Below are 144,179 nucleotides of genomic sequence, written 5' to 3'. Positions count from 1 at the left end.
TTGATAATCTTAAAGAGATCAAAGAAAACTTTATATTTGTGAAAAGGGTGGACTATACTGCACAAAAGAATATTCAGATGCCAAGAAAGAGCTCTTAGAAATTGAGAAATAGCCGGGCGGTGGTGGCGCACGCCTTTAATCCCAGCACTCGGGAGGCAGAGCCAGGCGGATCTCTGTGAGTTCGAGGCCAGCCTGGGCTACCAAGTGAGTCCCAGGAAAGGCGCAAAGCTACACAGAGAAACCCTGTCTCGAAAAACCAAAAAAAAAAAAAAAAAAAAAGAAATTGAGAAATATGCTGCTAGTATTTTAGTAAATCCTTTATAAACTTGAAAGACAAATCTGATGAAATCTTACTAAAAGTAGAAAAACATAAAACACCAAAGACATGAATAATAGGAAAAATCATATTGTGCATATGATTAATCTAAAACATTAATATGCAAAAGTAGAATAGTCCCAAAAAAAGAATAAATGAAGATAAATAAATCACCAAGATCATGATACAAGAAAAATTCTTAGAATTATAAAACAAGAATATTCATCATAAAAGGTCCTATCTCTAAAGCACAACAGAAACGCACTCAAAAGATAAACCTGCACTGGGCGGTGGTGGCGCATGTCTTTATTCCCAGCACTCAGGAGGTAGAGCCAGGTGGATCTCTATGAGTTCAAGGCCAGCCTGGTCTACAGAGTGAGTTCCAGGACAGGCTCCAAAGCTACACAGAGAAACCCTGTATTAAAAAAAAAAAATGGATAAATCTGCATTGTCGCTGGAGAGAAATGCATATTGTCATAGAGCTTGGGAGGAAATAAAAATCAAAACTTTGATGTCAACAGGGATCTCAGTTTCTGAAATCCAAATACAGAGTATGTCCCGCTTTCCTGACATGCATTACTCTTCAATTAACATTTCAAGAAAACTATAAAACCGTTGAAGAGAGCTTAGTATTTATTTTAAGAAATTTTGTAGCTATTTCTTTTATAAACACAGCAACTAAGGTCCCCTGATTTAAACAGATCTAGAAAACCCGTGAAGTGAGTGGAGATCGGGGATCGAGAAGACAGCATCCCACGTGACTCCTCCTAGTAACAGGGAAGACCAGTTGTCTTCACCCATTTTATCCTGCACTCTGGGTAATTCTTAAGGAGTAGAAACACATTTCTGTCGGTTCTGGAGCCTAAGCCCGGGCCTCTAAGCCCAGGAGCCTGGTATGTTCTGGTGAGGGCTTTCTAGGTACACTCTCACATGGTGGAAAGCAGTGAGCAAGCTCACCCATCACTACGTGATGCCTCTATAGTCTAAACTCCAATCTCCTTGATACGGAAGAGCCCCTGGTGCCTTAGTTCCCTCCTCAGGACTCCCCTCTTAGTAACATCAGTAGCTGCTGTTTTGGGGTCACTGTAACAGAATGTCCGACAGAAGCAACCTAAGTGGGGAAAGGGCTCATTTGGGTTCGCTGTCTGCGGATTTCAGCTTCTCCCAGCAATAAAGGAACAAAGGCATTGCAATAGGAATGTGTGTGGAAGAGGCTGTTTGTGTCCCAATGGACCAACACACACACACACACACACACACACACACACACACACACACACACACAGAGAGAGAGACAGAGAGAGAGAGAGAGAGAGAGAGAGAGAGAGAGAGAGAGAGAGAGAGAGAGAGAGATCGATCAAAGGCCTATCCCATCAGGCTGGTCCCATATCCCAAATTTTCTAGAACCCTCTAGAACAACAGCATCAACTGAGGGTTAGGAATTCAAGACATGAGCCTGTGGGAGACATTTCAGATTGAAACCATAATGCCGTTACCTGAGCAGAGTCTGCATTCTGGGGGAGGGACATTCAAGCCACGGTACCAATTGTCTGCATATAATTTCAGAATACTACATAAAACTAGCAGATTTCTCATGATGAGTTCCTAAAGCTCAAAATTCCCCTTGATAAAGGACCAACTACAAAATTTTGCCAAGTCTACAATTACACATAAGGAAATGTCACGATTAAGTGGCAGTCACAATGAAAGTTAAAGTGTTTAGCTGGTCTCTTTCTATTGATGATGCTTTCCTTTGCCCTAGTTTCTAATACTCTTGATGGTTTATCTTTCTTTTAAGATACTTGGCCCCAAGAAGAAGATCACAGCCTTAATTCATTTTGTTTACGCTCCTGACATTTTACAAGACAAATTTATGAAGACCTAACTGTTCCATGTAGTTTTAGAAGGTTGTAAAATGTTAAGGGATGCATAAGCTGTGTAGAGTTGAACAGCAGAGCATTTGAGTGACGGGATATAATTAGAGATCACCAGGGATATGGCACAAAGTGTACTCAACCTCACCTCTTCCTGCTTAGCAGAGAACAGGGTGCCTCGGTGAGATAGGAGATTAATCAAATAGAAGAAGAAATAGTAATTTTAGAAAGATCAAATTTGCCTGGTTAGAGTGATCAAATCTACAAGACTTGTAACTAAAATGTAGTCAAATCAATTTCAACTGGAATCTGTGCTACTCATGTATGGATTAACTAGAACCTATTTTTTTATTTTCATCTACTGACTTCTAAAAATATTGGTCCAAATGCTCTGTAAATGCATTAGTTCCTTATGAGAAAATATCATATTTTTTGCAGACGACGTCTCTTTGCTTGAGGTTCCCTCCAAGCCAGACAAGGCCAGGAAATAGGTAACATTTCGGATGCTGTTCTGGGATACAGAACATTAGGAGTAGTGGAGAAAAGCAGAGGAGGAGGAAAGGGTCTTCTACAGCCCCCGTTCTCAGAAGGGCTGCTAGGTCATAGGAGCCTGGCTGAAACCGGAGATAGCCAAGGGAATTGGCATGAGACTCTTCAGATGTCTAATAAGCCTACTTACCTAGAATCTCCCTCCATTCTAGAGGCTTCTAGTAAAAGCTTCCTGAGCCATGTGATCCAACCCAATGGCCCCCAACCCACAGGCCCCATTTGTGATATCAAGAAATAGTTGTCATTTTCCCATTCTAATTGTATCCCAAGACCTCATCTCATTCTGTGTGTGCCTTTGCATCCTCTGACAACCTGTACCAACATAAACTAAGGTGTTATTTTCTGAGGCCCTGAAGGTATCTTCAGGAATCCAGAAGCTAGCCTCAGGCTGGATCTGGATGTAGAAATCTGAAAGCTCCCCCCCCCCCCCATGATTTCGTCTTTCTGTTTTTCAAGAGTCATCATGCCACAGGAAACAGGAATGATAAATGGAGAGAGGAAGGGCCATTGCTTGGTATAGACACCTCAGAGGGCCAATTGCATCCTGTCCTTCAAAACTCTCCGAGCCAGGAACCTCTCCTTCCTGCCTAAGCTGTTTTGAGTGAGGTTTGTGGTACCAGAACACCCTCCGCCAGGCATCCTGCATCCTGACTAAAGCTGCACTTGGAGGCTGTGATGATCAGAAGGATGGTAGCTTGTGCTAACCCTGAAAGGGGAGAGAGAGAGAGAGAGAGAGAGAGAGAGAGAGAGAGAGAGAGAGAGAGGCAGCGATGCAGAGGATGAACAGATGAACGTGGGCCACTTTAGACAAGAGTAAGTAGAAGGGCCTTGAACTCCCTCCCCAGAAAACACACGTGAACATGAATGATGGTTAAAGGATACGGACAGGGTGTCGAGGCTGGATGACCATTTTGCTTTTGTGTGCTTGAAGTGTTAGGCTGCGGCTTTTGGGTTCCTGGGGTCCGATGTTGCCATACTGGGGGTGACTCAGAGTCTCACCGTGTTAGGCCAGCACTTCACTATTAAGCTCTACTCCCCCAAGAGCTTTCCTTTGGGATTTGAGACATGGTCTTGCTAAAGCACCCAGACTGGCCTAGGACTCACTCTGTAGTCCAGACAGACCTTGTGTCTCAGCTCCCCTGAGTGCTATGATTACTCATGTGAACCACAGCACCCACCCAAACCAAAATTCGTGTTTGGGTATTATGATAATTTACACATTGCTACCATGAATGTGGTTCTGCAAACCAACTAGCTGGTAGTGCTTGAGTTCTTTTAGAATACAGTGTGTCCCACATCCCCATAACACACCTACCATTATTACCATTATCTCTTTCCTGAGTCTTGGGACTCTTTCTCCTGATACAGCCTTAAGAGGGACTGTCAGTCATGAATACTCACTGCTCATCCTGAGATGCTGTTGTGTGACTTCCAGGGTGGGGGTGGTAAACAAATGTCTGTTTATCCCAGATAGGGAACTGACAGACCAAAGAAATTTTCCTACTCAAATCCAGTTGGTGAAACAGTAAGTTTAATTGTACTTACTAACGGTAGCATGGGTGGAGATGGGTGCTTCAAAGGGCATGCATGAGTTACTAGCTACACCACCACAGAAGCACCTGCCTTCTCCAGCAACTGTTAACTTCTACATCCTTGAGGAGAAGGGGGCCTCGTGTTTGCATTGAGTGCCCGCCTCCCCTCTGAGGAGGGAATGTTAGTGGGCCAAGGTTTAAGAGTCTCATGTCATTAATCAGAACAGCTCTGATTTTAAGACAGAAATGGCCATTTTATGTCCAGGAGACTAGAGTTCTACTACAGTGATTCTGATGTAGAAGACATGATTCTGGATTCATAGAGCTGGCTGCCACTGTGCTAAGTAACACACGAACTTACAAGGGGCGAGTAATGTGAGTCATAGTGATTAGGATGGTCTTCGAAGTCTGATGGGGGCATTGAGCAGGCTTTCCAAGGAAGTTTAAGAGCTAGAAAAGTAGAGACAGAAGAAAGGACAGGAGAGTGCAGAGAACCAGACAGGGTGAGGATTCGAGGGAGGAATGTGTCCATCCGTTTCCAGGACCGGAGATGACTTAGTCTGTGGCTCCACCCACACTGATAAGCTTCCCACTTGACACTGGCCAGCATGGCCATCAAGAATCCACTTGGAGTTCGAGGCCAGCCTGGTCTACAAAGCGAGTTCCAGGACAGACTCCAAAGCTACACAGAGAAACCCTGCCTTGAACCACCCCCCACCCCCCACCCCCCAAAAAAATAATCCACTTGGATGTTGGAAATACCTCCCTCTGTCTAAACTTCACTTTGAGTATTGCCTTACTTCACATGGGCACGGGACACAGAATAAGCTTGAATGTGTAAAGAGCAGAGTAAATAAATGTGTTCTGTTGACATGCACGCAACCATATCAAGGACCCCAGTGCCGCAGACCCATGGGAACCGGCCAAGTCTTTCCAGGACAGAGACTCAGACAGTCAGCAAAGCCTTCCTCTGGTCCAAGTGCAAATGTTGGCAGTGTGTGCAAAACCTAGGAACCTCAGCTTCCTCCTCCCAGATTACTGGAACCTGAGACTGATCCCCTGCAGAGACCTCGCCCCTCCTTCTTTTTTTTTTTTTTTTTTGGTTTTTTCGAGACAGGGTTTCTCTGTGTAGCTTTGCGCCTTTCCTGGAACTCACTTGGTAGCCCAGGCTGGCCTCGAACTCACAGAGATCCGCCTGGCTCTGCCTCCCGAGTGCTGGGATTAAAGGCGTGCGCCACCACCGCCCGGCCGCCCCTCCTTCTTGTGCTGTACAGAATAAAAACAAAAACTCTGAGGTTCTGGGTCGCTGTGGTGCAGCTCCAGCAGAGCACGGACAAGCTTAGCTTTTTTGTACATATGTCTGTGCGTCTGTCCTGTCAGATCAAGTCCCAGCTTCACTGTGTGCAACATGTGAGGTTGTGAAAACTGCATTCTGTGGGTGACCATCACCAGTCTCCAGTAAGTTCAAAAAACAAAGGAAGTCAGCCACTGGTAAGGGTCTCTAAAGGGGTAAGGGGGCAAAAGGGCAGTTTCTGTTTGTTCAAAGGAGACTGTCACAGATATTTTTACAAAATTTGGAAACACATATCGTATCACTTTACATTAGTATGAAGTCCTTACAATCCATTTTCACATTAAATGATTTCCTTTGTTTTAGGAGCAAAATTATGCATAAATGAATTCCTTTGTGTTTGGAGCAAAGTTACATTAATTATTAGTTAATTTTTTAGTTTTTATTTTCCCCAATCTCCAAGAAGAAAAATATTCCCCTAAACCCTTAAAGCATCAAATTATTCTATCACACAGTGACTAGTCATCATAACTTAAATATTAAAGCACCAAATTATCCTATCATACAGTGATTAGTTAGCATAACCTAAACATTACAGTAATGTGGATTGCAGCAACTATATCTATTCATCATACTGTGATGTAAATACTCTCCAAACCTTTCAAAGTCTTGAAAATACAATTTATAAATATTGCGTTCTGTTTGTTTTGAGACCTGGTCTGGTTAGGTATTCCAGGCTGGCCTCAAACTCATCATCCTCCTGCCTCACTCAGGCTGCCACCTGCTGAGATTTAAAGGCCTATGCTACCACAGCCATATGAATATCACATCTCCATCAGCTTATCACTTCTAACTTTTTCTTTTCTCTTCAGCCATGTCAGAATGGCTCCCATGTGAACCCTTAATCCCAGAGTAAGATGCTGAACTTCTCCATCGAGACCCATCTCAATTTGATCTTGATTTCTTCTCATCTTCTCTGTAGTGTGGGGCCACCACCCCCTAGATAATCCTCTGGTTTAGAGACAGGCTGCTTTACCCTCAGGATCCTTTGCTCGCCCAGCAATGTAAATGTTAATATAAACAGTAAGATCTCTGCTGGGGGAGCCATGGTTTGGATAAGTGCTCTCTCCAAGGCTCATATATTTAAGGGCTCAGCCCCCAGAGTGATGCTTATTGATACATGGCAGGGCCTAGTGGATGGTCTTCAGGTCATGGGGCAGCTGTTGAGGGGGACTGTGGGATCCTGGTCCTTTCCCTGATCATTTTCAGATCCCAGCTATGAGGTGAGAGGTTTTGTCCTGTGAAGTGCCTCTGTCCTCCTGTGGTGTAACTGATTATGGTTACAACCTCTGGAACTGAGCCTGTATAACCCATTTCTCTCCACAAGGTATAACCTATAGGTAAGGGTAAGATAAAGCTAACAAAAGACAAAGTGACAGACAAAAATCAACTCTGAAGAACAGTAGGATGTAGAAGGCCCGGAGCTGCCCTGGGGATCACTGCTGACTTCACCACAGCCCATCGGTCAGTTACGCAGCATTAGAGTTACAGTGGTTCCTAAGAAAGCAGACTCCCTGAAAAGCTTCTCTTTTCGTGTCTAAATGAATTAAACACCCTCCTTCCAAATAATTGTTTTAATTCTCTTGAGGGGTCCTTATACCTACTATCAAGATGTGTAGAAACTTCAAACTGAAGGAATGACTTCACCGAATGGCCGGATCACAGGACTCTCCAGTGACGTGCCCAAGAGGAAGAAGGTCAAAGTTCCCCAAGATTCAGTGGAGTTCATGCAAGTTCTAGAAAAAAAAAAAAAAGACGTTTCTACAAAATTAGAAAGGAGGGGGGTTGGAGGGATGTCTCACTCAGCAAGGTCCTAGCCGTGCTGGCATGAAGACCCGAGTTCGAAACCTAGCACCCATGTAAAAAGAAGCCATGCAGAGGCTGGAGAGGTGGCTCAGAGGTTAAGAACACTGCTTGTTCTTCCAAAGGTCCTGAGTTCAATTTCCAGCAACCACATGGTGGCTCACAACCACCTGTAATGAGATCTGGTGCCCTCTTCTGGCTTGCAGGGATATGTGCAGACGGAACACTGTATACATAATAAACAAACAAATCTTTTTTTTTTTTTTTTTTTTTTAAAAAAAAGAAGTCGTGCGTGGTAGTGTGTGTCTTCAATCCCAGCACTGGGGAGACAGAGACAGGGATGTCCCTAGAGCTCCCTGGCCAGCCAGTCTAACCAAATCAGTGAATTCCAGGTTCATTGAGAGTCCTGTCTAAAAAAAAAAAGAAAAAAGAAAAAAGAAAGAAAGAAAAGAAGGAAGACAGACAGAGGAAGATAATCTGGTGTCAAGCTCACACACTCATGCACACATGTGTATAGGTACTTTCACATACACATGCATGAACACACACACACGAGGATGGTGTTGAATTCTATAGCTCTCATCCACACATACATGGAGACAACTAGAGGAATACCAGTTGTCCCTCCCTTTGATGCTACCCTGTTTCTCTGACCCTGCTTCCCAGATGTTTTTCAACATCTGCTCAGCCTTGTGTGGCTGCATTCTGACCCCAGGGCCTCTTTCTGTGACTTCCTGGGCCTCCCGTTTTGTTTTGTTTTCTGGTGCTAAAAACTGAATCTAGAGCCTCATGTGCACTAGGAAGATGCTATACCAATGAGCTACACCTTAGTCGCCCTTTTCAATTTTGAGATGGTCTCACTAAATTGCCCAGGCTGGCACGCTTGTAATTCTCCGGCCACAGCTTCCCAAGCAACTGGGGTTTTTATAGATCTGTGCTACCATGCCTGGCTAACCAGACATTTTATAATTTAATTTCCGCTAATTAGATAGTTTTCTTACCCCTTACCTCCCTTTCTACCAACTAACCTAGTTCCCACAAGCAACTGGCTATCATGTCCCTATTCTTTCACGGGCTAGCTGTGCAATTTGGTATGAATCATTTAGCAAGCCCGGTTTTCCTATTTGTAAAATGGGAGATTTAGAAGGATTTTTTTCCAAAGATCTCTTTGAATTAAAAATATTACTGCTTTGCTATCTGACTCTTGGAGACCGTGGCCGTCCCTGGTTAGTCCTTGATCCACAGAAGGATGAGCAGCAATTGGATGTGCTAAACGGTCACGTGCTTTCGTGTCGGTTGGATTCTTACAGTAACTGCAGGTTTAAACTGAATTCTTCCCGGCTCTATTAGCTTCTTCCCTTGTCACTGTAAAATATATATATTTTATATATTTTATATATTTTATATATATATATATATTGAAGAAACAAGGAAGGGTTTGTTCCAACTCAGCGTTCAGAGGATAGTTCATCATGGAGACAGGAGCTGCTCACAGCAATCACAGACACAGTGTCAGGTGGCCGGTGACAGTCAGGTAGCATTAGCAGTCAGGGAGCCAAGAGAGCTCAACTAAGAGGCTGGCTGGGTTGTAGATCTTAGGACCTGCTCCCCAGAGATCCACTTTCTCCACAGTCTTCCAAAACAGTGTCACTAGAGGGCGAGAAGGTGTGCAAGCACATGAGCCTGAGGGATAATATCACACTCAAACCGTAAGAATAGTCTAGGACTGAACCAGATCCAGAATCAACTTCTCCCAGAACACCACACCTCGTGTTCTCATATAGTGTGTGATATGGGTACTGTTTCTCCAAATGGAGAGGCTAACCCTGGTAACTTAGAGAGAGAGAAAAGAAGGGAGGGAGGGAGGGAGGGAGGGAGGGAGGGAGGGAGGGAGGGAGGGAGAATTACTGGACAATACAAATAATACCAGTGCCTCAAAAAATCCTTGGCCCAGACAGTTCCTCCCAGAGGCGTAGCCATCATGGAGTGCCAGCTTCAGCTTCCCCAGCCCCAGACACTTGCCCCTCTGCATGAAGTCTCAGCTCCATCCAGCCACTCCCAGTGATTTCTGGCCACCTCTGCCCTTTGAATCACTAAGGACCCAAGAATCCAGGGAGAGATGTCTAATTGCTTTGATCCCAGGATCTTGGGATGGAGTGGTATCGTCTCTGCTCCAGCTCCAGGATCAGGATGGTGAAATGGGAAACGTGTGCTAGATTTTCTCACTTAGCAGAAACCCACAGGTGACACACAAGACAGGCTGATATGAGAGCAGTAGGACAGATTTATTTAGTCAACCTTTTACCTGACACAATCACCTTCAGAAACCAAGAGCCAGAAACCTCAGGGGAATTGTTGCGACAGAATTTTTTTCGGAAGAATCAACAGCCGTGTAACAACAGGACTGGATGAACAGTCAAGACTGGGCCTGCAGCACAAATGTGAGGACGGGAGTTTGGATCCCCAGGGCCCACATAAAATGCCGTGGGGGCAGGATGTATGGCCACTTGTAATTTCAGCATCAGAAGGCAGAGATGGGGGAGTCCCCAGAGCAAGCTGGCTAGCAAGACTAGTCACATTGCCAAGCTCCGGGTTAGATTGAGAGACGCTGCCTCAGTGAGTAAGTGGACGAGTGATGGGGGAAATCCCTGATTTCATCCTTGGACTTCCACATGAACACACACACACACACACACACACACACACACACAAAATGCAACCGTGCATCCACAACATGTGCACACACACACATACACACACAAACACACATACACATACATACATACACACACACACACACACACACACAATGCAACCGTGCATCCACAACACGTGCACACACACACATACACACACAAACACACATACACATACATACACACATACACAAATATACATACACACATACATGCATACACACACACACACACACACACACACACACACACACGTGCGTGCGCATGCATGTGCAAATGGAAAAAGAAAGAAAGGGGTAAAGCTACCAAGACTAGACTGAGGAGACGCCAACAGGGTCCTCCTGTCAGATCCTTTTCGGCCTCTCTGTGGGGCTTCCCTTCCCCCTGGGCATGGGGCAGGACCTGTATGGGGTGAGTGGTCTTCCTGGATTTTATGGCTCAGTTTGGTGGAGAAGGGTTCTAGTTTCTCTTAATCATCTTGAGAAAGAGGAATTCTGGTCTCTGTGACCTGCTCTGGGAGACAGAGAGGAGGGAGCGGTGGGAGGAAGCCACACCACAGAGGCTTGCTTTCAAGGCCTTGCATTCTCCCTTAGCTCAAAGCCCTCACCACGAGAAAACACCAGCCTGTGGAGTAGCACATTCCTGCAGAGGCAAGATCCTGGCTTCCCCTCATCTTGAATTTGCCAAAATAGAAAAGATGTTTGGGTGCTGGACAGCCAAAAACGACAACTGCTCTCTTCACAGCTTCCTCACTTATGACTACAAGCTTCACTCATCACGAAGCTTTAATCACATCATGAGCAGGCTTTACGGCTGAGCAGTTATCCCCGTATCCCTTCCCCTCATCACAGATTCACACGAATCACTAGGTGCTCCAGGTAATGAAAGCATATTCATCAGTACAGTGACTAATTTATCAGGCCAGCATTTACACGGCTCCTCTGCATGACAAAAATGAATATTTAGAATGAATAATGAGTCACTAGAGGGGTGAGGGGACATCCTCTGAGCACAGGCTGCCCTTGTCTTTCCTGGTACTCAATCCTGGTGGAAAATTCTAAACCAAGCTGATGCTATTTTTCCCGTGACAGTGCATTGTGACTTAGAACTCTGTAGGTGCTGTAGCTTATCTTGATTGGCAGTTTGATTGGTTCTGGGATGAACTAAGAGATATGCCTCATGGGCATTTCTAGAAAGAATTAACGGAGGGGGACGCTCGCCCCGAGAATGGGCAGCCTCATCTGGTGGGGTCCAGGTGTAAACGGTCCGAGGGAGAAGCAGCATGGCCCGCCTGCCTTCACTCCTTGCTGCTGAGTGTATCTACCCATTGTTGATTCTGCTGCTGCTGCGATCCTTCCCTGACCACAGAACCAGGCTTCTCCAGGCCCCCAACATGGACTGAACAGTGGCTGCCCAGAAATCCCCCACTGAGGCATCCAAATGATGGACTGAGCGCCTCTTGGTTCTCAGTCTCTCTAGTTTGTGGATAGCCATTGTTGGGCCCAACTCTTACCATGTAAGCCAATCTACTAAACACTGAAGGGCCAGTGGGATGGCTCAGCATAGGTGCTTATCACCACGCTTGGTGACCTGACTTATATACCCCCAAGACTTACAGAAGGAAAGATCCGACTCCCAAGAGTTGTTCTCTGAGCTCCACACACATGCTGAAACATGGGCCTCTGTATGTGATGAACATATACACACAATAAATATTTATTCTCTCTATGTTTGTTATAATTTTTAGAAAATTTCATTTTATGTATGTGGGTGTTTTATCTGTTTGCATGTCTGTGTACCACATGTATGCCTGGTGCCTGAAGAAGCCATAAGAAGGTATCAGATCCCCTCTAACTGGAGTTAACAGAAGGTTGCAAGGAGTGCTAGGAATCGAACGTGGGTCTTCTGGAAGATCAGCAAGCACACTTAACCACTGTGCCATCACTCCACTTATTTGTAACACATATTCATCCTATTGGCCTATTGGTTATAGTTCTGACTTATACAGTTAGATAGCTGAGCTACCTAGAATTCGTCTGCTTTTGTATTATAAAGCAAAGAAGTTTGTCTGGCTCACAGTTCTGGCCTTAGCCAGGGGCTGCATTGGGAGATGGCCTCTCTGTTGTCAGAGTGCAGAGGTGGCCATAGGGCATGACATGACATGAGGCATAATGTCCAACTTACCTCAAAGTTAGCTCAAAAGTGTCTGAAGAGACACGGGGCTAAGTCTGTCTTATTGAGGAGACTTTTTCCGTAGAAGTCAGCCTGACAGAGGGCCTTGTCTGGACTGCATTGACAGCCTCACCTAGAAGGCCTATTTTGTTTGGTTCCTAAGAAATTCAGGGATCCACCAAACAGAGAAGCGTGCAGCCAGCAAGCTGGAGTCCTCTATCCCAGGCTCCAGCTCCTCCTCACAGTGTCCTCTGTGGCCCTGTGCCCAGCTCCCCCGATGGTGGAGGGAAACATGCCGTTTTCCTGCTACGAACACACTTTTTTTAAATATTGTTATTGATGGTACAGGTTGGTACATGTAACAGACTCTCCAACAACACAGTTAAGATAGAAGTATGTTTGCTGTATGTAAATATCTCCCCATCTGTCCCTGCTAGGGTACCTACTGTCCGTCACATGTCACTGAAAACTCCACCCCTTATGAGAAGACTTCCCTGATGCCACCTAGACAGCTGAGATTGTTCTTCTCTGCCCTGAGCAGCTTTTCAGTTCTCTGTGGTTATTATTCCCCCGCATCAGAATTAGCACATGGGGTAGTACCCCTGTGTGCATTCCTCCACACCACGTGCCCAGACAGGATCTCTCTCACCAGCATGTCACAGACACTACTCTGCTGAGTGTGCCCAAGAGTAGCAGAAATTGAATACAGGTGGTTTATCATACAGACAGCGGCTGCTCAGAGTCCAGATCGAATACAGAGCAGCATGGAGAGATGACGGCCACCCATGCCACTGGCGTCTAAAACTGAACAAGGACAAACATCTCCATCGGAAGGATACAGTTCATGACACCTGTTGTCTGGGAGTCATGAAACACGTCAAATGCTGGACGCACCCAGGAATCAGCACCATCTAGTCTGGCGATAGCCTAGGATGAATGTCACAGGGTCACAGGATAGCTAGGAAGGCCTGGCCAGGCTCTAGCAGGGCCCTCTAGGGCCAGAATTAATTCCAGGGTGGTGGGCAGCCAAGACCACAGGAATAATTCAAAGGAGCAGTGCCAATGCCTGGCTTCTCCTTGTTATTACTGCACAGTGTTACACACAGCATTTTCCTAAGAGAACATAATACACTTGGAACGTCTGCCTTCAGATCCCACCGCTTCCTCCTTCTCCCTTGTCCCTCCCCTCTGCCCCTCTGCTCCCGGTTTTGTGTCTGCTTTGATGTCATCAGTACATAAAAGACTTTATGCAATGCATCACTTCCTGAAATCGGTAAAAAGGTAGCTGCTGGAACATTCGGGGTCTTTTTGGTTTTCTAATTTACCAAATAATCCACCTGGGGGGAGATAATGGAGTCCAAGGACTTCTAAGAGGGGCATGTGCCGTGGTGTGCTCCGGCAAGGGGAGTCGGCGCTTCCCGGGAGCCATGGCTTACAAAACGAGCTATCACATGAAAGCGAGAATAAAATAATCATTTCAAATATTCATTAGATGTGGGACTCCTGACCATCTCACAATGCTTGCCTCGGTCTACATTAAATAAGAAACCTCCATTTTGTGCTTTGGGAGAAAACGACTCAAGATTATACATTTGGCCTTGAAATGGAAGCCTTTTTGAAAACCATGAATAGGAAAATAATAAATCACTCATTTCAACATAAAACATAAGGGGCAAGGACATCTGCTCGTGTTCCAAGGACGGACACTGAATTTTTCTATCAGGTAGCTGCAGAACGCCGTGTTGCTCAATCAAAAATTCAGGATGAATTGCTCCGAGTGCGTTATATATTAAAAGATAGCATCTTGGAACACAGGCTGCTCAGGAAATGGGAGGGACATTAATCTGCATGCGGTGATCATCTCCTGCAAGCGGACACAGGAGTCTGATGGGAGAGGAGCCATCCAGATGCCAGTGCCCAGGGGAGCTGTACCGGGCAGAGCACCGCAGCCCTGTGCCATGCGGCTGTGCGCCGGGCTGCTCCCGCTCCCCTTCCAGCTTTATCCACTTTATCCACCGCCTTTTGCCTTCTGCTGGCCATAGGATTAGGAGATAAGCACGCTAGTGCAGGTCAACTGCCGACCGGTGTGACGATGCACCAAGTACCCGGTGCTAGAGCAGCACTTCAAACCACTCACTGTCCACCATCATTTCTGGAATAAGCGTGACATTTACACGGTTCAAGCCTCAATGAGCACAAACAAACAAAACAAGACATGCCTCCCTCCCATCACTGTCTCTCATCCTCTTGGTTCCCATCTCCATATAGAGCTTATAATTAAAATTTCTATGCGTCTTTCCAGAAATACTTCACCCGTGTTATAAGCGAATGCGCTTCTAAAGATACTATTTTAAATTATGAAAATGGTTATATTAGTGGGGATAAAAGAACAGAATGGAAAGTTCCAGAATGGAAAGACTTCCTATGAAAATAAGAAGCTCTTTCTCCTGGAAGTCTAGGGTAGGTGTACTAGGTCAGCGCTCAGCTCCGGACCAGGAATCCACCAGGAGTCAGGCCTCTCTGACAGCTCTGCCATTGTCACAGAGAAGCTTCTGTCACCGCTGCTTGTGCTGTCGGAGGAGTGACGGAGAAAAGTGAAAGATTTCCCCATTCACAGTCATCTATGGAGAGAACCTTAGTCACGTGGCACACTGGTGTTAGGAAAGCTGGGAAATGCAGCCACAGCCCAGGTCCCTCTCTGTTCCTGCTCTTAGTACCACCAGGAAGCGGTTGCTTAGCCCCAGACACGTATTCCCCAGGGCACTGTGGGAATCATCCCGGGCTTCTGGCACATGCTGTGTCACCCAAAAGCCCAGCCCTGCCTCAAATCCACACAGGTATGGCGAATGCCAGATTATAGTGTTTAAGGGAGCACTCTTGCCAAAGAGAAGCTCCATCGGAACAGCCATGCTTGGGGACTGGCCCTGCTCACTGCAGAACCATGGACACAGGCTCCCCTTCGCTGATGGACTCAACGAACAATTCTGTTGTGCCATTCTGCCTTGTGAAAATGAACCCATCAATATTCAAAGCAGCCCTCTGGCTTAGGAACTACTACGAACCTGTGAGGTTCATTGTTCGGGTGGTTAAACAGCAAAGAGGGGCTAGAGAGTTGTCCTGGGTCACAGCGGAAGACACATGCTGTTCTGCCCCTTTTACTGACAGACCATGGTTCCAAAGACATTTCAGTGAGATTTAAGGGAAGGAAGAAAAAAAGGGGAAGAAAATAATTTTTGCTTCTGTTAAAGGTAGAGACCGCCTGTGATCCAGTTCAGCCCACTGCCTGTCAGTAGAAGCCCCAGGTCAGGCAGGGACCAAGGAGATATATTGCTCTTCTAATCAAACAAAGGACACACAGTTGTCATTCATTTCTCTCATTTTGACCCTGACCCCTCAGGCTTGCACTGTGGATATGATGTCAAGTAGCTAAGCAGCCATTTTGTGAACAGGAGACCTAAGCTAGTAAATACGACTGAAAAAGAAGCCAGCTGCATCTGCCCCAGACTTAAATGGGGAAATGCAGACCTACTACATTAAAACACTAAAATTGACCCAAAGTTATTTTAACTGATATTTAAATGTAGAGTCTGTTCCTGGACATTCCTGAGTTCATAGGGCAATTGTCCCTGTTCAAGGGGTTCCTCTTCAGGGGTTGTCTCCCCTTCCGTAGGCCTGCTTGTCCTGTTCCAAACTCTCGCAATGCATCAGGCCCAGAACCAACTTCTCCATCCTGATGCACATCAGTCTAAATATACAACGTTGAGTCTCTTCATCCCAGGACAGGACTTTCCCCCAGCCACTGACATCTGTGAAACTGGATAACTTCATCTCACCATCTCTACCACAGATTATCTACTAAGTCATTTATAAAGACCAAGAAACAAAGCATTGGCATCTGAACTTAGGGAAATCATAGCCTTTTAATAAAGTCAAATGGTCCAATGTATTGGAAAAAAAATATGAGCCTCTCACGTCTGAAGGGCAGTTTTCAAGAGAGCCACAATGCTACTCACCTGCTGGGCAATATTGAGTTATAGAGGCCTAGCTCCCAGCCCTGAGAAATACCCCGTCTGAACAATCCTTGGTCCATGGATTAGACATAAAATCTGTATCATAGCTTTTTCGGGAAACCCCAAAGGTGGTTATGAAGCCTGTTTTTCTGGGCACCTTTCCTTTCCCACATCAAAGAGTTGTGGACAGTCTCAGCAGAATGAATACATGGGAAGCTGTGGCTTGGGGAGACAGAGCACATACTGGATTAGGGCTCATGGGTGGGTGCATGGAATCAGTGCTGGGCATGGAATCCAAGGCCTTATGTACACCGGGTAGATGCTTTATTACCAAGAGATAAATCCCCCACCCCGGGCTCTGATTCAAGCACAACCTTTGGAAGGAGGCATCAGCTCTCACTGCTAGTTTTTCTAGTGCTCTTATTCCATTTATTTTCTGCTTGTTTGCTTCTGGGGTTTCGTTCCGTTATGAGACAGTCTTGCTGCGCAGCAGCCTAGGCTGACCATAAACCTGTCCTTTTATCAGCAGACCAAAATTCCCAGTTCATCTCTAGAAGACAGAAAGCAGACAGGAATTTATGATAAAGATGCTCATCAAAGCCAGGCATCTACCTTTACTTCTCTTGAAACATATTTTGAATAACATAAAAGCATGAAGACAAGGAGTCTGACATTCTAGATGGCCCTACTTTGTCACCCACAATGTAGAATGCCTTCAAGAAGCTTGGTAGCTCTTGCCCTGTTCTACCTCCTCATTTCTCCCTTCCTCAGGTCTTGGGAAGCCTCCTTACCAGGTGGGTTGGCACAAAGGGCATTGAGAAGAGTCACAAAGCTCTTTCTGTTCCTGGCTCCCCTCCTAAGTGTACCTTGGAGCCAGGGTGGTCTTGCTGGCAAAATGTGGTTATAGCACCCAACCTATCTCCTCTCAGAAATCGTTGCTGTACTAAGGTGGGTTTAATCTAGAAACTCAAGCTGTGTGTCTTGGCCCCCTCTTCGGGGACCAGCATTACAGAAGTCATCCCTTTCTCTCCTTACCTCACCTTGGCTATTGTGGTAAGTCAGTCCCCATGATTCCCCCGTAAGTCCTGAAACAGATTAGTCCCAAGAGCTGGAGGATGAGAAGGGACACAGCCTGGTGCAGGGACACTTTCCACTGACCACAGGTCCTTGCCCAAGGTACAGATGGAACGTGTTAGCCACTGTCTTCTGTCTATAGCCCCAGTTGCTCCGGTGTGTATTAATGTTTACTAACACTGCCCTAGCAAAGTACCACAGACTGGGGAGCTTGGGGACAGTTGGAAAACACTTCTCAAGGCTCTGGACACTGGGAAGTCCAAAGGCTAGGCATCTGGACAGGACTGCTCTTGTAGTTTCAAATGGTGCTGCTGCAACACCCTTTGGAGAGGATGAACACTGCCCTTCACAGACACTAACCTACACCCCCCCGCCCCGGGCCCTTTCTCAAGGGCTCCAATCCATCATAAGGACCAACTCATCACCTCCTCAACACCCCATCTATAAATAGCACCATATTGCATTTGCATTTCAATACATCACTGGGAGGCACACATCCAGACCACAGCATCCTCTACATCAGATAAGGCAGGCCTACCTTCTCTAGTCTTTCACTCAGCATAGGTGTTTCTCACCCAAAACAGCCTGGACTCTGATTCTATGAAAGCTCTTGGGGGTAGTGGCCAGAAATGACTACCCACCATCCCCTCTCCTGACTTGGCACAGCACCAGGTCAACAGGAAAACCCTCCAGGTTCCCTTATCCCCAACCCCCAGTTGTCTCGTTTCTAGCAAACACCTTCCAACTCTTTAGTGGTGGGTGTAGCAAGCCAGATGATAACCTGCCAAAGAAGTTCACAGCCTCATTTCTGGAACCTACGAATATGTTACGTTGTGTGGTAAAAGGAACTTGGTGGGTGTGATTAAATTGTGAATCTTGAGATGTCAGATGATCCAAGTGAGCCCAGGGCAATTATGAAGGTAATCACCAAGAGTGAGGCAGGGAAGTCAGAGAGCGAGAAGGAAGCAGACGGGCAGAGGGAGAGAAAGACAAGGCAGGGGAGAGAGAGGGGGGAAAGAAAGGAGGAGAGAGACAGGGAGATGACACACAGACAGACAGACAGACAGACAGACAGACACACACACACACACACACACACACACACACACACACACCTAAACCTAATTGTGGAGGAAGAGCCCACTAACCAAGGAATTTGAGGCAGCCTCTGAAAGTCACAAGAGGCAGAGAAAACAGATTCTCTCCCTCAGCCCTCCAGAGTCAGCACAGCCCCCACAACTGCTGACTTTAGTCACATTAAAGTGAAGTTTGGACTTCTGACTGCCAGAACTGTAAGTGAGTAAATAAATCTGTACTATTTTAAGACACCAATGCGATTTGTTTGTGGTAACAATTGATGAGGAACTAATAAAGTAGGAGCGAAAATTGGATCAACTTTGAAGCTTGGTAATATCCACAGAAGCTGAACACACGTCAATTTCACAAGTCATAGCTCCACCCCAGGTATGTCCCCCACAGAAATGTGTGCATAGGTGGGCAGGTGATGTCACTTGCTGTGTTCATAACACAGTTCTTTGAACTTTCCCAAGACTTAGAAGAGCCCAAATGTCTACCAGGAGCAAAATGAATTGAGATATACAGACACAATGGGATACTAGACGTCTAAAAGAAGGAGAAAACCACAGCCACACACTGTATATGATCTGAAATGTAACACTGAGGGGGGAAAGCCAGGCAACAGGATGTATTCCCTATGATGTTAGAAAACACACAAATATCAAAACAGTTTTGTTGTTGGTAGTGTGTTCTGTTTCTTGATCTTCAAGATGCTTCGGTTTGTGCAAAAATCTCTGGACTTGTGGTCTAGACCTTTCAGTATGTATGCCATATACATGTGAGTAAAAATGTTAAAAAGAGATGGAGGGGAGGAGAACCATGCCTTCACAAAAGTTTGCTCTGTCCTTCCTGGGACTGTCCAAATGAACGTGTGTAAACAGAGAGTGATCCACCCCAGGTAGTGCACTTTCTTAGAACGTACCTCTGGTGCAACATGTCCTGTGAATGTGCGTCACATGTTTAGTTAAGGGACCATTTCACAGAGATTTTGTTTAAATAAAGAATCTATACCAAGGAGTATATTATCTTTCCCTTTGCAGGGGTGGGGGATCTCAAAACTACAAACTAGTTTGTTTTGAGACAAGTATGTAGCCCAGGCTGGCCTTGAACTCACGCCTTCTGTCCTCTGGTCTCTTTCCCTTTCCCAGCAGGTGAGTGCCATCAGCCTGGCCTCGGGGAAACTATCTTTGATTGGCATTATCTGGTCAGAAAAGATCTGTCTTTTCCTCCACCAGGTCCTTCAAGATATATGAAGAGCTGAAACAATTTCATCTACTTAATTTCCTTTTTTCTTGATGTCTCCGTGGGGTTTAATACCTCAATTTTATTTTGCAAAATTTTGTTAGCTGCTCTATTAAGCCTTAATCAGAGTATAATGGAGTTATAAATTTATAAAAAATAAAACGATTGCTCCCACAAACACTCCACAGTCTTGAAGTGAGGCTCTGGCTTTACCTGAAGTGGGGGAAGAGAGTGAGGAGAGGGAGACCCGCGAAAGCTGAGTCTCAAGACCAACAAGATGGATATGAGATGGGAGGGAACATGGACGCAGACCCGGACCAGGGTCATCTTCCTCCGTCCACACTGTGCTTCCGCCCCCTCGGCTCTCCCGCGAGTGGCAGCTGTCAAAGCTCAGCAGCCTGGAGGGGAGACGGGGCGGGGCTTAGGCGCGAAGGCGGAGCCTCGGAGAGCATCTTCTGGCCCCCGGGGCCTGGACTGGCCCGCCGCCCCCACCTGCAGCGCGGCGGAGCGCGGGCGCGTCACTCCCAGCGGAAGCGCCAGCCCCGCGTCTGGCGAGGTGCGCGCCTCGCGGCTCCCGCTCCAGAGCTTCGTGGCCCGCCTGTGTCTGCAGAGCAGGGGCGGGGGCCCCGGCGGCACCGACTGGGGACCGAGATCAAAGTAGTCGCCCAATCGTAGACAGTCCCGCCCCCAGCTCGGACGGCGCGTCGGGGCGGGAGCCGATCGGCCAGGTGAAGGACCACTGCGGATCCGACAGCGCGTCCCAGGTCAGCCCGCCCGCTGCACTTGGGGAAACTTTGGGATGCGGTGACGGCTGCGAGAGGAGGGCACTGAGGGTCGCGAGGCCGCGTGGCCCCGGTGCGCCCCGGGAACCGGTACCTGCCGCGCATCTGACACCGCAGCTGCCGGGGCGGGGACCGAGACCCTGCTGCCGCCGACCATCGCGGGCCACCGAGGGCTAGCTGGCTTCAGGGGCCTCCCGGGAGCCTCCGGCTCGCCCGCGCCCAAGCCGCGCGCCTCCGGGTCCCCGCGGGTCCCCAGCTCCCGTTGGCGGCTCGCTCCCGGACCCCGCGGGGCTGCGGATTCCGCCGTCTTCGGGCCTCGCGGCGCGGGCGGAGCGACCCGGGGCCCAGGGCTGCGGGGTGGCGGCCCCGCGGCGGGAGCGGCGCGCGCTCGGCCGGTGGAGCGCGCGGGTCGCGGGGTCCGGCTGGAGCGCGTGGCCGCAGGTGCCCGTGGCCGCTGGGCAGCGGAGGTGAGGAGCGCGGGGCTGGGGCCGCGGAGCCGATTGCAACCTCCTCGGGCTGCAGAAACCAGGGTCGCTGGGTGGGCAGTCCCGTCCCTGCGGCTCCCGGGCGTGCACATCCTTGGCACCCGGGCATCCTTGGCATCCAGACCCCCCTCAGCGGAGAGCGGGCTGCAGAGCGGCGCCTGCCCGGGCGGAGGACCAGTGCTGCCCGCTCTGACACGCCATCTCCCCGGCGAGGGCGGGGTGCTAGGCTGGCCGGGCTGCGCGGGGACCACTGCCCAGGGTCTCCTGGCACAAGTCCTTTTCGTGGACAGTTGCCTGCCCTGGCTTGGAGTGGAGGCGGCGAAATGAGCACCCCGCCCCCATCCGCGCCCCAGCGCTGTCGCCCCAGTCACCTTCCTTTGCCCTTCTCCGACAGCACCTTGGACTTGCTCCCTCCCGAACTGGGGAAAATCTGAAGAAACCAGGCAGGGACCTTGGAGACGCCGCCTGCATACTCAACAGCCTGGACATCCAGTCACCTTGGTACCTCGCTGCTTCCCAGACACTTTGGAGGGGCAGGTTTGCCATTTCTACTCCCATCCCTACCCCATCCCCCGTCTCTGTCTCTAGAGGAAGGGAATCTTCTGAGAGAACTTGGGGTCTAGGTACCCTATAACCTAGCCCCAGAGCCCCAGGGGCGGCTCTTAGGTAACTAAAAGACACCCTAGCTTTGTAGCTTTGTGAGGGAAACAAACCTTATCAACTAACTCCTTCCCTTGGGCAGTTTCTGAATATTTCTTAGAAGCCTGGAGACCAAGGAAGCCGACTTTTCCTGGTCAGTTACTGCACCCTTTGCTTGGCTCCGACTCTCTCCTTCCTGGGAAGAGACACATTTTGCTTATGACCTCCAGCTGGCCTCGTTCCATCACTGCCTGGCCTTGGACTGCCCATCAGGACTGTGATTTTTAAAAACCTGGTTGGGAAAGGAAAGGCTGCAAGCCTCCAGTCCTAGTTGGCTCTAACTCGGGGTTGTACTCTTCTCTAGAACCTGTGGGCTCCCTTTCCCCCCTCTGGGCTACAGCAGCACCTCTGCCCTTCACTTCCGCAAGAAAATTGATTGTCAAACCTCTTGGGGATGATGATGGAGGCATTCCTCTGTGAGCAGATGCAGGATTTGGAAGCAATCAGGAAACAAACAAGAATGAGGAATGTTTTTAAAACGCTCACATGATTCTGGGACTAAGAAAAGATGGAGATGCCACTGGTCTATGAAACTTGGCCTCTCCTTGTCAGGTTGCACCAGCCCAGAGGACTCACATATGCAGGACCTGTATTGGGTGATGCATATTTGGAACCTAGTCCTTACTAAATTCCAAAGCTGTAAATGCATTCCGAATTTTAAAGTCCTCACAATCATCTTCTGTAATGTAGATATTGACCCCCACCCCCATACACACCTTAGGAACGATACCCACAAAACTGGTAACTTTGAGAGAGCCCAGGTTCCCTGCCACCTCTTCCACATCAGGACAGGAGCTAGGACAATGGAAAGGACCCTTTTGAGCTTTAGAGTCGTATGCCCACTTTACAGCTCCATAGCCAGACAACTGTTTTATGTAAGAGGGAACACAAAAGAAAATCATTGTCCTGTCCCAATGAATAGAAAGCTGGGGTGGTGGGAGGTCAAAGGTGGTGGGAGGAATCATCTCCAAGATGGCTTTCCAAGCATGCCAGTCTTTCAGCATGTTGGATACCCTACAGATCAGGCACCCCAAACTGGGCCCTGCCTTGGGAAGCCTGTCTCTAAGAGTCAGGGAGATATTGAGTACACAGTACACAGAAGCTGGTATGTAACTCAGGGCAGGCAGATAATAGGAATGACCTTGGGAGGGTGCCATCACCTTTCCTTCTCTCTTGAACGAAAACCTGGACTGGACCAGATGAGCACCAAGGCCCCACCAACGCTAGCCAGCAGACCTTGTGTGGTGGGCTTGCCTACAAACAGACTCGAGCTAGGTTGCTGTGCGTGGGATCCATTCCAGACTCGTTTACAAACTCGTAGTCGGTGAAATGTGATAAACCGAACACTGTAGGGATTTCTAAACAAGGAATTAAAAAACTCGACTCCAAATGGGAGAGATGCAGGCAACAAATCGTCAGTGTTTATGTGCCTCTGAATAGCTTTGATTTCCTTCGGTAGGAGCTGACAGCTGGCTGACAGAAAGCTCGCCCAGGGAGAGAAGAGACAAAAATCAAGTATGAAACTAGGAATAATGTTTTCAGGTAACTTTCTATTTCCATTCGGAGTGGGTGTCTTCTGGGAGGGTGAGTGTAGTTATGGTTTGAATTGCTCCATTTACCCACAGATATTTTTTCCCAAGGGCTCCTGATTCTAAGATGCCATGCTTTGCTTCTGCCTTCCAGAGCTGGGGACCCCATCGTTCAGACTGCAGACTCCCTCTGTCCTCACTGTTTGCTCCTCCATTATCTTGGGTCTTTCTGATCTATTTGTTCGGATGGTCAGTCTTGGGTTTCTTGCCCCAGAGACTGCCTGCCAGCTGCTGGAGGTGGGGGCAGCATCTGGAAGCCCAGGTGCTCTGAAAGCCCACAGACTTTCAAACCACCTTGCTCTTTGCCCTTTGCCTCACTGCTACTTTGTGTGGCACCTGGGACTACCAGGACCTATAGTTCAAGGGTCATCTATACCAGTGGCTCTTCACACGACAACATCTATCACTCTGCCAGGTCCTCTCTCTTTGCAAAGCTTATTTCAAATTTTTTCACTTTTTCACTTGATAATACCTTTCCTCCAATTGTCTTTATTCTTGGGAGTGTATGCCCTTTAGCCTTAAAAACAAGGTAAATACATTTTTGAGTGGAAGCTTACCAGCAGAGAAAGATCGTGAAAGAATGTACCAAGTACACAGTGATGCATTCTAACTAGAGTTACAGACTTCTAGTTTTAACAAGGAGTTGGGCTGGAGCAAGGGCTCAATAGTTAAGGTCACTGGCTGCTCTTCCAAAGGTCCCAGATTCAATTCCCAGAACCCACATAGCCCCTCACAACCACCTATAACTCTAGTGCCAGGGAACCTGATACTCTTTTCTGGTGTCTGAGAGAACCAGCAGAGACATACATGCAGTCAAACATTCATACACACAAAATGAAAATTTAAAAAGAAATAAAATAGAGAAGGGGTTTACACAACTATTTAATAATTAAGACCTAATAATATAGGGATCCATAAGGAAAATCTAGTAAGTCCTTACTAGATTCCACTGAATTCGACGAAACATTACTGACGGAGTAAAAATGTCATTTTCAATAGTCCAAGGACAACCTTGTTTCATTTCTCAGGCACTGTCTATTTTGTGGCATGTGTGCATGGTGTGTGTGTGTGTGTGTGTGTGTGTGTGTGTGTGTGTGTGTATACATGGGTGCACACTGCTCATGTGTGAGCACATGCAGGTGTACAGGTGCATGTGCACCTGTGTGTGTGTGTGTGTGTGTGTGTGTGTGTGTGTGTGCATGGTGGCTAGAGTTGAGGTTGTATGTCTTCCTTAGCTTCTCACCACCTTTCTTTCTAATCGAGGCTCTCACTGAACTTAGAGCTCACTGATTTAGCTAGTCTAGCTACCTAGCTTGCTCCGGGAGGGGTTGGGGGTCTCCTGTCCTCACTTTCCACATATGGTGCTGGAATTAAAGCTGGCACCATATCTACCCTACATTTATGTGGGTGCTGGGGATCTGAAGTCTGGTCCTCACACTTGCATGGTAAGTGCTTTATGGACTAAGACATCTCCCTAGTCTTTACCTTTTTTTTTTTTTTTTTCCCAAAGAGTCTTTCTCTAATTGGGAACTCAACACCAAGTAGGCTTGACTGACTGGTCAGGGAGGCCCAGACATCTATCTATTTCTGCTTCTCCAGTGCTGGAGTTACAGGCACGTGCCACCATGTTCATATTTCTTTTAGGGTTCTGGAAGTCAAACTCGGGTCCTCGTGCTCACAAAGTAAGAGCTTTATCCACCAAGCCATCTTGCCCCATCTCTGTCATTTTAAAAGGCTTTGGATTTGGGATGTGCTAAAAAAGAAGTTAAAAATCTGAGATCAATTCCTTGCAAAGAAGAATGATCAAGTAGAAGGCTGAGTAGGAGAACCCCCTTCCGGTGATGCCTTTCAGTTCCATGTCCACACAGCATAAATATTATGACTGTCATTCCACAGATTGTAAGGTGTTTTTCTCTGTCCTGCCAGCCAGCTCCCAAATAATGACACAGAGAGACTTCTTATTAATTATGAAAGCTCGGCTTTAGCTTAGGCTTGTTTCTAACTAGCTCTTAGGACTTAACTTAACCCATTTCCATCCATCTATCTGCTGTCACATGACTCATGACTCTTACCTCTCCTCCTGCATGTCCTGCTTCCTCTGCATCGGGCCCATGACCCTGCCTTTCTTCCTCTCCAAGTCCTCTCTGTCCCCAGAAGTCCCACCTAACCTCTTCCTGCCTAGCTAAGGACCATTCGGCTCTTTATTAAACCTATCACAGTGACACATCTTCATGCAGTGTAAAGGGATGTTCCACAACAACAGATGGATGAAGTCAACACTCCCAAGAAGCCAAGGCTTGCCTAGGGCTTACAGCTCACACGGGAAAATTAGGATCCCATTCTGCATCTGCCTGACTCTGAGTCTGCTCTGAGCTGTGACGTGCATGGAAGGCAAATGACCCCGGGAGAGGGTCAAGAAAGGAGACTAGCAAAGGGGCTGACTGAACGTCCACATGGTGTTAGTCCTGGGTTCTCAGGGTGGGTTTCCTCCCACAGGAGGAAAGATCATTCGAGGCAAGAGAAGTGGTCTCCATCAAACGCTCCGAGAAGAGCAAATCAGATTCACATGTCAGCATTTGTGGTTTACGGATTGATCTGGCAAGATGAAAGAACTCCCTGAAAGAGGGTGAAGGCCTAAAGACAGGGCTGTTTAACTAAGAAACTGACTACAAAACGAGGCGCTGGGAGCCTTGTCAGAACCTCTAGTGAGGTTCTAAAAATGTTGAAGTTTCAACACTATCAGAATGGCCCCACTATTAAAATGTGAGCGAACTCAGAAGCCATTGTAGCATATGGAAGCACAGACCTACGGTGTAGACACTCTGGAGACTGAGGCAGAAGGATTGCTGGAGCCCAGGCATTCAGGCCAGTCTGAACAACCTAGCATAATTTCAAGGGCTGGGGAGCTAGCTCAGTCAGTTAAGTACTTGCCATGCAAATTTGAGGACCTGAGTTTGGTCTCCAGCATCCACGTAAATGGTACACACTTGTAATCTCAGCACTGGGGAAGCAGAGTCAGCGGGATCCATGGGCTGCCTGGCCAGCCGTCCCTTGGGTCCTGGTGAGAGGCCTTATCTCAAATAACAAGGTGGGGAGCTCCTGAAGGACACTGGGGACTGACTTCTGGCTACACACAGGCATACTCCACCATCAGTGAGCATGTGCCTACGTCCACACATAACAATGATGTAAAGACAGAATTCATTCCCGTGAAAAGTAGGCCTCCTGAACTCTTTTTTGCTAAATAATTCTCCAGGCCTCAGGAGAGAAGGCTTGACATTATCTACATAACAAATACAGGAGGCAGCCAGTTGGTACTCAGCTTCCCTGCGGTTCACAACATCCCTGTTTCTGTAGGATGGAGAAGAGGCCACTGCCCCTCTCCGACATCCCAGCCTCCAGTTTGTTACCAGTTCCCTCTCTTAGAGACTCCTGATAAGTGCTTAGGGTTAATGTTGTAGAGAAGGGCTTTACATGAGGTGTGTGTGTGTGTGTGTGTGTGTGTGTGTGTGTGTGTGTGTGTATATGTGTATGTGTGTGTATATGTGTATGTGTGTGTATATGTATATGTGTGTGTATGTATATGTGTGTGTGTGTATGTGTATGTGTGAGAGAGAGAAAGTAACTTAAAGTCTTTCCATCTTTCCACACTTGAAGGTTCTTAAGAATGAGAGTAACCAGATAAGAGTCCTAATTCTAGAACCCATAGGAAGCTGTAATATTGAAACTCAGAGCAAGGCATGGTGGTGCACACCACCTTGAATCCCAGCACTCTGTAAGTTCGAGGCCCAGCCTGGTCTACATAGTATACATAGTGAGTTCCAGGACAGCCAAAGCTACATAGTGAGACCTTGTCTGGAAAAAAAAAAGTCAGTACATGGTAACTTGTTCTTATTTCAGTGTCTCTCAAGCATGACTTTGGTTTAAGTGTTTTGTTTTGTTTTGTTTAACTTTCATTTTTGTGGTTGCTACTGTATCATTTCTTTGCTTGGAGTTACTAAGTGGTTTCTGTATTTGGTATTATGTTCCAATGCCTCCTAGTTTCTTTGCATAGTAAACCCATTTGTATCTGAACACTGCAAAGAAGTGGTTTCTTTGGTCTTCTCATGTGAACTTTCAAATGCTTTGCTTCCAGAATAGACCTGCGAATTGGGACCCACGCTGCCACCCTAAGTCCTGCACCCCAAGCTTCAGGTATGTTTTGGTGGTAGAGTTGCTTTCCTAAACTGTAATGATAGGGGCATAAAACCAAAGCATTTCTTTTCCTTCGGGTTGTGCGCCCACTCCCTGAGTGCTTAGCTGTACATCATGAATGATGTCAAAATGGAGGCAGTTCGGTTTCGAGTACTGCCTTTTATGAGCTTATTCATGGCACTGCCAATGGAATGTTCGGCAGCAAATACTATTAATAATACGGTGAGAACTGAACTGTGTTGTGCAAGGAAGACCTCGTATGACCTACCTTTGCACATGCAGACCTTTCCTGTCTCCCGTCTCCTATAATGCTCAGAGTGGTACTGCGTGGAAGAGTGTGTGACAATGTACTGTTTAAAGGAACAGAACAGACCCAAGCTGGAGAATGGAAAAAGCATCACTGGGACTTCAGAGGCCTCTGGGGCACCCTCCCAGATCACACAGTTTTCCCTCCTCTACCAACTGCCACTTTTCCTTTGGACGCCGGTCATGGCTTTCATTGTTGTCCCACTGACTGCCAAGAAAAAATAACTAACTAGTCAGCAAGCACAACACTAGACGGAGTAGGAGAGACAGTGACTGCAGATAGTGAATCTCAGAAAATGAGCCACCTGTGACGGCTTACAGGAACCCCTGGGCAGGGTCAGGAATGAGTCCTAGGATCCACGGGGCTCATCATAACATTGTCTCTGGCCTAGACGTGGTGCAGTGCAGTGATTGAGTGGGATTGTTCAGCCTCCCCCTCATCAAGCCCACCAGGACTTAGTCCTAGGACGTCAGAGTTGAGTGAAGAGCAGAGCTAAGAGGAGCACCACTTGGAGCCACAGAGGCAGGACAGGAGGGGACGCAAGTGTCAGGACACAGCAAACAGAGACAAGAACCGAAGCCAGGCTGCTGTGTGCTTTGGGCTTCAGTTCACAGATGGAGCGTGGTGGGGTGACCGCACCGAGGATGCTTGTGAACATCCACCCACCTGGCAGGTCCCTCCAGCATTTTCTTCATGATCTTCGGCGTCTGTATTCTATGAGCGCTGTTTTTCTTGTTTACCATTTCATCTCGGTAGATTCTTTCCTTCGGTTAATCCTTGAGAGTATGTCCCAATTCTTGCCTGGAGGTTTGGCTAAATATAGAATTCTAAGCAGAGGGTCATTTCTCCTTCGGATATTTAAAGACACTTCTGCATTGGGTCTCATTGCTATTGCTGATGTACCTGGATCTAAACTCACGTTTGATGTCTTGGGATGTGACCTATCCCCACACCCAAGGGCCCCTTCCCTTCCCCTGCCATCGAGACTGTAGAATCCTCGAGTTAGTCCACCGGAAGTTCACAGGCACGTGTTATGGGTATGCACTGTTTCATCCCCAGTGCAATGCTCCGATTAGGTCTTCTTGATTTGATAAGTCTTTATTCCTTCCCCCCACTTTAGTTGATGATTTCTTCTTGTGCCCCCCTTGTGACATAGTTTCCTTGCTGGTGCTGTGATAAAATACTCCTACCAAAAGCAAGCCGGGGAGGGGAGGCTTCGTTTGGCTTACAATTCCAGCTCACAATCGTTGAGGGAAGTCAGGGCAGGGACTCGCGGCAGGAAGCATGGAGGAACTGCCTGCTGGCTTGTTCTCTGGCGTGCTCACAGATTTGTTGTAGGCTAGCTTTCCCATACATCCCAGGACCATCTGCTTAGCAATGGTGAGGTCCACAGCAGACTGAGACCTTCTTCATCAGTTGCTAATCAAAACATTTGCCCAGAGGCATGCCCACAGGCCAGATTGATCTAGGCAGTTCCTAAACCAAGTCTTTCTTCTCAGGTGACTCCAGGCTGTCAAGTTGACAGTTGATGCTAAGTAGGACACTACCCTATCTCTTTTTCTTGGTCAAAATATTATTTGGATGTTGGAGTTCCTGGACTAGTATCTCTGGTTGTATTTTTCTTTCTTTTCCTGTTGTTTGTTTGTTTGTTTGTTTGTTTGTTTTGTGAGACAAGGTCTCTCTGTGAGGCTGTCCTAGAACTTCTGGCCCTCCTGCTTCTACTTGCCAAGTGCTGGGATTACAGGCAAGTGCCACGAAGCCCAACCTTTTTCTTTCCTTTATCTCCACTGTGTTGGAGATTCTCATCACCACTGCCATCCACATTTTCTATTGCTTTTTTTGTTTGTTTGTTTGTTTTTTATGTGCATTGGTGCTTTGCCTGCATGTATGTCTGTGAGAGTGTCAGATCTTGGAGTTACATATGGTTGTTAGCTACCATGTGGGTTCTGAGAACTGAACCCCGGTCCTCTGGAAGAGCAGTCAGTGGTCTTAACTGCAGAGCCATCTCTCCAGTCCCTTCTGTTGACTTCTTCAGGCTTCTTTCATGTTCTTTTGAGATTTCATGGTCTCCGAATACTGTCCACAGACTCTTACCTCACGCATACGACGACTCTTCCTCCTCTGAGGATACTGAGTTTTTGAAGTTTTTATTTTCCTGACTACTCTCTTTTCCCTCCCATTTACCTTTCTCTGTTTGCCCTGGCCTCTGTCTTTAATGCAGGAAGACTTTTCATTTGCTTTCTGGTTTTTATTTAAACTATTGTGTCATGACTAAAGAACCCGATCAAAAGACCAGTGGGAAGACTGGAGCATAGGGGTGACACTTGTCCCCTGGGAGCCTCACTGTGGAATGCTCTGGGGGCACATGAAGTCTTGTGGTATTCGCTCAGGCAAGTCCAGCTGTTGAATGCAGACCTGAGCAGCTTTCTCCCTAGGGGTCGGGTGTTGCTGACCATCTCTCTGCAGCTGGTCAGGAGGGTGGGATAGACTTCAGTTCTTTTCAAACAGTGGCCATTAAACAATCACTTACTTATTATCAGTCCAAAGACCCTCTGCTTTACTGTTTTCAGAGAACAGACCTCTGGATGGCCCCAGGGTGGAAGCAGGACACTGGTCTATCATTGGTGGTCTGGAGTTGGAGGGACCACCCACTGTCCACATTTCCCAAGCTTTCACATGCCAGCACACTCAGGGATCTCAGTGAAGGCGGGACTGACGTAATGGGATGGAGTCTCAGACTCAGGGTATGTGGTAGGCTTTCTGCTGCTGGCCGAGGCAGGACCCACCTGAGCAGGGAAGGTTTTGCTCCCTAACATCTTTTGACCTGTTCCTCCTTATTTGGGAATCCCAATTCTAAAGCTCCCTGCTTTAAAGATACCTTGTTATTCATGGGATTAGTTCTTAGCTTTCTCAGGCTGGCTCCTCTGCTTTCGGGCTGCCACAGTACTCTTGTTTTCTCTCTGGCTTTGTGAGTGTATGTCTTTTGAAAAACTAGTTAGTTTGGGGAAGTTTCAGGAGGGAGAAAAATGAGTTGTGAGCATTTTGCCACATAAGCCCTAACCCTGGCCGTCTGCTGTGGTATTGCCGGAGTTTGGTTCTGCCCCTGTAAACAGAGTCTCTCATCACAGATAATTAGAGTTTAGGCTTCAGCCTTCCTCCTTTGTTGGCCTGAAAAAATCTCTTTTTAAAAAATTTAATGTTAATTTAAGAAGTATTTATTATTGTTGTGCGCGTGAGATATGAGTAGATACATCCCATGATGCATATGTGGAGGCCAGAAGACAACTTTCTGGAGTTGATTCTCTCTTTCTCTCTGTATGTCGGTTCTGGGGATCGAACCCAGGTCATCAAGCTTGTACAACAAGCACCTTTACCTACTAAGCCTTCTTATCGGCCCCTTATTTCATTAATTTATTTATTATTTATTGGTTGATTGATTGATTGATGCCTGGGACAGAGCCAAGGGCCTTTCATGTGCTAAGCAAATGCTCTACCCCTGAACTACACTCCTAGCCCAACCAGCTAAATTCTTACATGGTCATCCAAGAGAAGCTCCAGTGTCTGGCCCATTTTTGTCCCTAAATTCCCAAAGTGTTTGCATCTCAGGAGTCTTACGGTAACCGCCTCTGTGCAGCATCTTTCACAGCCTCCGTGAACTCCTCAGGATGGGCTGGTATCTCTGCAACTCTGCCCAGTGCCTATCAGGAATACAGATGTCAACAATGAATTCATTTCTGCGCATGCTTACTTTGTCTTGTCCCTCTGCACTCTCTGCTGTCTTCCTTCTAGAAAAGACAGGTGTGTTAACCACCTGTCCTATTATCAAACAGAAATTCATGTCCCATAATCTTAATCCTACTTACTTATTTATTTTTGAGACAGGATCTCACTCTGTGGCTCCCACACTGGCCTTAAACATGTAGGTAGACCAAGCTGACCTCAAACTCATGCTGATCTTCCTGCCTAAACCTCTCAAATACCAGGATTACAAGAGTGGTTCACCGTGCTGGGAGTCATAATCTTACATTGAAAAAGGAGCAATTGGTCAGTTTACTACATTAGGTTGACCTTGCATAGAAATGAACAGCCATATTGATCTAGAAATGTTCCTAGTTTTCGTTTGTATGAGGATAATACACTGTATGGAACAGGGAGAGTCTATCTATGCGGGCTTGGTTACAGCAATTAATAAAGTATGCTTTAAATAGTGAAAAAAGCCAGTGTGACTAGTAGGAACAATATTTTTCAAAAAATTATTCAGATTATATTTACATGTTGTACTTATCGCATTTATAATACAATCTGATCTTTGTCTCCTATTGTAAGCACAATTGAAAGACAAATTTTCTCTTAGCTAATATAAAGTGATAATTATTGCCCCCATAATGAAATTATCTATTGAGGGAGTCTGAATCTGAGATATCTAAATAAATCAAACATGTATTTTTAGTGTCAATGGAAAAAAATCAAATGTTTATAAAGCCTGTGTGGCTCCTTTTAACATTTTTTTTTTAATTTTATAATTTTTATTTTATGTGTATACATATATGCATGTTTTGCCTGCATGTATGTCTGAGTACTACTTGTATGCTGGGTGCCTGAGGAGGCCAGAAGAAGGTATCAGATCCCCTGAAACTGGTGTCACAGTTTTGAGTTACCACGTGGCTGCTGGGAATTGAACCTGGACGCTCTGAAAGAGCGGCCGGTGCTCTTAATGACTCAGCCATCTCTCCACTTCCTTTAATAAATTAAAACACTTTCTTTAAGATTTGCTTTTATTCAGATGTGTGTGGTTTATGCCTTGGGGTGGGGGGATGCACGGACCCGTGTTCTTGGACTAGTGCAATCACATGTGGAAATTAGAGCAGGGTCTCTACTGTTGCTTTCTGTCTTATACCCTTGAGACAGAGTCTCTCACTAAACCTAAAATTCACCTTTGCGGCTGGGCTAGCCGGTCAGGGAGATCCTGGAATCTACCTTTCTCTCTGACCCTAATGCTTGAGTTACAGACCCATGTGGCCATGCAGGCCTTTTTACTGGGGTGCTAGCATCGAACTCGCTTGCACAGCCAGCCCTTTTACCTGCTGAGCCATTTCTCCAGCCCAAATTCATGATTCTGCTCTGCTTCCATTCATTACACAGCCCCATCTATGTCCCTTTCATACATATTTCAGAAATAGACAAAATGAATACAAGTTGGACATCGAGTCTGATTAATCTTCGACTTCTTTGATAACCAGGTATTGATTTCTGACTTTTGAAGATGGATGAAGGCACAGAAGTTTCAACTGACGGAAATTCCTTGATCAAAGCGGTCCATCAGAGCCGACTGCGCCTCACGAGACTTTTGCTAGAAGGCGGTGCCTACATCAACGAGAGCAATGACCGTGGAGAAACACCTTTAATGATTGCTTGTAAGACCAAACACATCGACCAGCAGAGCGTCGGGAGAGCCAAGATGGTTAAATACCTTCTGGAGAACAGCGCCGACCCCAACATCCAGGACAAATCTGGGAAAAGCGCTCTGATGCACGCATGCTTAGAAAGAGCTGGCCCGGAGGTGGTTTCCTTGCTCCTCAAGAGTGGGGCGGACCTCAGCCTGCAGGACCATTCTGGCTACTCAGCTCTGGTTTATGCTATAAATGCAGAAGACAGAGATACCCTGAAAGTCCTCCTTAGTGCTTGCCAGGCTAAAGGAAAAGAGGTCATTATCATAACGACAGCAAAGTCGCCCTCTGGGAGGCACACCACCCAGCAATACCTCAACATGCCTCCGGCAGACATGGATGGGAGCCATCCGCCGGCCACGCCTTCAGAAATTGACATCAAAACAGCCTCCTTGCCACTCTCATATTCCTCTGAGACGGACCTGACACTTTTTGGCTTTAAAGATAAGGAGTTTTCTGGAAGCAGTGATAACACCTGGGACCCAGACTCTCCTAGGCAGAAGCCTGGGATGGCCACTAATGGGCCCAAGCTATCCCAGGCTGGTCCAGCCTGGATCAAGAGTACCCCATCACTAAAGCACCAGGCCAGAGTGGCCTCCTTGCAAGAGGAGCTCCAAGATATCACTCCAGAGGAAGAAATAGCCTACAAAACCAGTGCGCTGGCGCTTTCTAAGCGGTTCATCACCAGGCACCAGAGCATCGATGTAAAAGACACAGCGCACTTGCTCAGGGCCTTTGACCAGGTCAACTCAAGGAAGATGTCGTATGATGAAATAAATTACCATTCTTTGTTTCCAGAAGGCAACCAGCCATGCATGGAAATTCCGACTGACCAGGACCCGGACTCCAACCAGGCTCTCTTTACCTCCACTTTAAAAAGTATCGTTCAAAAGCGAAACTCGGGAGCCAATCACTATAGCTCTGATTCTCAGCTCTCAGAGGGGGCTACCCCTCCAAACTTAGAAGATGGCAAAGCTGGAAAGAAAAAGATCTTCGCGCCATCTCCTTCCTTGCTAACAGGGTCTAAAGAATTAATGGAGACCGTCCCTCCGGGTCCCCTGAGCAGAAGGAATCACGCGGTCTTAGAAAGGCGGGGCTCTGGAGCCTTCCCCATTGATCACAGCCTCCTGCAGAGCAGACCCGGGTTTCTGCCACCCTTAAATGTAAATCCTCACCCTCCTATCACAGACATCGGTGTCAACAAGATCTGCAGCCTGCTTTCTTGTGGCCAAAAAGTGCTTGTGCCCACGGTTCCTAGTTTCCCGAAGGAGTTCAAAAGCAAAAAGATGTTGTTAAGGAGGCAGTCACTGCAGACAGAGCAAATTAAGCAATTAGTAAATTTTTAAGAGACGACTAGAAAACACATCATGTTCAGACGTCTGTATCAGAAAAACACAGAGAAGAGATCTTAACTGTATCCTTTTAAGTCTTAGCTAGTGCATCACGGCTAGGCAGATCAAAATATAGTGTATTTTGTATTAGGTACTGTGAGCACACCATAATATAGAGCTTCTGAGGAAATCCTAACAAAATGAAAGCTGTTTTTCTTAAAACCTCCAGTATTTATCAGCTTTCATGTGGCCCAAGTTTTCCATCCAAACAGAAATCCTCCAAGAAAGAAAGTTGCCTATACTAGAAATGATTTTTAAAATTTCAGATTGGCTTCATGTTCTATTAAGAAACCATGTTCTCAAGTTAGTAATTTTGTCAACACTTCATGTCAACAAGGTTGTAATTTTCCATGATGCCGAAATCATAGAAGAAGACACTGACATCAGCAAAGCTAAACTACACGAGAAGGATAAACAGGTTCTTTAAAAACATTGACTCAGGCAGGTAAAGTCTTATTAAATTTTTTTTTTTTTTAAACATGAAGAACTAGTTAGAATAAGCAACCACTGTTCTTATATAATGGCTGCTAAATCTGAACCAAAATGTCAGTCGAGGGGGCTGGGGAGATGGCTCATTGGCCGTGCAAGACTGATAACCTGAGTTTAGATCCCCAGAATCCAGGTAACAGCTATGCCTAGCAGTACACGTTTCCGTAATCCCGGCATTCTCTGTGGAGATAGGAGGGGCAGAGCCAGGAGCATGTCCAGAAGCTCATGGCTCAGACAGACTGACTAACGCTGAGGTGAGGAGACCCTGCCTTATCTCAAGGGGATAAGGGGTGACTGATGCCCGAAAGTTATCCTCTGACAGCCACACACCCCTCCTCCCAAACTGGCAAGGCCGAGCAGCAAACCACAGGCCAAATTCTGCTGGTTTTGCACGTGTGTTGATTTCAAACGGACTTACCAATCATGCTATCTTAAGGAATTATTCCTCATGTTATTTTTGGGTATCTTATCCATAGGTTTCCAATACCAAGCTAATATAAAAATTAAAAAGGATTCACCTTGACCTCCATTATTCTTGTCTGCCCAAGAGAAACACCCAAAACAGAGCAGAGAGGGGGGTGCAAAAAAGTTTCAGATTGAACATAAATGGAAATTAAATGCTTGCTTCATTTAAAAAAAAAGAAAAAACTGATTAATAGATTAGTTTAGCTTAGCTAAAATTACAAAAGCCAAGTAGAAACTTAATCATAAAATATATTACCGGGTCATTACTAAGCAGTATCTTTATTTCTGATATGTAGTTATTAGGCAGTCATATAAAGATAATGTCCTTGGTGTGACATTTGGGTCATCTAGTATTTTAGGGTCTATGAGTAACTTTTAACAAAATACACATTATTATAAGATATTTAATGAAAAATGACAATGTTACCTACATGACTTCAAAGGCTGGTGTTCAAAGAATTCTTCCCTACAGCTGTTCTCAAGCAAAGACTAATAAAACCGGAAGACCCAAGGTGTGAGTCTAATGACGTCATCTACAGCTTTCTTTCTTTGCCCCAGAGGTGGCTCCATGCCTTTCTTAGTAATTTGATATACGCAATTTGAAATGTACATAGAAATTATTTAATTATTTGTGGCTTTTATTTTAAGAACTAATTGCAGGCCTTTCCATTTAATGTTTTGAAGAAAATATTAATTACATTAGAAAATATTTTTTATTGAGAAACTAAAATTGTACTGATGTTTGTAAGTAGCCGAATTCCTTTCACAAGTTTTAATATCGCAAAAAGTACTTGATCTCACATTGTAAGGACACAGTTTGGAAGAATGTGTAAATAGAGTAAATCATTATCAAGATGGTATCAATAAAGATTTAAAATATCAAGTTGACTAAGTTTTATTTCCCCCTCAAATACTAATAGTAAACATTTCAACATAATTTCAAGAGAAACTGTGCTGCACATGTAATTTAAATAACAAATAAATAAGAATAACTGGTCTTCCCAACATGAAAGCAAATTTAACACGATTAAAACTTTGTTGACCATCATCAGAATTTTTAACCTTCAAGCAATCCTAAGAACATTTTAGATACTCACGCTGTTAGAGTCTGGTTGTAAAGCCGTTCCATGAGGCTTTTTACTACACTGAATGGGTGTCACTGGGTGCCTGGAGGAGTCACCAATATTCCGTACAGGAATCTGTGTGTGCGCGCACATGAGTGTGCATGGGCGTGTGTTGATTTTACATTTATGTTTGAATTTCATGTAGAGTTCGATTTAACTTAAAGGTCAAATAATGCTTCACATACTGGCTTTACAGGTACCATTCTTAGTTCCTGGTGAGCAGAATTTCCTAGATTATAACTAATATAGACCCAGGGAAGCAGTCATTTAGAGGGGACAGGGTGATCCTTGTTACTAAGTCAAGCTTGGCATTGCCCATCCAAAGAAGACAGTGACATCTGCATAGGGTAGCCTTAGTGGACATACATGGGCCAGGCATGCAGTAACAGAACCCTTTACAAACCTCATTCTGTTCCCTAATAATTCGATTCCTGCATTTGCTTAAAAGAGAGATTGCATTTTTGAGGATGATGAAAAAGTTTCTAGGAATGCCAGAAATAGCAAGTAAGTCGGCTGCAGCAGACTTGTCTTCCAGTCTCGCCTGGTACAGGTGAGTCAGTCAGTCACAAGAACAAGATGACATCACCTGCAGGAAAACGAATAGAAACAGATATCATCATGTTAAGCAAAACATGCCGGACTTAGGTAAACATACCTGTTTTGTCATATGGAATCTAGATTTAAGTATATACATTTAAGTATGGCTATGATACGGAAACATAAGTACGACTCTTCCAGGGAGGAACAAGAAGAGGTGCGGGGGGCCTAGATATGAATAGAATATGATATTATCTGCATGAATATATTAATGATATATTAAAATGAAACTAGTGAGATGGTTCGGTGGGTAAAGCTCTTGCTGTGTAAGCATGGAGATGAGACATTCAGGACTCACATAAAAGCTAAGCATGGCTATGAGCATGTGGAACCCCCGGAGGCAGAGGCCAGAGTCTGGGGTGTTGTGGCCAGCCAATTAAACAAGCTCCAGGTTTAGTGAGAGACCTTGTCTCAAAAAATAAAATAGAGAACAATAAAGGAAGACAGTCAAGGTTAACCTCTGGCCTACACACACGCACGGACACACACATATACACACACACACACACACACACACAAAGTCACACACGCACACACACCTGTGCAGACATCCTATAGATGTTACAGTTGTGAAGTAATTCCACCAAGGAACACACCCGCACTTGTAAAGCCAAACAGAAAGTCTGTGTTGCCAGCTGGTGGCAGCATGGGGAACTTAAATCATGCAGGCCCAAGCCTCACTGCTCTTGGCCTTTTGTGCATAAACCACACCCTGTTTGACACACTTTGGTTAGCAAGAATAGTTAGTGAGAAGGAAAACCACAGAAGCCAAAAGGCAAGGTTAGTTAGGAATTTAGGGACTTTGCCGGACCCTGAAACTCTGGACTAGGTCTTTGATGGACTGTGTCTTTGATGGACTAGGCCTTGGCTCCCGTTTTGACAGTTGTAGGGGCTTGTGTGCTGGGCTGGAAGGTCAGAATGGCGCCACTAACATGGCGTCAGTTGTGCTAAGGTTTCAGGGCCTGTTACATAATGGCACTGATTTTGCATGATGAATATGTGCTAACTGATTGTTTAAAATAAAGGCCAATTTTAAGAGCATCTCTTACCACCTTTCCCTTTTGCCCTTTCTGCCTCCCTGGCGACCTGATGCTGCCCTGGTTGGTAATGACTATGTGGGCTACACCACCTACTTTTAGGAAATGGCAGTTTTGGTTTTTTGTTGTTTGTTTTTTTCTCTGTCTTTTGTTTTGTTTTTAGGCACGATTTCTCTGTATAGCCAGGCTGGCCTTGAACTCAGAGATCTGTCTGCCTCTGTCTTCTGAGTGCTGGGATTAAAGGGGTGCACCACCACCGCCCGGCAATGGTTTTCAAAATCAACTCTCCATTCCTTACCCCCACCTATATTCCTCTTTTTTCTCCCTTTCTCCATCTCTCCTTCTTTTCCCCCACACTCTCTATGAGTCTCCCTACATTTTCCAGGCTGATCTAGAACTTCTGGGCTCAAGTGATCTATGTACCTCAGCCTACCAAGGGGCTGGGATTACAGGCAATACTTGCTTGGCTTGAGACCTACTTTAATTTACAAGGTTTAATCCATTTGGAAGCCATAATTCTTAGTAGACTAATAATTGCTTTTATATAGCCTTTTTAGTTCCAGTGTTCTTTAGATCGTATTTACTTTGTTTTGTTGAGATAGAGTCTCACTATATAGCTCAGGCTGGCCTTCAACTGAAAACACTCTTGCTTCATCCTTTGGAATGCTGGAATTATAGGCATGTACCACCATTCTTGGTTATTATTTATTCTTTGATGATTTCGTGCATGTGTACAATGTACAGCCGGCTCTTGGATCACACGTCCATGTTCCTACGAGGGCCAGAGCATAGCAAATCTGTCAGATATGGTAGGTTCACCTGCCCACCTCCCAAGGTGACACCCTGTCTCTGCAAACCTTCTCTTAAAGTCTACAATTAACGGGCAGGAAAAGAAAAGGAAAGCCAGGAAGGATGCACTGCAGATACCAGAAACCACAGAAGGACTCCAGTCTTGTAGTTGGAGAGCTTTTCTCTCCCAGTCCCGCCAAGTCCCGCAGCCCACTTTTAAAATAAACACACAGATGCTTACATTATTTAAACTGCTTGGCCATTAGCTCAGGCCTATCATTGTCTAGCTCTTACTCTTATATTTAGCCCATTTCTATTAATCTATACTTTGCCACGTGGCTCGTGGGTTACTGGTACCTTACATCTTGCTTGTCCTGGTGGCGGCTCCAGGCAGTCTATCTCTTCCCTTCCTGTTTCCTCAATTCTCCTCTCTGTTAGTCCCGCCTATACTTCCTGTCTGGCTATTGGCCAATCAGTGTTTATTTATACAGAGAGATATCCACAGCACAGTCTGCTGGGATGCAGGACCAAATCTGCAAAGAGAAGCTTAGCGGTCACGGACGCAGGGGCGTGGGGTCAGGACGATCAATGGCTGATGAGGGAAATGGACCAGTTCGGTTCATCATTGGCTCAGGACAGTCTGTGTGTGCTGGAACTGCCAACCGGGCTAGATCATGTTGCTGGAAGATTAATCTGTGTCCACTACTGACCCAGCACTCCTTAATCAACTGTGAAAGATCCAATTCTGGGGATGGCATTGAAACCAGAATGTACAGGGGGGAAAAAGCTGTGGTTTGAATTGAAAATGTCCCCCACAGGCTCCCGTTCTGAACACTTGTTCCCCAGGCTGGTGGCACTATTTTGTGAGACCGGAACCTTGGGAGGTGGGGGCTGGCTGGCAGAGAAGGCCCCTGCGGTGTGTTTTTACAGGGTACAGTATGACCGCTGGTTCAAGCCACTTTCTGCACCTTGTCTGTGGTACAGTGAGCAGCCGCTGTTGTATGTCTCCATTGCTGTGCTTCCCACCGTGATGGGCTGGAGTCGGTGCCGCCAAAACCAGGACCCAAATGAAGCTTTCTCTCCCGCAGCTACTCTGTGGGTGTTTTTTGTCACATTGACTCAAAATTAATCAATGCAAGAAGATGGAAAAGATGACAGAGTCTGGAAAATGTTTAAAAGTCTCAGAAAGCCTCAACTGAGACTAGATGGCTGGCCTTCACTACCGAAATTAAGGATGAAATGACTGAGCCCTGAGTCTTTCAGATGGAGTCAAACATGACCAGAAAATGAAGCTACTGGAATATTTCCACCAGGGCTGTCAATCGATGGAGAACCTTGTATGAGGGAGACATAGGGTCTCCATTCCTGGAAACACACAGGAGACAGCTGCTGATCAGACATTCAACAAGAGTGCCTCTCACTTAACGATCTTTGAAACTGTTTCAGCCAGAAGGTTCTTTGAAATGTCTTCACTCATTAGGAGTTCTAGATTAAGTAGGAAAAGTTGAAAGTGGATTTGGAATTGCAGTCGTGCACACAGCGTTTTGCTTTGTTTTTGTGTTCACCCAGCGTTGGTTAGGACGGCACAGATTTTGATTGCCGAGCAAAACATTCCAATTCAAATCAATTTTCTCAAATTGAAAAACACTTACTAGCTGACTCCTTACTGGTGCTAGGAACTTGGAATAAAGGGGAAAAAAAAAATCACTTCCCCTGAGAGACACATGGAAGCTTTCCCTAAGGTGGAAGCCGAGGTAAACACTCTGACCAGAGCAGATGTACGTGTTTCCTACAGCATGATGGAACATGGAGGCAACCATGATGGAACAGTTCTCAGAAATTCAAAATCAGCTGTAAGGAGGGTGGTGGAACACAAGGAACTCACTGGGTAAAGCTCTGAAATGACCATGGCCAGTAATAAAGTTATTACAGTCCCATACAGGTGGGACCACCAAGGCCTCCAAACCCTTACGAGCGCGATGTTGGGGGTGCATCAGGGTGTGTGTGTGTGTGTGTGTGCGTGCGCGCGCGCGTGTATGTGATGCCAGGCATTGAACCCAGGGTCTTTTACATACTATGACAGTTTGAATGAGAAATAGCCCATTGGCACAGCATCTGAGCATTTCCTGGTTGGGGGTGCTGTTTGGGGGTGAGTGGTTAGATGACGTAGCCTTGCTGGTGGAGATGACGTAGCCTGGCCCCACTTCGCGTTCGCTGTGTCTGCTTCAACGTTTGCGGTTGAAGGCGTGAGCTCCCAGCTTCCTGCTCCGGCTGCCTGCTACCACGCCTGAGCACCGCGATGATAGACTCGTGCCTCCGGAACGGTAAGCCAAAATAAACTCCTCCTTGAATGGCCTGTGTTCGTGGCGCTTTATCACAGCAGCAGACACGTAACCAACACACATTAGATAAGTACTCTGCCCTAGAGTTTCTGTTCTTCGTAATTAGCCCTTGAGCTAACAAAGAAGCAAGACTTTCACAGCCAAATATCTTAATTAAAAATTTGGACTTTTGCTATGCTCCTTCACTCTAAGAGTCAAATCAAAGAGAGCGAATACCAGCCTTAATCTACAGCGGCAATGAGACCCAGTGGGCTCGGGCACCAGAGATTGTGGGTCTGGTGCTCCCGCGAGCCTCAGCACAGGAACAAAAGAATGGGGATCCAGGAGACTGGTCAGCCACCCACACGCCCTGCTCTCTCTCTACTGTAGCTGTGGGCTGTGTGGGAAGTTCTATTGTCTGAGTTTTGAAATAATTTAAATATGTAGTAAAGTCAGAATCACTGTGGGGGTGGGATGAGGTGGAGTCCTTAGAAAACAGGATTACTTAAAGAAAAGAATGTCTTTCTTGGAGTGGAAACTAGGTCCAGAATTAGGTGGGTGGAGGTTTTCTCTTTCTTTTCCAAATGGTGTGAAGTTGCATCGATGACCCTCTGAGAAATAAAGCCCCAGCTGGCTTGTTTCCTGTTCTGTCCCCATCAGCCAGGTTCCCTGTCAGTCATCCAAATTTCTCTCTGCTCAATGGACTGACTAGGTGCAGAACTGCAGTCCACAAACATTTCTTCTGTTTCTTGAATCCCTTTTTCCATCACCTACTTTGGGTCTTTGTATTTCTTCTCTTTGAGAATCCACAGTGTGGTTGGCTCTCCCCTGCCTTCCTGAAACTCCAAACTGACCACAGCCATCTGCTGCTTCCAGTGGGGATATGGTCCCCGGATTCCCACAATCCTTCCCTGCTTATAGTGGGGATATGGTCCCTGGATTCCCACAATCCTTCCCTGCTTACAGCGGGATATGGTCCCTGGATTCCCATAATCCTTCCCTGCTTACAGTTGGGATATGGTCTTTGGATTCCCACAATCCTTCCCTGCTTACAGTGGGATATGGTCCCTGGATTCCCACAATCCTTCCCTGCTTACAGCAGGTTGTGGTCCCTGGAGAAGCCAAGCACCTCAGCCGCGTCTCAAGGCTTCCTCTCTGTGGTCTGGGACTCTAACCTCAACCTGGATGGAGTTCCAGCTTAGGGTCACAGAGAAACATCTGCAGAGTCTCAACACATGGAGTCTGTTCCATTTCTTCGCCCCGCCTCTCTGAGCCCCAGAAAAAAATTAATGGGCTTCTTCACAAAACCATGTGACAGGTCAAATTGTGGTCCCAGGCACAAGGCTGATGGGTATAAAGAAGGGAGCAAGGTAATGACATGCAAAGTACAAGAGCAATGTGGATGTGGCCGCTAGAACAATAGCCCCCCGTTCCTCCACAGGCCGCTCTACTTCCAAGCCCTGACAAGATCTTCTTGGACCAGGGGACTTGGTCGATCTCATTTTTACAGAAAGAGCGCCAGCACTTCTGTATCTTTCTTTTTAGCACTCAACTATTCTGGCCTTTGTCATGAACCTGTGACTTTCAGTATTCCTCATAGGCAGGCTCATATCTAAAATAATAGGGAGAGAGATACAGCACCTTTCTATGAATTCACTAGATGCTAACTGATTTCAGGGGGGTAAAAAGCCCAGAGAACTAAGATCCAAGCAAATCGACAAACTGTTCCAAATTACTTTTAATAATTTCCCACTAGAGAAATCAACACCTAATGGCTAATGCGCAGTTACACTACTCTCACAGGACCAAAAGTAATTGTACATTTGAAAGGTTCTGAATTTCTGAACAATCAAATCTCTTACCAATGTCTCTTCTAAGGTGGGATGGTCTTGGGAGTCATGGCGAGCAGAATTCAAACGCTATGGGACTACAACAATGCCTTAGGCCTGGAAACATTGAAGAGGCAAGTATTTCGTGTTTGAACTTCTTTCCAAAATTCGTCTGTGCATGTGAATACATCAGCTTCACATATGCCATCCCATAATGTTGCTTTGCAGCCCACAACATCTTTCCACATTAACCAAGGCTGGCATTCCAGTGTCTGTTAGCATCCTACGAATTTCTGTATATCATGGTCTATGAAAATATTATCAAGGATTGATATGTATAACTTACAACACAGTAAAATGTACAAGTTATTCCTTGCCACATATTCCTTCCAAATAGGCATGTTGGCACAACTACAGACATTTTCATCACTTCCCCTAGCCATCCCACTGCCCATCCAGTAACTCTACCTAATCCCATGAGTAACCCGCCATTCTGACCTCTGTTGCAATGTATTAGTTCTGGGTGCTTGTGGTGGTTTGAAAGAAAATGGCCCTCATAGGGTGTGGCACTATTAGGAGGTGTGGCTTTGTTGGAGTAGGTGTGGCCTTGTTGGAGGAAGTGTGTCATTGTGGGGGGCAGGCTTTGAGGTCTCTTATGCTCAAGCTATGCTCAGTGTGGCATACAGCTCACTTCCTGTTGCCTGCGGATGACCGTGTCTGCCTGCATGCTACCATGCTTCTCTCCGCATGCTACCATGCTTCCCTCCCTGATGATAATGGACAGAACCTCTAAAGCTGTTAAGTGCTCCTTTTTAAGAGTTGCCGTGGTCGTGGTGTCTCCTCACAGCAACAGAACACTAAGACAGTACCCTTGGACTTGGTACAAATAGATCCATACAGTATGTGCTCAGCCGTCCTCATTCCTCTGCACTGTTTACTCTTATCCTATAACACGAATTAAGTAGTTCAAACTTTTTTTAGCGCTGTGTAGTAACCTCATTGTATTTAGCAGTTCTCTTGCTGGGGAAATGTGTTGTTTTTAATTAGGGGCTCAGAATATAACTGCCAGCAACACTCTATCACAAGTCTTTTCTGTGAACATGGGAACTCCCCTGAGTTCATGTTTAAGGACACAATGGCTGGATCCTAGGGCAGAGATATTGTCTTTATTGGAAACTGTGGGAATGCCCCCCCCACACACACACACATACAAGTTGTCAGTCCTTCTAGTGTGAGCTGTTCTGGGACGTATGCACTGGTATCCCACTGTGGCTTAAATTGCCTTTCCTGGATGAGTGGTAATACTGTCCAGAACCTTTTCTGGAAAACTTGCTTTGGGTGTATGGATATTTTATTTTGTGGTGCATCTGTTAATATTTTTTTCCTCATTTTTAATTCAAACTTTTGGCTTTTTATCAGTTTATAGGTGTACTTCACATAAAACAGTAGCCCTTTCTCAGCCATGCTCCAGTGGTGCCTTTTTTTTTCAGGATTTACTTTTATTTTATGAGTATGGGTGCTTCATCTGCATGTGTCTATGCACCGCATGAGTGCATTTAGTCAAGGAGACAAGAAGAGGGTATTGCATCCTGCAGATCTGGCGTTTCAGATGGTTGTAAGCCACCATGAGGGTGCCCGCAGTTGAACTTCAAGTCCTGCGGAAAAGCAGCCAGTGCCCTTAACTACTGAGCCATCTCAATGGCGTCTTCGGATGAGAAGCTTGTTCAAGTCCATTTATCTGTATTTTCTTTTAGAGTTAGTACTTCCTGTCCACCTCAGAAGCACGAGATCTTTACACTCGCTGCCAAATGCCTTCTAAATTCAGCTTTTACGTGTAGGCCAAAGGTGCCCTTCAGTCATGTGTGTGGTGTGAAGAAATGAGTGTGGTTATTTGCCCACACAAGTAACCATTCAGAATACACTTGGCAGTAGGAGAAATCCCACAACTCTCTGTGTGTACTTTCGTTTCTCAGAACAGCTTAATTCCTTTACATCTTGGTCTAAGTGGCAGCTTCTTGAATGTCACTTAATCATCACATACTATTGTTTTAAGACTATTAGGCCGGAAAGAGGGCTCAGCACTAAGGCACTTGCCGCCAGGCCTAATAACCTGAGTTTGATCTCCAGAACATACACGGTGGAAGAGAACCTAGTCCTCCAAGTTTTCCTCTGGCCTCTACGTGTGCACCATGGCACACTCACATACGTATGCATACAAAACATAAATGAATAAACGTAGCAAAACTTTTTAAGAAAATTGTTAAGAGTTAGGAAGTATTTCATTTTGGACAAATATATCATGGTTCTAATTTCATCAAAAAGTAGTTAATTTATTAATTCAATTTTTTTTTTTTTACAAAATTAATGTCTGATGATTATAGAGAAGTTACAAAATGTTGTTTTTGAGATAGGGTATCACAATATAGTCCAGGCTGGCCTTGAACTCTTGATCTTCCTGCCTCAGGCTCTCAAGTCCTAGGGTTATAAGCATGTGTTACCACACCTGGCTTGAACATTTTTACTATAATTTTAAAACAACTTTATTGCAGCTGGTAAAATCTTTCAGCCACGTACAGCCATAAAGACATTATAAGGATAGAATAAGTACACAATAAGCATTTTTGATTGGATAAATTTAGCATAAACCAATAATCACAATTAATACAGCAATTAATTCAGACCAAAGCAGAGAAAAATCATGAAACCAAAAGAGAAAATGATTTAGAAGAAGTGTATTCTTATATTCTTAAAGAGAGACTTGGATCCCAATGGCTTGTTTAAATTCATGGTTTTGTGGTTCCAGAATATCATAGAAAACTTGGGTTTTATTAAAGTAGTCTCGAATATAAAGTAAATCTTCAGTGGAATAACTGTCATCCTTTCCGGTCCAAATAGTCAGGCTGTACCTGTATTAAAACAGAAGTGTATAAGTAAAAGCAAAAGATAGGAAATGGATAAAAAATTCCCCAAAGCCCACAGCAGTCTAACCATCCTGCCCGGCTCCATTCCTTCATCAACATCTAAGTGACCAGAGATGGAATAGACCCCCACTGCTGCCAATATATTATGTAACTTCTATATTTCAATTACAGAACATTCAGTGGCTTAGAAACCCACAATGGAGCGCTGGAAATGAGTCACATTTCGTAAAAGGAGCTGATGGAAGATTTTGCTGCTGATCAAAGGCTCTGTCCCTCAAATAAAATTACAGCTGTCTACCTGGGTGTGCTCAGGAGTCGGCATGAAATAAGAAGCATGATGAGGAGAGTGTGAAGAGATCAAGTGTCACCATCATCCCCAACATTCAGTCACTAATGATGTGCTTTGGAGTATTCTTTTGACAGGACAGGATGCCAAGAGATGGCATTAACAAGAGCAAACAGGGGTTGGCGAGAGGGCTCATGGGGAAGAATGCCTATTGCAGGGCCGGATGCGCTCAACCCTGAGACCCACCTGGTGGAAGGAGAGAACCAGCTCCTGCAAATCGACCTCTGCCCTCTGCGTGCACACTGTGAGACACGTGAATCCCCCACCACACATAAAATACATAAATAAAATGAAAAAAGGAATAACAATACATTTTAAAATAAGAGCATATGCGAAATTTTACATATGCATGAACATGCCAGAGTCTGGGTATAGTTTCTCTATTTTGCTTTTTATTGATCTGGCTGCTGCATGCCTGGGAACACCATACTCTTTAGTGATCACATTCCCTTTGCCCCATACACCTGTTGGATCCAGGAGAGACCTGGAAAGCATTTCTGTTACTAACGAAGACATATGTTAGCAAGGAGCATCGTTTTGTTAAGCTGCTGTCCTGATGAGAAATGAGAGTCAAGAAATACGACAGAGGGAAATACTTCAGGCTGAGTTCCCAGAAGTGTCATGTGACACACTGAAAAGAACTTTAAACCACACTACAGGTCACAAAAAGAAAAAAGTGAACACTAGCTTTTAACTCTGTATTTTTTCTCAGATGGAATATATTAATTTATCTGGGTACCATGGTAATGAACCTTATAACAAGACACAGATATGATTATTTAGGTTAAGAAAAGAACTTTCCAGGGCATTTCTCCCTCATTAAACGGCTCTCCATTTTATCAGAACTGAAATGGGATAAATTAGATTGTGAAAGGGCATCTTAAATTCGATTCATTTAAATCAATTCTCAGGACATACTCTTAAAAACATTCTTATTGTGAGAAATCACATGATGGTGTATAAGTCACAAATGTAGTTTCTTTTTTTTTTTTTTTTTTGGTTTTTCGAGACAGGGTTTCTCTGTGTAGCTTTGCGCCTTTCCTGGAACTCACTTGGTAGTCCAGGCTGGCCTCGAACTCACAGAGATCCGCCTGGCTCTGCCTCCCGAGTACTGGGATTAAAGGCGTGCGCCACCACCGCCCGGCCCACAAATGTAGTTTCTAACCAATTACTGTAAAGTGAATGCCAGTGTAACCAAAGCACAAAGCGAGAGACTGGGTGGGCAGCACTCAGGGGCATCTGCATGCCCCTGCTCCATCACAGCCTGTCCTCGGACCCCTCCTCTCGTCTGTTCTTCTCGTCCTACTTCAGGAAGCAAGGTATGCAAGGCGGGCGCTTTGATTAAGGGGGAAGAGGAGAATACATATTTATCTGTACTCATATTTCCACGAAGAAGCCGAAAGCTGGTTAAGGAGGCATCAGGCCCTGTGGTGAGGGGACCCCGCATAGACACAGAGACTCTTCCCAGCAACCCTTTGCTTCTGTCTGGTTTTTGAACTTATGCATTAATGATTGAGAAATTAAAGTCACCCAAGGGAAAATGAAAAGGCGGGAGTTAAACACTACATAAGACTGTGTGACAGACGCTGGTGGCTTTATTTAATTTCCCATTTTTCTTATATAACAGGTCTCTTCATTCTGTCTACATAGTTAGACAAACAAGAGCCACATTTCCCGGACTCACCTGCTGCTGGGAGTAGGCACAAACTGTGACAGTAGATGAACACGAGAGGAACACACGTGACTGCGACATACAGAGCAGAAGGGTCCCCAGCCTTATCTACCCATGGAAACCAAACCTCATCAGAGGAGACGGAGAAGCCTTCCCCATGTTCATCAAGGAAGGACTCATCGAGAACGTAGAAAACAATTGGAAGTGTCTATGCTCTGAATTTTAGAACTCTCAGTTCTACACAAAGAACAGTACAGGACATGCAAGGTCAGATACATCCTGACCATAACAGTGGGGGACTTCAGTACCCCACTCTCATCCTTAGGTGGGTCCTCCAGACCCCCCCAAAGTCAGCAAAGAAATGTTAGAGCTAAACTATGCCATAGCTCAAGTGATAGCTGCAGGATATCTCAGCCAAGTGACAGGGAACAAGTACTTCTCAGTGGCAGATAAAATCTCTAAAATCAAATTATAGGTCACAAAGCAAGCCTTAATAACACTGAAAAACTTCCTAATAAAGCATCATACTATACTGAACAGCAAGAGAAACACAGAAACGAAGCCAACACTCAGAGACTGAATGATGCGCCGTGCTTATTTAATTGATTTATTTAATTCTGAGGGCCAAACCCAGGGCTTTGTGTGTAATAGGCAAGCACTCTACCAAAATCCATAGTTCCTGAAAAACACTTTTGAATGAACAGTGAGCCATGGAATAAAGCAGAGAGGGAATTTTTAAAATTTTCAGTTGATTCTAGGAATTTTAAAAATTCCTAGAATCAACTGAAAATGGCAGCGCAGCTCACTGGAACCCTGGGTGCAGCTAAGGCGATAGGAAAGCTGCCAGAGAAAACCCAGGCACACAGACACCGGCCAGGACCTTCTAGAGAGCTCTAATAGCATAGGAGAAAACTCCAAGAACTGACAATGGAATTACATGAAACTAGCAAGTTCCTGCACAGCAAATGAACCACCAACAGAGTGAGCGCACAACCACAGGATGGAAGGAAGTCTGGGCCAGTTGTACTTCAGAGCTAACATTTAGAATACAGAAAGAACTCCAAAAATTAAACACCCAAGCCAGAAACCTTCCAATAAATGGGCTAATAAACTGAATTGAGATTTCTGAAAAGAACATAAACAGCTAATAATACTTTTAAAGCTCTTCGACATTTTTAGCCACCAAAGAAATGCAAATAACAAATTCTGGAGAGGATGCCAGAAAAGATAAATCACTGGTAGGAATGTAAAACTGTGCAGCCACCAAGGAAACTGGTGTAAAGGTTGCTCAAAAGACTAAAATAAAATTACCATAAGACCTAGCTGTGATACTCCTGGGCATACACTCAAAGGACTCCACATCCTATCAGACAGATATCTGCACACACGTATTTACTGCCACACTATTCACAATTGTGAGGAATGGAACCATCTTAAATATCCATTAACTAAAATAGGCTAAAGAAAATTAGGTACATATACACACATATATACACATGGATTTTATTCAGCCATAAACAAAAATGAAATCACAACATTTGTAGGAAAATGGAGCTGAAAATTATTATAATAAAGTATGTCAAACTCAGAATTACAATTTTCTCTGAATTGAAGCATTCTATCTCCCAGGACAGCTTATTAAGTCTTAGGAAGTATTAAAGGGAGACACTTTAACATCCAGGAAGCAAACAACTCACAAGTTCCAGGAAGTTCCTGAAACTTACCAGATTCAGAAGTCCCTTCTTCCTTATTTAAGTGGTAAGGACTGCTGAGGAGTGGAGACTTTGATATGAAGAGTTGTCTGCAGGTTAAGTAGACAGGTTTGGGACTCAAACTTTTACCAGTCATCACGGTGTTGGGGTGAACTTTTTGTGAGGCAAATGCCTTTGAGTCATCCATGCTACTGTAAGTAAACTCTCACCCAAATTCTTGTAAATAACCCAAATAAACTCATTTCACCAATTTGGACTTTGGTTATATCCATAATTGATGACTCTGGTCTGTCATCAATTCCCTGTCTGGTGTGAGCAGATATCTGTTCATGTCTCCCAGGAATAATGCTTCACAACAGACAAAAACCCCATATTTTCTCCTGTATGAGGATCCTAGACTGTAGTTACTATATTTGGAAGGAGCATAGGCAGCAAAAAGTAAAAAGGCGACCTTCAGAGGAAGGTTTAGAGAGGAAAGAAAAAGGAAGTAATTGAATACATGTGGTATAAAAGCAGAGAGGGTCACTTGGGGCAGGAAAGGACAGGAGGCAGCTAATAAGAGGTGGAGAGCAGGAGAGGAGGAGACCAAGAAAAGAACGTATAAAATATCATAATGAAATCAATCTATAACAATAAGTGCTAATTTAAACAAATAAAACTGTCAAAGTAATAAGTTTAGTAAACGTGGCTTAAATGAGACTAGATCCCCCCAGAGACACATATATTTGGATGTTCGGTTTCCAGTTGGTGGAACTTTTTAGGAAAGATTAGGTATGGCCTTATTGAAGGAGGTATGTCACGGGGGCAGGTGGGCTTTGAGGTTTCAAAACCCTATGCCAGATCCAGTTTCTTTTTCTCTGCCTCCTGCTTGTGGATCAGATGTAAGATCTCAATTACTGCTCCTCCATGTCTGCCTGCCTGCCTGCTTCCTGCCATGATGATCACGGACTCACCCTCTGAAACTGTAAGCAAGCCCCCAATTAAATACTTTCTTTTATAAGCTGCCTTGGTCATGATGTCTCTTCAAGAAACAGAAAAGTAATTAAGACAGTAAATTTACATAATAAAACCTAACATAAATATCAGCACATTTCTATATACATTAACAACAAATGAGAAACAAAAAAGAAATACGAAAAGAATTCCAATTCAAGAGCATCATAAATAATTAAATAGGATATCTGTAGATTAAAGACTATAAAAATTAATGAAAGATGTTAAAGATGATGTGTGTAAACCTATGTTTAGGGGTTGGAAGAATTAGCACTGTTAAGCCATCCATCTTATTCAAAGCAACCAATGAAATCCCATAAAAGTACCTGTACTAGTTACTGTTCTGCTGCTGGGATAAAATGCCGTGACCAAAAGTGACTAGAGCCTATTTGGGCTTATGGTTCCAGAGGGATAAGAGTCCATCACGGTGGGGAGGCGGCAGCAAGCATGGTAACAGGAGCAGGAAGCTACGGCTACATTTCAATAACAAGCACAGAGAATGAACTGAAAGTAGAGTGAGGCCATATAATCTCAACGCCCACCCCAAGTGATGTGCTTCCTCCAGCAACTCTGGACCACTTAAACCTCCCTGAACAGAACCCCGACTGGGAACCAAGTGTTCAAATACCTGAGCTTATGGGGTCATTTTTCTCTCAAACCACCACATTTCACTCCCTGGCCTCCGTAGGCTTATGGGCACATCATAGCGCAAAACACACTCGGTCCAACTTCAAAAGTCCCCATAGTCTCTAACATTTCAAAAACTATTTAAAAGTCCAAAGTATCTTCTGAGACTCAAGGCAATCTGTTCATTGTAACCCTCTGTAGAATCAAAAAGAAGATCACATATTCCCAAAACAGTGGAACGGGACATGCATTACAGTTGTAAAAGGGAAGAATGGGGCCAGAGCCAGGAAACACCAGGCCTAAGAACGGTCAAAGCCCAGCAGGCTCAACACCAAGTCCTGTAGCTCTATGTCTGACCCTGGACTTCAGGGGCTTAGATGGCTCTGTCCCTGCTACACACATCTGTCTTGAGCAGCTCCACTCCCGGTGTGTAGCTCTTCTTGGTAGATGTTGCATGGGTCTAGCATTTCCAACATCTTGTGGTTTCTGACTACAAATCTGGCCTCACTTTCACATCTCACACAGTGTCCTCTCACAGCCTCTTGCTCTCTCTGGCCTCTCATGCACGGACTCCAATGCCACATGCTGCATGACCCCAGCAGCTCTCTGGACACCTCAGCAGAAGGATCCATGACCCTTTCATTCTCATGCCTCTAAAGCCAGCACTATGTGGGTGATACTGCAAATTTTGGCTGTTAGTTTGAGAAGGACATGTGAGAGCCAAAGTTATGTTTTAAGTTTTAACTGCCGTGCCTATGAGAGCCATAAAACAAAAATGCCTCTAACCTGTAAGTCCCTTGCCAAGGACAGATACTTCCTGAAATGCTGGAGGCTATTGTTTATAGGAGATAACAAGCCATGTGTTTTCACTCCCTAAACAAGTTTGTTTGACCCAACTGCATGGGATGTGCTTGATCACGTGAAGGCAGGAGGTACATAGGCAGGAAACAAGTCAGGATGTATGCTTGCTCCTGATCGGACCTGGTTGGAAATAAGATGGCCTTATGGGTTTGCCTTTCTCAGCCTCAGCAAAAATGTGACTCATTGTCATTTTCTGTCAACCTCAGAATGGTCCTGGCCAGAGTCCATCATCCTGACCAGTATTTAATTAAACCTTGCTTCAAATCTGGCTCAAAATTTGTGGTAGTAGTCTTATTTTCACCTGGTGGGATTAACATTTTCTGGAGGCCCCAGTGAGATTCAGACTACACACCCATGTTCTAAAGCCAGACTTTCTATTCGGAACTCCAGGGCTGAGGGGCCACCTCAGAAGGCATGTGCCTTGAGAATTCCAAAGCTTAGAGGTTGCCTTCAGTTTATTGGCGTGAACTACCACAATGAGAAAAGCACCAAGCATCTCCAGAGGCCTCCTGATGAGTCATAGACTGGTTCTGTTCTCTGGGATCCCAATCTGGGACAGGGAGGAGGTTCAACAGGACCCCAATATTCTCCCATCCAGGGCAATAGCAAGATATCACTCACCCGCCTGGTTCTGGTTGGTTGAAAAGTTTTATCTTGTCTGTTTCAATTGTCTGTTTTGTTGTTGGGACATTTTGTCAGTTTTCTGTGTGTTGATGGGTCTGTGTTTTCTGGTGTGTTTGTTGCAAATCTGGAGCAGAGACAGATAACTGGTCAGCTGACTGCCCTCATGTACCCTGTGGCATGGGGACATCAAACAAAGACCTCCAGCAGACTTCCTAGACTTGGCTATGGGCTCACAGGGAACCCAGGATGCAGCATGGGGCGATCCATTTCCTTCCTGTTGGATACCGTGCCACTTACTCATTCCTGAGGGAGTGTTGGGATCCCACCTCTCCTTGTTTCCTTATTGTTGGGGTAGGGAGACAGTCTTACTCACCTCACCATACCCCACCACTTAACTGTATTTTCAGTGGTACCTAATGGGAAGAGATTTTCCAGCTAAGGTAGGAGCTTTCATTTCATTGCTCCCTCCATGTGCCTCACTCCAGACTGGTCAGCAGTGCTTCTCCTCCTCATGCACAAAGATACAGACAGGGCCCTGCTCTCTCTCAAGTTCCAGGGAGATCAGGATCCACTGCCTTGTCCCCAATTCCAGAAGAATGAGGTCTCACCCCACAAGCTTTTCTCCTCCTGGATCCCTCTTGTAATTAACTCAACTAATTATTACAGGATCACCATAGAGCTGGAGTCCAAGGATCATCAGATATACCCAGGTGGTAAGGAACACCCCCAGGCCCAAAAGTGTCTGGGCTCTGCAAAAACAGACTTTAATATAACAATCTATTACTGTTAAATGTTCTCAGCAATTGATTACCTGTGTCTCCTGGATGTTAAACTAATAAAGGAAACAGGTGCCTTAAAATAATCTATCTCTCAAAGCTGTCCACTCTCCCCACACTTATTCAATATAGTACTTGAAGTTCTAGCCAGAGCAATAAGACAACATAAGGAGATCAAGGGGATACAAATTGGAAAGGAAGAAGTCAAGCTTTCCCTATTTGCAGATGACATGATAGTATACATAAGTGACCCCAAAAGTTCGACCAAGGATCTCCTATAGCTTATAGACACCTTCAGCAATGTAGCAGGATACAAGATTAACTCAAAAAAATCAGTAGCTCTCCTATATACAAATGACAAACTGGCTGAGAAAGAAATCAGAGATACATCACCCTTTACAATAGCCACAAATGATATAAAATACCTTGGGGTAACTCTAACTAAACAAGCGAAGGACCTGTATGACAAGAACTTTAAGTACCTGAAGAAAGAAATTGAAGAAGATGTAAGAAAATGAAAAGATCTCCCATGCTCATGGATAGGTAGGATTAACATAGTAAAAATGGCAATCTTACCAAAAGCAATCTACAGATTCAATACAATCCCCATCAAAATCCCAACACAATTCTTCACAGACCTGGAAAGAACAATACTCAACTTCATATGGAAAAACAAAGAACCCAGGATAGCCAAAAGAATCCTGTACAATAAAACACCCTTTGGAGGCATCATGATCCCTGACCTCAAGTTCTACTATCAAGCTACAGTAATAAAAACAGCTTGGTACTGGCATAAAAACCGACATGTGGACCAATGGAACTGAAGACCCTGACATTAATCTGTACACCTATGAATATATGATTTTCAACAAAGAAGCCAAAATTATACAATGGAAAAAAGAAACCATCTTCAACAAATGGTGCTGGCATAACTGGATGTCAACATGTAGAAGACTGCAAATAGATCCATATCTGTCACTGTGCACAAAACTTAAGTCCAAAGACCTCTACATAAATCCAGTTACTCTGAACCCGATAGAAGAGAAAATAGAAAGTAGTCTTGAACGTGTTGACAATGGAGATCACTTCCTAAATATAACACCAGTAGCACAGACACTGAGAGAAACAATAAATGGGACTTCTTGAAACTGAGAAGCTTTTGTAGGGCAAAGGATACAGTCAACAAGGCAAAGCAACAGCCTACAGAATGGGAAAAGTTCTTCACCAACCCCACATCTGACAGAGGGCTGATATCCAGAACATATAAAGAACTCAAGAAATTAGACATCAAAATACCCAGCAGTCCAATTAAAAAATGGGCTATAGAGCTAAACAGAGAATTCTCAACAAAAGAAGCTCAAATGGCTGAAAGACATTTAAGGAATTGCTCAAAATCCTTAGTCATCAGGGAAATGCAAATCAAAATGACTCTGAGATACCATTTTACACCTGTCAGAATGGCTAAGATCAAAAACACTGAAGACAGCTTATGTTGGAGAGGATGTGGAACAAGGGGAACACTCCTCCACTGCTGGTGGGAATGTAAACTTGTACAGGAAATCAATATGGCGCTTTCTTAGAAAACTGGGAATCAACCTCCCTCAAGGCCCAGCTATACCACTCTTGGGCATATACCCAAGGAATGCTCAAACATACTACAAGGACACATGCTCAACTATGTTCATATCAGCATTATTTGTAATAGCCACAACCTGAAAACAACCTAGATGCCCTTCAACTTAAGAATAGATAAAGAAAATGTGGTACATATACATAATGGAGTACTACTCAACAGAGAAAAACAATGACATCATGAGGTTTGCAGGCAAATGGATGGAACTAGAAAAAATCGTCCTGAGTGAGGTAACCCAGGCTCAGAAAGACAAGCATGGTACATACTCACTCATAAGTGGATACTAGATGTAAAGCAAAAGATAACCAGACTGCAACTCACAACTCCAGTGCAGTTACCTAGTAAAGAGGACCCTAAGAAAGACACAGAGAAATGGATTAGATCTACATGAGCAAAGTGTGGGTGGGTGGGGGTAATGGAGGGCAAGGGTTGGGGGAAAGAGAGCTTAGGGTAGCAGGAGGTCCCAGCTGGATCAGGAACAGAGTGGGAGAACAAGGAAAGAGACAACATGATAAATGAAGACCCCATGGGAATAGGAAGAAGCAGAGTGCTAGAGAGGTCCCGAGAAATCCACAAAGATACCTCCACAATAGACTACTGGCAATGGTCGAGAGAGTGCCTGAGCTGACCTGCTCTGGTGATCGGATGGCCAAACACCCTAACTGTCATGACAGAACTCTCATCCAGTGACTGATGGAAGCAGATGCAGAGATCCACAGCCAAACCCCAGGTGGAGCTCCAGGAGTCCAACTGGCGAGAGAGAGGAGGGATTATATGAGCAAGAGATATGGAGACCATGATTGGAAAAAGCACAGGGACAAATAGTCAAACTAGTGGAAACACATAAACTGTGAACCAATAGCTGAGGAGCCCCCATTTAACTAGACCAGGTCCTCTGGATAAGTGAGACAGTTGATTAGCTTGAACTGTTTAGGAGGCCCCCAGGCAGTGGAGCCAGGACCTGTCCTTGGTGCATGAGCTGGCTTTTTGGAATCTAGGGCCTATGCTGAGACACTTTGCTCAGCCTTGACGTAGGGAGGAGAGGACTGGACCTGCCTCAACTGAATCTACCAGGCTGGGCTGACACCCCAGGGGAGACCTTGCCTTGGAGGAGGTGGGAATGGGGGGTGGATTGGGAGGGAAGCCTGGGGGGTGGGAGGAGGGAGGACAGGGGAATCCACGGCTGATATGTAAAATTAAATTAATTATAAAATAAAAATAAAAAAATCTATCTCTGATAAGGCTTATCTCAGGTAAAAAATAAAAACATGTTCTAATCTCTCTCTCTCTCTCTCTCTCTCTCTCTCTCTCTCTCTCTCTCTCTCTCTAACACTAACTAACATAAGCAGAGTACTAAATACTACAATGTCATGTCATGGTCACCAGCCCAAGACTTTAATTTTCTCATGGCTGCTTCTTAATATGTTTAAATTTTTTCTAAGCTCCAGAAACTAGCTTAAATCCATCTGGACAGGTCGGATCTACTTCAGATAAGCGCCAATCCCAAACCTTCCTGGTCTTGGGACCCCCTCTCTCACCCTGGGAACCCCCCAAAGGAAAAAAATAAAATAATAATAATTCTTCTTAGCTTTTCTCTGTCTCACCAGCATCCTGTCCAACACAAGCAGCCAGAGTCCAAGCCAAAAAAGATGAACAGCTTCAAGGCAGCAGACGGCAATGCACTATCCCAGGACTCCTATCTACTTCAGAAGCCCCCTTTCCTATGCACCCCCCTCCCCAAGAATCAACCGATGCCCATCAAGTCAGCTGGAAGCAGTTTTTCCAGGAGAAACAACGCCCCTATTCCTGTTCACCCACTTTTTTATAATAAGCAAAAGTCTGGAATGTTAGGATTCTGCCGCTCCAGCTATATGACTACACATGTGCAGTTAGTTCAGTAGCTAAGTAAGGGGTCTCACGTCATCAATGTGTTGCATGATTATGTAATGCGTGTGGCGTGGTCATGCAATTAGCACATGTGTAGCTCCATAAGCCCACAAGCACATGTGCAGGGGAATCCTTAAAAAGCCGGTCACAGACTCCTCTCCTCTCTTCTGCTCTCTTTCCCTCCCACTCTGCACTCCCCCCGCCCCTGCACATGTCTCTGATACTGGGTTTTGTAGTGCCTCTGACCTTTCTCGAATGGTAAAAGCGCTGCGTTTAAAACCAACAATAAGAGTCACCCAGGTGGTGTTCATTTTAAAGACATGGAGGAGTCACGGAGAACAGCTGAGGCTTGTCACTATGTGGCAGGTCTGGAGTTCCTAAAGAGAACCCAGGAAAAGGATTCTGGCGTTTTGGAGATGCCAGTACCATGTGACAGTCACCAGAAACACCAGCCACAATGAAATGGAGCCGGCTGGGACCTAGAAGGCAGGCTATGTATATGCTGCTGAGTGAGAGTGGGGCCAGAGAGGAGATCCAAGGCCCTTGGAAAAACCCAGGGGATTATGAATGAATCCCAGATGTTGAGCACTGAACTGTTTGCATTTTGGATTTACCTTATGCTTGGATTTACCTTATGCAGATTATGTTTGTGCCCTGTATCTTGAAGTAGAAAAGGTACTTTATTTTTTGATATCACAAGAACACACAGTTGAAAGATTTTAAACTTTCTTAAGAGGAAATTTTGTAGTTTAGCAGAAAAAAAAATTAAGAAAAAAACCTGGATATTTTTTAAAGAACGGCTTTGAAAATGTTCAAATTTATAAGGTTTGGAACTTTTAAGTTTAGAAAATGTTTTATATTATTAACATGTGATCTTAAAAAAATACATACATACATACATACATACATACATACATACATACATACATATGTACATACATACACAAAAGGCTAAAGAGTTAAGGTCACACCTATGAGTGCCAAACATGAACACAAGAACCTGGTATATTCCTGTCTTACGATGTAGCAGGACAAAGAGCAGACTGGCAAAGAGCTTGGAGCAGTGGTTCTCAACCCATGGGTCACGACTTCTTGGGGATTGAAAGACCCTTCCACGGGGTAGCCTAGGGCCATCTGCACATTGGATGTTCCCATTACAATTCATAACAGTGGCAAAATTACAGTTATGAAGTAGCAATGAAATAATTTTATGGTTGGGGGTCACCACAACATGGGAACTACGTTGAAGGGTCACAGCATTAGGAAGGTTGGGAACCACTGGCTTAGAGACTATCTCTCCTTACCTAAGGTCTATTCAGGCTGAAGAATGCACACATAGCCTCCTTCTCTTTGCTAACTTTGTTAAGCTTTAGCTATTTCGATCACTGCATCATGTAAGCACCTATCACATTCTGCAAAGGTGCACTATGAAAGGACCAGGAGGGTAAAGTCGCCAGACTCCCTGTGGACTGTACTAATTATTTAAAGTTTGATTTTGATACCAAGAGCCTCAGTTCAGAAACTGTTATTTTTTTTAAGGCCCAGACTTAATAGAGATAAAGCTGCAAATTCTAATCTTATAAAAATTTCTAAAATTGCAAACTGTTAAAGATAATTAAGACATGCATGTTAATAGTCAGTCATCCACTAAAGGATCAAATTCTTTACTATGTTCAGAACTGTACTTGTAGTCATGCTAAGGACTGATGTAACTGACTAGAAAACATTAAGCTTCCCAGTGCTCTTTTTCTCTTCAAGTGGTACATTTCTATTTCCTTCTGCCCCATTGCTCTTTTCACTGTATACTTGCAGAAGCGTCGTCAATAATAACCATATCACAAACTCAACACTAAATAGTCTTGAAATTTCCTTCACTAAAGAAATTACTCCTTTTCTTAATTTAAGCCTCAAGCAAGTTCTCACAGAGACATAAGGTATCCGGAGTCTTTGCTAGAGTATTGCAGGAATGGTCTTTAGCCAAGTTGCTGTTAAAGCCCTTGCTTCCCTCTGAAATCTCCTGAGCCCGGCATCCCTTCACAGTCCACCTGGCTCTCAGCACCACTGTCGTTCGAGACCCCACTAGGCTGGCCCATCCAGCTCTGCTTACAGAGAGCAGTCTTCAACATATCCAACCACTTTTCTAGTCCTAAGTTCCAAAGCCTTCCACATTCCCTGGATGGGGGTGGGGGATGACAGGTTCTTCAGAGCAAGAGTCCACTCTTAGCACCAACACAAGAATTAGTTACTTTCATGTTGCTGTGATAAAACACCATGGCCAAAAGCAACTTACGGAAAGTGTGTTTATTCTGGCTTATGGTTCCAAAGGGACAAATGGCCACGGTGGGGAGGCATGGCAGCAAGCGGGAGGCATAGCGATAGGAACAGGAAGCTGAGAGATCACATCTCCACTGTAAGCATGAAACAGAAAACAAACCAGTGGGGCTGTACTCTGAATGCCCAACCTCCAGGGACATACTTCCAGCAAAGCCTAACCACCTAAACCTCCCAAACAGCACCACCAACTGGGAACTAAGTGTTCTAATGCCTGAGCCTAGGAGGGACACATCTCATTCAAACCACCATAGTACTAACGGTATTTTTAATAAAAATAAGATCCTGAAGTTTATATGGAACTATGGAAAATCTGAATATCTAAAGACTCTTGAGCAAAAAGAAAAATATTGGAAGTATCACATTCTTGATTTAAAGTCAAATTATAAAACCATAGTAATCAAAACCACAGAACCATGAAACAGAAAAGATCACCTAGAAATAAGTCGACAGACTTACCATCAAATGTTCTTCAATTATAAACCCATAAAGCAGAAATATAGACATTATATGCTTACATGAAAATAAAATGATTAAAAACTACCACTTAGATGGCTAACAGATGCAGACCAGTTCAGATCAGCAATGTCAGAAGCTTTGTATGACCGACAGGATACGTTTCAAGCACAGGGCAGAGAAAGAGAGCAGTCTTCAACATCTATATTAGTGTAAGTAATTCAGTTATCATAACAAATGCAAAGGTGAAAACCAGCGGTGTGAGCATCCACCCAGAGCAATGACAGGAAGTCAGTGCTCTAAGGAAGAAGGGAAGGAACCACTAAATCATAAGCCAGAAAAATCAATCCAATCCGAGAGCTCACTTAAAGAATTATCATCCAGTCTAGGAACAGGGAGATTGCCCTGGGGGTAAAACTTTTGTGTGTGTGTTTTGAGTCAGGGTTTCTCTGTGTAGTCCTGGCTGTCCCGGAACTACGACCTGAGTAGGGATGCCCAGGACTCACACAGAAGAATGGTATGAGGGTATGAGCACACATCTGTGACCTCAACACGGGTAGTTGGAGGAAGGGAAGAGAGACTGGAGGATCCCTAGAGCAGACTGGCTAGCCAGCCTAACCAATCAGTAAGCACCAGGTTCAATGAGAGACTTTGTGCTGTCGAACAATCCTTTTCTACACTATGAATATGTATTACCCTCATTTGCTAATAAAAAGCTGACTGACTGATAGCTGGGCAGGAAGAGATCAAGCGCGAGAGCCAGACTAGGAGAATTCTGGGAAGAGGAAGGGCAGAGTCAGTCACTGGCAAACACAGAGAAGCAAGATGAGAATGTCGTGTGGCTAAACACAGTTAAGACTTAAGAATTATGGGTTAATTTAAGTGTAAGAGTTAGCTAGCAACAATCCTGAGCTATTGGCTGAGTATTTATAAGTAATATTAACCCTCTGAGTGGTTATTTGGGAACTATCAGGCAGTAGAGAAATGCCTGACTACACCTTGTCTCAAAAAATATGGTGGAGAGTAATTGAGGAACACACCTGACACCAGTCTCTAGCCTGTAAGTACATCTGCATGCACATGTATACACACATGAATGTGTACACATGCATGCACCACACATAAAAATTATCTAGTTTACAGCCAGGCAGTGGTGGTGCATGCCTTCAATCCCAGCACTCGGGAGGCAGAGGCAGGCAGACCTCAGTGAGTTAAGAGGCCAGCCTGGTCTACAGAGTGAGTTCCAGGATACCCAGGACTGTTTTACAGAGAAACCCCATCTCAAAAAACAAAACAAGAACAACTACAAAAATTATCTAGTCTAGTCAAGAAATGAGTGGAAAAGATACATTAAGGAACTGAAGACTTTTAAGAAACTAAGAGAATAATCAACTACTTCAGTCAGTTGTATCTAAGTAAGTTTAAAAACATGGATTGAACAATTTTCTAAGAAAATATAATTTATGAAACTTGGCTTCTAAGGCCATTGAAAACTAAGCAAACCACTTATTAAATCATAAACAGAAAGGTTGTTCAAGCTTAGCTTTTCCCAAAGCCTCAGGTTTAGAAGGTTTCACATGTAGGCCATTTAAATGTTATTTTCAGTATCTTTGAACACATAAGAAGGTACAGGTAATTTTATGAAATGCTCATACCTAAAACTGAGAAAGGAAATCATACAGATCAACAGAGAATCAGCGCTGAGAAGCACATGGCAGGACTGGCGTGTCAGACACAGTGGGGAGATAGGGGATGGGAAAGACCGTGAAATCGCACAATAAACATTCTCTTTACTAGGCATGGAGGCAAGAGAAGATACTACTTTTGGCTAGCCTGGATGGAACTCAATCTGTAGACCATGCTGGCCTCAAACTCCCAGAGATATGCCTGCTTTTGCTGGCCTGCTGGGATTAAAGGCGCGGCCACCACAGCCAGCCAAGATGGCTTTCATAGGAATAGAAAAAGCACTTGGGAAAACTGAAAACACATAGGAATTTGGATGCTTGTTTAGACTGGCATCTTTGCAGGATTTGAAAAGCTTTCACATTAACAATGTCCATAATCACTAATAATTGGACACATTTCTAGAATTCTCCATATGGGCATTATGGCATCTGTGTGAGAGAACTCTTCCCTGGGGGTGTCCTGTGCAGAACACACTCATGGCTCCTGGCACAAGAAGCCACGAGAATTCCTGTCACACACAGAAGGTCCCAGAACAGAAATGTCCTCAGGCGTTACCTGCTGGAAGTTAGGCTTCCCCTAGCTGTGAACCCTGGTTCTGGAAACTAACAAAAAACCTGGAAAAGGGAAAGGAAATGAAAACTACCAAAGTCCAAAAGAGAAAATATCGTTGTTTAGAAAGGGTACAATTTGTTTTGCTTCAAAGACTCAAAAATCAAATGAAAACCATTAAAAATGATAAAATTATTAGATTTGGACTTAAGTATGTAAAAATAAATGACCTTCATATATTTATAGCATGTGAACATCACATGTGCATATTATATATAGATATAGATGTATGTATATCAACCAATGCAGGGTATAAGGACTGATTCACGACAGTAACTCAAGTGGCTGAAGTGATGGCTCGGGGGTTAAGAACATGTACTGAGGCCCAGTTCAGTGTCCAGTACCCACATGGGGCTGCTGACAACCATGTACAAATCCAGCTCTAAGGGATCTCACACCCTTGTCTGGACTCTGCAGCTACCTGCACTCAAATGTGCATGCTCCCATGTGCACCTGCATGAACACACACACACACACACACACACACACTTAAAACTTGAAAAAAAACTTTAAAAATAGCAGTGCATCATAAATGCAACGTAGCCACACAGACTATGAACAATGTACATCTAACTACAGAGGGGTTTGTTGTCGCCCTTTGGTGCTGGGTAGTGTGCTAAGGGCCCTGTGCTGGGCCACACTGACTGGGTTCCCAGCATCTAACCTTTAGTCTTTTAAGGTAGAATACTGATCAGATTTTGTTGTTTGAATCAGTCAACTTGGATAAACATCTCAGCGCTTTTGCTCTAATTAAAAGTAAATAATAAACTTCCGACTTCTTCCCATCTCAAGCAGTATAAGGCCATTAGAGCCGTAGGAATGATGGGGTTTTATAGGTTGTTTTTTTTCTACAGAAGAGTAAAGAAACATTCTAGAAGTTTTGGGATGAAGATGGCTCTATTATCTGGTACAATGGCAGTCACTGCGTATGTCTGAAGCAGGGGATCTCAACCTGTGGGTCGCATATCAGAGATCAGATATTTATATTACAATTCATAGCAGCAGCAAAATTACAGTTATGAAGCAGCACTGAAATAATTGTATGGTTAGGGGTCATCACAGCATGAGGAACTGTGTTAAAGGTTCACAGCATGAGGAGGGTTGAGAACCACTGCTCCGAAGTTTAATTGCACTTACTTTGTGTCTAATACAATGACAGTTGCTGTATATGTCTAAAGTTTAATTGCACTGATTTTACGTTAGGTTTTCATTATGACTACTGAAGAAAATATGCCCTTTCATAAGCTATACATTTTTCAAAAGAGAAAACTTTAGCGTCTGAGAATATCATTCATTGGAGAAGTGCTTTGCCTGGCATGGACAAAATACCCAGTGATCCTCTCCCATGCAAACACACACGTGTGTGTATATGTGTGTGTATGTGTGTGTATACATATATAATTATCTTAAATATCTTCTACCATTATAAGGCTGAAGTATATTTTAATGCCAACTTAAGAGGTAATGCATTAAAATAAAAGCTTTATAAAGTAATAAAATGATACTGAAATGAATTCTAAATTGTCTTTTCATTGGTAACGATTAGTGTCCATTTAGCTACTCATTTTCAACTACTTCCTTTGACATGTATTTAGGGGATAAGTTGAAGGAGAAGAGAAAACTGTATCATATTACTAAAAAGAGGCTTAGTTCCTAGTCTTCTAAGCCTTAGGCAACTTCATACACAGCACTTGCATTCAGAAAAGGGTTTCCCACACACACATGTGCATTGCACACACATACACATGCAAAGGCCAAGACAATGTCTTAATAAAAATGTCATAATGAAAACAGCATTTAGTCCATAAAGATGAACAATAATGAAACACAGTGCAATTCATGAGACATGGTGTCACAAGGATTGGTATCTCTAACGACAACCCAAGTATAACACATTCCTGACTCTTCCTGATCATTTTTAAAAGACTATTTACATACATATTTACATATTAGTTGAGAGAAATATTTTAAATTTTGGTAATCTATACTGTTTATGTCACTATTACTCATTGCTTTAAAAAATATTTCTCAAACATTGTCCTTATTGTAAAAAGATGGGTCATGGATTAGTTAACTACTAATATTTTTCGAACATTGCTATACAAATTCAGAATGAGGGACAAAAATAATCACTCACTGTTCTTAAAAATATTATCTCTATATATTTTGTGAGTCCATTTACTGAAAAAAAGACCAAAGCTTTAAAACATCACTGTTAACTTACTGTACAGAATGGTCACTGAAACAGCTCTGTCATGCTCTACCTCCATGTGTAAAATTATAGAAAAAATCATTTATATGTAATCCATCACTTCCAGTTTGAAAGACTCAACAGTAGATGTCTAAGACATGTGCAGTTTCTGCTTAAGAGAAAAGAACACTCTAAGAGTTCTTAGACTTGATCACACCCAGCAGCCCAGCAATGTCTGTTGGAAGTGGCTAGTCTGCATTTCACAAGGCCCACTAGGATTATGTTTGAGAGAATTATTTCTGATTGGGGCTCTTGGACTAGCAGGTGCCTTTGTGAGCTGCAAAATTTTCAGGACCCGATGTGGCCTTTCAAATTCATCCTGACCATTCAGTGGAAATACTGCAAACGGCACACGAACCAAATGCAGAATGCAGCCTTGGCCAGGTTCCTCACAGCTGCGGCTCTAACCTCATGGTGCCTCTGCACATGCTCACTTCTTCTCCTGTATCCATGAAAACAATCTCTTTATACTGTGAATGTTTCTCAAACAGGAATGTGCAGAGATATATTCAAAGACATTAGAGTTCTACAAGAGAATTTAATTTTTATAATTTAATTTAGTGCCATAATTTAAATAGTAATCTTTAAAAATTAATATAGTACACTAGCTGACTTCAGAGTAATTGTCCAACACCAACAAAAACAAACAAAACCAGAAGCAGAGTTCACAGTAATGAGTTAATATAGACATGCTGCCCCAAGAGCATGTCTAAAGCACCACACACTATTAAAGTAACGATCTCCTCATTAGCTCAACGCGTCTCTCTTCTACTAGTTAGCCAGAATTGGTTTCAGTTGTTTGCAGTGAAGACCCCGACTAGTCTATTGTCTGGTACCATCTAATGTTTCTCTTTCACCATAATGCAAGCTACCATCGCTCAAACAATTTGAAGTTTAATTCATTTATAAATACTTTATAATTCAGTTTCCCCATGCAAGTGGAATCATAAGACACACATGATTCTGAACTTTAATATTTTCACTTAACAGAGATATCTTAGAGATTTATCCACAGCAAAACAGTGAGCCTCCAGCATGACCTACAACAAGTACTTACCATTCCATCATGAGGTACACCACAATATACTCAGCCAGTTTCTGACTGGAGGATACTTGGAGTATTCCACATCCTTTATAATTACAAGCAATGCTTTGAAATGTGCTAGTATCTCTGTGCGTACATGAACTTCTCTAGGAAGATGAGCCCTTATTGATGAAATCCATGGCACATGCCACATTATTCCTCAGAGAAATCAATCAGTTTACATCTACAATAGACACATGACTGCTTCCTCTACTCTCTCTGACCTGGTGAATTATTAAATTTGGCCTTTTGCTAGGTAGCTGTAAATTTTTTTTAGGTTAGAATTCTTTATGGCTCTCTGACATGTATCATAATATTATTTTTACCAGAATTTCTTATTTTTATTTCTCGTTTTGCTATTTTTATTTGGATTTTATCCAAATGTAGCAAAATTTTACTTCATGGTTTCTGGACTTGTTGCCTTTAACACCAAGAAAATCTTTCTATTCTGAAACCACACTAAAAATCTGGCCTAGGGGCTGGAGGAGAGATGGCTCAGTGGTTGGGAACACCTGCTGCTCTTGCAGAGAACCCAAGTTTAGTTCCAGCACCCAAAGGGTGGCTCACAACCATTTGAAACTCCAGTTCCAGGGGATCTGATGCCCTTTAGTGACCTCTGTGGGCACCAGGCAGTACACAGTACACATACATACACACAGTACACATACATACACAGAGGTGAAACACTCATACACATAAAATAAACACATGTTTTAAAAACGCCGACCTTGTCTGTTCCTCATGCATTGTCAGTTTAATATTCAAGTGTTAATCAGTGGGAAGATACTCAGCAAAGATTAAGGAAAGCTCTGAGCACAGCCTTTCTAGACAGTTAACTGCTGCTGTACTAGTTATTAGACCTTTGCCTTGATGGCGACAATGACAGCTTGTCCCCACACTAAGTTCTGTGACAGGTTTGGATTGACTTCTGCGCCTTCTGCGGCTCCAAAAAAGTGGCACCTAAACTGTTTTAATATTTGTACCTTCAGAGTATACTTCAACACTTACTATATGGTACAATTAAGTTAAATTTGTTTATTATTATTGTTTAAGACTTTATTTTTGATTATGTGTGTGTATGTATGTGCAAGGGGGTGCCAGGGCCTTGTGGAGGTGTGATCTCCCTAGAGCTGTGGATACAGGCAGCTGAGAGTCATCTGACATGGGGGCTGGGCACTGTCCTCAGTCCCCTGCAAGAGCAGCACATGCTCCTAACCACTGAGCAACCTCTCTGGCCCTCAAAATGTATTTTATATCACTATTATTATTATTTGTGTGTGTGTGTGTGTGTGTGTGTGTGCGCGTGCGCGCGCGCACATTAATGTGCTCATGTCCGAAGGTCAGAGGACAACACTGTGGAGTCAGTTCTCTCTTTCCACATTTACATGGGTCCCAGGGAATGAAATCAGGTCAACAGGCTTTTGTGCAAACGTGTCCTTGCTGAGCCATACTGCCAGACCTCGCTAATTTTTTTTATTGTACATCAAAAGATTAAAGTTTCATATGAAAAAGATTTCTATAATACTAATATTCAAAGTTAAACTACATTTTCTACTTACAATTAAAAGATGACAACATTTACTTGGAGGACAGGGGTAAAGCTATGCTCTTGAGGCTTGTTGAGAAGTAAATCAGTTTTCATTCCTTCTCTCTCTTACACACTGTCCTTTCATAAGTATTATGTCATGGCTTTCCCCCTTTTTTAGATAGAATGTCATGTAGCCCAGGCTAGCCTCCAGTTCCCTCTGAAGATGGAAATCCCCTTGAATTCCTAACGCTTCTGCTTCTGCTCCGAGTGCTGGGGTTGCAGACAAGCTCCAGCACACCCTTTGAAAGTCCACGTTCCTTCCCTCTCCAGCACACCCTTTGAAAGTCCACATCTCTTCCCTCTCCAGCACCTGCACACCCGCACATCCACATCTGAGGCTGCTATGATGATAATTCATACCTGTTTGATTTCTTCAATAGCCAGAGCAACTGAGAACAGGATTGCCTGACCAAAGCTGCCCTGACAGGAAACGTGACGGGCTGGGTTAGGCCACTGCATATGTAGTCCATCTCTTTCACCATTGTCCAGCTGTAGCCTGAAGTGATCAGAAAGGATTCTAAGTTTCTGACCGGAATCTTGGAAGTCAATTAACTAAAAGACCAAATTACCCAGGAAAAGACAACTCTGTCGCTAAGTTACAGATGAGATTCTAGAGAGCTCACAAAACATCCACTGAGCTCAGAGTGAATTAAAACATTGTGGTGCAAAGAAGATTACGTTTATTTTTGTTTATAAAGGTGCTGAGTGAAGGCCTGGGTCTTGGGCATGCTAATCAAGTACTCCATCATTAAGCCACCCAACAACAGTGAAATGTTCAGGCACAGAGCTGTGTTCTTCAGCCACACCCATTCTTCTGGCCCCTACTGCCGGGAAAGCTCCTGTGTACTTCAGCTGACACAGTGATTTGCTGTGTGCTATATGGGAAAATGAGGCCAGAGTATGTAAACACTTGCAAAGACCAGCTTGGGATTTGCTCAAAGCAGGTAAAAACACAACTTTGGCTCTATCACATCTTGCAAAAAAACATTTCCCTTGGAAGCTTCTGGACAGATGTCATCAGGGTCTATGTGGAGTAACAGAAGGGAGGGCACACACACCTGGAGGGTCTTTCCTGTAGGCCCTTGGACTGTGTGGGATGACTGTGTGGGATGACCGTGTGGGATGACTGTGTGGGATGACTGTGTGGGATGATTGTGTGGGATGACTGTGTGGGATGACTGTGAGATTACTGTGTGGGATGACTGTGTGGGATGACTGTGGGATGACTGTGTGGGATGACTGTGAGATTACTATGTGGGATGACTGTGTGGGATGATTGTGGGATGACTGTCTGGGATGATTGTGTGGGATGACTGTGGTGTGGGATGACTGTGAGATGACTGTGTGGGATGACTGTGGGATGACTTGTGGGATGATTGTGTGGGATGACTGTGTGGGACGACTGTGTGGGATGACTGTGGGATGACTGTGGGATGACTGTATGGGATGACTGTGGGATGACTGTGTGGGATGACTGTGTGGGATGACTGTGGGATAACTGTGTGGGATGACTGTGTGGGATGACTCTGTGGGATCACTATTTAGCTCTGTATTAATGGTGCAACTTTTACAACTGGAGGATATTTTAATTCATCTAACAGTAAACTCTTGATTAGAATCACCACCTTCATTGACTTTCTCTGGATGCCATCCTGTTGTCCAACCCAGGGAAAAGGTCACATCTGGAAAGAAGGATGTCACAGTGTCCAGGAAGGCTCTGGCATCCACGACCTTGCTGCTTCCGTTTGGCCCAGGAAGGATGTCAGCGTTCATCCACACAGGACGCTGCAGGTGCTGCCTCACATTCTGCAGGAACAGCATGGATGCTCTGACGGCTGCCAGACTGAAAAAGAGTTTGTGACCAATGAATCGTCCAGTACGGAGAAGGTCTAACTGTTCTCAAATTCAAAATACAAATGTAAAATGTCATATGGGACGAGAGCGGAAGACTAACCCACACAACTTACCTCAAAATATTTATGTTTCTTTTTTGTGGAAAGGAACTTATAGATTTTACAGTGATATCAATAATGCTAGCAGCTATGAACCAAACAGGGGTCTCCAAACTCCATATTCAGGCCACTAAGCGTGCAATGATGTAAGAAAAGATATACATGTTTGCTTCCCGTTCACACAGGGAATAGCAGGCATGGTTGGGCTGTTCTGAGAGGGGTCCATGCCACACCTCAGCCTTTGATAAGAGCAACTCTGACACTTGAAATCCCACAGGAGATGAGGTCTCTTTCCTTCATGCACGATTGGGTGAGTTTGGAGACATGAACATATTTCATAAAGTGCCTGGAAAGCATAAAGATACATTTCCTAACGCGAATACCAGCCTGGTTCTCCTGTGCTGTGAGCTCCTTCTGTGGAAATGAGAGGATGTTTCAGTTCCACATCAACAGTGGCTTGTCTTCTCTCCTGCAACTGCTGTGCTCACAGGCCTCAGAGCAGCTGTTGTTGTTTTGACGTGTTTATCTGTTGGTTTTTGAGACAAGGTCTCACTACTTAGCCCTGGCTGGCCTGGAACTCGCTCAGTAGACCATGCTGGCCTCCAACTCGGAGATTCGCCTGCCTCTGCCTCCAAGCCTTGGGATTAAAGGAATGTGATATCATGCCCAGCTTGCAAAACAGTAAGTTTAGTATATCATTTTTACTTTGTGTATGTGTGTGTGTGTGTGTGTGTGTCTTACTGTTCTCAAACACACACACACACACACACACACACACACACACACACACACACACACACACCAGCTTAACTGGAAAACCTCACTACTTCTAAAGGTTCTTTCAACCTTTAAGAGAAACCCTTCTGAACCTTTAGAAAGGTTCACCAAGAGAAACAGGTCCTGTGCTACTGTGATGGAGGCTGAGAAACCTGGGGATGGAAGAGACATTTGTTCTTCCTGAGGATGGAAGTGCCCATCTGTGCTTCTCTCCTGTGCCTCCTACTTTAAGAAGAGAAATTTTATTAAATTGTGTGCTAAAGCCAGAGACATGTGGCACTCGGCCTCCAGTCTCCTTTACCTTGTATATTATCCCCACTGTCTTTGAAACGGACATCCTAGATTTTAGTGGATTAATAAAGTAAGTCTTAGGCAGAACCTTGTAGATTCTAATTTAGAAACTTTTATTTCTCTGTGATACTTCCTACCTTCTATTATATTGATACCTGTGAAAACCTCAATTCTAAAATCCACAGGGAACCACAGAAGACCCCAAATCAGCAGAAAATCCAAGGAAAAAAGAGCAAAGCTAGCTGGGCACGGTGGGTGACCTTTGATCCCAGCACTCAGGAGGCAGAGGCAGCTGGGTCTCTGAGTTCAAGGCCAGCCTGGTCTACAGAGTGAGTTTTAGGACAGTCAGGACTACACAGAGAAACCCTGTCTGGAGAAACAAAACAAAACAAAACAGCAAAGCTAGACGCACCACAACACCTGATTTCAATGCATATAAACCAAGCATGGTAGCACATGCCTGTAATCCAGCACTCGAGAGTCTGGGGGGGGGGGGCTGAGGGAGGGCTGCCATGACTATGTAGAGAGTTCAAGGTTAGAGTTCAAGATCTTAACTCAAAAAACAAAACTAAACAAACAAACAGACAACAACAACAAAACCCTGCAAAGCTATAGTAATACAACAGCATACACTTAAGGTTAGACTCTGAACTGCTCTTGAGAGACTCATGCTGAGTCCTCAGTTCCCAGCCTGTGGCGTTATTTTAGAGGCTATCTCGAGGCTTTGGGCTGCTAGGAGTAGCTTACAAGAGCAGACCTGTGAGGGCTCTCCTGCACCTGGTCACAGGTGGCTTCTTGGTCTGTGCCATGTGAACGGATTCATCTCTCAGGACACTGCCCCACACAGCATCCATCCTCTTTAGCAAGGTGGGCTGAGACACCTCCAAAACCCAGAGCCAAGGTTTGACAGACATTTCTGTCAAACAGTTTGGTCACAGTGATGCAAAAGTAAATTAATAAAGACTGAGAATCTTACCTTATCCTGCCTTCTTAGGAATTTCATTTACAAATTGAAGGCAACAGAATGAAAGCCATCCCTGATATTATAATAAGTAATTTAAAATTGTATTTTAGAGGAAAATCTTTTAAAACCCCAGAGTCAGCTAAAACTCTAGATAAAATTTAAGCATCACTGTGTTACTAAATGATAATTATAGCACATATTATAATCATGTATTATCATTTGTATGCTAGATAAAAATAACCCGGAAGCACAAAACAAGATCCACTAAAATACTATTCAGCTCCGTTTACAGAGTTCAGTGGTTTGCTTAAGAACTCAGGCTGGCTATGTGGCTCATCTGGTAAATGGGCTTGCTGCTAACTCTGATGACCTGATCTGACATCTAGGATCCACACGGTGGAAGGAGGAACTGACTTCTGCAAGTGTTCTCTGACCCCCACAGGCCTGCTGTAGAGTTTATACACACACACACACACACACACACACACACACACACACACGAGCACACACACAAATTTAAAAAAATAGAATGTTCACTCCCAGGCTGGGAACATAGCTCGGTGGCAGAGCATGCACTTAGCATGTACAAGGCCTTAAGCACCACAAACAGGAAAAAAAGTGAGCGCTCCATGTCCTGCCAGGCTGATGGCTCTCCACGACTAACCATCTAACCACAAGTGGGATATTTATCCCCTCAGCCTCCATTTTCCCATGCGGAGGTAAGAACAATACCTCTTGGGATCTGTATGGGGATCATAAGTAAAACACATATACAGTTCTCAGAACTGTAACTAACACACACGTGTGTCCACAGTTCTCAGAATTGTAACTAACACACACGTGTGTCCACAGCTCTCAGAACTGTAACTAACACACACGTGTGTCCTTAATTACTCTGCAGAGCGGTGTGCACTTAGTCTCTGAACTGTCTCTGCAGCCCAATCATAGCACGTATGTTGTATACTGCTCTTGCAGAGGATCAAGTTTGGCTCCCAGCACCCATGTTGGGGACTCACAATCACTTATAATCTAGGTCCAGGGAGTGTGATGCCCTCAAATTGCCTCGGAGAGTACCCCCATGCATGTACACACATATACATACATATCCACACACAATTAAAAATAAAATACATTTTTTTAGTGGCCTGGCCCTGCCATGGGCCACGAAAGTTGCAGCTAAAACTTACAAATGTACAAGCTAATTTGCAGGAGCCAAACAACGGTCTCACAAACAACGGCAAACACTCGAAACAGCACACGTGGAAGAGGAGGGGGTCGGAGCGTTTAAAGTGCCCAGCGCTACAGATTAGTCCGGGACCTGAGGCTGGCCCAGCAGTCATCCTCAGGTGACTACGTCAGCTGCTCTGGGACCGAGACTGCCGATAAAGCTGATGAATCACTCGCTGCTCACAAAGCTCTCTGGTTCTCAGATCATTCTTTAACTCACACATCCTTGTCAATCCCGACTCCTGTACATCCGGGTTCTATGAAGCTCCTCATCACAACAAAGTGACAAGGTTTGCTGGGCATTCACCCATAAATGGTGACGGTCATCTTAATAATCCTACAGGCTTTTCGAATCCTTACTTCCTGGGGTAATTTGATTTTAGAGATTTGTTTTTATTTTTATTTATGTGTGTGCCACGTGGGTGCAGGTATCTGCAGAAGCCAGCAGAGGGTGCTGGATCCCCTGGCTGGAGTTACAGGCTGCTCTGACCTGCCTGGTGTGGGTGCTGGGCTCTCCAGCCCAGAGATAACTTCACACTGAGGTATGATTCAGAGATGGTCGGGGTTGCCACCATTTCTGTGTGTGAATGGCAGTGGCTGCTGGGAGCTTGTGGTAGCCATTCTGTCTCCCAGCAATTCCAGATTCTACCCTGCCAAAGGCAATAAAAGGCCGTTGGGAGAGGAACGGCACTCATCCCCGCTCACGTGGTCAACTCCGAAAACACAGTATTGTAAAGGATACTGACTTTCAGATAAGCCTCTCAACCGATGTCAAACAAACTGAACATGCACGTATTAACACCCTCTCCTTCCAAGCACTGGTGGAGAAAGGCACTTTCAGTTTGTCATTCTGTGGTACGAGTCACATGCGAAACATTCCTTTACAAAACCGACTTCAGCCTGAATTTTCATTTTCAGTTGGCAAGGTGTAAGAATAGGTAGTCAAAGACAGAGATGCACGTGTTAATGTTTTTCCCGAAAGTGAATTCTAGAACAGTAAGAAGCACGTTTGTACAAATACCTCTTGAAATCCAACTTGATGCCCTTGTTGCTCTTCATGACCTCAGCCAGCCACTCCTGCAGAGTGTTATCACTGTTTGTCTCAGGAGGGTGGGCCATGATTGGCTGGCCATGCTCTGATCCATCACTAGGAAGAAGGACATCAGCCTCTATCATGTGGGCAGCACCTGCCCAAGTAAGAGAGCTCTGTTACTGCCGAACATGGAACTACAGGAGAAGTGCGTGGTACCCATGGGAGAAAGAAGGCAACGTTTGCTGGGTAACTGCTGGATGCCGGGCACTGTATGAGTCTGCACGCCATCCCTACATCACACGGCTCTGAGGCCATTTTCTACCCACAGATCCTTTCTAGTATCTAGTGAGGTGAGCACAGAAGGGAAGGGAAGCCTAGGGAGTATCTGTTGGCTGTTCTAGTAGCAAAACTAGTACATTTGAGCTGAGAGTGTCCCTCAAAGTGCTTCTTGCCTAATAGTATGAGCAAGGCTCTGTTTCTCCCTCTGGTACCACACACAGACACATACACACCTGCACACACACATAGATACAGAGACACACACACAGACACATACACACACACACCCCACACACAGATACACAGACACACATGACACACCTGTACACACAAATACAGAGACACACACAGACTCAAACACACCTGCACACACACACTCAGATACACAAACACACACAGATGCACAGACACACCTACAAATACAGACAGACAGACACACAGAGACAAACCTGCACACACACAGACAGACACATGCACACACATACACAGACACATGCATACATTCACATACCTGCACATACACAGATATACAGATGCACATATACACACCTGCACACTCATATACACATACATCCACACATACATGCACATGTATATACACACACATAGATACACACACATCCACACACACACACATAGGGACACAGACACATCCACACACACATACATAGATACACAGACACATCCACACACACACACAGATACACAGACACATGTACACGCACACATATACACACACATACACAGACATATGCATGTATTATCTTCTTGATATTCAAATTAGAATCCATGGTCATTCATTGCTCATGCCTGAAACTCTACATAAAAATTAATGTCTTTGATTTAAAACTTAGCTACTCTTTAAAAGGACTTGTTTTGTGGGACAGGCTATCACCACATAGCCCAGGCTGGCCCCAAACTTGCAACTGTGCCACTCCAGCCTACCAAATGCTGGGACTATGGGCATTCCCCACCGCGCCCAACTCCGGACGTCTGCTACCAGGAGAGCAACAGAGACAGACAAAACCCTGCCGCACCGCACGGTGCTGGGACCTGTGGAAGCCTTAGTGGGAAAGAAGGAACTGTCTGTGGGAATGGACAGAGCAGCGCAGGCACTATCTGACTCGGGAACAGACATCGTTCTTAATTTTCATACTTATTTCTTTATTTTGTGTATGTACATGTCTGTGTGCATGCATGTGAGTGCCCTGATGTGCATGCATGTGAGTGCCCTGGTGTGCATGCATGTGAGTGCCCTGGTGTGCAGGCATGTGAGTGCCCTGGTGTGCAGGCATGTGAGTGCCCTGGTGTGCAGGCATGTGAGTGCCCTGGTGTGCAGGCATGTGAGTGCCCTGGTGTGCAGGCATGTGAGTGCCCTGGTGTGCAGGCATATACATGCCAGAGCGTGCTCGTGGAAGTCAGAAGACAATGTGTAAGAGTTGGTCTTCTTCTACCATGAGGGTCTGGGTACTGAACTAAGTTGTCAGGCTTGGTAGCAAGCACCTTTACCCACTGAGCAATGTGTTTTATACAATAGTAAAATGTTGGCAACACTGTCCTCTGTAGTAATGGCAGAAGATGGAGGAGAGGACACGGGGAATTTGTGGAGTTGATGGAGGTGGTTTCCAGGAGATGATCAGTTTCTTCTAACAACTTATGATAATAATGAGAAGAAAGAAGACAAATAATTGACTGTTGGGCTTTTTAGTAGCATACTAAAGAAATATTTCCAACTTAGCCCCAATACCTCCCCAGAGAGCCCCCTTCCATACAATTCCATTTAAATGAGTTTGGAGGAGAAAAACTTTCAAATCAAGGCACTACAATAAAATATAATTTTAGTGTCAACACAGCCAAGAGGGCAGCAGCAGGGCCCTTTATTAAAAACCTCAGAAGGACAGCACCTGCTCCCACACAACTCGATAAAGAGAATTGGAATGCTGGGTGTGCGCCCATAGTAACCAAACCTGCAGGCCAATCACCTCAGAGTGAAGCCCATCACAGAGCAATCTGGGTGTGTGGGTTTTGACTAGAGGGGTGGTTTATAATCTGGTATGCAATAAACCCACAGCCGGGGCTAGAGGAGCGGTTTATAATCTGGTATGTAATAAACCCACAGCCGGGGCTAGAGGAGCAGTTTATAATCTGGTATGTAATAAACCCACAGCCGGGGTAGAGGAGCAGTTTATAATCTGGTATGCAATAAACCCACAGCCGGGGCTAGAGGAGCGGTTTATAATCTGGTATGTAATAAACCCACAGCCGGGGTAGAGGAGCGGTTTATAATCTGGTATGTAATAAACCCACAGCCGGGGTAGAGGAGCGGTTTATAATCTGGTATGTAATAAACCCACAGCCGGGGTAGAGGAGCGGTTTATAATCTGGTATGTAATAAACCCACAGCCGGGGTAGAGGAGCGGTTTATAATCTGGTATGTAATAAACCCACAGCTGAGGTAGAGGAGCAGTTTATAATCTGGTATGTAATAAACCCACAGCCGGGGCTAGAGGAGCGTTTTATAATCTGGTATGTAATAAACCCACAGCCGGGGTAGAAGAGCAGTTTATAATCTGGTATGCAATAAACCCACAGCCGGGGCTAGAGGAGCGGTTTATAATCTGGTATGTAATAAACCCACAGCCGGGGTAGAGGAGCGGTTTATAATCTGGTATGTAATAAACCCACAGCCGGGGTAGAGGAGCGGTTTATAATCTGGTATGTAATAAACCCACAGCTGGGGCCAGAGGAGCGGTTTATAATCTGGTATGCAATAAACCCACAGCTGGGGCCAGAGGAGCGGTTTATAATCTGGTATGCAATAAACCCACAGCCGGGGCTAGAGGAGCGGTTTATAATCTGGTATGTAATAAACCCACAGCCGGGGCTAGAGGAGCGGTTTATAATCTGGTATGTAATAAACCCACAGCTGGGGTAGAGGAGCGGTTTATAATCTGGTATGTAATAAACCCACAGCCGGGCTAGAGGAGCGGTTTATAATCTGGTATGTAATAAACCCACAGCTGGGGTAGAGGAGCAGTTTATAATCTGGTATGTAATAAACCCACAGCCGGGGCTAGAGGAGCGGTTTATAATCTGGTATGTAATAAACCCACAGCCGGGGTAGAGGAGCGGTTTATAATCTGATATGCAATAAACCCACAGCCGGGGCTAGAGGAGCGGTTTATAATCTGGTATGCAATAAACCCACAGCCGGGGTAGAGGAGTGGTTTATAATCTGGTATGTAATAAACCCACAGCCGGGGTAGAGGAGCGGTTTATAATCTGGTATGTAATAAACCCACAGCTGGGGCTAGAGGAGCGGTTTATAATCTGGTATGTAATAAACCCACAGCCGGGGCTAGCGCGGTTTATAATCTGGTATGCAATAAACCCACAGCCGGGGTAGAGGAGCGGTTTATAATCTGGTATGTAATAAACCCACAGCCGGGGTAGAGGGGCGGTTTATAATCTGGTATGTAATAAACCCACAGCCGGGGTAGAGGAGCGGTTTATAATCTGGTATGTAATAAACCCACAGCCGGGGTAGAGGAGCGGTTTATAATCTGGTATGTAATAAACCCACAGCCGGGGCTAGCGCGATGGCTCGGGGTTACCAGCCCTGGCTACTCTTGCAGAAGACCTGGGTTCGGTTCCTAGAATCCACATGGCAGCTCACACTGTTTGTAACTCCAGTTCCAGGAGGTCCAATGCCTTCTTCTGGCCCTCTGCAGACAATATTCACACACATGGCAGACAGACATACATGCACAGACATACATGCAGACAAAGCACTCAGACACAGAAAATTGTTAAGTCAATCCTAAAAATAAAGCCCACATGTTTATGGGAGATACATACAATTGAATCAAAATGAACAGAGGCCGTTCAAATAGGGATCAAAATGAAAGAAGTATGTGGGTCTCCAAAGTTCACAATCGGGACTGAGCGGTCAGCAGCAGAGTGGGCCACTTCCCCAAAGACACCACCAGAGGCTCCAGGGTATTTCTCTTTTTAAAAAATTATTACACATTCTATTTGTTTCTGGGGTCATCTGCGTGTCATAGGGAACAACGTGTGGGGGTTGGTTCTCTCCTTCTATTAACGCGTGCATCCCTAGGATCCCACTCATCTCAGGCTTCGGGGCAACTGCCTTTGGCCATTTTGCCAGCCCAGCAAGGACATTTAAGCTTTTAGGAAACACAAATCTAATTTCAGTGACATATACCAATTTGCACACAGCAGGGTGCTGGCCAAAAATGTGAAGAAATCAGAACCTTATCCTCACTATCGGTAGGAATAGGAAAGAGTACAATAATTTTGGAAACGTTGACTTTTCCTTAAAATGTTCCTTAAAAAGTGATATCCAGATTAGTCATTCCTTTGCTTCCCATATAAAAAAACTAAACGCATACCCTCAAACCTTCATGTGAATGTTGATGTGCAGACAACGGCTCCCCAGAAAAGCCACATCCCCACACTAACCATCAGCCAAGCCATGAGCCCTTGTAGCCTGCCTCCTAGTAACCCATGTCTTCCACAGACATCTGCAGCCTAACCTCTCATGGCCCAAGGAACCTTGGTCAGCCTTGAGAAAAACAACGTGCACAGTAAAATATACCCCTTAACAAGATCATGAGGGCGTGTGCCATCTGGTTCAAGCCTGTCAGGCACCCACAGTGAGACTGTCACCCCGTCACTCCTGTAAAGAGGACTTTATCCCTCCCTCCCAGGAGTGCCTCCACCCACGGCTTCTCTCTCCTGTGTATTTCAATAACCTTTCTCCTCGTCTGCTCATGTCTGCTGACTTCTTTTTAGCACACGTGCTGCTGGCCTCCTATAGGCCGATTCACAGGACAGACAGTAACGGTGTTTGTGGCCGCCCCAAATAGAAACAACCGTTTATTAACTGAGGAGTGGATAAATCGTGCTCTGTGGATACAGTGGACTCCTTGGTGTTCAGAAAGGAATGTGGCGGCGATCCACATCAGAACGTCAGCAAACCGCAGACACACTCACTAAAAGTGAGTCAAGGAGGTCAAGGCAAGGAGATGTGTGCGAGACCACAGTGGGGGAGGGAGTGTCCAGTCCTGGGTTCAGGAACAGGCGTTTATTTTTAAGAAATGGCAATTCACCTGATACCAAAGGATGTGTGGGAGGTTGGGCAGGCCTGGCCTGGTCATGCAGTTCTGTAACTCCCACTGCTTGGGAGACTGAGGCAGGAAGAGAGAGTTCAATCGAGATCTGCCTAGACTACAGAGAAAGTTCAATGATAAATACAAAGATCAGCTGGAGAGATGGCTCAGCAGTTGAGAGTTCTGGCTTCTCTTCCAGAAAACTTGAGTTCAATTCCGAGCACCCACATGGTGTCTCACGATCGTCTGTAAACTCCAGTCCCAGGGAACTCGATGCAGTGTTCTGGCCTCTGGGCACCAGGAACACTGATGGTGCATAGACATACAGGCAAGCAAAACCACCATACATATAAAACAAATAAATGGAAAATTGAAAAACGCAGAAAAGAAAGAAAAGTAAAAAGAATGCCAGGGCATAGATTAGTGGTGGTGCTTGCCCAGGATGTTGGAGGGCTTGGGGTCAACATCAGCACCACAAACCACATGTTCCTGGAAAGCAAGCAGCCAGTGTGAGGACAGCGGGCGCTCAGCCATGCGAGGAACTGAAAGGCCAGCAAAGAGGGGATATCAGAACCACGGCAGGAGGCGCTGAAGAATTAAGCTAGCTTGTGCGGGGTTTTCAGGTCACTGTGATGGTCGGGAGGCCCCAATAAACAGCACAAATCCTCCACACAGACGGCAGGAAATAAAGCAGCAGTTAGCAGATAGGTGTCACACTATTCCTTATATCACCATGCTGCTAGGACAAACCGCACAGTTTAGCGGAGAGTGGAATGAGCCCTGGTAATTTCTAACTGCAGCAACTGTCCCTGGTCCAAATTTTGGAATGGAGTCTGTCTCCAGAGCCAAGTCCCAGCAAGTGCATCCAGACAGCTGCTGCCCACTCTCCAGGGGGAGCCACGCACTCTCTTGTCCACTGACTCTGGCAGACAGGTTCCCACTCCAGCCAACTCACAGCTCAAGACATTTTGCTTGGATTTCAAAAAAACGTACTGAGTTCGTGAATTACCCAAAGCAAACTGAAATAGTCAGGTGTAGCAGCTCATATTTAGAACCCCAACACTTGGAAGCACAGGAGGATCACAAGTTTGAGTCCAGCCTGGGCTACATGTCAAAGACTGCTTCAAAAATAAAATGAACAGGAATAGGAAAATAATTTCCAATAGGAACAGCAGAAACCACCTACTCCTCAATGCCTCGTGCATCTGGGACTTGTGGTTTGCTGCGTGATACCAGACGATCTCAGCGCCATCTTCTGTCCTGATCTGACTGCTTCTGAGAAAATAATCCAGTATGTTTTCACTCCAGGACCCTAAAATAACAACATTTATATGAAAAAGGATATTTTTGACGGGGTATATATTTAAGGTAGACAACATGATGCTGTGAGATACACATGGCAAGTAAAATAGTTTTCTAACCCGAGGCAAATAAACATGTCCATCATCTCCCCAGTGACCATTTTTAAGTTTTGCTGTTAGTGTGTTTGTGTGTGAGTGTGCATGCATGTATGTGTGCACACGTATGTGCATGTGTGTGCTCTTCACACACATGCATACGCATGAAGAGCAGCTAAAATTCCATTAGCATAAGTCTCATATACAGTACATGGTCATTACCCATGGTCCTCACGGTGTGCATTAGATCTCTAGATTCATTCATCCTATACATCTGCTCTCAATCTTTCGGTCATCTCTCCCTCCTCTCTCCTATGAATAGCCAACATTGTGTTCTCTATTTCTATATAGTTGAGAATTAAAAATTCTACAAATAAATGAGATCATGCAACATATTTTCTTTCTGTGGCTGGCTTATTTCACTAAGCACAATAATATCTTGTAGGCTCACGTGTGGCTACTAGTTAGAGCAGAATGCTATTCTACTGGTAGCGTCTACCACATCTTCTCTACACATTAGTCTGTCATTGTAGACTTGGGTGGCTTCCATGCCTTGGCTATTGTGAATAATGCTCACAGACATTCATTTACAAGGTAATGGTTTCCTCCCCATGGGTATGTGCCCAGAGTTGGGGGCTGCTGAGTTAGAGGGTTAAAAAATGTTTTTATAGAAAGGGGCAAAAGATAGCTTGAGAGAGAAAAACCAAGCAATTAGGCTAGGAAAAAACAGATTTACAAAACAGAATATGTATTGTGGCATGTGGGTCTGCGATACATGTAAACATACATTGTGCTATAATCAGTAGCCATGTGGTGTGGTCAGCAGATTGGAAGTGTAAAAGGCACGTAGGAAGAGAACAAAATTGCTAAGTAGCAGACGCTGAAAGCAGAAATTTTACATTGTGTCCTCCAAGAACCCGGGTCCACTACATAGAGACGAAGCTGTACGAAAACCAAGGGTGGTTCCGTGTGTCCTTGTGTCTGTCTGTCCCCACCCCTCCCTGCCCGGCAGCCAAACCGAAAGCCCTGAGGGTAGCCATCAGTCTCGCCCTTTGAAGCCCCTTCAACAGCACAGAGTCCATGTGTTGCTGCAAATCTGCCTTCAGACCGCAACCCTCCTGCAGCCGAGTGCTTGAACTCAAGGCAGCAGTCCCAGGCTCTGCTGGCGTAGACAGATGCAAGTAATGCACACACTGCCAGGTTTTCCTTAATCTCCTCCTTGAGCCCTGTTAGTGCAGCGCCTACCCACGGTGCATGCATAACAATCTGCCAACTGTTGGCTCATTAACTCCGCCTAGCAACCTCTAAGAGCCTAAAAAAATGCTATCATCGCACATTGCCAGTAAAATATTAGGAAAGGTTGAGGCTGGAGAGATGGCTCGGTGGTTAATAACGCTGAGTTAACCTCTTTCAGAGGACCCAGGTTTGATTCCCAGCACCAACATGAACGCTCACAATCTTCTGTTAACTCCAGTTCCTGGGGACCAACTTCCATGGGCACTGCACGCATGTGCAGCACAGATTCACACGCAAGCCAACACTCACATACATAAAATAAAAGTAAAAAGTAAATAAATCTTTAAATATCTATACATTGAGAAAAGTCATCTTTGACCAGAAAATAGGACTTTGTTCATTTTGAGCAACCTCCATTCATTTTGATCCAAGTGCCTGTATCTCCCATAAACATGTGGGCTTCATTTTTAAGATTTATTTATTTTCTGTGTCTGAGTATTTTGTCTATATGTATGTCCACTCTGTGTGTGCTCATTGTCTGAGAGGCCAGGAGTCGGCACTGGATTCTGGAATCAGAGTCACAGTCAGTTGTGATCTGTCCTGTGGGTGCTGGGAACCGGACCCAGGAGCAGCCAGTGGTTGTCTTTCCAGCCCAGCACGTGGGTTTTCTACTTACCAAATTATAAACCACTCCTTTAGTCAGAAAAGAGAGGTTATAAAGACAGTGCCCGCCATCATGTGGCTTGGCAAGCACTCTGGAAAAAGGAGGCGACTTGGCTGAAGAGGCCACTGCCCCCAGAGTCACCCCACTGCCCCAGCAGTCCCCACTACCCCCAGAGTCACCCCACTACCCCAAGTCACCCCACTACCCCGAGTCACCCCACTACCCCCAGAGTCACCCCACTACCCCCAGAGTCACCCCACTGCCCCAGCAGTCCCCACTACCCCCAGAGTCACCCCACTACCCCAAGTCACCCCACTACCCCGAGTCACCCCACTACCCCCAGAGTCACCCCACTACCCCCAGAGTCACCCCACTACCCCCAGAGTCACCCCACTGCCCCCAGCAGTCCCCCACTACCCCCAGAGTCACCCCACTGCCCCCAGCAGTCCCCTACCCCCAAAGTCACCCCCACTGCCACCAGCAGCCCTGTACTGCCTCCAGCAGCCCTGTACTGCCCCCAGCAGCCCTGTACTGCCCCCAGCAGTCCCCTACTACTCCTAGAGTCCCCACCCCCCCACCCCCCGCCTCCAGCAGCTCTGTACTGACCCCAGTAGCCCCCTCAAACACAGGGCTTTGTTCACAAATGCAAGAGTATGCATGACCATCATTTTTTTTTAATATTCAGGTTAGTCTTTTAGAAGGTGTATCAATTCTTAGTTATGACAAATACCAAATAAGAAGAAAACAATCACAGTATACATTCATGACAGAAAACATAACGGGTATGGCTTTGAACACTTGAACCTCACAGCTCAGAGGGCCAGGACAGGAAGATTATGAGTTCAAAGCCAGCCTAGTCTACACAGCAGGACTCTACCTACAATGAGGAAGGACAGATAGACAGAGACCAAATAACTTAGAAAATTGGTCATTCTTTTCTGGCGTATAGGTTGCCAGGACAAACCTAGGCATTAGGTTTTTCCGTGGTGCCTTTTGGCTGTGATTATACTGCATTTGGAGTTTTTATAAAAGCACCTTACAAATTAGTAACCAGACACAATGCTGTAGGAGTTTTAGGCCAAATGCAGTTTCTTTGGGCAGATTGCTGCTCTGTACTTAGTGACTTACAATGAGGTTATGTCCAGATAAACTAATTGTTGAGTTAAACTATCCTAACCCAAAGTACATTCAGCACACCTACTGAAAATCATAGCTCAGCCCGGTCTATTTTGAAATGTTTGGAGCACGTAAATGTGGTTATTTATGTCTCTTTGAAGTGACCAAGGCAACTTATAAAAGAAAACACTTAATTGGGGGCGGGCTGACAGTTCCAGAGAGTGAGTCTGTGACCCTCACAGCAGGGAGCATGGCAGCAGGCAGGCAGGCATGGTGCTGGAGCAGTAGCTGAGAGCTTACATCCTATTTGAAAGTTGAAGGCACCGGTGGGGGTTGCGCCTGTCATGGGGTTTCTGAAGCTTCAAAGCCCATCCCTAATGACACACCTCCTCCAATATGGCCACGCCTCCTAATCCTTCCCCAAATGGTTCCCAGTTCCACCAACTAGGGAGAAGCACTGGAACACAGGAGCCCGTGGGAGTCATTCTTCTATCTGTCCTTTGATTGAGAAATTCTACTTCTTTGGCTTTATTCCACAGACAGATAAGCTCATTTGGGAGAATACATCCCACTGAAGAAACTTAATGAACTGTTTGTAATAACAAAAGAGCGAAACTTCAAATGTCTGTCAACACTAAATATGGACCATTCTGCAGCCCTTAAAATGAACAAGGCAACTGTATATGTACAATAGGATTTCCGAGACAGGAGTAAAAGCATTAGAGCAATGGTACAGGGGAATGATGGTTTCCTGTCAATATGTTACACAGTGAAGGAGGAATTAAGGCTGCCAATCAGATGCCTTCAGCATCTTTGTGAATTCAGGTTTTCTTTTTTAGATGTTGTGTGAGGGCATGAGACATTTTAGTTACAAATGACATTAGGGTTGCTAATCAGGTGACTTTGAAATGGGAGGGTGTTTGTTTGAGAGTCCAAATTTTAATAACAAGGTCCTTATAAGTCTAGAGGAAGGCCAGTAAACGCTGAGGTGGTGTAGTGAGAGTAACTCAACCAGTCACTTCTGGCTTGACAGATGCAGGAAGAGATCCTGGGAGCCAAGGAGCCAGAAAGGCAAGAATACGGACATCCACACCTGAAGAAACACGGTACTGTTAACACCATGCTTTTAGCTCTTGGGACTCTGGCTCAGACTTCTGATAGCGCCTGGACAAAGAGTTAGGTACAAGGGAACCGCAGCCACATGGTGGTAGCTGCCTCCTGTCAGAATGCCCCTTGGTGGTCAACTGTCCTTAAGCTACAGTTAGGTTGTTCCCTTTGTATCAGAAACTAAGGCACCAGGGCATGCTCCACACCTGTGCACCAAGGAAGGATCTGCATCCTCCAAAGACCCACTGTCATTATGTGGTAGTGTGGTGTGCCCACGTGTGCACGTGCGTGTGGAGAACACAGGACAATCTCAGATGTCATTCTTTGGAAGCCTCCACCTTGTTGTGTTTTGAGAAAGGGAGACTTGCTAGCCTGGAGCGCACCGAACAGTCTGGTCGGCTTGCTAGCTACGCCCCGAGGATCCTGTTTCCACCTCCCCAGAGCACCCTGTACCAGGGTTGCTAGTTTTCACATATGTTCTGTGGATGGAACTCTGGTCCTCACCCTTGGAAAGCAAGGTTATCAACTGGGCTCTCTCCAGCACCCCCATTGTGATTTTGACGCCCCTCTCTCTCTTGTGGGGATCACTGGACAAAATATCTAAGGTTATCAGGTCCACTACAGTTTGGGAGTGGAAAAGGGTCACCTTACCCTATAGATACGCACCATAAACATTCACAAACTTCCTTAAAATCCAAAGTCCCAAACGAGAGGGAGGCCTCCAGCCTTGGGGCAACCCACTCTATTTACTCCTTGGAGTTTGACAAAGAGAAGGACAAACACAAGAAAACGAAGTTGGAGGAAGGTTCAGTTGGATCTGAGAGATGGGGGAGGGGCAAGGGTGAATATGATCAAAATACATTGTATAAAAATCCTCAAAGGGTCAATACCAAGCAATATTTATCCTGTGTATGTAGGTTAAAAGTGGAAGGTAAGAAGATGGTAGTGTATGTGGAGGTAAGCTGTCTCCGGAAGGATCCACCAAGGAACTAATAGCAGAAGCCTGAGGGGGAAATAGGCTAAAAGACAGGGAGCACAGCCCTCCTTCCTGGGCCATTCTGAACTTTGTATATTAAAAATGCATTTTCATTTTGCATTTCAAACAACTGAGCTGCCCTAAATTGTTCCTAACGCTCCCTTGTGACATGGAGACATTACTCCGGTCTCTGTAAACTCTGCCACCAGGCCTCCTCCACGCCGTCAGCGGACTTGAACCCTCCACACCCAGCAGACACTCCTTTAAAACGGGAATACCAGAACAGGGAAAGGGGCAGGCGGCGCCCGCCCAGCCCTCCGCACTTACCGGGGCCCCCAGCGAATGCTGCCATGGTGATGGACGGACGCCGCCGTCTGCGCAGGCGCTAAGGGTTGGCCCGCACCGGCGTTGTCTCGGGTGGCGGAAGCCAGATGACCGGAACCTCGGCGCCGCGCCGGAATTGGTGCGCACGCGCATAGCAAGAGCTGGGCTGGCGGGGGCGCCACCTCCCCACAGTGCAGACGTCCAGTTGCATCCCTGAGGCTGCCGACTGCGGGCTGCAAAGCTAGAATACGTCACCTGACAGCAGGAGCGGAAGCGGTTCTCGCGCAGCCCTTCAGAGGGTAATGATTTCAAGTCGCTCTGATTTGAGTGGAAATTATTTTTAGCCTCAACCAGGCCTCCATACTCTCTTTCCAGCCCAGCCAGGATTTTCCAGCTCAGAAAACACTAGTTAGCCCCATCGCTTTATAGTTTTTCGTTTTCTGCCTGTATCTTCGCGTTTAAATTTAGTTTGCTTTTTTGTACATTAAATTTACTTCTTTACACAAACCACACACCTCTCACCTCGAGTTTATTATAGAACCAAATATGAGTGACCATGGTCCAACTACACCAAATCAGTTGCCCCAAATATACTGCAGTTTCATGGAATTTTTGCTGTTTAAGAAGGTCATGTATCATGGAATTTTCCATATACTTTGGTGGAAATACTAGGTATGTAGCTTACAGCAAATGAGGACATCTCAGCTTATATTCTCAGGTGTCAGTTGCTATCGAAGGTTCTTAACTTTTAGGCTGGTGGAAGTTAGTGATGAGCTGTTAACACACTCGAAAAGGTTTCACTTAGTCACATGGATGTTAGGTCAAAAGTGGGCAACGCAAGTAAGGGAGCTAAGAAAGGCACAAGATGGTTTGACTGGATCTTCAACATTCCACCGCTCCACGACCCGAAGTTCTTACCTCAGCCTTGCAGAATCTTTTTTTTTTTTTTTTTTTGGTTTTTCGAGACAGGGTTTCTCTGTGTAGCTTTGTGCCTTTCCTGGAACTCACTTGGTAGCCCAGGCTGGCCTCGAACTCACAGAGATCCGCCTGCCTCTGCCTCCCGAGTGCTGGGATTAAAGGCATGCGCCACCACCGCCCGGCTGCAGATTCTTTTTAACATAGCTGTGGCTCCCCCACCCCTTAACTTTAGTTAACACATCTACTCTATGATTGTTTTTATTTATTCTTGGTTGCTGCAATATAGCTTCCTTGTGTGTCTACTTATTTTTTACTGTTAGTAGATATGTTTTAATTCAAATTGTAGCCTCATTCAGCAGCTCGGCTGAGACTGTCAACGGACAGGGTTTTTACATTTTACTTTTCCTGGTACTTGGCGGCACATTCTAAAGAAGGGGTTTTTGGATGATTTGGGTAATCCCAAACTTAGCTATTCCCCTTAGGTTTTCCCACCTGTGGTGTTTGCCTACTCAAACAAGGGCCTTCGGTTATGTGTACCACCTTATGTGGAGCCTGAACTCTGATTTCTGGCCCCATACATGTGGGTGGTTGTCCCAGTAAGCACCTACTAGCTTTTATCTTGTAACTGAGCATCCCTCCTTGAATTATCTGTGATGTTTTAGGATGAAGTTGCATTTTAATCAGCTTTAATTGTTTTCAGCACAAACGTGGATCCTAGCATGTATCTCCAGAAACACAGCTTTTCATATCTACATATCTGTGTACTCTCTGCACTTAGTGCATATTACTTGTGGCAATGACGACATCAATCTTGAAATGTCTAATTTTACTAGGAAAGTTTTTAGCTCTTTTTACTGAGTGCTGAAAACATTAGTATGTTTTGGTCACTTAATACTAGTCGCCACAAAGCCTAAGCTTAAAGCAGAAGCCTGTATGGGCTAGTTTGACCCTGTGAGGGTCAGGAATCAGGAGCTTCCCAGGGGAGGGTCTTTGAAGGTGAGGTGAATCCACGCTGCTTGTGACGCTGGTTTAAAGGCTTGATTGGGCTGGGATCAACTTTCCATTCAAGCTGTGTGATCAGGAAGCTTCAGTTCCTCATCACGTAGGTGTCTGTCATGTAGGTGTGTCTGAGCAGCAGCCAAAGCCTGCACCTGGTTCCCCCTACACTAAATACAGGATAGAACAGTGGTTTTCAACATGTGGATCGGGACCTTTGGATATCAGATATCAACATTATGATTCACAACAGCAACAAAATTACAGTTATGAAGTAGCAACAAAAATAATTTTATGGCTAGGGGTCACTAAACATGAGTATATTTATGAAATGGTCCCAGCATTAGGAAGGTTGAAAGCACTGATACAGAAAGACCAGGAGAGATAAACTGTCATTACCCAGTGGGTCGGAAGGAGCTGTGTGAGAGGGCAAGGCAGACAGTGGAGAAGCTGGAAGTAACTAGAGCAGGGCTTCTCAACCTTCCTAACGCCGCGACCCTTCAGTACAGCTCCTCGTGGGTACTGACCCCCAACCATCCAGTTACTTTCGCCGTTACTTCAGAACTGTAACTTCACTGCTGTTATGAATCCTAATGTAAATATCTGTTTTCCAAGCTAGCTACTTAAGATTATGTTTAATCTTAAGATTAATAATTAATAGAGGCTTAACATTGTTTTTTAAAAGAACCTTTATTGGAGCACTTGAACTATACTTATCTGTATAAGCATGGAAATAAAGTTGAATTGTATTCCTATAAATGCAAAAAAATACTTCCCCAAAGGTATTCATATGAGATTACATACCATTCCAAGCTAAATCCAAAAGAGAAAATTGAAAATTAAAAACAAAATTTTAAACTACCAAAAATCCTGGAGTGCAAAAAGTAAGATAGAGTAATGGAGATGAATATTACCAAAGTACTTTACATGCATTCATGAAAATGTCACAGTGAAATCCATTATTTTTCTGGGTCTGGCCATTCACACCTGTAATTCCAGCACGTGGGAGACTGAGATAGAGGCGGGAAGATCTGAGTTGGAGGCCAGCCTAGGCCACACAGCTAGACTTTGTATTTTTCTCTTCTTTTGATACCTTGTCTTAAAAACAAGCCAATCATTGGTTTTTACAGTTAATATACATTAACAAAAAATGTGGAAAGACTAATGTATCAATTAAGTGGAAAAAGATAAACTTAGATGGTAAGGCATAGTGTCCAGCAGAAAAAAAAGTATTCAAATAAAAATAACCATGCAGGTGTGTAATAAAACTATTGTGAGAACACTCCTAAGAACACAGGCTAGAATTCTAATGGATTTTTGTTCTTTTCTGCAACTAAGATGCTCTTTACTAGTTACTAAGTAAAAAGTGTTCTGACAGAAGCAATGAAACTTTTATGGTCCTAAATATAAAGCTACATATCCCAAGTAATTGCTGTGGTAAATCTATGCTTAATGTGCTACATTTCATGTAAGAAATGTCACTATGGAAAATGGTGTGGATGACCTGGTAAAATGAAAAACGAATCCTACTACTGGGTTGTTTGAAAGGAAGTCACTGTCAAACAAGCAGCTGTGCCCTGTGCTCACCGAAGTGTTATTCACAAAAGCAAGACATGCTACCCCTGAGGTCCACCAACAGATGACTGGATACAGAAAAGGTGGCACAGGCCCTACCGGAGTTCAGGGCTCACACAGGAGATACGTCATCTCTAGCAAGGACACTGACAGACGTCAGGTGAAGGCAGGCAGGCAGGCAGGCAGAGGAAGAGCAATGTGCCTGATCTCACTTCTGTGTGGAACCTAAGAATGTGGAACGCAGACAGAAAGACAGATGCTGGGGGCTGGGGCTGGAGGGGCAGAGTTGGTGGAGGAAAGGGAGACACTGGGGAGGTGCTGGACAGGACACGAAATTTCAGGTAGGAGAAATAAATTCACATGTTCTCTTGTACAACACAGTAACTACAATATATTGTGCACCTGAAGAAACAGAATAAGGCATTGCTGTTATGATCTCTGTACCCTGGAATGGTATACAAGAAGAAGATGACCACCTGTTGAGAGGACGTGGTGGAAAATGGGGAAATGTGCAGGTGGGAGGCGAAATCAACACTGCTAAGTTTTCATGTTTCTCTTTGCTGAATTGTGTATATTGTATACATTGTCAAACAAAGTCACTCAACAAAATATATAAAACCTAGAATGAGTCAGAAGTTTCTGTTTTATTTCAAGACAGTCTTTTAAAACTTGAATCACATTATCAAAATTATTCTTCCTATTAAAAAACTTCTGTGCGTTATTTTATGAAATAATACAGAAACCTGGGCTGCCAGGAACCTACACAACCATCTGAGTAAGACTTATTCAATTATAAGGTGCAATATGCAGTCTCTCCACAGCATTCTGGATGCTTCAGATTTCCAGCCCAAATGTCCCCTAGGCTGCAAGCTCCTCCCGAGTAGACATGGGCATCCTCCATTCTGCTCCCTGCATCCACTTAAAAGTCATTTCTCCTCTGCAGCAATTAAAATGTTCCTATATGTTAATTATCTGTTTCACACATCTAGTTCCAAAAAAGAAATGACTTACTTTTCAACCGATGAAACCTAATATGGTACTTTTTTATAAGCAGAACATACAGCTTGTTCAATAGATGTGTAAAGCAAGATATTATTTCACTTCATTTTTCAAAATGCAGAGAAACTGAGTGGCATTAAGTCTTAAGACCATAAACAGATGCTTTAGACTGACTATAAGGAGCCATCTGATTTCTTTACTAAAATTTCAAATAAGTGCCAATGTGAAGACTATGACCAAGCGGGTGGCAAATGCACTTAGAGAAATCCATCTCCAAAGAGTGCTGAAAAATGGGCCTCTAACATTAAGGCTAGAATTCCAATTTTCACTGGTTGCAGACACTTTGAAAACAAACTCAAAGTTACTTCATCACAGAAGAGCCTTCCACTGTTTGGTAAATTCAATACTCATAAATTATGCAGTTACACCACAAAGGAAGTATATAATATACTGAAAAAAGCACATTATATACAGAAGACAAAATGAGCTTGACAAGCAGTCATCTTTATATTATCTTTATATTACATCATTGCAATAGATGTTGTAGTTGTATGTTGCCATTTTATTTACTATCTGTAACACTTGGCATTGTTTGTGGATATTATTCACAAATATGTCTTTGGCTGGTCCAACTGTGATTTAGAGGAAAGCTCTGGTCCTAAGACCTTAGCTCCTGAGTTACAGACGTGAGTGACTGGATCTCTAAGTTGCAAGGCTTTACAAATATCCTTCTTAAAACAGGGCTATTTAGTGTGGTTTCTTTTTTTTGGTATATACAGTGAGTGTTTTTGATATAAAAAATATACTCCACATAATAAAAAGGCATCAAAACAAAGATTACATTTTATATAAGTTAAATGACACATTTTATCTTTTCTCCTTCTGTTTGAATTAAGCAAGAAAGCTCTATCACAATCTTTAACTTTATGTTAAATATCCCATTATAAAAATAACTGCCATAGAAAGAATTAAAAATATGCAAAAGTAACAAGTTTGTTAAATTATACTTCATACATTCGTGTCAATCACGAAATTCCTAAGGATCACCACGGGAATAACAGAAACCTGGTTCAGGCTTCAGTTATTGCTACACAATGACTACTTCACGGGGCACCTGGCCTGTCGCCATCTGCAGTGTCAGATACAGTGGTGTACTTTGTAAAGAAGGAGAAAGCGATGCACTGTGATACAAAAATATTACCTATTTATATATTAGCAAAGATTTATAAAACACATTTCAAACCATATGTTGCTATGGAAACAACAGACTTAAATAGAGAAGCACAAAATCCTGAAGCACCCACAATTATTTTAATCAGGAAAAAATTATATATATATATAATTTGAGAAGAAATAAAGGCAAAATTCTAAGTTTAATCAAATGGTTTATCTAATCATGGAGGTAGGTCTGCATTCCAATTATACCAATAAGTTACCAGCTTTATTCAAAGAACTAGACGGCTACGCTCTTGAAACTGGCCTTCACTACTGAAATACATTTTAAAAAGTTGGAAGTCATTATTCTCACTAGCATACACACAAAGCAGGTGTCTCCTTCATTAAAATCATCTTGGCATGAAGAGGTATAACTAAGTGCAGATACTTTGGCTTAACATTTAAGTTACACAGTAAATACTATAAATTTTAAGTTAGAAGAACTATTTTTCTTCTTCGTTCTTTTAATAAACATAAAGCTATAAAAATGGTGGATTCCTTAAATTTTTAGATATTTAATATATTGTGCTAATGATTTGGAAAAATCATTCCTGCCTAAAAAGCAAAATTATATATTTCAATCAAACATTTAGTGTTTGTAACATTTCAGTTTTAGTGCTGGGATTCATTTTAACAGATAAGTTTACAACGTACAACACAGCACATTCTTTCACTCAAAAAGGTTTTCTAAAATGAAAAATGCTAACTCTATTTCTAAGGGCACAGTAGAGTTGGAGGTCCCACCGTGGATCACAGGTATCAGGGCACTATCGAGATCATTTAGGTAACGCTGAGGCAGAAGTTGGCCTTCACAGCCTGCCTGAAATTCCACCTGGAAAAAAGAAATCTTGATAAGATAACCCTAGAAAATTAGCCCTCTTGTGTTGCTCAGTAGATGAATACACAGAATATTTTGAATATTCAGCTTAAGGATGTTAGTAAAATAATGTTATTTTAAAAGTATATTCTTCCATTTCTTTTATCTCTTTACTATATAAATTATAAATATTGTCACTGCTTTATACTTTAGATTTCCTTTCAATTAAATACATAAGTAAAAAGATGTCTGAAGCTTTTTTAATTAGCAATGTAACTTAAATTGAATTAAAAGTGAATTAAAAAATCAACTTACCATGTTTCAATGGTTGCAATGCTATGTTTCGTGTGAGACGTATGTGCAAATGTGTGTGTGTGTGTGTGTGTGTGTGTGTGTGTGTGTGTGTATGTATGTGCAGTTGTGCAGCTGCAATCACCTGTGTGTGTCATAAGTCAGGTCCAAAGGTTGACCTTGGGTATCTTCCCTTATGGCTCTCCACTTCATTTATACAGGGTCTCTCACTGTTTCAACTAGACTGACTGAACAGCAAGCCTCGGGATCTTCCTGTTTCTGTCCCCACAGCACTAGGGTTACAGGCATGGACCATCATCCCCAGCTTTGATGTAGGTGCTAGGGATCCAAACTTGGGTCCTCATGTCTGTGCAGAATGTACTTACCTACTGAGTCATCTCCCAAGCCCTGCAATACTACTTAAGATTTAAAACTACTGATGAAATTTCTATTTTTATATATTTAACTATAAAAGAAAACTGTTTATTCAACCAACACTCAGCAGGAGTTTCAGTGAAAAGGGGTCTTACAATAAAGTAATGAAAACAAAACTCCTCTTTCCAGTAGGAAGCATGAGTATAACACATCTTGCTGGAGAGGCAAATAATGTATGAACCCTCGTTTAGAAAACCAGATTCTAAAGAAGAATCTGCCTTGAAAATCTCTACTCAATGTTTTGGAAGAGTTACAAAATCAACAGATAAGCACTAGACATTCTTTTTTATTTTATTTTTTTTTTGAGCTGAGGATTGAACCCAGGGCCTTGCGCTTGCTAGGCAAGTGCTCTAACGCTGAGCTAAATCCCCAACCTGCACTAGACATTCTTTTCCTACGTAAGAAGAGCACTATCCACTGCCAGTAGAGATGTGTACTAAGGGAACACTGGGCACCACACTGCACCTATCATGTTGTCAAAGTGCAAGTGTTCAGTTGGGCTTGAGATACAGCACAGTAGCAGAACACTTGCCGAGCAAGCACAGGCCCTGGATTTGATTATACACTGCTAAAGTACAGGGTGTGACTAAGGAACTGTCTCAGAAATGCTGACACAAGCCAGGCCTGGTGGAAACAGGCCTGTAATCTAGCTACTCAGGAGGTGGAGGCAAGAGGATCCTAACCAAGTGCAAAGTTTACCTGGGCTACAGGGTGAGTTCAAGGTCAGACTCTGCCTTGAAATAAAAAAGAAGGGCTAGAAAAAACAGCTCTAAGATGGAACATCTGCCTTGCATATAGGAGACCTGGGTTCAAGCTCTCACTTCCTATTTGGGGCAATATATTGATATCTATTGAGTGCATACTTGAATCTGGCCATTGTACATCTAGGAACTCTTTTTTTTTTTTTTGGTTTTTCAAGACAGGGTTTCTCTGTGCAGCTTTGCACCTTTTCCTGGAACTCACTTGGTAGCCCAGGCTGGCCTTGAACTCACAGAGATCCACCTGGCTCTGCCTCCCGAGTGCTGGGATTAAAGGCGTGCTCCACCACCGCCCGGCTAGGAACTCTTTTTTTTTTTTTATTTACACTTATGCAAAAGCAAAATACTGTCAAACTAAATTTCAATCAAAATATACTGAATACCAATTAATTGTCATCCACTTATTTAATCAAATATGACTATTATACAACCATTAAAAAGAATATGTACTAGGGCTGGAGAGATGGCTCAGCAGTTAAGAACACTGGTGCTGCTCTTGTGCAGATCCTAAGTTCAATTCCCAGCAGCCACATGGTGGCTCACAGCCATCTCTAGTGGGATCTGATGCCCTCTTCTGGCATAAAGGCATATATGCAGATAGAGCAATCACAAACAAATCTTCAAAAGAATAGGTACTAATATATAATCTCTGATATATTAAAAAAGCATGGCAAATAAAACATCTGAAGAGGAGTGATAAAGATTTTATTACACACACATACACACTTGCTTATACATGCATACAATCACAAGAAGTATATAGTACTAACTGCCTGATGAGGGAGCAGTAATTAAGGAGAGTCTGGAGATGAAGTAGTATTTTGGAGTTAAGGGTAAAAGGAGATCTTTCCAGAGCTATAGCCTAGCTCTGCTGGGAAGCATTTACTTTGTAGTCTAGACTTGACGTCTCCAAGGCCCACCAATTCCATATTATACAGCTTGACTGCTACTCCTTGGAAATATTTAATGAAATGGTGTGTGTGCATGTATGTACTTTTAGATTTTTAAAATTTTGAGTCATGTACATCTAATTAGAATAAATTCCAAAGCCTATCACACAGGACAATTACAGACCAGCACACTGGTCAGCAGGCTACCATGCTTAGTGAAACAAAATCCACTGTATCACAGCCACACTCACTCAGTCACAGCAGAAGCTTCCCACAATAAGAAGTGAATTGTGAGCCGGGCGGTGGTGGCGCACGCCTTTAATCCCAGCACTCGGGAGGCAGAGACAGGCGGATCTCTGTGAGTTCAAGGCCAGCCTGGGCTACCAAGTGAGTCCCAGGAAAGGCGCAAAGCTACACAGAGAAAACCTGTCTCGAAAAAAAAAAAAAAAGAAGAAGAAGAAGTGAATTGTGGGAGAAACTCTACAGCCTACAATGCCCAAAATAGCCAATCTCAGACCTTTTCCAAAGAAGCCGGACTTCAGTTAGAGATTAACAGAGGTAATACATGTGAAGTGTGTGCAATTTCTGGCTCAGGGATGAGAGGGTAGCTCAGTGGTAGAATACATGTCTAGCAGTAAGACCTTGGGTTCCATTACCAGCAACACACACACACACACACACACACACACACACCCACACCCCTACCACCAACAAAAAACAAAAAAACCCAGGAGACCCCCTTTTCTCAATAGGTTAAATAAAAATCTTGACACTTCAATATAAATTTTATCAATTTCAGGAGCAGCCAGTTAGAGGCCTGAAGTCTGAGTGTCACCCCAGAACTCACTGACAGGAGAGAACTGACTCTTTCACATCTGCACCATGGCACACATGCCCCACACAGAAACATGTTTATATAAATAGAAATTCCAAAGATGCATCACAAAATACGCCTTACCATATCAGTGTCAATGGAAACTCTGAGTCCAATTCTGTTCATTCTGTTACTCTTCAGCGTTCTCAGGTGAGGGCACAGCGCGGCACTACAAGCCGTGGCTATTTCTTTCGCAAACTGGTAACTAGTTGCTAAGACAGACATGTCTTGGTCCTTTAGGAAGTAGAACACCTGAAAAATCAGTTAAATTAGAAAAGAAATCATGATTATGATTAAGAAGGCAACAATTATTGCTTTCAATTCAACTTTAATAAAATCCCAACATTAGAGCTTTGAAATCACTGGTTGAGAGCATTCTATGTCTACAGCCTGAATCTGTATGATAAATAAAAATGTAAAAACAAAGATTACAGATTATGGGAATGGCTCAGCTATTATGCCCGAAGTTGACTTGTATCAATGCAATCCTTGTTAACGCAGTTCAGAGCCCACACTATAAGAACATCTGTATGGAATCAGGTCAGACAGAGACACTATGATCTGTACTTGTTGTATCCTCTACAGTCTGTTCACTCTGCACAAATGAGGTCACCGAGGGTGCCCTGAGGACGTGGACCGCCAGGCTGGGAGGAGGCTGTGCTTCTGGAGCTTCAGTCTCTGATCTTATAAAACGCTGAATGTGCAAAAATCGTTTTCACATGAGTGTCAATTATAAGCGGATGTCAATAAAATCTTTTATTGTAACAAAAATAATCTAGCAAATAACAGTATAAAGTGTAACTATTAGCTGTTAGGAAGTACTACCAAGATGGGGGCTTAAAATAAGTCTATGCAAATTCAAATTTGGGTGTGAGAGATTCTGGATGGGAATCTCTTTCAGTGTGGAGAGTGGAATGTATAATAAACTGTATCTAAATATTCACAGACTGAGTATGCAGTATTTCCAAATAAAACATATACACACACACGCACACACATACCCAGGCACACTCTCACACCCAGACTATCCAAACATAGCATGTGAAGGAAAGAGACCTTTCTCCATACCTCTGTGCATCTCACAGTCTTCTCTTCAGTTTCAAAATCTGCTTCCAGTTTTATTTTCTCACTTGGAAATCCTTCTAATGATATTCCGTCTACTGAACTGATAACACTGCATAATAAAGTAGAATACAATTAATATTACAGTGCTTTCTATGAAATTAATTACTGAATTTGGAAAATGAGATGAGAAAATCAAAGTTTTACATTTAAAGCAGCAAAAAATATCTCAATTGTATATAAATAATCATTTATCATGATTCCTTGATTGTACAATTATTTGTATTTAGTAATTATATCTCCTTTTTAATATGTCCAATTCAGACCCAGGTCTAAAATACTTTAGTTTCTTAACAGAAAAGTATCTCACACATTAAACACTGTTTTCTGGGGTTGGGATGTAACTCATTGGACAGACAGCTCTGAGACTGATCCCCAGCACCACAGGTTTTAGCCCTAGCACTCAGGAGGCCCAAGCAGGAAGAGTTCAAGTTTAAGACCATCCTACACTACATACTGAGTTCAAGTCCAGCCTGGGGTACATGGCAAGACTATTTTGGAATCCTTTCCTTCTTCTTTGTCCTAGACCCCTTACCCATCTCCAGAAATAAGAGAGTGTGGACAACTGAGAATATCGACTAGCCATGGTAACCAAGAAGGCCTCTAACACAGACATCGTCAAGTCTAGCTTACACTAACAGGGAATTCACAGAAGTCAATAATCAAAAGGAAACCCTTATTAACTTGGCAAAAATGTGTACCATATATCAGGAAAGGCATTCTGCCTTTTCTTAGCCCTGGCAGAAAACTAACTGATGTTTTAATATCAGCCCCTCCCCAATGTGACTATTCATTATAGCTTCCTGCCCAAGAAAACTTATGAATCTGGTTACTTACATGTTTGAGAAAAATACTGTATTAGTTGGAATAGAAACATTTAAATTAATGCCTAATTCTGTATTCATTAAAAAATATTTCATGGTATTAAAAGGATGTTTTTACCACCCCACCCTCCATCAAATCAATTACATTTTAGAACAAGAAACTCCTACCCTTTATTCTTCTTTTCTTCTGAATCCACCCAACAGATGTCCACATACTCTCTCAGGTCTACGGCATCCACTTTCCCACAAGGAATCTTAAAGTCCTTTTGCTCTCGTAAAGCCAGCCGTAAGCTGTCCATGGTCTCTGGAGTTATTTGTACCATTAAGCCGTCTAGAAATCAAAGTCATACTTCATACTGAGTGTGCCAAATTTCAGTATGTGTGCCAAGTAGCAGAATTTACTATTAAAATATGTTTGGTGCAAGATACAAGTTTTAAATATCCTCTGTTAATCATTTAAATGTTTGTTTTTCACTAGGAAAATAAAATTATTTCATACAATTAAGAATTATGTTTGAGGTTATGCCAAGACAGTAAGTTATGCTTCTTACTAATAGGACAACAAAAACATCATGCATCATGGTTAAGTAGGGTTTATTCTAGGATACAAAGATGACTTGACATATGCAAATCAATAAATATTACATCAACTAAAGGACAAAAACCATCCATCAATCATCTTGCAGAAGAAAACACTGGATAAAATTCAACATCCGTTCATGAAAACAAAAAAACCTCAATAAATTAGGTTTAGAAGGAACATGCCTTAAAACAAAAAAGGCAATATAGGGCAAACCCATGGTAGCATCACACTGAAAGGGGAAAAGTGGAGCCTGTTTCCTTTAAGATGAAGGAAAAACAAGGATGCCCCCTTTCACTACTCTACACACCACTGTAGTCACCCAGACACTACGTCGGGGGAACAAGAAGGGGCATCACACAGGGAAGAGGGAGTCAAATTGTTCCTGTTACAGTTTGTATGAGTCTGGCAAAAATCAGGAAAAACTGAATACAAAATCAAGATACAAAACAAGGAGCACACATATGTATATACATATATATGTATATCTATATGTTACATACACACACACACACACACACACACAAACATGCTTACAAAGAAATCAAGACAGCAATCTCTCATAACAACAAAAAGGAATAAATTTAACAGAGAAACCAGATGACTTCTACAGTGATAACGACAAAACGCCAATGAAAGACATAAAGACACAGGAAATGGAGACACGGCCATGTTCACAAATTAGAAGGACTGATATGGTCAAAACATTGATGCTATCCAGAACAATTGCATACTCAAAATAATTTCCATCTAAATATCAAGGGCCTTCATCTCAAAGGGAAACAAATTCCCAACCTTAAAACTCTCAGGAAAGCACAAAAGACACAGAATAGCTTAAAAAAAAAAAAATCACTCAATATGAACATTAACCACCACACACACACACACACACACACACACACACACACACACACACCACTCAACAGAGCAGAATAGAAAACCTAAAAATAAATCCAGCCATTTAAGCCACTTAATTTTCAACAAAGTTGCAATAACTGGTGCTATCGAATGATGATCCACTCAGCACAAGGAGACTGAACACTACGCCCTGACTCTCGCCATGTACAAAATCTCCTCAAAATGAACCAAAGGCCAAATGCAAGCCTGAAAATATGAATCTACTGGAATAAACACAGGGGAAATTATTTAAACCTTATGCATAGATAGATCTTTCTCTCTCTCTCTTTGTATTTCTTATAAGAAATGAAAGCACAGCTGGGTGTGGGGGTCATGCCCGTAATCCTAGTACTCAAGGGGCAGAAAAAGAAAATAAATGTAAAAAGATGAACCCAAAGCATAAATAACAAAATGTACATCAAATGAAGCCTCTCCTGTACAACAAAGGAAAGAAGAATGCAGACTGAAACATGAAGATCAGGAGAAAACATTGGTAAATCAAATGTTTTCTGACTAGGAGCTAATGGGAACAACAACCAATCCAGCTCCTGGTTAGGGGGGGCACTTAGTCCCAGAACTCTGGAGGCGGATGGGAGGGGGAATAATAACTTTGAGGCTAGCCTGGACTACAGAGGCTTTGTCTCACAAAATCAAAATCTGGCTAGTAAATTCACAATGATCTGAAGACATTTCTTCAAAGAAATTTTACATGTCCAAGAAATAGTTGGGAAAAAATATTAAGCATCACAGTGAAATGCAAATCAAAACCACCATATTTTCTCATTCCAGTCAGAATGGTTATAATTAAAAAAAAACACAAAAAATAAAACAAATGCTCTTGGGACCAGAGAGACAGTCAGAGCACTGAATGCTCTTCCAGAGGACCCAGTTTCAAATCTCAGCACCCACATGGCTGTTCACAAACCCCTGTAACTACAGCTCCAGAGTATCCTAATCCCTCTCCTGGCCTCCATGGACACTATGTGCCTGTGGTGGACAGACATGCATGCAAGCAAAACACCAATACATATAAAATAAAAATAAATAAGTCTTCACTATATAGTAAAATGAATGATATTAAGGAAGTAGAGAAGTGGGAACTTGTCCATTTACTTACGTATTTATTCTATTTAGTCATTCACTTACTCATTTATTTTGTGGTCCTAGGAACTAGCCAGGGCTTCAGCACACGGCAAGCCAGTGCTCTAGTCCTGAGCTACATTCCTAACCAGAGAAACGGAGAGCCTTATACCCTGCTGACAGGACTGTAAGTAAGCATTAGTACAGTCATTGCGGAAAACAGTACAGGAGTTCCTCAACAAGCCAAGTTACAACACCTTATGATCCAACTACTCACCTAATGGGGGTGCCTCAAATGAAATGAAATAATTCATCCGAGATAAGCTAGGCATGATGGCTAAGGTCTAACCCTAGCACTCAGGAGGCACAGGCAGGAGGGTTGAGAATTTGAGCTCAGCCAGAGCTACACAGTGAACCCAAGCTAGACTAAAATAGCAAGACTCTATATCTGAATACCCTCTGATGTTCCCCACCAAAAGAAACAATAAAAACAGAGGGGAAAAAAAGATACTTCCATATCCTCTTATTGTAGCACTGTTTTTTTTTAATTTTTTTATTTTTATTTTGCAATACAATTCAGTTCTACATATCAGCCACGGATTCCCTTGTTCTCCCCCCTCCCGCTCCCCTCACCTTCCCCCTAGCCCACCCCCCATTCCCACCTCCTCCAGGGCAAAGCCTTCCCCACAGACTGAGATCAACCTGGTAGACTCAGTCCAGGTAGGTCCAGTCCCCTCCTCCCAGGCTGAGCCAAGGGACCCTGCATAGGCCCCAGGTTTCAAACAGCCGACTCATGCAATGAGCACAGGACCCAGTCCCACTGCCTGGATGCCTCCCAAACAGATCAGGCCAATCAACTGTCTCACCCACTCAGAGGGCCTGATCCAGTTGGGGGCCCCTCAGCCATTGGTTCATAGTTCATGTGTTTCCATTCGTTTGGCTATTTCTCCCTGTGTAGCACTAGTCTTAACAGCCACAATATTAAATCAACCAAAGTATTTATCAATATTTATCAAAGGAATGAATAAAAACCATGGTATAAAGACACACTGGGATATTAATAATTCAGCCAAATGAAATCCTGTCATTTACAGCAACGGGGACGGAACTGGAGGCCGGACAGCAGACTAAGGGCACACCACAGAAAGCAAACTTCACTTTGTTTCAGCCATACATAGATACCATGTATGTACAGACACTACAATAACAGAGATACTTTCATACAAAGTATAAGATGGTGGCTCCTGCAAGTTAGGGAGGTAGAAATAGGACAGGAAGAGACTGGATGATGGTTATCATAATACAGCTACATATCAAGAATGCTGCACCTTCAGAAAAGCAACTAAAATTCAAAATTTACACTTTATAAAGAACTTGCAGAGGAATCTGAAGTCTGTCAACACAAAGAAATAACAACAGTTTAAATAGATGAAAATGGTAATTACCCTGATTTGACCACTATACATTCTATATATGATCCAAATTATCAAAATATCCTCTACACAAATATGAACAATTATTACCTGTTAAACATGAAGGAGGGGGAATCTACAAAATATCACATACAAACTACAAAACAGTTAAAAAAAAAACAACAACCAATAGAAAATAGGCAACAGTTGTAAATGAGCATCTCACAAATAACATGTGTTCTTTAAGTATGAAATAAGACATTCTACTTGCTAATAAATAAGAAATATGCTTATAATAATGACCGTATTCAGAAACTTCTGAAAGATTAACAAGTTAAGTAGACTAAGAATACCATGTCTGGAGAGTATGTACACTACTGAGAAACTCAACAGCCACATGGTAATAAGGATTGGTACACTCACTTTGCAAAACAATTTGAAAATACTCTGGGAAACTGAACATTTACCAATCTAACTGACTCAGGAATTCCAATCTTGGATATATATTAGCACTTCTGTTTGTAATAATAGAAACAAGAAACAATCTAGACATTCATGGTCAGATGAACAAATTATCACATATTTACAAAATATTTAATAGCACTGAAGTTGAACACATTACAGCTGCAGAATATGCATAAACCAGAAACATAAACGTGTGTGTGTATATATATACATATATATATATGTGTAACTCATTCTTAGTAGGCATAACTAAGTAATGTATTCTGTAAATATACTCAGGTAAGAAAATAATCCACACAGCAGTCAGTCTAGCAGCTAGCTCTTGAGGAGAGGAGGAGGAGGAAGTCTACATGGACCCAATGCTGTCATGCTCTAGCTCTTGGCTGGGAGATTATTTCAGAGGTCTGTGGTACTGACTGTTCTTAACAACTTACATGTTCTTTTGTAAGCATCAAATATATTCTTTGGTTGGTTGGCTAGTTTTGGTTTGATTTGGTTTTTGAGGCAAGATCTCACTATGTAGCCCAGGATGGCCTCTAACTCACAGAAATCCACCCACTCTGCCTCTTAGGTGCCACCACACTTGACAAATATATTTCTCAAAGGTAAAGGAAAAATAACTTTACATTAAAACAATCAAAGATGAAGGTCTTACCTTCAACTATGCTGGACTTTGCAAGAAATCCTGAAGATGTTTTCAGAGCACCGTTGAATACCACGAAACTCGCTCCTGTCACTGATAATGAATAATAAGTTATATTTTAATCTGTTCATCTTATATTTATTACTCAAAATGGCAAGCTTGTACATTTTAAGTAGTCGATAAATTTTATGCTTATAATACATTAGAAATACAATAAAAAAGATTAAAATATTGTATAAAATAGTGTTTATATCTAGTGATAAAACTAGTGTATTATTTAAAATGTTGACGCTTTTGTTAATGAGGGTGTCATAAATCAAATTTACTGCAGGTGAACACAAAATGTGTAAGTCTCTGTGGAGTCCTCACCTGACAATTAAAGTTAAAAATGAATGTATCTTAGGGGCTGGGGAGAACGGTTAAAAGTGCTTTCCTATACAAGCATCAGGACCAGTGTTAAGATCTCTAGAACCCACATAAATCCTGGGTGAGTGTGGTAGCCTGCCTGAATTCCAGCTGTTGAAGGCATGAAGAGATTGACTCCTCAGACCAGCTGGCTAGCAAGACTAGCCGTATCAACAAGCTCTGAGTTCTACTGAGAGACCCTACCTCAGTGAATACAGTGGAAGAGCAATGGAAAATGATCCCAAAATCAAACTCCAGTCTCCACATGCACACTTATACATGTGCACCTAAAGACATGCAACAACATGCATGCATATAAACATCAACACCATATACAAATAAGAAGTAGAGAAAGGAAAAAACAAATATAACCTTGGACACTAATTTCACCTCTAGAAACAATAAAAGTATGCACATAAGGTTATTCCTAACAGCATTTGTATAAGTAACTGAGGAACGATAGTCACTAATGACAGTCAGAGACAATTAAATGACAGACACTTACAAATGGGAAGTTAGAGACATCAGAGCTCTTTACTGACATAGAGTAATCTCCAAAAAGGGTTAAAAACAACAAAGCAAGCTGCACAATGAAATGTTCTACAAGTTATCTGAAAAAGTGGGAGAAAGACATGTCTTGAGTGTATGCTAGAGTGCATGAACTTGCTTGAATATATACATTATACACAAGTCTCTGGAGAGATATATAAGAAAGTAAACTGGTTTGTTGCTCTGTAAGAGGATGGCTAAATGGTTAAGAGAATACCTTTTCTACCACAATATAAATGCAAATAGTCTGAATCTTACCACATATATATGTCCCTATTAACACATAAATACTTAAAACTCCCTAATTTTAGGGCCATGAAGATGGTTTAGTCACTGAAGTCCTTGCTATACAGGAAGGGGAACCTGAGTTCAGGTTCCCAGCCTTCAGGTAAAAGATGGAATGTGGTGGCCGAAACTGTAATCCCAGCACTCAGGAGGTGGAGAAAGGAGAATCCTGGGGGCTTGCTAGTCAGTAAGTGTGGGACATTTGTACACTGTGTGAAGGTGCATTGCTGTGATTGGTGCAATAAAAAACTGACTGGCCAACAGCTAGCTAGGCAGGAGGTATAGGCAGGATTTCCGGAGAGAAGAGGAGGAATCTATCCATACAAGAGATCCCAGGAGACATGGAGAGGAAACAGGAGGTATAAGAAATTTATACTATATATGGTGACCAACATGAGGCTTGAATATCCAAACATAGGGCCTGAGAAAGCTAAGAAAAGTGCTGGACGTGACTTCCTAGTCCCACAGTCTCTTAAGCAGGCCTATGCTCAAGGCTTACAGAGGAGCAGCTCCTAGCTGCTGCCTGTAGGCTTGAACCATCAGTCAGTGTGATCTAAGTAAGGGAGCCATGCTGCAGAAAGACTGGTCCTCTAAGGCTTGGCTCAGAGAATGGCTGCAGAAATGGAGAAAGCCAAGTCCAGATTTAAAAAAATCTAAAAAGGTACAATATACTTTATAAGGTGCTTAGGTGCTGACGAAAAAAGATGGGTATAGATGGTCATAAAATAATAGTAAAGTCTTTAAAGAGAGTAAAGTAATATAAAAAAGATGAAAATATTATAATATAGGGAGTTTGGCTTTTGTGGTGCTTTGTTAATTTTAAAATTTTTAAATGCTAATGAACAACAGAATGGCATCTGCTGAGAGACACTGGATTATGAAAGTGACTGCTAAATTAAATCAGCCCATATACTTTAGAGATGTCTTGACTTCAGAATGGAAGTAAAAAAAAATGTGTTATGTTGGGGGATAGGTTGTGCTTTTATTTCTAGAGGAAATGAAAATCTATGGATTCCTTCAAAGTTAATAGAGATCAGATTTGCCCATGGGAGACCTCCTGAGGATCTTGGCTATGGACATGAGGGAGAAAGACAGAAAAGACTACAAGACAGGTAACATGTATGCTGATCCATCTGCATGGGAACATCTCTGAGACTAGATGAGATAGGATAAATCTTGTTGGCTAGAGTCCTCATGACTTATTACATGCCATCCTTTTATACGGCATAGATATTTATATTACAGTTTGATTATGCAGTCCAGATGGACTTATAAAGTTGACAGATGCCTTTTACCTGCTCAAATATAAAACCAAAACATCACCTTCAGCTGACTTGTGTACACTGAATATCCCATACTTGTGTAGATATATATACACCTTTAAAAGTTTGTGTGTTTTCAGAAAAAAAGCAACAGACACCAATAAATTAGCCCAAGTCATCCAGCCTCTCTTGCAGTTTCTTAAAAATTCTGCATTCAGAACAATTTCAAAGCTGCTAGCTGAGATGGTCCAGCCTCACAGACTACTCCAGCCAAGACTTCAGATGAGCTCTACACTTTCCCATCACAAAGACTAAACAAAAAAATAAAATGGCTAGCTCTCCCAGGACATGACAATTATCCCAATTTTCTTAGGGTCCCCTAAAGATGTTGTCACCCCCAAACAACAAGACGCAGTCTGGAGAACATGAAGCCCACATTCCCAAGAGGTGGGGTGGGTAGTTTTTAGACATTCAGTGGGTTATGGATGTTTGTCATCGTTTAGGGGGGTTGGTTTCAAGTTGTTACTGGTCATGGGCAGGAAAAAAAAAACTAAGTAAAAGAGGTTAGATTCAGAGATCTCATTGTAAAAAGAAAAAGAGGGATATAAGAATGATAGAATATAAGGGTAGATTATTGAATCTACTTTCTTTTTTTTTTTTTTTTTTGAGACAGGATTTTTCTGTATAGCTTTGGAGCCTTTCCTGGAACTCACTCTGCAGCCCAGGCTGGCCTCAAACTCACAGAGATCCACCTGCTAAATCTACTTTTAAACTAAAAAAGCAACTACTAGTCTTAAATATTTTACATTGGTATGGATTTTTGCATACTGATACAAATTTAAGGTTATTTTTGTTATATGTTTCTACTCTTGTTTAAGGTATTGCACCTATATAGCTCATTTAAAAATATAATGTAAAGTTCTAGTCCTTAAAGGATATTATTACAAACTGTTTAAGATAATTAAGAAGTGCAGGTTAGTAGTTAGTCATATGTAACAATCAAACTTGTAGTCATGTTAGTTGTATTTTCGAGGTCAAACAGATATATTTTAAATAGATGGTCTTCAAATACTTCAAAGACCTACAAAATATGACATTTAAAATGTTTTAATAACATAAGGCTTTTCATGACAGTTAGACAGACACATCTGCTCCTGGCAGTACCAATCTACTTCAAAAAGGATGATGGGCATCAAAGAACCTCCATATGGAGTTTGCTTTCATTATGGCAAAGTTAGCCACTGGGTAAGAAACTACCCTTGCCTCAACTGCTGACAGTATGTTGTCCAAACTGGACAATCAGAATACAAAAGAAAGCAAGTACCAAACTTTGTCAAGACAAAGTAGGATAGTCCTTCAAAATTCCTGCTTCACATAAAAGTCTATCATATATTCTAGGCCTGTAGGCCAAGGATGGTTGCCCCAACGTTACAGAGGAACCTTGGGTGACTGTCCAGGCAGCCAGCTGTCTCTGTTATTTCTGTAGTTTTAGAAGTTGCTTTCTCTGTTCTTCCTGATCAATCAGGTAATATTATATCCTTCTTGGGTCTTCAATGGAGTTAAGACTAGATAGTTATAGTTACAGTTTTCCTTGATACTAAATTCAAAAAAGAAACATGCATAAGTGATGTGAAGTTTGTAAGGTTAAGAAACATAAAAAGTTAAGTTGTTTATCTAAGAAGATATTTTAAGGTCTAAAAATATGCTTTTTAGGATGAAAATACAAGTTATAACAGAAAATGGTTTAGGTATAAAACTTTGGACTCACTAAGATAGAATAGATAATAAAGTACTTTCTCCAAATTTGCCAAATGTAAATGACTGAACATGGTGATAATTCTTGTTCTTACTATTTTACTATGTTAAAAGTTAAAACCTTTCCTTTTTATTTAGACCAAAAGGAGGAAATGTTGTGGTATAGTTGTACACTGTATATTGCTGTGACTAGTGTAATAAAAAGCTGAACGGACAATTTGCTAGGCAGGATGTAAAGGCAGGATTTGCAGGGAGAGAAAGGAAAAGAAGGAGGAATCTAGGCACACAAGGGATGCCAGGACACATGGAGAGGAAACAGGAGGTTCAAGATGGAAGGGAGGCTGTAGGCTGATGAGAAACTACTACTACAAGGAAATCTAAGTGAACTGGAAGCTCAGGCTCAGTGAAACCCTAGCTAGGAAACTAAGGTAACAAGAGTTGAAAACATCTATATCAATCTCTGACTTCCATACACACACACACACACACACACACACACACACACACACATACATACACAGTTCTTACATTTTAATGACAAAAATGTCAGTTAATGGTAAATAAAAAAGCAAAGTAGAAAAGTATAAAACTATCTATTCAACCCATGTATTAAGAAACAAAAAAATAGCTGGGTGGTGGTGGTGCACACCTTTAATCTCAGCACTTGGGAGGCAGAGGCAGGCAGATCTCTGAGTTTGAGGCCAGCCTGGTCTACTGAGCAGGTTCCAGGACTACACAAAGAAACCCTGTCTCAAAAAAGAAAAAAAAAAAAAAGGAAACAAAAAATACAGTAAAATGTCAACAATGGCCTTATTTTGTGCTGTGTGTGTGTGTGTGTGTGTGTGTGTGTGTGTGTGTGTGTGTTGTATATGTGATACAGGTACCCTCACAGTCCAGATGAGGGCATCAGATACCCTGAAGCTGGAGTTACAGGCAGTTATAAGTGCCTGACATGGGTACTGGGAACCAAACTGGGTCCTCTGCAAGAGCAGTACATGCTCTTAACTGATGAGGTCTCTCTCCAGCCCTAAAAGGTTTATTTTTATATTTAATTAGGTATATGGGGGGGGCATATATACACATGAACGCAGTTGCCCACAGAGGCCAAAAGAGGGCATCAGATCCCCTGGAGTTGTAGTTATAGGTGGTTGTGAGCATGTGGGCGCTGAGAACCCAACTCAGTCCTCTGCAAGAGCACTGCACATTCTTAACTGCTGAGCCATCCCTCCAGCCCCTACTTTTTCACTGCTTTTCAGAACATCATCTTTACAACTGAAAGAAAAACATTATTAGCAGTGAGAGCATCAAGCTATGAATGCTATCCTGTGACAATGTGTTAATCTTATGAACCACTAACTTTCAGTTTGTCAGCTTTTCACTGCAAGTCTGGGAATAGCAGCAGCCAGAGCTGAGGATCATGTCTCACCCCCATCTACCTTGTGTCCTCCCAAACAACAGGAGCTGAGCCGAGACTGAACAAATGAGAAACTGTAGAAAAGAAGACCTCACACCATGGGACCTACTAAAGAACAGACTTCCAAATCTTTACCTCTAATGCAGCCAGAAATCAAAACACAAAAGATAAGCCATTTTTTCAATTATTATTTATAAAGCTGCAATGTTAAGCATACCACTCCTTCATTAATTCAGGAAATAGGTTAAGGTATCGATTTCTTTTTGGAGGGATCTCTTAAGTGGGGCTTCATAAATTACCTTTTCTTGGCTGGCCAGTGGCACTATTGGCCTGAGTTTGATAAACTCCATCACTTTGTACACATACCAGATGAGAATCTGCTTCTGTACTAAAACTAGCTCCAATGCTGATGACATGCTCATTAGAAGAGTTTATTACCTTCATTACCTGAGAAAAAAAACACCACATTTGTTAAAATACATTTTCAACTTTTATGTCTAGTCTAGAAGTTGTATTATTGATCAACTTCATCGGTAATGTGACAAAAAAATGAGGAAAATAAAATCTCAATTAATAGATAATAAAGAAAAAGGTTGAAAAAACTGGATCAAACAAATTCTCTATTAACAAACCAATTCTAAAAATTTAAAACATGTTGTCATTATAAAATATATATCTTCATTCGAAACAACAACAACAAAATCCAGGCTCAGGAACTCCTCTGTTCAACTGTCTTTAGATCTGGATAGAGCAAGTACACTTACATCACTGTACTTTTTCCGAGGTATTTTTATACAGCTTTTTCCCATTTCCATATGAATCAACAGCTGATCGATGTTATGCAACGTATACTGGTAATTTCGAAGATCCTACATAAAATGATCACAGTTCCATCAACATTTATTTACCCATCCATGAAACATTTCCATCAGTACCTGGAGTGTAAGCCTTCTGACACAGTCCTATCAAAATGCTATCCAGAAACAGCCCGAACTAGAAAAACAAAACACCCATATAAAAGAAAAAAGAAAAAAAAAAACAAACAAACCCATAAACTAATCCTCCCAACTACTACCCAAAAGTAACAAAGAATATTGTCAGAAAGATGTCTATGGTGTTTGGAGACTGCTCTCCTTTCCTTTTACAACTCTCCCCAAACAGCAAAGTTATTTTCATAAGTGTGCCCAAAGACTCATATGTTAAAGGCTTTTTCACAGCTCATGGTGCTACTGGGAGGGGAGGAGGAGCTAGGATTCTAGGATTCTAGAGGCATGCCTTTGTAGAGAGTGGTAGGATTCCAGAGGCATGCCTTTGTAGAGAACAGTAGGATTTTAGAGGCATGCCTTTGTAGAGAACAGTAGGATTTTAGAGGCATGCCTTTGTAGAGAACAGTAGGATTTTAGAGGCATGCCTTTGTAGAGAACAGTAGGATTTTAGAGGCATGCCTTTGTAGAGAACAGTAGGATTTTAGAGGCATGCCTTTGTAGAGAACAGTAGGATTCTAGAGGCATGCCTTTGTAGAGAACAGTGATGTTAGAGGCACGCCTTTGTAGAGAACAGTAGGATTCTAGAGGCATGCCTTTGTAGGGAACAGTAGGGTTTTAGAGGCATGCCTTTGTAGAGAACAGTAGGATTTTAGAGGCACGCCTTTGTAGAGAACAGTATGATTCTAGAGGCATGCCTTTGTAGGGAACAGTAGGGTTTTAGAGGCATGCCTTTGTAGAGAACAGTAGGATGTTAGAGGCATGCCTTTGTAGAGAACAGTAGGATTTTAGAGGCATGCCTTTGTAGAGAACAGTGGGATTTTAGAGGCACGCCTTTGTAGAGAACAGTAGGATTCTAGAGGCATGCCTTTGTAGGGAACAGTAGGATGTTAGAGGCATGCCTTTGTAGAGAACAGTAGGATGTTAGAGGCATGCCTTTGTAGAGAGTGGTAGGATTTAAGCCCCTTCCAGTTTCTTCCTTTACTTCCCAGGCACTATAAGATGAGTGGCTTCCTCCACCAAGTACTCCCTCATGATGCTGCCACATGCTTAAAACAACAGTCAAGTGACCCTGGACTAAATCTTCTGAAGTCACAGCAACAGTAAACCATTCTCTTTACAAGGGTTATCTACTGTATTTTGAAAAAGTAACAGAAACTGAGAGCCTTCAAGCTAGCTGTAGATGGGGAATTGAAAGTAGGTTTACTAAATATTTTCATATACTAACAAGTAAATAAAAATGACAGTTATAGGTAGAAAGGAGCCTCAGATATCACGCTATCTAGGCTTTCCTACTACAAATGAAGACACCGAGGTCATAATTTGTTCAAAATCACAAAGCTGGTTTACATTACTAACACTTTGACTAAGGCTTTGTCAATTTCCGAGGTTTGTGAAGAAGTCTCCCATTACCCTAGTACATAAGAACAACAGCAGAGCTAAGCAAAGGGCAGTCAGAATCAGGACATATAAATTAGGAGACACTGTATTCTAAAATGAAGCAGAGCTCACTTATGTTAAGTGGTTTAGGATTTATTATAAATGAGTCTTCAAACACCAAATACTTCAAATTAAAATGGACAATAAAATGAGGTGAAATACACTAAATAAAAGTTTAAAGAAACAGGATTTCAAACAACACAATAGTTCAGTTACTTACAACAAGTAAGTTCATAATAGTGTGTCCTATTTCTCCAAAAAGAGGTTTTCTGCCTCTGACACTTGTTAGAGGAGCAGGATATGCTGCACATAAAAAAGAATAATTGGTTACTATCGACAATAACAGAAAGTCCTAAGTTTATTTTTAATTTCAAACAAACAGTACATATAAATACCACTCAGTCAGTAATCAGAGAAAAATAAAGATGCCCATGCCTCTGCTAGGTGCTACACTAACTGGTAACCTTTCACGGACTGCCTTATTTAAATCTACAACAAGGCTATCTACACTTACATACAGATAAGAAAACTGAGACAAAGATCAACGAGTTCACTTAACTGTGGAAAAATATTTGAAACTAGACTTTTCTGATTCCAAAGCATTTAATGTTTTATTTTGTTTTCATAAAATTTCCAATGGAGAAAAATTACAATACCTGCTTTGACTCATATAAATTTTTTCTAATTTAAAGAGAAATAGAAAAAATTTGGCATTCTAATGTTTCCTTCTGTGGTATTGGGGACTGAATCCAGGGCTTTGTACACACTAGGTCAGAACTATACCACTGAACTATAACCCTAGTCCTCCAAATTAGAGACTTTAAAGATATTTACAGTCAATATTAAATTGTGGTAATTCAAAAATGGTGATATATTTTTATAGTCCTTAGGTCATGATGACAAGAGCCTTGTCGAATGTCTACTCTCTCATTAGGGTGCACCATAAATACAGAACTAAAGAGAAGATGCCTTGCTACCAATACAGAAGGACCCTGAAGCTGGAAAAAGGGGTAGACTTTTTCTATGACAAAAACCTGATGCACTTTTGACATTAAGCGCTCTATTTTTGACATAAGCATCTAATCTTTCTGATATCCACTATACAAACACTCTTCCCTCAACTTCTAAGGAAAAATGCACATCTGGCACTACCTATTTTATAACCTTGAGTCGGAGCAGCACGTTCTTGCCAGTACAAATACATTTTGTAATTTTAAAAAAGAACTCCTCGGTTATTTGGAAGGTCTAGACTGGAAAAAACACGTGTTAAAAGTGTTAAAAGACATGAAAACTATAAAGGATGTGATTGGTAGAAATGCTGGGTTTTTACCTCATCTTTTCATCAGTGAGGCACATCCCTGTAAATGGTTAGAGGTAATTTTATTTAAGACACTGAACAGGCTATGGCTTAGAATGGCATGCTATCAGTGTTACAGTCTTATCATTAATGATGTTTGAACAGGTAGTTGCTGATCTGAGAAAGCTATTTTCACCTTAAATCTTGGGACTTTAACTTTTGTTATTAAATTTACCACATATATATTCTGTTGAAAAATCTGAGTCATATCTAAACAGGCATGAGTACCATTAACTTCAGTGTCAGTCTATCTAAGGTCTAGTAGAATATAACACATACACAGCACTGCTGAGGCTAGTTAACTCCATTGATGACTCTTCCCATCACTATTACGCAGCTTTGCAGTTTCAATGCTGTGACCTTTTGAGAAATTCTTCATGTTACTACATCATCTTCTAAACATCATTGTAAGAAAACCAGTCTTATTTTTAGGTGCTACTGGCCAAACTACTGGCCAAACCTACAGATCATATAATCCATAATGACTGGTGGTCAAGGTCAACTAGTTAGTATATTGCCATAATCTTGAATAAAGACAGCATTCAATGTTATTATCAGCAACAAAACATTGGGATGGATGAATTAAACAGTGGCTCAGAGTAAAATGCTGTCAATTCTTAGAATTATACACAAAACCTGAGATTAAAGTTATTTTTTCATAATAGAATCAAAGGTTTAAATCTTAAATAATAAGGAATGCCTATGCTCAAAGTCAGAATTTAATAGTTTGTCAGAGGATAAAATGAATTCTCTTTCAGAACTGCCTATTCTGATATAGTGTGGGAGGGCAGCTCCCACATTTTCCCCCCAGGGTACTCTTGTGGAGGGTGAAATAGAAATATTTAGATAAAAGGATAGAGGCGAAAGAGAAAAACACAGGACTGCCTCAGGAGGGCCTGGATCCTTATCCATCAGCCCCTCCTATCTCTTCTAAAGGACTATTTATAGGAATGCCAAGAGGAGGAGCAAAAGACCTCCCCCTAGCTCTTCCAATCACCTAGTAATCATGCACATGGTCAAGCAGTCCTCTAATGCAGCCCTGCTGGGTAAAGCAAGCTCAGATCTCACTAGGAAACCTTTGTGGGCTTTCACAAAACAGAAATAACTTTTATTTTTCCCAGCACTAAACTGTATCCAATATAATACCTACTAAATTATTTAAATCACATACATCATAGTTAGATACAATATGCTGCAGATTAACAAAAATTACTTCTTTAAAAAGCCAGGAATAAAGGTGCAGAGGAACGTTTAAAGTTTAACATTAGAAACAATTTTGAAATTACAAATACACACACACACACACACACACACACAAGTCTGACTATTACAATAGTGTTAGACTCTTCAGCTGTGTCAAAAGCAGGCATGTAAATACACACACAGCATGTATCTAGGTGATACATTCTATAGCACTTTTGAATAATTAGCTAACAATTAGGAATATAAAAATCAAGTGAAGAAGGTAAAACTTAGGGAAATGGCAACCACCATCTCTAACCCACGGTCTCTAAAAGTCATCAACCCCTAACTACACCAGCAAGAGGACAGGAGCAGGGGAGGGGACACAAACACACACTCATTTGTGGGCCCGACACAAACACACACTCATTCGTCCAATACGTAGCTAAACCAGAACTCAATAATACATGGTTTTAAGAAAACTTTAACAGCCGGGCGGGGGTGGCACACGCCTTTAATCCCAGCACTCAGGAGGCAGAGCCAGGCGGATCTCTGTGAGTTCGAGGCCGGCCTGGGCTACCAAGTGAGTTCCAAGAAAGGCGCAAAGCTACACGGAGAAACCCTGTCTCGAAAAACAAAAAAAAACAAAAACAAAAAAAAAGAAAACTTTAACAAAAGTAATAATGTAAAGAACACTGTTTTCTTTTGAAATAGAAAAGTAAAACCAAGCATGGTGGTGCATTCCTACAGTTTCAGCACTTGAGGAGTGAGCAGGAGGAGCAGGAGTTCAAGGTCATTATCAGCTTCAAGTAAGTCTAAGGGCTGAAAGTGGCCTCCGCTACATGAGACCTCATCTCAAAAAAATTTTAAATTTTAATTTTAAGGTAAATTATACAATTTATGAGCATCCTGAAAGTTCATGATACATCAACTTTGTCACACTAGCTTGATACAACCAGGTTGTCTTGGAAATTAAAAATCCACCAAATCAAAAGCAGTTCTACTAATCTAGTAAAAATTACTTAGAGCTGGGCAGTGGTGGTGCACACCTTTAATCCCAGCATGAGGGAGGTAGAGGCAGGTGGATCTCTGTGAGTTTGAGGCCAGCCTGGGCTACAGAGTGAGTTCCAGGAAAGGCACCAAAGCTACACAGAGAAACCTTATCTCGAGAAAAAAAAAAATTACTTAAATAATTTCCCTGAATTTATTGCTTTATCATCTGTATATCTTAAGATATGACATCTATTATTCTCAAACTTACCTTTGTATTCTGCTCCCAATCTCAACATTAAGCGCATAGGAAAAACCTTTGCCCAAGGAATCTCGAGTTTCTGGATGAGAATGCCACAGAGAAAAGGACTCCTTGGTACTGGGAGATCGTCAAGTTTCTGAAAGGTAGGTGTAATAAACAGGAACCCTCCGTGATCCTTGCTATTGAGAAAACTCTCAGTAAAGGTCAGATTGTCCAAGTTTTCTATGTACTTTCCTGGAAATAATATTATTAATAAAAATATTTTAAGTTGCTATATTATTATTTTGATAAAGCATTCTGAGTCTGAATGTCCCAATATAAATTTTCTTAAGTAACGCAACATACTTTTGATTTGTTTTGTTTTTGTATTTCTACTCGTAAAGAAGCCTCTATTTGGACTGGGATACAGCTCTCTGGCCCTAGGTTCCACACATGGCACCACAAACACATTAAAAAGGAGGGTGGGGGAGAAGAATCTGGTGCACACTGTGCACAGAGCCAAGCCACTCCTGGAGATTGGGTTGGGGACCGTAACAAAAATTTGAAAATGCTTCTAGTCTTGTTTTTCTCCTTTGTGCATGGCAATAAGAAAAATCATCCCCCACATCTAGTGCAGATAATAAGTATATAGATACATTAAAAAATCAAGGAGGCAAAAGTATTTCCACATGTCTATGTGGAGACTTTAATCACATAAAATTCTAGATTTAAGGAAATTAATGGTGATTAAGCTCTTTGTAGAAACCATCAATTTCTTCACAAAATAAATCTTTAGTACAGTTAGCATAGCTGAAATATAAATGCCTTTAACTACTTAATCCATCCCCTAGTCTCAGCAGTTCAAAATAAAATAGTATACCTTTTAAAGCATCCTTGTATATGGTGATGAACAGTCTAAAGATGTCCTTAGGAACTGTATCCTCATTTGGCAAACATAGCAACAGGATAACAATTTCTGCCTGTCCCAAGCCATGCAATCCATTGGTTGAGAAGTACCAGTATTTATCTGAGGCATCTTGAGGAATAATGGTATACAACTATAAATGTCAATTTTTTTATTTAGAAACTAAACATTGTTCTTGAGTAAATCACAATTTATCAAGTTTTTTAAATTCTCATGATAAAAACTTTAAGCATTTAGGATTCATGTAAGAAAAGCCCAAAGATTATTGTAGGCTTCAAGTAATAACAATAAGAAAATCTAACGTAAAAGATGCACTAACATGCTAGAAAGAATTGCATTTGTTTCAGCGAGGGAAAAACAGATTGATGCTTTATTGAGTAGTAAAGATTATTTATTATTGAGGATGATTTATTTCCTTAATTTACTTTAATTAAGTCACATCATTGACTTTAAAAATGCCTTCAATGTGGTGGCCCAGCATTTGAGAAACAGAGGAAGGCAGACTGCCACAAGTCTGAGGCCTGCCTGATCTATAGAGTGAGTTCCAGGCCAGCCAAGGATATGTATTGAGTCTCTTTGTCAAAAAGAAAGAAAAGAAAAAGAAAAGAGGAAAAAGTCTTCATTGCTACCAAACCATGATTCCATTTACCACAGTTCAATCCATCTAAAAGGATGAAAGCCAACAGGCAGTTTTACAGTAAGCATCAAAATGCACTTCAGCTGGGCTGGGGAGGCCGCAGAGCAGCAGAGTGCTTAGCTCCCACACATGATGCCCTAGGTTGAATAACCATGGGAGAGAGGGAGAGAAGGAGAGGGAGGGGGGGATGGAGAGGGAGAGAGGGAGAGGGGCAGGTAGGGGAAGATGGAGAGGGAGAGAGGGAGAAGGCAGATGAACAAAACAAAAACACCTCAACTGAGCTGAGCATGCCTGTGATCCCAGCACTCCAGAGGTAAAGACAGGAGAACCTCAGGTCTGAGGCCAATCATTGTTATATTTAGAATTGTATATAGTCACATTTGGCTGAAAAAAATCAATCCTGTTTATTTTTCACTATTGTCAATCAAAATGTAACATGAAGATATAATTACTTTATGTATCTTTACTTCAAAACAATCAGAAAAATGAATCTCTACTTACAAAATACTAACTTGACATTCACAAGTAGGTTAGCATTTAGAACAAATGTGGCAGGAGGAAATCCTTCACCTTCAAGAAGCAAAATGATCTGCTCATGAGATGGGTGTTCGTGTATTACAGGCACTAAATGACAGAAATGTATTAATCAGGATAAATATCCTCTCAAATATGCTTACAATAAAAAGTTTAAATCTGTAATAGACTGATTAAATATAAACAAAAACAAACATGTTTCTTGAAACCAATTACTACTCTGTTTCATAATTACATACTTATTTTTACCTTCCTGCCTACTAACATAGAACAAATAGATATAACTGAAATATATGAATATATATACATTCAATTACCATTTATTTATATATTTGTATGTTTTTCAAGTTTAAAAAAAAAAACACTTTCATCAAAAATGGATTCTAGGGCCTGCAAAATGGCTTAGAGGGTTACATTTCTTGGCCATGCAAGCTGGATCCCCTAGAACCCATGGTGGAAGGAGACAGCCTTACCCAACCAAGTTGTCCTCCGACCTCCACACACATGCTGTGCCGTACACCAGCACTCACACACATCATACAGACATTCAAGTGGATTCTAATTCTGAAGAGAGTCTACGCTCCAGTTTCAGATGCTGCTTGCTGCCATGGTATCAGTGACAGGTAGCCAGAGCAATACAAAACTTGACAACCAACCAGAAAACATACACGATATTCCAAGAACAGAGCTTAAAACACTTTTGTCTCTAGAGGTGAGCTCACAAAATGTCTCTTACAGGCAATAGCAAGCTTCATTTCTTTACATTAACAAGCAAACAACACTCCACAAGCCTATGTTTCAGATGTAAAGTAATGCTTGAGGCAGCAGGCATCTACCCTAGGGAATGACTTTGAGGTGGGAGTTAGCTACAGTATCTCAGCTCATCTCTTTTCTCTTTTTATAAGGAAAATGGAGACCCAATGAGCTTAAATAAGATGTTTAAAGTCACACATGAAGTAAGTAGCGAATGGTGACCTAAAATCCCTAATTTGTCATTGAATTTAATGCTCTTTCTTTGGAAACCACGCTTCTTAAAGAAATAAAACACAAAAGCTAGAGTTAAAACCCCATACAGAAACATTGCCCCATTGTATTATGCTTTAATTCACCCTAAGTCAGAGACCCACATGCAATAAATGACTCAAAAGTTCAAATAGTTTTCTATTTCTTTTGTATAAATAAGACTTTCTATAAACTAAAGTTATCACTCCTTTTATATATCATAACAAAAATGTTTAAAATGCATTTCTTATACTAAAGACAAAATTAGTATGTTCTTTTAAAAGGTTATTGTCCCCTAGGGTGGATATGGTAGCTCACACCTGTCCTCTCACAGGCCTGGTCTACACAGCAAATTTCATGGAGGCCACAGACCTTTTCTCAAAAGACCAAAACCAAGGATTCCTTTTCAATTTGAAGTAGCCACTATCCTACCTGATCCCTCTTCTCCAGATGTAGCCAGAAGGGGAGGCAGACCAACCTCGTCTTCAGGTAGAAGACTAATCTTGGTGCAGACACGTGTGGCGATGCCACACAGTAACCTGTAGTCTGAGACACTGGCAACAGGCAAACCAGGGTGAGCGGGCACAACACCAGGAGCAGACGGCTCCTCGCTGTCCATGAAGACATCATCTTCTAGAGTGCAAGGGCCGAGCATGGGCAAGCCTTCAGTGCCTGTGCTCAGAGGCAGTTTTTCCACAGGTGCAACATGAGAAACAGGACTCTGAGTTACCTCAGTTCTTAGAATATCTCCTATCTCATTGTTTGGTTTTTCCACTCTAGTAGAATGGGTATGATCCACTCTATTTATAATCTGTAAAATAGGGGGAGAAAATAAATCAGTCCATCTTCTCTGTTCAAGAGTGAAATGTTGACCTCTATAACCAAACAAGTTTTAATAAAAATAAAAGAAACCAATATAGGCTCCTAAAGTCTTCTAAAGTTGAGTTTCCAAGAGATAGCGACCATCTGACTTCCCTGAGTTCAGGAGCACACCACATTAAGGAGCACCAGGGGTAGTTAATGACTGTGCCCCGTTACACAGTGACCAGCTTAGCTCAGCTAACATTCCCTCCTTCTCATAACCATCAAAACAGCCTGGAAGGGTAGGGGAGAAGAAAAAGGAGGGCAGCAGAGGAGTGGCTGGGAAGTAGAGTCTGCAAGAGCAACCACCCAGGAAACACTACTGCCAGTCATCCTCACTGGAGCCTCTTCCTCTTTTAGACCGTGCAGAGTAAGTATTAAGAAGTCATGGGATATGACTACATTTAGTGACATGCAGAGTCTGTCTGAAACTTCCATTCTGTTGGAACAAGACTGAGAGCTGGTGTTAGCTAAGGAATACACCCTTTGGTAACCACTCCTGTCTGCTCAAGAACTTTTACTTGCAGATAGTATACACTACTTGCCTTCTACTTACACCTGGTACAGCGTATAAATGGAGGCAGAAATATCACCAACAAATACTTTCTTGAATGCTGGAAACCATTAAGTTCATATCAATATAAAATAAATTATGATTCTCAAAATTCAGTTCAGGGACTGCTGAAGCTCACAACATCCTTTCAGAGAGACCATGTGATCCTAGGTTTCCTTCATAGAACCGAAGAGCGTATCACAATGCACTACATGCGGAAGCAGAACTGAAACAATGCCACTCTCTCCTGAAGTGATCCGGTTTTTAAAATATTCTTTTTCTTAAAATAGTGTCTCCTATTGCTTATATAGTACACAGTTTATAAAACAAGTTTATTATTTTTAATTAATAAATATTTTAGTTTTCTCTTAGTTTTAAAAACAATAATTGTAAATACATATAACCTACATAACATAATCTTTGGGGTTCTCTGTAACATTTAAAGCTTATGAAGAGGTTCTGAGATTTTTGTTAAAAATTGAGAATCACTGCCAGAAACAAGTATTAAAAAGGGGACAACTGGCCGGGCGGTGGTGGCGCACGCCTTTAATCCCAGCACTCGGGAGGCAGAGCCAGGCGGATCTCTGTGAGTTCGAGGCCAGCCTGGGCTACCAAGTGAGTTCCAGGAAAGGCGCAAAGCTACACAGAGAAACCCTGTCTCGAAAAACCAAAAAAAAAAAAAAAAAAAAAAAAAGGGGACAACTGGGGCTGGAGAGAGGGCCAGCAGTTAAGAGTGCTTGCTGTTCCTGCAGGACCAGAGTCTGATTGCTAGCACCCACACTGGGGGCTCAAAAGCACCTGTAGCTCCAGCTCCAGAGAATCCAGTGCCCTCTTCTGGCCTCTGTGGGTGCCTGCACATACATGTACATACCCACACAGACAGACGCACATAAATATAAATTAAAACTAAAGTAAGTATTTTAAAGAATAAAATTTAAAATCTATAAACAACATTAATCCAAGCATAGCTCAGATTTAGGGAATCCAGGTTCCATAGTAAAGCAAGTGTGATTACCTAAAAGATATGTTTACATTGCAGCTTAGTTTACTAAGTGTGTAAGAACAATATCTAAAGAAAAGTATTCAAAACACTTTCCTACTAAAAAATGCTAATGGCCATTTTGAGCTATTGGAAAAATGAGGCTGACAGACCTGCTCCATCAACAGTTCCCACAACCTTCAACTCGTAAATAATGTAGTTTTCGAAGTGCTATAAGGGAAGCGCAAGGCACAAAATATGCACACATATCTCTAGGCAAACTCAAGGCATCAAAGGATAAGCACACTAACAATCACATGAGGAATTATCTACAGAATAAAACTTCATGTAACAGAAGTGATTTAGATCCTTACTGTGGGTACATCAGGACAGACGGGACTAAAGTCATCGGGACACTTTTTATTTCCAGATGACAGTTTCGCTGTATCGGCAACCTCACCATTAGGCAGTATGCCATCTGCAAACCACACTCTCCTCTGTTCTTTGGAGCACGCTCCTAAAAAGAGTTGAAAAGGTGAACTGTTTTAGGTTGGCAATACTGCAGTGACACAATTCCAAACAGGTCAGTTAATGTTTTCAGAATCCTTTTGCTAGTCATGGCAAGTCCTATATTCTTGGGGCTGCAGAATCCTAGGGAAAATGGCTTCCATAATTCATGTACCTTAAGCAAAGCCCATGCCTATCTAATTCACACCAACAAAGAGCTCTAGACCAGCTGTGGCCATGGGAGTCACCTGCTCTGAAAGGAAGGAGAAGTATTATAGCTTATGGACAGTGGGGAAGACATAGGCTCTACTACTGAAGTCAAGTGTCTGGAGTAGCACGCTAAGTCAGCTGTCCAGTGACAGAACAAACCACCGAGAAGATGACTTCATGGGAAGCTTTTTGAGTCACAGTTTCAGAGGTTTTAGTCTGAGGTGGCTGAGCTCCATTTTCATAGGCTTGTGACAAGGAAGTACACCATGGTGGAGAAGACGGAACAGAGCAGAGCAGCTCACCTCATGGTGGCCAGAAAGCAGAGAAAGACACAAATGACAAGGAAAAGACAAGACACATTCTTTCCAGGGATGTCCCCAGTGCTCTACATCCTCCAGCTAAGCCCCACCTTCTAGTCCCACCACCTCTCCTAAGGTCATCAGACGAGAAGCCATCATAGATGAACGCACCAATTAGCTCAGAACCCTAGAAACCTACCCACTGCGCTAAAGCCTGACATCTGAACAATGGACCGGGGACCACGCCCGCAACACAATGTCTTTGGGGGTCACGTCACATCCAAACCATAGCAAGCAGTGACTGCATACAACTTAAGGGCTGAGTAAGGTGCAGGGGTGAAAAGTAGAGATCAGAGCACAACAGACAAGAAAACCACACAGCTGGCAGAAAGAAGTCAGTCTGGAAAAGGTGTGAAGAAGAGGAGAGGGGATTCCTTACGGATTCAAGAGATCTTTTTTTTTTTTTTTTTTTTGGTTTTTCGAGACAGGGTTTCTCTGTGTAGCTTTGCGCCTTTCCTGGAACTCGCTTTGGAGACCAGGGTGGCCTCGAACTCACAGAGATCTGCCTGCCTCTGCCTCTCGAGTGCTGGGATTAAAGGCGTGCGCCACCACCGCCCGGCCTCAAGAGATCTTTTTGTCTTTTCACCTGATAAGCGAACACCAACACTGTAGCTCTTAGAATACGGGCCATAAACCTTACTAATACTTGTTACTGTTTCCTCTCAAATCTAGGGGAAATGTCTATTTATAAGCAGGAAAATTTGTTTTTTGTTGTTGTTAGAAAGTATCTAGACAGAAAGGTTAAGAGAATTAAATTCAAATGATTTTAGAACAATATAAAAGCACAGGTAGTTTCATGTCTACTTTTCAAAATGGAGAAAACATGGAAAAAGTTGGAATTATGTGTATGTATTTGCAACATGGGTGTGTGCCTTAACAAGGTACCTTTCTTACATTTACAACAGCCTGATAAGAATTTAGGTTGTTGATTCAAGAACATACCAATCATTTTAGACACATTTATTATCTTTAGGGTTAAAATACACAATTTCATAACTACATCTCTGTCCAAATATGATTATGAGTGATAATCTAATCCCCCCCAATGTCAGATTTAAATCAAATCTATCTTTAACTGATATTGACAGGTATTTTCTAAAATGTCACAGCTTTTGCTTCCAAAATAAGTGTCCGCCAATATATACTGGCCCTATGTGAGACTGAAAACAGCCACAGCTAGAATAGCAGATAATTCAAAGGTTTAAAATAGATTTTGTGGTCTGTAACCAATGACTCATGGAAGGTTACTTGAGTTCAGAACCTTGAGACTAGCTTGAGTCTTAAAAACTAAAGACAATAAACAAATAATAGCTTGTTCTTGTGGTACAATACACAACTAAAGGGAAGTTTTTAAAGAAAGTTACTGACTTGTTACCCTAGAACCCAAGCCTCTCTGTACTACATACACTGCACTCTTCTGCAGGAAGTGTGGAGTACAAATCCTCGCCTCTCGGTCTGCCTGCTAACTAGCTGTGACCGGATTCTGCCGGGGACAGGGAGTGGTGGGCCAGGGGACAAGTGTGCGAGGGGCAGGGGACAAGTGTGCGAGGGGCAGGGGACAAGTGTGCGAGGGGCAGGGGACAAGTGTGCGAGGGGCAGGGGACAAGTGTGCGAGGGGCAGGGACTCTTTCAGCCCCACTTGCTTGTTGCAGAATCGCAGCAGCAGCAGCAGCAGCAGCAGCAGCAATGCTGCATGCCCCATGACTTTTCATCACTGCAAACATCAGATCTAGAACTCTCCCTCAGTTGCCAGAGCACAAGCCATAAGAAACTCCCTTGATGCTTCCAGTATTTGTCATATGGCATTTTCCCAGAGATCACAGCTTCAGTGAAGGTGCTTTAGCTCCCAACCCCAAGGTCTGAGAGCAAGCACCACCAGGTAACCCTCTGGAAGTGCCACTGTGCCTTCTCCCCTTCCACCTCACCATCCCAGTGGTGGTGGCAGCTGCTTCCTGCAGTTACTTGTCTAGGAGACTCCTGGCATGTTTCCAGTCTCCAACATACATGTTTACCCAATCCCTGTATAAATCCCTCCTGACTCTTGACTGGTTTCTCTTTCCTGTCTAGACCCTGACTACTAGAGCACTTCTATGTGAATAACTTATCCCAGGTGTAAACCACACAGTTTACTCTGGTTACCTTCAACATTTGGTTGTTTCAGTGCTGAGATGGGCAAAGTTGTAGGAGAAGGAATACTGGATGTGTGGGTCTCCTGAAGTGGCTGGGTGGTGGCACAATCATTAGACTGATTAGACTTAAGACAAGAACCACCTGGACTCATCATCCTTTCAAATGCCTGAGCTATAAAGGGGAAAGAATAGTATTAAAAACTCATGGTTTTAAACTTCCAGGTAAGCTATAATAAATATTTGATTTTTCAAGTTGTAAGGAGAAAGAAATGAATGGCCAATCAAGAGAAAGTGGTCTTGACAAAGATGTCCGAGTGACTAGAACAGGCTCCTTTCTTTAGCTGGCAGCACTCCACTTTGATAAGTTATAGATTACTCCAGAGTGACTCTTTAAGACCTAAATAATTATTTCCTTAATACTCGGTTTAAACCTTCACGGCTTTCTAATTGGAGCTAAACTCTAAGTTGTCTGAATGACAGATCCTATAGACTCTACATCCCTAGCCTCATCTCAGTACAACCCACTGACTCACCATGAGCCAGTGACCTGCACCTCCTCGTTCTTCAAGTTAAGCAAGTATAGCGTGGGCTGTCTATTCTTCCCTCTGCCCAGACTGTTCTCTCTACAGGTTCTCACACATATATAGTCTATTTCTTTCAAGTTCCTAGTCACATATATTATCATAAAGCATTATTATGGTCACTGATATGTTTCTGTCTATCTGTACATTTTAGCTTTAAGCTTAGGGTATTACCATCTGAGGGCTTCTCTGTTTACTATCCCTTTATTCAAAAATTCCGTATCAAGAGAACATCTATTTTGTTCTCAGCTGGAGCTCCAGAATACAGAATACTGTCTGAATATCACTGAATGATTTAAAAACAAAACAAAGCAGTACTAGCAATGGTATCTTCAGCCCCGCTCCAAACTGAACGCCCACAGCAGCTATTACTGCTACACCCTTCCTTCCTATCACTAAATGAGAGCTCTCTTGGAAATTCTTCCACTAACCAGTAACGGCCACACAGGTTTACACTCTAGATTCCACATCCATCGACCTGACAGCATTCACATGCTGCTAAAACTTACACAATCTCAGCAGCTTTCTCACTGTCCACAATCTCTACCCAATCTTTCCTTCCATTCCTTCACTGAATTCATCCACAACCTTGGAATCATCTTTTTCTTATCTGATAGCATTGCTTAAATGATCACTTCCATCATTTTCTAGTCTACGGTTGACATTTTCTTGTAATACATAACCATTAATAGCTCCCTAAATGAAACAATGTCAGATATTGAAACAGAATAAAAACAGGTATCTAAATAAATCCATCCCACAACACATTGTGTGTGTGTGTGTGTGTGTGTGTGTGTGTGTGTGTGTGTGTGTGTGTGTGTATTTGATGGGAATTAAACTCGTGGTCTTGTACATGCTAGGCAAGCACTCTACCATGGAGCTACATTTCCATTCCTCTACGTTCTATCTTTGATAGACCAAAATTGTATCTCAGTATTCTACTAAGTCTCTTTAATGAGCATCTCTCTCTCTCTCTCTCTCGGACTCTATAGTCAGAATGTCTCTTCCCAAAACCTGACCTGCCAACTCAAATGTTCCTGGCTTTTAAGCAGGAACTTTTACATGGAACTTGCTCTAAAATGTGAATTCTAGCACACTGCTTGGGCTAATAGCCCTGGCAGCTGTCTTCTAGGCTACAGACACACTGCAAGAAGAAAAACAATTATAAGCATGTAGCTTCTTCATAAACAATGGCGATAACATAGAAATATTTTTTAAAATTATATTCTATTATCTTCCAGAGTATAGGTCAACAGCAGGGAGTAGAACAGCTTACCTCAGGCTAACAGACTCACATCAGAGCTTTTTGGAGAATTGCTGAAAAAATTTATCTTCATTCAAAAGAGAAAAACAAATTATTATCAGGTATTTATTCTGCTGGCTGGCTAATAGGAGCTAGTTCATAGGCCTGGTCAAAAAAGGGTCAAGTAATTTTCTCTGGGAAGTAAATGATCAACAAAATCTTTGAAAATGCAAGAACTACTCAAAAGAACAGACATGTATCTAGGGGTGAAAGCACAGCATAACACACACACACACCCTGTGGGAACTCAAAGAAGACCACCAAGACCACTGCTGAAAATGGAAACTAGCTAGAGAGTCAAGGAACAATGGGAAGCACACACATGTAACATTCTAAAAGCAAGGATGGAAAAAGATGAGACCAAAATGTACAAACCGCATGGTGGTCCTACTGGTTTATCAAATCATACATAATACCTTATCCTTCATTCTCATTTCAGGCAATTGTCTACGGATGACAACTACCACCTTGCCTTATACATTAACTACAGTACCGAGCACCAATAAGGAAACTCCTTGTGCACACGTTTCCACTAAGATGTGGAGGACAGTGAGGATGAAACAGCAGGCGGATGGAATGCAGCACTTAGGAACTCAGTACCTGTTAAAAGGTAATCAACTGCCACTCCAGAACCTGAACGTTTCCTTTCCAAACTGGTAGTGTTAATTGTGAGAGTGGAACAAAAAGAGAAACCAAGCCTTGGGATGTCCCACCTAAGCCAGTGAGTCAACACTAGTCCCTGCCTTAAGAAAATAAAGAAGTTATCATTGTCACAATCCAGTTACTCTTAATATAGATCAGTTAGTGGAAGAAGACATGTCAGGTCAATACTCACCTTTATTAATAGTCTCATAGCAGATTATACACACTCTTGCTTCCTTTTCTAGATACTGAAGCTTACATTTCCTATTACAACAGACACCACAAAATACCTATAAAGAATAAAATACTAAATTTATTTTTGTCTCAAGTATATTTATTAGAAGCAAGGGGATAGGAGCTCAAAACCTACTTTCTTTATTATATGATTCCTTTTTCTAATTATCATAATCATAAATAGAATTATTTAACGTTCTTTAACTTAAGCAAGTATGACAGTTAATCTTGACTGTCACTATTAGGTGGAGTGAGAGATGTCTAGGAGTTCTGAGTATGTCTGTGAGGGTATTTCCAGACAAGACTGGCATGTAGAATAACAACTAGGGTAAAGACATGCCCTGGATTTGAGCAGCACAGCCCAACAGACTGGAGCCTGGCAGCGTAAGGGTGGAGGAAAAAGGCAGTGGGGACACGCTGCACTGCTTGTCCTGCTGAGTGCACTGCTGCTGCCTTCGGTCATGGACAACAGACTCCAACTTCTTCAGCCACACTGGCGACTCTCTAGGGACCCCAGGCCTTCACATCACTTTTCTCAGAGGCTCCCAGTGTCTTGAACTAGGCAACCACTGCACTATCTGTCCCTACACATCAGATAACCACTGCTGGACTAATGAGCCTCCTATCACCAAATCTAATACATCCCTTTATAATTACACACATACATATATATTTATCCATAAACATATAAAATATATACACACACACACACACACACACACACACACACACACACACTAATTGTTTTTCTAGAGAACTCTAACATAAGGAATATTTTATAATTTATAATCATGTCTGTGATAAGGAAATATTTTTTGAATCAATTATATTAACTGAAAGGCAATAAAAACTTTAATAAATATGTCTATGATTTAAAAAGCTTCCTGTAGCAGCTAAATATATACGTTAGTGATAATGAGCTTGCCTACAGCTTTACACAGATCTGTTTTTCATAAGTAGGACATTATTTTGCTAAGATGTAGTAGTTTGATCCAAAACCAACATATTACTGAAAAGTGCTAAGTAAAAAGCACACCAGTTTTTAAAGACCGTTTCCTTAGAGTTTATACACAGTATCTTTATCATCAACAAGAACACAAGGTCAGGTGTGGTAATATAAGCCAGGTGGCTCTCTAGGATTTTCCCAGGCAGTGATCAGGAAACTGGCCGCAAACTAGTCTTAAAATAAAGTATTTAAGGACAAAGGGGAGCAGCAGCTCCCAACCTATAGGTTTCGGCTCTTTGGGGTCATATATCAGATATCCTGCCTATCAGGTATTTACAGTATGACTCATAACAGAAGCAAAACTGCAGTTATAAAGTAGCAACAAAACAATTTATGGTTGGGGATCACCACAGCCTGAGGAACTGTATGAAAGGGTCACAGTGTTAGGAGGGTTGAGAACCACTGCTCTAACAGGATAGCGAAGGGACTCAGCATTTGCCTGATGAGAGAGGACCTAGTTTGAGTCCGCAGGACCACGAAAGAAGAGTAAAAAGCCAATGTTTGTATAACTTACTTTCCCACATGCTCGGCAGTGGTGTCGCCGTTTTGTAAAAGTGAATTTGACTTGGCAGTTCATACAGTTTGGAGCTTCTGAATCAGGAACCCAAGTCGGTTGTTTCTGGCCCAAAACCAAGCCTTCTTTGCAAATGTTTTCAGGCAGAGACTCCTTTGCAGTTACGAAACTGGATCCACCTTCAAAATTACTTTCTATGTCAATGTAATTGGAATTGAAGCTAACCTGAGCATCAGGTATCTGGTCGGCAGAGCAAGTGGATGTAGTAATAGCATTTGCTGCGCTTGCCTCATTTTCTGGCACATCTGGAACATCTGGCCTATTCAGCTCCTTTGAACTCCTTGTTCCTGGCGGAAGGCTAAGCGGCTGCTTAGGTCTGGCCCCTCCCACAGCCTGGGTGTTAATACTGGGGCCCGGCAATTCCTTCGCCATGTCAGACTGACTGGTAGGTAACCCTCTTTCAGGTGGAACTGTGCTTTCTCCTACAGAACGAACACCATTTTCTACTGTGTTTTCTTTCGCAATTGCTTCCCAAATCACATCACCTCCATTTTCACAGGCAACTCCTGCTTCAGCATTAAAATATGTATCACCAGCATTTTCATCATTTAATCCTTTCTTATCCACCTGGTTCATCTGAGAGTGCAAATCATTTACATTGTCTTCAGAAGACCTTGTGTTCTGAAGACACTGTTCCTTCAGGAAAGCATCAAGTTCAGCATCACTAATTAGCGTGCCAGTTCTCATGCTTTCATCAATATTAAAGTAATCTAACTCCTGCCCATCCATATCACTGCTGGCAAAAGTCAGACCTTCCCATCCGTCAGGAGACTCTGGGGCATTCGAAGCACAGAGTGCCATTTGAGACTCTGCAGCTACATTAGAGCTGGTATCCTCAGGGTACTCCAAGGATTCACCACTGATTACCATCTGCTCAGGTTCAACCTTTCCATCCGCTTTCTTTTCATTTACTGGCTGAAGAAATATGTTCTTACACTTTTCCTTTTTCAAGAGCTCTGTCTCCCTCAAGAGTTCCCCATCTAAAACAGCGCTCTTCTGTATTTCTTCATGTGTAGTCATGACATCACCTTCCTGATCCTCAGACTCATCGAGAGGTAAAAAATCACCATGCACGTTATTGTCAGTTAACGGTCCACACAAAAACCCAGACGATGAAAGACAGGACAGTGGAGAGGGTGCAGCTTCCCTGGAAGCATGTAAAGATGAAGAGGACACCTGGGCTGTATCATTATTATCTTTAAGGTCTAAATTTCTTGAGTCTTCTTTTACAGACTGTTTCATGAACACAGCAGTTCTATTTTCCTGAAAGGAAGGGTCAGGTAAGTTGAAATTTTCATCTTTTGAATCAGTGTCACTTGGGCATATCCCTTCATTCTTTGGACAACTACAAGGCATAGCAATTGTGTTACCTCCTTCTTTGAAACACTCTGGATTTGTGACTGCCACATCTACTCTCTCTTCTGCCAAGCAGCCATCACCTTTTAAAAGCTCACAAGGAAGCCCCTTGTACTGTGGGTTATCTTTGGTGTTAGACGCTTCAGAACTTTGTTCAGTCAAAGCAGACGACATGTCAAAATCAATTGTTTCTAACTCATTAGAAATCTTTTCATCCTTTAAATTTTCTGTTCCACTATATTTACAAGAATCAGAAAGTGCTGTGTCTACTTCTACACCCAATTCTTTAATCCCACTATCTCTGCTCTGTAGGCCAGCACTGATGTCATTCTCTTCTCCTCCAACGGCATCACTACCATGGTGTGCTGAAGGAACAAGGAGAGTATCTGAGACCGAAGACGAGTCCAGTGTGATCAAAGCATCGACACTAGCCTTAGTGTCATCCGGCAATAACTGTTCAATGTCGTCTTCACTATTGGTGGCATGTTCTAAGTTACCCATGTCACTTATCAGGTCACAGACAGGTTTACTACATCTCCTCAGACATGAAGGCTGGACTTCATCTGAAGTACTAGCATCCACAGAAGAAAGAAGGTCAAGTCCTGTTACATTTTTTTCGTTCTGTCTGCAAGTTAACCCCTCATGTGTTTTCTCGTTGAGGAATGTCTCATTTGTTTCACAGCACCTTTCTGATGAGGCACAACGACCAATGCATCTTTGGTCCTTTGGCAGTAGTAAAGCTAGCTGTGGAGAGGCCGACTCTGAAGAAACTGAACAGTGGTTAGAAGCATATACATCCTGTGCATCTTGGAGATAATCTTGCTTATCTAATGAAAAATAGAAACACAAAGTTATTCAAAGACCCAAATCAAATAAAGATTACAAAGATACGTTTTCTAGAACTTTCAACCACCCTTTAATTTGCTCTGAACTGTTCTAGTTTTTACTCAATGCAGTTGTCGTGAGACAACAGAAACACTATAATAACTCAGCTATACTATAAACCAAACCAAAGAGGCTGATAAGCTACCATAGCTTTGGCTACTTTTGTTCTGTCATTGTCCCGAGGGGTGTTTTGTAAACCTGACACAAGCTAGTCATCTGAGAAGAGGAACCACAATTAAGAAAATGCCTCCTGCCAGCACTCAGGAGGCAGAGGCAGGAGGATCTCTGTGAGTTCGAGGCCAGCCTGGGCTACAGAGTGAGTTCCAGGACAGCCAAGACTGCTTCACAGAGAAACCCTGTCTCGAAAAACAAAAAACAAAAAAGAAAAAGAAAATGCTTCCACCATAAGGCCTGTAGGCCAGTCTGTGGAGCAGTATCTTGATTAATGGTTGATGTGAAAGGGCCAGCCCACTGTGGGTGGTGCTACTCTTGGCCAGGTGGTTCTAGAAGGGTTGTATAAAAAAGCAAGGTGCAAGCCATGAAAAACAAGCCATGAAGCAGTCCTCCATGGGCCCTGCTTCAATTCCTGACTTCCCTTCATGGTGGACTATATACTGTAAGCTGAAATAAACCCTCTCCTCCTCAAGTCACTTTTGGTCACAGGGTTTGTCACAGGAGTAGAAATCGAGCTAGGACAGCCCTCCCAATCCTAGCTTCATTCTGAGGAAAGGCCATCTCTTACAGTGATGACAACTCAACTTACAGAGCTCTATCAAATTGCTTTTGCCTTCCTCATAAAGATTTTCTTCTAAGTTTGTATCTACACAGTAACTTGTATTTCTGGCTATTGATCCTACTGGTATAAGAATAAATTAACACGTCACAATGAAATAAGGCAAACTTTTTAGAGAACACAATAATTGTGACCAAGATTGAAATCAAATTCTGTTAAAGGGACATTTTAAGATTCTACTGGCAAAGTAAAAAAAAAAAACAACAAACCTGGGTTCTGCTCAAAATCATCAAGAAGTTTGTCCAAGTCACTGACAGCTGCTTTAAAGTAACTGTCCATCCTACTTGTAGACTTACTCAGAATTGAATTCTTGTATGTCTAGAAAATAAAAGTACATTATATTTAATTTTCTATCATACAAATATTATGCTATCTATTCTGCACCAATACAACTATCAAAGCAGAAACAAAATAAAATTAAAACTAGGTGTGGTGGCGCGCGCCTTTAATCCCAGCACTCGGGAGGCAGAGCCAGGTGGATCTCTGTGAGTTCCAGGCCAGCCTGGGCTACAGAGTGAGTTCCAGGACATCCAGGACTGCTACACAGAGAAACTCTGTCTTGAAAAACCTAAATAAATTAGTAAAATTAAACAGTACTTCTTTTCCATAGCACAGGTAGAAAATGCTCCCCACATGCAAATGACAATACAACATCTGCACCCACAAGCTACTGCATGGGGCACCATGAGTGTGTGTGATGTGTGCACGGAAGTATGCAGGTGGAGACCAGAGGAGGGTAATGCATATCTCCCTCTATCACACTCTCCTCACTGACTGAAGACAGGGCCTCTCACTGAAGTGGAAGCTCAGGATCTACCTGTCCTACAATGCTGGGGTTCCAGGTATACACAACCATGCCCGCCTTTACCATGGCCGCTATAACTTCAAACTCACGTCCTAGTCCTGCATGGCATGCACTCTTTCTCACTGACCTTTCTCTCCAGTTCAGTATTATGAACTTTAACTCAAAAGTCAAAGAATAATTCACAATGAAAGACTACAAATACTTAAATATTAAAAGTAATATAAAGTATACTATATACAAACAAAAATATAGCACAGGAAACTAAAGTTAGCTTTATGAAAAGATCTGTGAGTAGCTGAGGCAGAAACCAAATGAGCTGGAGACATGGCAAGAATCTACCATGACCAACACCAGAAGGAAAGAACCCAAGTCAAGGGGCTCCTTCTCACTTCAATGGGATAAGTGAACATCAGAACAACGAAGAACACACAGAAATGAAAACAAATCAAATACACTTAGAAACCAAGCAATCATAATAACGTTAGGCTCAAAACCAAAGAAGCCCACCTACTGGAGGGCTGCTAGGGTACTATTACTCTGAAAATTAATGAATTAGGAAAAATTAGCAGAGAATTTATCTTTCACTTATTTACAGAATAGACTTCCAAATAATGCAGTAGTTACCATGAGAACATTCTTTAGGTAAGAACTCCAGTAAATATGTGCAGAAAGATTTAAACTTAAAAAAAAAAATCTTTTCATAGCTCCTAATGCAATAAATTGGTTAAGCAATTGTTACCAATAAATGTTACAACTTTAGAGAAAAAGTCTGATGTTCATGATGTTAGGGTTAGGTCAACACATTGCAATCCAGTGATCAGTTTTTACCATCAATAATGTGGAAGAACACCATCACACAGAACATGAGCCTGAATCTAACCAACCCTGAAAACTAACTTATGTTTGCAGGAAATTCAGTCATCTAAGGACAGCTAAATGACATTTTAAAAAGGCAACTATATAAATTAATCCAGAAAATAGAAGACTAAGTTCTTCAAGCTGTCTATGGTGAATGACTAGTTTTCAAAAAAATTTCTAAAGTGTTGCCAATTATCATTTTTGTAAAGCACAATAAAGCAATTCAAATTTTGTAAGAATACATATAAACAAAAGGATATGATAATTAAAAACATTCAAATGTTGCCTGGAATAGAGAATGAACAGGAGTGAGATAAGATTTTTTTAAGAACTAATTATGATCAAAAGACAGGAACTAAGGCAACCAGCGATTCAGAAGTAGAGAGCACAATGAGATATATATATAAATAAATAAAAGCAGAGAAATGAGGAAGAGATAAATATAAAATAGAAATTTAGAAATCCAACAATAGAATGAGAATAGAGTTCCAGAAGGGGAAAATTTCTTTTGAAAGCAATGCCAGGAAATTTTTTCAGAATTCATGAAAAATTGAACAGATAAAAATACATCATATCACAATAAAAATAAACAGAAATTCATACTTTTAAGCACATTACAGGAAAACAACTATACTCCAAAGAGCAGCCATAGAAAAAAGGTCATTTCAAAGTTACAACAATTATGCTCAGACCAAGCTTAAACTAAGGTATATTTCAGAACTATTTTCAATAACAACACATGGCATCCCAATTCAATAAAGCCCATTAGCACTTGTTTCCATTGTCAAATATATCATTATATTATAGACTGGACATAGAAATGTACACAAAACACAGATATTAAGCCAATGAAAGGAATTTGGAGGAAGAAACAATGTAGGAGATAAGAAAACACCAAAACATATTCTGAGAGAAAGAAGCATCTACGAAACTATGAAACAGGAACACATACCCTGAGGAGGAACATATGGGGACAACAGCTGATCATAAAAGTCAACAGCAGGAATCTTAGAGGCTGGGGACTCAGCAGAAACAGTTCCTTCCTCAGACATACTAACAGGATTAAATGTATTAAAAAGAAACAAAACTTGAAATCAACAGTTCAAACTTCCAATTTGGGAAAGCATATGAAAAACCAATTTATCCTAAATTAGAAATAGAAGAAAAATGAAAACTGAGGAATGCTGGGATCATAAGTACAGACCACCTCTCTGGCACTCATGCATGCACTGTGTTGTATTTATATGGGTTTTGCCCTTTTTAAATTGTTTTTACTTGTTTGGATTTTTGACAGGGTCTCATCTAGCCAGAATGCCTTTAATTCCTATACCCAAAGATGACCTTGAACTTCTGACCCTCCTGCCTCTATTTCTCCAGTGCTCTTTTTTACAGGTGTACATCACCATTTTGGAAGAGAACGTATGTGAGTGACCTCATCACAACTGCCAAAAGGTGGAAGCAACCACAACCATGTGTCTTTGATGGCCACAGAGATAAATAAACCATGTGCATACTATTATTTAGTGAAATGTATTAACCAAGCCACAAGAACACAGGAATGATCTCTAAACACAAATTGCTAAATAGAAGAATCTATATTTACTCTATGATTGAATTACATAGCACTCTGGAAAAGTAAGACTATAGAGAAAATGAACATACCAGTGATTGCCAATGGTTTGGAACTCGGGAGGGCTGGAGAGGGCTGAAGAATACAGTAGATGTTTCCTGGAATAAAGCTACCTGTATGATACTGTAATGGCAAACCAAGAGAAAAAGCACTTGAAAATACTCATAGAACTTTATACCACAAAGAATACATCTCAATGTAGACAATGAAAAAAGTTACTAGCTAGGCAAGGTGACTTATGCCTATAATACCAGTATTTGGAAATCTACAGCAGGAGGATTGCTGCATGTTCAAGGTCTGTCTAGGCTACACAGTAAGTTCCAGGCCAGGGCTACAACGTAAGACCCTGACAAAAAAACAAAAGACTTTTCAGGTCAGGGATCACAGAATGAAATGCTGAACACAACAAGAGTCAAAACTTACTGCAAATGTATGAACGACACTATTACAGGGAAAGGAGGGAAAAGGAAAGGTACTGACTTTTGAAATAAGTGTTTAAGACTAAAAGGAACACAAGCACAGGACTCTTCTTTTGGTTCCTAAAGCAACTATTTACTTTATGTCCTTGTAGGGCGTTATTTAAGTTATTTCATTTACTGTTACCATCTGGAGTAACTTTCCCCTGGGAATTAAACATCCAGGAGAGGATAGGGCCTAGTATTTTGTTCACTCATATATTGTGTTTTTTCCCCCTAATTTTTTTTGTTATTTTACGTGTACAGGTGATTTGCCTATATGTATGTCTGTGTACCACATGAATACCTGAGGAGGTGTCAGATCCCCTGGAATTGGAGTTATAGATGGCTGTGAGCCACACATGTGCTGGGAATTGAACCCAGGTCCTCTTAAAGAGCAGCCAGTGCTCTTAACTGATGAGCCATCTTTCTAGCCCAATATTCAGTGTCTTTATCAATACCCATCATAGAAGGTATGTTGTTGAGTCAACATAAGAGTTTCCAGAGAAAAGTAACAGAATTGGCCATCATTCTGGCATTACACTTCCCAACAGTAACAACAGAGCAAAGAAACATTGGGGCCATGTCTCTAAAACTCTCAAAGTAACAAATGAAGCCCTTAACCAAGTGTGGTGGTAGAAATATTGTTCAGACATACTGAAAGATGTGTTCTACAAAGAAGATGCAGACTCCAAAGAAGATAAAAACTTGAATCTAGGAAACAAGCTATTCCCTATCCGAGGGAGACAAATGGAATTCATACAAGATCAGAAGATGATAGCCCAGGAAAACTGCTACATTGTAGGACCAGAAGTAGAAGCTAGGTACCACACATCTGATGAGCTGAGCGATACTGCAAAGCCAAGATATTATTGTATACATTTGAACCTACTCAGAAGTGAATCGCATATCTTGTCTGAGGGGTTAAAATCCCAAAGACTACAAACTACACATTAAAAAACATGTGGGCCAGGCGTGGTAGTGCATGCCTTTAGTCCCAGAACTCAGGAAGCAGAGACATGCAGATCCTTAAGTTCCAGGACAACCAGGACTACACAGAAAAACCTTGTCTTGAAAAACAAAACAAAAAGATGTAAAATACATTCATAAAGATGCATGAGAGGTAGATACAAAAAAAACCAAGGTCACTTGTAACTCTAGGAGAGCAGTAATTACATAATGATACAAACACAAAGTAACTCAAAGTTAACATGTAACTAGCTTGAGAACCCCAGGGGAAATCATGTGCACTGTGAGTTTACAGAGAAGGTAGAAGCAGCAGATCTAACTCCTACCGACTATGATAGAAAACGGTACCCAAGCTAGAACACGGTACCTACCTACGAGGGAAGAAGGGAGGGAAGTACACGGCTAAATATGCTACTTAAACATCTGGTTAAAAAAGTGAACTCATTGGCACTGAAGCAGCCTGGCTCAGTCTTGTGAGGGAATTAGTCTTTACTGCCCATAGACATCTGTAGCTAGTAACCAATTAACTTTATTCTTAGGCATTTAAAGTATTAGTCTTTGTATTATCCCTGGGAGAATTGAGAAATAGTTACTGAAACTACTTTCTATATTCTATGATTCACATAGGGAGCCTAGACTAAGATAGGTTTCTCTGGTGAGTAGGATTCTGGGTAAGGAGAGCAAGAAAGAGTAACTGGGTTTTTCACCATAAATCTCTAGTATCATTTAAATCTTTATGTAGAGTATGGTTACACCACTCCCTTTTGAGACAAGATCTCACTATGTAGCTCTGGGTGGCCTTGCTATGTAGACCAGGCTGGCCTTGACTTGTAGAAATCTGCCTGTCTCTGCCTCTTGAGTATTAGGATTAAAGATATATGCATCATGCTAATTATCCCTTTGACACAAATTTAAAAATTGAAATTAAATACAATGGTTAAAAAAAAAAAAAAAAAAGTAGGCCAGGAGTGGTGACATACGCTTGTAATCCCAGCACTCAGGAAGCAGAGACAGGAGGATCACATAAGTTCAAGACCAGCCAGTATGATCTACATAGCAAATTCTAGGCCAGCCAGCACTACACAGTGAGACAGTCTCTCACAAAACCAACGCAAATGAATAAATACATACATATTTAAAAGAGTAAAGGAACTCTTAATACAGAATGTACTGAAAAGCTATTACCAGCCGGGCGGTGGTGGTGCATGCCTTTGGATCTCAGCACCCAGGAGGCAGAGGCAGGTGGATCTTTGAGTTCAAGGCCAGTCTGGTCTACAGAATCAGTTCCAGGACAGCCAGGGCTACACAGAGAAACACTTTCTTAAAAAACAAAAACAAACAAACAAACAATCACCAAAAGTTCTAAAAACAGTTTCCCACTAGCAAAATCCAGAGGGTTTTTTAAAAAACAAAGCAAAAGATCCATTAAAGAACATCTACAGAGCATCTCAACATAGTGACACACCCAAAAATACAGGAAACAATACAATCCAACAATTTGTAAAAGGTATGACAATGCAAATACTTTACATTGAGACCTTTTAACATGAAGTATTACTAAGCTGTGGACTTTCTCATTGCAACCAAACAGAAGATACTTATGGTCTAGCAATCTATTAAAAATAGAAGAAACAGACAAAATGTACGATACACTCTAGATTTTAAAGTTTACGTGTAGAAGCTCTGACGAGACTGTAAATCTTCTTACGTGAGAACGAGCATTATTTGTTTGCTTTTCTTTATTTATTTGTGTGGGCGTGGAGGTCAGAAGAAAATGTTCAGAAGCAAATAATTCTGTCCTTCCATCATGTGTGTTCTGGGAGCAAACGCCTCAGGTTGTCAGGCTTTGGCTGCACGAAACTTTACCCACTAGGCCATCTTGCCAGCCCAACGATGACTTGAGATATTTTTACTAACTTGGCCATTTATATACTCTCAGATTTCCAAACACATTTTTATAACATTCACTTTTAAAAACTGGTTTTAAAAGTCTCTTCATTGTTTTAAAAAAAAATTGGTAGCAACAGAAAAGATTAATAAGAAAATAAAACAATAATGAAACCTAAAATTGCTAAGGTGAGAGATGATGAGGACATGAGCAGAGACCGGTGAAGATGAAAAGAAACAGAAAAATAGCTAAAAAGCCAGAACTTTGGAGACTGAAACAAAGGAGAAGGCTGGAACTCAACAGTTTCCCACTGTGGGGGACCACGTAGACCAACGAAGTACATTATCACAAGCAACTGAAGCAGAGTGGGAAGGAGGAAACACTTCTGCACTACTGTGTGAAGTACCTTGAGAACATCCTGGGGGAGATGTCCAAGAGGCTGCTGAATATAAGGACCTGGAATGCAGAGAAGAGTCTGAGATAAAGGTTTGGAAGTTGGCAACACAAAGCTGTTAAAGGAAGTGACCTAGGAAAAGAATACAAGAGGACAGGAGCCTGACATTAGACAACTAGTGATCCCCAACCTGCTGTATAAAACTATGCCCTGGGTTACACATACTTCTGTAGAAAATATCCAATATGCAGTGCTGAATGACAGAAAATCACAAAACTCTGCAATATAAAACCACTCTACAAATAACTTGTTAAGGTAGTATTAGCAAAGGAGAAAATATGGAGGGACAATACCAAACTAAATCTAGCACAGGTATTTATGTAAGCCTTTAAGAGCTAAAGCGTTTATCTCTATGGTTTATTTTTAAAGAAGAAAAAGGCATGTACTTTTGTAAACAGGGTAGAAAAAGATAAAATTTATTTTCCTTAAAAAATAATATAATGCACTGGGTAGTGGTGGTGCATGCCTTTAATCCCAGCACTTGAGAGGCAGAGAAAGGCAGATCTCTGTGAGTTCAAGGCCAGCCTGGTCTACAGAGCGAGCTCTAGGACAGGCACCAAAAGTACACAGAGAAACCATGTCTCGAAAAAAAAACCAAACCAAACCAAACCAAAACAAAAAAGATATAATGCAGTCTTACGATACAAAAATTATTAATAAAAATCTGCTAGAAAGGCATTTGGACACTAGACTGTAAGTGGGTAAAATAAATTATATGTTAAGATAATAATATGATTATGAAAAAAATGTTCAATGTACATTAAATAATTAGGGCTTAAAACACCATTGGTTGCTTACTAAGTTGAAACGAAGTTTTGTTTTTTTAATAGAATAAAGAACTTGACATTGGTGAGGTGTGAGTTCTAAGAAAGAATCTCAACTGCTACTGACAGCAAATGATATGCCCTCTCAGGCCAACAATGGAACAACATGAAGAAACAGTCTTGGGGAATCCCAATTCTCTCTTTAAACTCAAGAAAATAACCCAAAACTACTGAAAAAGATGCAGATACTTTACCAATTGTTAGGTGGGAATAATTCAAACAAATGACATGGGAACACAACAGAAAATTATGAAAACCATCCAAGTTAATTTCTATGTCTGTCCAAATAAAAAAAGGGGGGGGGGGTGCTTAGTCTATGACCTAGTAATTCAACCTCCAGAAAATCATCAGCACTTGTGCACAAGAACACAAGGACCTTTGAACGTTGCAAAGTTTGTAAGTGAGACGCACAAGAGAATAGACTATTTAATAGAAGAATTGTTGAATCACTTTTCTCATGCTTTGCTAAGAACACTTAAAAGTAGTGTCATCCAGGTATCCTCTTTTCTAACCATGTGACTACACAAAGACAGATTTTCTTTGTGAGCTTTAATCTAAACAAGCCAGCACGCCAGGATGAACTGAGAAACACAAGAACTGAGCTGTCTTCTACCACGGCAGACACTAAAGTAACTTGCTTCCAGGTAAAACAAGACCATCCTGCTCCCTAAACTTAGTTTTGGAAAGATAGTTGATTTTCAATTGAGATACTTAGCAAGTACAATGTTTTTACTTTTATCTAGCCTTATTTTTGAGACAGCAATTTACTGTGTACACCAGGCTGGTTTGTAGCTCAGTCCTCCTGCCTCCACACTGTTACTCGCTGGGATTAGTCATGACCCATCATGCTTCATTATAATACTATTTTTAAGTGAATACGTGAAAAAAAAATTTTCTGAGTTTTAATTTCCAAAATGTAATTATAACGCATTAGCAATTATTTTTTTCTCAATATTTTTCAATTGTCATTATCCTCAATCATAGGGGGACTAAGTGCAACACAGTATTATGATTGGGGATAAAAGGAATTTAGTTTTATCTGTGAGGCAGCTACTTCAAAAGGGGCTTTTGCTCATATATTATGTGTATAGTGGAAAGGTAATCGGTATATGTGTAAGGCTTTTAAAGCCATTGGAAGGGCAAGCAACCTGATCCTTAAGTTTAAAATGCACTGGGGGGAGGGGGGGGGGCAAAAAGAACAAAGAAAAATGTCAAAAAGTTAAGCAGATGATTACTTTTGCATGGTAGAACTCTATCATTCCTTATTCCTTGCCGTAATTTTAAAATGGCTTACCACTAAATATGTAGTTTAATATCCAAGAGAGAGAAAAAGAAGTTACGTGACAAATCGGAGCTCTACTGAATGCAAACCATTAAACTTTTGCCAACTCAAGACACGCCAAACTCAGCTGAGGAGATGACGGAACCCGATGACATGACATCACTCAATCCTTCTTCGACCAAAAAAGATGAACTTAATATTAAATTCACGGGCCGGCTTTCTGCCCAATCAAGAACATGGGTCTGGAACGTAACCATTTGCAATCACGGTCGTATAAACAAGTTAACGGCTAAAAGTCAGGTCATCTCTTCAGAGGCACGAAAGAAAAGGCAGCGGGAGCGGACACCGGGGCATCCCTGCGCCGGAGGCGGCGGCGGCGGCGGCGGCGGACTCCCGGGTCCCAGTGCACTCCGGGCCGGGCCTGCGGTGGGGTCGGGTATCCCGGCTGCACAGCGCCCAGGGCGGCCAGCGGGTCCCGGAGGAAGGCAAGGCCCGGCCGTCGGAGCCCGGCGAGTCCGCGGCCACCCCGCCCCTCCGCCCGCAGCACGCTGAGGAGAGGCCGGCGGCGGCTCCGGGGCTCTTACCTCCCCACACCCCGCCGAGCTCTCGGGGACTCGACGCGACGCCGCAGTGAGGCATGAAGAGCGACCCGGCCACGACACCCGGGACTGCGCGACGCCGACCCAGAGCCCGTCCCCTGCCGACCCAGCCGAGCGGCGCGCAGGCGCAGAGAAGCCTTCCAGCTGCCACGCCCCCTCCGGGAGGGTAGGCCTCTGCGCAGGCGCGCTGCTCGGGTCCGAGCTGGCGCGCCGGAAATGGCTGAGCGCCTTTGCTTCTAGCTGAGAGCTTGCTGCAGGGAGGTTCTAGTTGATGCGGAGCTCGGGTTTGCACCGGCCAGACCAGCGGCGCACATCGTGTCTTGCCCCCGGCAGCTCCCAAATGCCCGTCCCCGCGACGGAGTGGACCGGCCGGCGCCGCCGACCCCGCCCTGCCCTCCTGGCTGTACTTCTGCATTGCCATCCGGTTGTGGCCTCTAGAGCAGCTGCTGTCTAAAAAAAAAACCAGAAGCCAGCTAACTTGTGTGAAGGAGAAGCGGAACGCCAGTCACGCTTTGTCTGCTTCGGCCTTCGTCATTTTCGCCCCAAGTTTTCTAAAGTTCAAAGCGAGAGAAGAGAAAACTGGGATCCAGACCTGCTGGATTTGTGTCGCTGTGATTTGTGCTCAGAGACTTCACATCCTCAGTCAGCAATTTGCAACTGTAGTTTGTGATCCTTCAGAGATTCTGAGTCTCCAGTTTGGGTTTTCCTAAACTCTGAGATGGAATTGTGCGATTATAGCTCAAGAGCCAAACTTTTGGTTACGTGAAATGATTTATATGTTTTATGACAGAGAATGAATGCATAAGAGATGATTTGCTTACATTACCTAATTGATTTTAAGAATAATTCCGTAAAGTACATAGTTCATTTTCTCTATTATACGTTGTACATTGTTCACAGATAAAGTGGGTCCATCGCCTTTTCGGAACCTCAATTCAGAAGCAGGGATTCATGTATACAAATTCATATTAGGGACAAAGTATCTATATAGCACAGTGTAAAGACAAATAAGACATATTTAAAAATAAATAAAACACCAGCCGGGCAGGCGGTGGTGGCGCACGCCTTTAATCCCAGCACTCCGGAGGCAGAGCCAGGCGGATCTCTGTGAGTTCGAGGCCAGCCTGGGCTACCAAGTGAGTTCCAAGAAAGACGCAAAGCTACACAGAGAAACCCTGTCTTGAAAAATCAAAAATAAATAAATAAATAAATAAATAAAACACCAGCCCTTAATAGTGTGTGCACAGCAATTCACAAAATTGCATAAATGTCTACCACGTTTATTCATGTTGAAACTCAATAACAAAGACATAAGTAGTGTATTCGCTATAAATATAATTTACTAATATGCTTTCTCTCTCTCTCCCCTCTCCCCTCTCCCCTCTCCCCTCTCCCCTCTCCCCTCTCCCCTCTCCCCCCTCCCCCCTCCCCCTCCCCCCTCCCCCCTCCCCCCTCCTCTCTCCTCTCTCCCTGATTTATTTATATTTTGACAAATTCACACTATGTAGTCTAGACTAACTGTATAATTCTGCCTCAGCCTCCTAAGTGTTGTGGAATATTAGTTGAAGATATGTTACATTTGTTCATGCTGTAGAATATTTAATGATGCAAAAATGTGTTGCATTTGTTTAACTCTGTGAAGCTGTATTACTGTGTCTGTCTAAAACACCTGATGGTCTAATAAAGAGCTGAACGGCCAATAGCAAGGCAGAAGAAATGATAGGTGGGGCTGGCATGCAGACATAATAGAGAAGAAGAGATCTAGGAGCAAGAAAAGGAGAAAAAGAGATCTCCAGGGGCCAGCCACCCAGCCACACAATAAGCTATGGAGTAAGAAGTGAAGAAAGGTAGATAGAAAGAGAAAAGCCCGGAGGCAAAAGATAGACAGGATAATTTAAGAAAAGCTGGCTAGAAACAAGCCAAGCTAAGGCCAGGTATTCCTAAGTAAGAATAAAACTCTGTGTATTTATTTGGAAGCTGGATTCCTGGTATGTACCACTACACCCAATTTGGGCAGTGTTTTTTAAATGACAAAGGAAAAGAAATTTGTATGGGTTTCTTTGGATTCTGATGTGTTTTTATTAAAGTAGTTTCTTTAACTAGTTTATTAAATGACAGCTTATTTAGATAACTTACTCTCCTCAGTTCCTACATATGTACTAAATAAGCTAAAACAAATGATTAGGCATATACCTTAGATTTTTTAAAATAGTAGTTTGGGGCCCAGAACTACTTAAATAAAACAAAAACATCCTATAATAGATTGTTACATTGTTAACAATTTAAAAACACTGTAACAATGTTACTTTGTGGCTTCAGCTGTTTCGTAACATGTAGCTGTGTTTGTTTGCTAAGTCATGCTGTTCTGTAGCATTGAGTTCAACACTGACAGCTTTGTTAACTTGTGGCTTCCAGAATAATAAGGAACACACACATGCTATTAAAAACTTAAAGGCCTTTCCCATACAAATGCGAGTGTACTTTGTATCCCTTTTATTTGCTCTCAGGAGCTTTCTCTGTGCAGTACATTATTATAGGAGTTAGAAGAATTACAAACATGACTGATTCATGACTTAACACGGAAGAAGTTCACAATCTACTCCTGCCATTCTTTTATTTACCAGCATAATCATGTGGGAGACAAATGGAAAATTTGTATTGGGGAAGAGCAGGGAGAGCTAAATTCTATGTTAATATTACTGCTAAAGCCATTCCTTTTTTTTTTTTTTTTTTTTCTGAGACAGGATTTCTCTGTGTTACCCTGGCTGTTCTGGAACTCAATATGTAGATCAGGCTGATCTCAAACTTGGAGATTAGCCTGCCTCTGCCTACCAAGTGCTGGGATTAAAGGTGTGTACCACCACCACCCAGCATATTATTCTTTTTTTTTTTTTTTTTTTAGCTGAACCTTAGAAACATAGTATTTTATTTGTTAGTTTTGGAATGCCCTATGAACTGTTTCTGATTTTTTATAATATTCATTTGTCTTTATTCTTGAGAATTTCATAAATGTATATACAATGAAACCTGATGAAATCCATCCCAACTTTCTCTAGCCAACTCTTCTAAGCCCCACCTCCTACATGGCCCCTCCCAATTCTATATTCTCTTTTAGAAAATAATACTCCAGGTGGTGGTGGTGCACACCTTTAATCCAGCATTCAGGAGGCAGAGGCAGGCAGATCTCTGTGAGTTAGAGGCCAGCCTAGTCTACAAAGCAAGTTCCAGGACATCCAGAGCTGTTATACAGAGAAAACTTGTCTCAAAACAAAACACACACAAAAAAAACAAACAAACCATTAAGTTCAATTAGTGTTTCCTGGATATATATGGGTGCAGGGCCACCCATTGGAATATGGAAAATCTACCTGTGGCCACACTTTCAAATAAGCGTGATTATCCATCCCAAGCAGCTCCCAATTACCAATAACTCCTCAGTAAGAGATGGGGCTGGGCAGTACCTTCCCAGTCCATGCCAGAAGTTTGGTGGGATTGATCTTGCACTGGTCTTGCACAGGTGGACAGCTGGTGTGCAATCATGAGGGCAACAGCCATGCTGTGCCAGAAGTGTGCATTTCACAGCGTCCCTCACCATCATCTAGCTCTTACATTCTTTCCCCCTCCTCTTCTTCAATGTCCCCTGAACCTCGGTAGCAGTGGTAGAGAGTGAGAAAAATATCTCATTTAGAGCTGAGCACTCAGGCTCTCATTTTCTGCCCTTCGACTCTTGCGCATTTCAGCATCCACTGTTGCCTGCTGCAAAGAGAAGCTTCTCTGGCTCAAGTGGAAAGCAGACTAGTCAACGGCTATAGACATAAATATTTACAAGGCAAGTGGACAGCATGGCCACTTTGCAAAATTACAGTAGCAGATTCTATCCCATGGCCTATGACTTCCTAAACCATGGACTTTCCAGCA

The 144,179-nt window shown here is 42.8% G+C and overlaps 3 protein-coding genes across 4 annotated transcripts; 1 reads left to right on the top strand and 2 right to left on the bottom strand.

Annotated features, from left to right (window-relative positions):
- Window positions 1-33,000: 33,000 nt before the first annotated feature.
- On the top strand, window positions 33,001-36,354 carry Ankrd34b (ankyrin repeat domain 34B). The gene has a single exon (XM_059276465.1). The coding sequence runs from the start codon at window positions 33,016-33,018 to the stop codon at window positions 34,543-34,545; it is 1,530 nt and encodes a 509-aa protein (XP_059132448.1). The 5' UTR covers window positions 33,001-33,015; the 3' UTR covers window positions 34,546-36,354.
- A 9,604-nt stretch (window positions 36,355-45,958) lies between these two features.
- Fam151b (family with sequence similarity 151 member B) lies at window positions 45,959-85,832 on the bottom strand. Its single transcript, XM_059276394.1, has 6 exons — window positions 85,777-85,832; window positions 80,140-80,265; window positions 73,531-73,696; window positions 68,924-69,141; window positions 67,659-67,794; window positions 45,959-46,147 (listed from the first exon to the last, which is right to left on the bottom strand). The coding sequence occupies exons 1-6, from the start codon at window positions 85,799-85,801 to the stop codon at window positions 45,988-45,990; spliced, it is 831 nt and encodes a 276-aa protein (XP_059132377.1). The 5' UTR covers window positions 85,802-85,832; the 3' UTR covers window positions 45,959-45,987.
- Window positions 85,833-88,358: 2,526 nt separating this feature from the next.
- Zfyve16 (zinc finger FYVE-type containing 16) lies at window positions 88,359-140,366 on the bottom strand. Of its 2 annotated transcripts, XM_059276392.1 has the most exons (18): window positions 140,247-140,366; window positions 130,707-130,815; window positions 127,404-129,646; window positions 125,843-125,939; window positions 123,134-123,295; window positions 120,293-120,435; window positions 117,958-118,336; window positions 116,491-116,613; window positions 115,308-115,463; window positions 114,458-114,682; window positions 110,878-110,960; window positions 108,999-109,103; window positions 108,534-108,681; window positions 102,577-102,657; window positions 97,656-97,818; window positions 96,610-96,715; window positions 95,626-95,793; window positions 88,359-92,308 (listed from the first exon to the last, which is right to left on the bottom strand). In XM_059276392.1, the coding sequence occupies exons 2-18, from the start codon at window positions 130,774-130,776 to the stop codon at window positions 92,147-92,149; spliced, it is 4,614 nt and encodes a 1,537-aa protein (XP_059132375.1). In that variant the 5' UTR covers window positions 130,777-130,815; window positions 140,247-140,366; the 3' UTR covers window positions 88,359-92,146. The 2 variants fall into 2 exon arrangements, with proteins under 2 accessions (XP_059132375.1, XP_059132376.1); XM_059276393.1 differs by lacking the exon at window positions 123,134-123,295.
- Between the last annotated feature and the right edge of the window lie 3,813 nt (window positions 140,367-144,179).

This window comes from Peromyscus eremicus, chromosome 11, assembly GCF_949786415.1.
Source record: "Peromyscus eremicus chromosome 11, PerEre_H2_v1, whole genome shotgun sequence".
NCBI classification, from domain to species: Eukaryota; Metazoa; Chordata; class Mammalia; order Rodentia; family Cricetidae; genus Peromyscus; species Peromyscus eremicus.
Note: the sequence above shows the minus strand (reverse complement) of the source record. Positions and strands in the feature narration are given on the sequence as shown.

Coding starts and splice junctions, on each gene's coding strand:
- Zfyve16 (XM_059276392.1), bottom strand. CDS start 130,776: ATGGACAGTTACTTTAAAGCAGCTGTCAGTGACTTGGACAAACTTCTT. Junction 129,647..130,706: donor TGATTTTGAGCAGAACCCAG/GTTTGTTGTTTT, acceptor ATTTTTCATTAG/ATAAGCAAGATTATCTCCAA. Junction 118,337..120,292: donor TCTGTCCTGATGTACCCACA/GTAAGGATCTAA, acceptor CCTATTTTACAG/ATTATAAATAGAGTGGATCA.
- Fam151b (XM_059276394.1), bottom strand. CDS start 85,801: ATGGCAGCATTCGCTGGGGGCCCCG. Junction 69,142..73,530: donor ATCAAGTTGGATTTCAAGAG/GTATTTGTACAA, acceptor ACTCTTTTTCAG/TCTGGCAGCCGTCAGAGCAT. Junction 67,795..68,923: donor TCCAGAGAAAGTCAATGAAG/GTGGTGATTCTA, acceptor TGATCACTTCAG/GCTACAGCTGGACAATGGTG.
- Ankrd34b (XM_059276465.1), top strand. CDS start 33,016: ATGGATGAAGGCACAGAAGTTTCAACTGACGGAAATTCCTTGATCAAA.